The sequence below is a fragment of the Euleptes europaea genome, chromosome 1 (assembly GCF_029931775.1).
Source record: "Euleptes europaea isolate rEulEur1 chromosome 1, rEulEur1.hap1, whole genome shotgun sequence".
Lineage (NCBI taxonomy): Eukaryota > Metazoa > Chordata > Lepidosauria > Squamata > Sphaerodactylidae > Euleptes > Euleptes europaea.
In genome coordinates this window covers 19,330,222-19,433,891 of record NC_079312.1, presented here as the reverse complement: position 1 = coordinate 19,433,891, position 103,670 = coordinate 19,330,222, and the positions used below count along the sequence as shown (strand labels likewise).

The following is a 103,670-nucleotide window of genomic DNA, read 5'->3' as shown; positions in this document are numbered from 1 at the left end:
ACTTTCTCAACCATTTTGTTACAGTACAACCCTATTGTGTAGACGAATCCTCTTGAATAATTCAGTTTTATATAGTTTGCGGAAAGCCAGGGAAGTGGGAGCCTTCCTAACTTGGCTGGCGGGCATTCTGGAAGGTGGGGATCACAATGGAGAAAGCACGAGTATGGGCAGCTGTTGATTTTGCCCATTTGCAGGCTGTTACCCACTAAAGGCCCAACTGACATAAGTAAATATTTCGTGGGGGAGCATAGGGGGAGAGGCAGACCCCCAAATATGAGGGGCCCAGGGGTACAAAGGGCTTTGTATGTGATAGCCAATACTTTGAATAGAACCTGGTAAATGATGGGCAGCCAATGGAGCGACTGCAGAATAGGAGTAACATGCATGGTCTGTCTAGCTCCCAAGAATGCCCGAGCCATGGTGTCTCCAACTGGAGTCTCCAAATAGACTTTGAGGGGAGACCTACGTAGAGTGCATTATAGTACTCAAATCTCGATGTTGCTGTGGACATCCAGGTGGTCAGATTGGCTGTTTCAAGGTAGGGTTTTTTCCTAGGGTTGGAAATGACTGCTGGAGGTAGGGGAAAGCCGGGAAGAGCAGTGATAGGGTTGCCAACCTCCAGGTAATAGCTGGAGATCTCCTGCTATTGATTACCAGCCGATGGAGATCAGTCCACCTGGAGAAAATGGCTGCTTTGTCAATTGGACTCTATGGCATTGAAGTCCCTCCCCTCTCCAAACCCCATCCTCCTCAGGCTCCGCCCCAAAAACCTCCCGCTGGTGGTGAAGAGGGACCTGGCAACCCTAAGGGGTGACCATCTACTGACTGATCATTATCCAGCCAATATGTTGATCCACTAGGCAGTCCATTTTGGGAGTAAAAATTACCACTTGCATTTCCAAAATTTCACAGATTTTTGCACTGACACAATTTTTTCTACCTCATGGCATGCAAGGGGTGACTTTTAAGGACATCTTATTATGACTGTATGAAGACAGAGATCCTGCCTTTGGGTTGGTAGAGCTCTGGGTTAGGCCAGTGAGCCCAAACAATGTAGCTTAAAAAGCTTTATTGATAGAAAAGCTCGCGAACAGATAAAATACAAGTTACGTAGTCAATGGCCAAGGGCAACAGTAAAATAATAAAAATAGCTGGCTGCATAATAACTTACTAAGTTGTTGCATTATAAGCTGGATCTTAAAAGCTAACGTTCTTCAGAGTGACAGAATGAGATGCTGAAATCAAGGTAAGAAGGAAGCTTAGCTACTGTAAGGCATAATCAAACTTATGGAAAAGTGAACTTAGGACAGGTGACTCTTTAACTCCCAATCGGGACATTCAGGAGAAGTCTCTAGATGGTGTAAAAGGGTCTCAACCAGAATAAAGTTCTCAGAGGAGGTGAGAGAGCCCACCCCTCCCATCTTCACCCAGATGTTCCCATTCAGTTGATCAAGATGGTATGAGCCAGTGACCTTGATAGCCAGGCCTGTTGATGGTACAAGCTGCAGCTGGTGTTATGGGAACGAAATGAGCTAAGCCTGCGTGGGGGAAATGCTAAATTCTGATTCCCAGGTACCCAAAATGGAGAACACGGGTGAGGTAGCAAAAATCAAAACGGTTCTTCTGTCTTAACAGGATAGTTTGTGATCTTATGGAGTAGAAGAATCCCTGCTTGCCATTAAACCATTTAGCTGACCTTGGGCCGGTCTAGGTTTGCCCTCTTCGCCACTGGTGGAAGGTTTTTAGGGCGGAGCTTGAGGAGGGCAAGGTTTGGGGAGGGATTTCAATGCCGCAGAGTCCAATTGCCAACGTGGCCGTTTTCTCCAGGGGAACTGATCTCTATCGGCTGGAGATCAGTTGTGATAGCGGAAAATCTCCAACTTTTGCCCGGAAGTTGGCAACCCTAGGCCAGTCACTGTTGGCCTAACCCACCTCATAGGCTTGCTGTGATGGTAAAATGGCGGCTGGGTGAAATACGTATGCCTTCTTGAGTACCTTAGCCAAAGAGGGATAAAAAGGCAGTAAATAAAGACTGCTCTGACCTGGATGGCCCAGGCTAGCCTGATCTCGTCAGATCTCAGAAGCTAAGCAGGGTCAGCCCTGGTTAGTATTTGGATGGGAGACCACCAAGGAATACCAGGGTTGCTGTGCAGAGGAAGGCACTGGCAAACCACCTGTTAGTCTCTTGCCATGAAACCCCCAAAAGGGGTCGCCATAAGTCAGCTTCGACTTGAAGGCACTTTACACACACACACAAATAAAGACTGGGCCTCTGACTAAAACATGCATCCTGCATTTTTTCCGATTACCAGTTGCCCTAAATAAAGATACTTGTCTCAACTCAAGTGTGGATGACATGTTTTGATGGAATCCCCATACTGTTAAGACAAGCGCTCGGAGCTTAATTATAAATGTGGGTGAAATATTTTATCCTTTTCCTGCCCACTTATACTGCAGTTTCAGTGCAGCATCACACACTACCAGGGAAGAAAGGACTGTGCATTTCCTTTACAAATTGGATGTATCCTCTTGATAACATTTGAATAGTATACCTTTAGAGAACTGGGCAGTACGATGGTGCGATCTGAGGACTCAGAGTTCGGCCTTTTCACAGACATGTGGTGCTTAGTTCACACACATGTTCAGTGCTTGATATCACATGAAGCTGCATTATACTGAATCGGATCCTCAGTCCATCGAAGTCAGTCTTGTCTACTCAGACCGGCAGCGGCTCTCCAGGGACTCAGGCAGGGGTCTTTCACATCACTTACTTGCCTAGTCCCTTTAACTGGAGATGCCAGGGACTGAACCTGGGACCTTCTGCATACCAAGCAGATGCTCTACCACTGAGCCACAGCCCCTCCCCTAATTAGTTTGGGCTATGGTTTGGGAGATTCCTGGAGAGTCGGGGTAGAGACTGGGCTGGGTAGAGTTTGGAGCAGGGGAGAGTAGAGCAGGAATGTGATGTCGTAGAGTCCACCCTCCAAAGCAGCCGTTTTCTCCAGGGGAACGGATCTCTGTAGCCTGGAAATCACTTGTAATCCCGAGAGAACTCCAGGCCTCACCTGGAGGTTGGCAAGCCTACTTAGACCCCCCACTTTTCTCCACAGCGGGATGCAAAGCGGCTTAACCCCATGCCCTTATTTTATCCTTCTAAGAGTAACCCTGTGGAGTAGGTTAAAGTGTGCGACCAGTTCACTTGGCAAGGTTTCCTGGGAAGGCGGAGATTTGAACCTGGTTCTTCCAGACCCTAGTCTGACACCCTATCTGCTGTTACCACACTTTGTATTCCCAGCGATGTATTAAGAGTTTGAAAATGTTATAAAAAACACTGTTCGCACTTTGTTTGGCCCCTTTAGCTGTGAAGACATCTTCCCACCATTTATTAGCCGTGGTATCCAAAAACCCTTTTAAAAGCGATGTTTTTTATAACATTTTCAAACTCTTAATTCATCGCTGGGAATACAAAGTGTGGTAACCCCCCTAGGTAGAGAAAAGCTGGGTATAAAAACCAACTCTTCTTCTTCCGTCACTTGAACCGCCACACCATGCTGGCTTCCTTCTTTCCTCGCTCAGGCTGCATCCTCAAGTCACTGGATATTACACTGTTGTGGCACGATAGCAATTGTTTGCAAGTGAATTTTCCTGGTGCGGACTAGATAATCCAGTGGTAAACAGCTGCTTCCAATAAAGGAAGCCACAGCCTTCAATTTGCAAGATCTGAGCAAGGCTGTCAAAGATAGGACATTTTGGAGGACTTTCATTCATAGGGTCGCCATGAGTCGGAAGCGACTTGACAGCACTTAACACACACACAAACAGCTGCTGCAGTGTGATGTCCCAGTGATGTATAGATGCAACCTGTGTTCAGTGTTATGATGGGTTCTTGATCTGTGCTGCTAGTGTTAGTTGGGCTGTTGTGGTTTTTAATTATTGTTTTGATGATAGTCATTTGTAATACCTGGGAAGCTGAGCGCTTTGTGGCAGGTAAACAACCACACTTCAGTGTGCGAAGACATTGCAACTGGGGGGATGAACAGTTCTGTGACCCGCTATCGCTTGTAAGTTCTTGTTTAGAGCTGCAGTCGGGAGGAGATGAACGTCCATATATGAACTTGCACAGACCCTCCTGTGGCATGGCCAAGTCCACCTACTGTGTTTCCCCCTGCTGTCCTTCCAAGGAGCTCAAGTAGCAAACGTGGATCGCCGTTCTACCTTTCTCCCCTACAACGACCCTGCAAAGTAGGCCACACAGTGTGACAGATCCATGGACCCTCTCCCCATAAGCTTCATGGCTGAGTCGGAATTTGAACCCAGAACTCCCATGGTGTGTTTTTTTTACTCTGACACTCTTAACTGCTACACCCACCACAGTGGCTCTGTAATATATGAGCAGGGGGTTGGTTATGGGGCCGGCAGCTGTTGTGGGCATTGCTGCAGACTGTCTCTGCAGTTGCCCTATTTGAGGGTGCTTGGGGACTGCTTTCATGAAGGGAACAGGTATTGCGTGGATTGCTTTTCAATACTTTTGGCCTTTAAAGTCGCTCTGGCAACCCTTGCCCCCAATCTGGAATGGTGGTGGACGATACCTTATGGGCACAGGTGGGGTTCAGGTGGGGATGCCCAGAGGCATCTGTGAAGTCTGCGTTCGTATTGTGTGGTCGCCTTAAAGGGCAGCAAGAGACCTGCCTGTCCCTTTAAATTCCCCCCCTTGTGTGTGTGTGTGTATGTGTGTGTCTTTTTCTGTTCCATTGCTTCTCATCATTGGGAAGAGCATCTTTGCAGTCAGGCAAAGACCGCGTGGCTCGTTCAGGGAAGGGAAGAGGGGCAGAGCAGACAGGAGGCGGGGAGGGAGTTTTGTTGGGGGGGCTAACGCAGAGGTTTTTCTCCCTCTGCTGGGTCTCCCCACCCCCCACTCCCCCCCACTTGGTGGAAGCCGCATCGAGAGCAGCAGAGATGTCTTCCGAGAAAGCAGGTAAAAGAGAATGAGGATGGTTATGAATGATGCTGCTGCGGTTGTGTCTGTGTAGGTGGGCGAAAGGTTAGAGCTTGGCTTGTCTCTGTGTAGGGGGGGGATTATTAGATCAGCGTGTTGGAGAATGAATGGGGTGCGGGGGAAGGCAGAGATGCAGGACTGGGGGAAGATCGTGTGAATCCGGGTGTGTGCAGTGTGAAGAAAAGAGTGTGCATTGGTGAGAGGCTGTGGGAAAGGAGGCCATGCTTATGCTGTGCATTATATGTGTGTGCATTATATGCCTAAAGTTAAATGTGTCTGTGTCTGAGAGAGAGGACACATTGATGATATACTCTAATACTGCTCTGGGATTGGGGTGGTGGTGGGGAGGAATACATTATATGCATTGGTGTACAAGGGGAGTCCAGTTTGTGCATGTTGGGGGCATTTGGCACATATGTGCATATATGTCGCTACTGGATTGGCAGAATTGTATTTGTGGAATGGCGTGAGGGATTAATGTGTTCTACGGGAACCTAAGAGCTGTGAAGTCAGGTATATATGAGAAAGGGCTTGATAACGGGGCATGCAACGACGAGAGGATCTGGGTTGTGTTTTGAGCACAAATAATTAAGGAGCCTTGCATGTGTGTAAGTGACATAACTCGATGTCTCCACAGAGGTCACTGAGACAAGCCACATGCATGTGGGTGATGGTGTGCATGTCACCATGGGGGTGAGAGGCTGTGGCGTTTTGTGTAGCAGAGGCAGTGTGTTGTGGGCAAATGTGCGCGCATCAGATTTGTGATGTCATCCATTAAGAGTTTGTGCTTTGGTGTGTGTGTGTGTGTGTGTGTGTGTGATACAGAGTGTGAAACTGTTTTAGGGGATCCGATAGGTAACAGAACTGAGGACTAATGTTGCAGATAATGATGAGATGACATAATTAATACGGCGACAATGTCTGATTGAATCGGTGCTTGGGAGAGACCGTGCGTCTGGGTATTAAGTGTGGGAGAGGTGGAACATAATGTCATTTGGATGGGAAGCTAATGGCATTTGTATGTGTGCTGGGGGAGAACCGAACCAGAGTGCCGTGTGAGACTGTGTGTCAGCAGATCGAATGGCGTGGTCTCTGTGTGTGTTGTGTTGGACTGTAATTTGAACAAGAGGGATACGGTTTTGTGTCCTGGTATATGTGTAGTCTTGCTTCAGGGTTGAGGATTTTGTAGTGAATTCAGCATACGTTTAAAGAGGGGTTGGTATGAACATCTGTTCGCAGTATTTAGAGTCTCTTAATTCTGCCTTCCATCGTCTCTGTGTGGGGATTAGAAAGGAAGTGAGAGCATGGGGCTGGTTAAATGGCAAAACTTGACCCTGTGTGCATTCTTGGATCAAGCAGTTTATAATGAGATTTTGTCAAAGGTGGACTTCAAAAATGTGTTTGAACTCCATTCACTTGAATGTCTCCATTGCCATCTTTTTAAAAACACACTGTGCTGTCCTTTGACTTTCCAGGGGGCCAGAGACCCCCCTTTCTCAGTGTACACGGATCACACAGTCACAGCTAGGGTTGCCAACCTCCAGGTGAGGCCTCGAGTTCTCCCAGAATTACACCCGATCTCCCATACAGTAGAGATCAGATCCCCTGGAGGAAATGTCTGCTTTGGAGGGTGGATTCTACAGCTTTATACCCCACTGAGGCACCCTCCCCAAGCCCCGCCCTCAAATCTCTAGGAATTTCATAACCCCGAGCTGGCATAACTTCCAAAACACATTTTTCTATCACACCCATTGCATTCCATCCTGTCATACACTCTCCCCCAACAATTCTGGTCTTTATTCAGTCAACATCCCACCAGCTTCAGCATATGTACACCATACACACCCACCCTCTTGCCTACAGTGCAACACTTTCCCAAGGAAGTTCTCAGGCGACAGGCATAGCATGCTAAGAATGGCTATCTCCTATGGTTTCGTTCCTAGCGTACTGTGGCTAATGGTCAGCGATAAACACATCCTCCGTGAAGATACCCATTAATTTCTTAAGCTACTGGCCATCCCTACATCTTTTGATGATTAATTCCACAAATTAATTATGTGCTGCAAGGATAAACACTTGCTTTGGTCTGCCATGAGAGCGTTACCAGTCATCTTCATTGAGTGTCTCTATGAAAGGTCTCCTTATCTGTTTTGATTTTGCCATTCCATTTGGAATAGTTGCAAACTTCTAGCATATCTCCCTCCAGTCATCTTTCATTTCCTCTCTCACTTTTTTTAAACTAAAAGCTTAAACTATTTCATTTTCGGGGGTTACCGCGTTATGTATTCCCAGCAATGTATTAAGAGTTTGAAAATGTTACAAAAAACATTGCTTTAAAAGGGTTTTTGGATGCAACGGCTAATAAATGGTCGGAAGACGTCTTCACAGCTAAAGGGGCCAAACAAAGTGCGAACAGTATTTTTTATAACGTTTTCAAACTCTCAATACATCGCTGGGAATGCACAGAAAGTGTGAACAGTATTTTTTATCACATTTTCAAACTCTTAATACATCGCTGGAATACATCATGCGGTAACCCTATTAGTTCTAGGGAAGGTGCTCTCACGATTTAGTTTAAAAAGAAGGAAATAACACAAGAAATCCAGAAGCACCTTAAAGACGTAACAAAAGTTATTCCAGCATGAGCTTTCATGAGGCAGAGCTTACTTCTTCAGTCTGACTCATGAAAGCTAATTCTAGAATAAATCTTGTTAGTTTTTTAGGTGCCACTGGATTTCTGTTTTGTTTTACAACAACAGCTCTATCATGAACATAATAAGAACCCTTCTCGATGAGACCAGAGGTCCATCTAGCCCAGTGTCCTGTTTTATGCAGTGGCTAACCAGTTGTCCAGGAGAGCAAACAGGACACATAGGTCGAGGCCTTCCCCTTGGCTACCCCCTGGAATTATTTCAAAGAAGGGGAATCAGATGTTGAGAGCCATGTGGTAAACACTATGAAAATTCACTGCATGTTACTCTGAGGGCACATACAATGGTCTGTGGCTTCCAACCAGACTCCCCTCCTACATTTGTGGGGGTTAACCATGTATTTGAGATACTATAGATTCATTACTATATGACCCAAGAAGGCGGGACCAGAACCAATGGGGTGAAATTAAATCAAAAAAGTTTCCGTCTAGACATTAGGAAGAATTTTCTAACAGTTAGAGCGGTTCCTCAGTGGAACAGGCTTCCTTGGGAGGTGGTAAGCTCTCCTTCCATGGACGTTTTTAAGAAGAGGTTCGATGGCCATCTGTCAGCAACGCTGATTCTGTGACCTTAGGCAGATGATGAGAGGGAGGGCATCTTGGCCATCTTCTGGTCACTAGGGGTGTGTTGGGGGGGAGGTAGTTGTGAATTTCCTGCATTATGCAGGGGGTTGGACTTGATGACCCCTGGTGGTCCCTTCCAACTCTATGATTCTATGACTAACCCCTAGGATTGCCAGGTCCCTCTTCCCCACCAGCGGGAGGTTTTTGGGGTGGAGCCTGAGGAGGGCTGGGTTTGGAGAAGAGCAAGACTTCAATGCCATAGAGTCCAATTGCCAAAGCGGCCATTTTCTCCAGGTGAACTGATCTCTGTTGGCTGGAGATCAGTTGTAATAGCAGGAGATATCCAGCTACTACCTGGATGTTGGCAACCCTAATGACTCCCATGTGCAAATGGTTAACTACTGACCAAATGCCTTACATAGGCCTCTTGCTACTTTAAAGCCATGTTCAACCTCACAACATTCCTGTGAAGGATGTTGTCCATTTACAGGATGAGGGAGAGCAAATGGTTGAGACAAATAATGGAATTGGATCTCATCCCACTAGCTTTTCCACTGATGAATGAGGGAGCAGGAACCCCTTTTGGCCCCACAGAGTTGTAAGACTGACATGGACAAAAGCCACACGGGATGGGGGCTACCGTGACATGGGGAACAGAACAGGATCAAGCACAAAAACCTGGTAGGATCCAACCCAACATTTCGAAATCTTGGTTGGAAAGCTGGTAGTGCACTGTCCCAGATTCTAACAACATCCCTCAAAGGTAGTATATAAGCCAGGCATGTAGGGCTGTCATCCTCCAGATACTAGCTGGAGATCTCCTGCTATGACACTTGATCTCCAGCCAATGGAGATCACCTGGAGAAAATGGCCGCTTCGGCAATTGGTAGGGTTGCCAACTGCCAGGTAGTAGCAGGAGATCTCCTGCTAATTTAACTGATCAGCTGATAGAGATCAGATCACCTGGAGAAAAATGGCCACTTTGGCAATTGAACTCTATGGCATTGAAGTCCCTCCCCTCCCCAAATCCCACCCTCTTCAGGCTCCGCCCCCAAAATCTCCCGCCGGTTGAGAAGAGGGACCTGGCAACCCTAACGATTGGACGCTACGGCATTGAAGTCCCTCCCCTCCCCAAACCCTGCCCTCCTCAGGCTCTGCCCCAAAAACCTCCCACCGGTGGCAAAGAGGGACCTGGCGACCCTACAGGCATGCCTCCTTTGCCTTACACAGCCCTCTCAGTCAGTCCTTTATAACCCACATATTGGTTTTTAACATCACAAAACTGCCGTGAATAACAGTTGTCCATTTATAGGCTGGCTGAGGCCGAACGAGTGGCGTGGCCTAGGGCCGGCAAAGTGAATTCAAGCCTGAGGGTTTTTTGAATCCCAGCAGTTTCTCTTCCCGTTGGGTCCGAATGGCACCAAGCCATCAGGTCATGACGGCATGCCTCCTTCTTATCCAGTTATATTTGCCTACCCTCACACCCTGTTCCCCTCCGCTTCCCCAGTCTCCCGGGGTATTTCTTCTTTCCCCCTTTATAAATAGAAGTCAGTCAGGCGCAAGCAGGATGACCTAAAAAACACGAACGGCATTTCGCTCACCCTCTGGAGGGGTGGCCTACTTTGTGGGACGAGGGGTGCGTGTATATGGGGGCTGGATGGTGTGGGTCATGCAGGCGTGCCCTGGCCACATCGTGGTTGACTGCTGCGTGTGGCGAGCAAAAGAGAGACATTATATTCAGACTACACGCAATCCAGATGCCATCAGTTAATACGTGTGTTCTCTTTGGACTGCAGTCCATAGGGTTGCCAGCTCTGGGCTGGGAAATACGGGGAGATTTTGGGAGTGTAGTCTGAGGAGGGCAGGGTTTGGAGAGGGGAGGGACTTCAATGCCATAGCGTTCAATTGCCAAAGCGGCCCTTTTCTCCAGGGGAACTGATCTCTATCGCCTGGAGATCAGTTGAATTAGCAGGAGATCGCCAGCCACCACCTGGAGGTTGCTAACAATGCCAATATATTATAGCTACATATACACTTTACAGTATGTGGTAATGAAACCACCAACAGCACATACATTCAGTACAACAGTGGATGTACAAAATTTCCACAGCTCATTTGAATTCCATCAGGTAAGTATCAAATAAGTCCTTTGAAATAACGATCTTAGTCTTTTCTCAAAACAAATGCTGCAAGATGAACAGTCAAGGCGAATACAATCGTTTCGGAGCACAAAGGCTCAGTTCTTCATCAGTTCTTCAAAAGATGCAATGCATGCAATCCTATATCAACATCCATGATACCAGGTTTCAAAGAGTAACCTTTTCCAGAATAAAGTGCATAATACTTCCACAGAGGGGTAAGATGCTGAGTTCCTTCCACTCCTGGTAAGGACTCAAGTGGCATTGTTAGCAGCATTGCTCCTGTACTGGTTTTTCTCATCCTCCTGATAATAGTACAGAGGTGTCTTTTTTCTCCCTCACCACCTGGAGGTTGGCAACCCTAACAATCCATAAAGTATGTCTCACACCCATGATGTGAGAAGGGTGCCAAAGTTGGGACAAAGGAAGGACTGAATATTGATTAGAATGGGATGAAATGTAACCAAGGGCTTAAAGGCCTCGAAAAGTACTTTATGGGTTGTCTAGGGTTACCAGCTCTGGATTGGGGAATACCTGGAGATTTGGGGGGCAGAGCCTGGGGGCAGGATTTAGACAGGGGAGGGACTTCAGTGCCATAGAGTCCATCTTCCAAACTGGTCATTTTCTCCAGGTGGACTGATCTCTATCAGCTGGAGGTCAGTTGTAATAGTGGGAGATCTCCAGCCACCACCGGGAGGTTGGCAACCCTTGGGCCGTCCCCCATGAGAAAGGAAAAAAATCTACCCAAGTTGCACAGAACCACTGTTTTGAGAGGGGAAATGCTGGACAAAAATATATACCATATAATTACAGGCTATTGAATTCAACACACCTCCAAAGCTTACCCTACAATTAGGCAGAAGCAATTGCCTCCGGAGAGAGTTTGGACCACTGTTTTGAGACAGCAGTGTAGGGACGGGTTACTTTCACTGCCCATGGGGTAGGGATGGAGTGAGGGAATGCCTCACCTACGAAAGTGTTGTGGGGTTGGCTCTCCGGGGCTTTGGGTAATGATTTCGTCTGAGGTGGGTTTCTTATGTAAATAACTGGACATGTATGGAATACGGGATGCCCTTTCTCCCTTTAAGCCGCATCCAGCCTACACCCATCTAGAGTTAAGGCTTCCAGCCTGACCTGAGGCCCAGAATCTCTCCTTTTAGAAATTAAGCGTCTGTTCCTGAGCATACAAGTCCCTAGTGGACTAAGGTGTGTTGTTTTGGGGTTGTCACATCTCAAAAAGGATACTGAAGAGCTAAAAAAAGTGTAGGAAAGAGCAGCCGTTATAGGGATGGGCAGCCTGCCCTATGAGGCAAGGCTAAAGCATGTAGGGCAGTTTAGTTGATACAACCCGTCCATGTATCCAGGTCCCCAGTACTGGGTTTTTGGGGCGGAGCCTGAGGAGGGTGGGGTTTGGAGAGAGGAGGGACTTCAATGCCATAGAGTCCAATTGCCAAAGCGGCCATTTTCTCCAGGTGATCTGATCTCTATCGGCTGGAGATCAGTTGAATTAGCAGGAGATCTCCAGCTACTACCAGGAGGTTGGCAACCCTAATACCACACTGGTCTCCAGCACATTGTGTATGTTACATGCTGTCAAGTCGCTTCTGACTTATGGCAACTCTATGAATTAATCATTTCCAAAACGTCCTATCCTTAACAACCTTCTCAGATCTTGCAAACTGAAGGTCGTGGCTTCCTTTATTGAGTCAATCCATCTCATGTTGGGTCTTCCTCTTTTCCTGCTGCCTTCAACTTCTCCTATCACATGGATTATCATTAACCTGAGAAGGCAGCTCTTGAATCTGCAATTCAAAGAGGCTGGAGAAGGAGAGCAATTTGCCACACTAGCAAAAGGATGAGCCAAAAAACAGGATGTGCTTTCTTTGTGCTGGATTTGGGGGAAGGTGATGAAGCCTGTATAAGAGTGGCGGGCCTGAGTCCCACCCCCTCCTCTTTTTGACCATCGGTGAGGGAGACAAATGCAGGACAACAAGAAGAAGACAAAGGCACCTTGTGCAAGATAAGTAGGGGGTACCTAGGGTTGCCAGCTCCGGGTTGGGAAATACCTGGAGATTTTTTTTGGGGGGGAGCCTGAGGAGGGCTCTGGTTAGACCTCACCTAGAGTATTGTGTTCAGTTTTGGGCACCGCAATTTAAGAAAGATGTAGACAAGCTGGAACGTCCTCTTATGGATTGAGAGCTGGCAGAAAAATAGGAAGCAGAGAGTAGGAATCAATGGTCAGTTCTCACAAAGGCAGGATGTGAGCAGTGGGGTCCCTCAGGGATCTGTGTTGGGACAGGTGCTTTTCAACCTGTTCATCAATGACCTGGAGTTGGGATTAAACAGTGAAGTAGCCAAGTTTGCAGATGACACCAAATTATTTAGGGTGGTTAAATCAAAATCGGACTGTGAAGAGCTCCAAAAGGATCTCTGTGTATTGGAAAAATGGGCATTAAAATGGCAAATGAGATTCAATGTGAGTAAGTGTAAAGTGATGCATATTGGGACAAAAAAATCCCAACTACACATATACACTGATGGGATCTGTGCTGGCAGCGACAGACCAAGAAAGGGATCTTGGGGTGGTAGTGGATAGCTCAATGAAGATGTCAGCCCGGTGTGCGGCTGCTGTAAAAAAGGCAAATTCCATGCTGGCCATAATTAGACAAGGAATAGAGAATAAAACTGCTGATATCATACTGCCCTTGTACAACTCTATGGTGAGACCACACTTGGAATACTGTGTGTACAGTTCTGGTCACCACACCTAAAAAAGGATATTACAGAGCTTGAGAAGGTGCCGAAAAGAGCAACCAAAATGATTCGGGGACTAGAGCAACTGTCCTATGGGGAGCGGTTAAGACGCTTAGGGCTGTTTAGCTTGGAAAGAAGGCAGCTAAGGGGAGACATGATAGAGGTCTATAAAATTATGCCTGGTTTGGAGAGAGTGGATAGGGAGAGGTTTTTCTCCCTCTCCCAAAATACTAACTAGAACATGGGGTCATCTGCTAAAGCTGGAGGGTGAGAGATTCAAAACAGATAAAAGGAAGTATTTTTTCACACAACGCATAGTTAAATTGTGGAACTCCCTGCCCCAGGATGTGGTGATGGCTGCCAGCTTAGAGGGCTTTAAGCGGGGAGTGGACATATTCATGGAGGAGAGGAGTATTAATGGCTGTTAGTTAGAATGGATACTAGTTACGCTGCCTACCTATTCTCTCTAGTATCAGAGGAGCATGCCTATTATTTTGGGTGCGGTGGAGCGCAGGCAGGATAATGTTGCACTCATCTTGTTTGGGGGCTTCCTGGAGGCACCTGGTTGGCCACTGTGTGAACAGACTGCTGGACTTGATGGGCCTTGGTCTGATCCAGCAGGGCCTTTCTTATGTTCTTATGAGATCTCCAGCTAGTATCTGGAGGATGGCAGCCCTACATGCCTGGCTTATATACTACCTTTGAGGGATGTTGTTAGAATATGGGTCAGTGCACTACCACAATGAGCAGGATAAGGTGCAGATAAGCAATATGAAGTCCAACTTAACGACACCCTAGGTTGGTGCGCGTTTCAATATTTCATCAGTATGTTGGTCTTCTTCTTTATGAATTCAATTAATAGCTTCTACGTGGGTTACATACCCAAGTACATGCTGTGGGCAATTTCCCAAGTAGAAGCTATTAATTGTGGTGTTCCCTACCGGGAGATTTCCGGAACCTCCCGCCTTCCGGGAGATGCGTTTGCGGCCGCACAGACTGTGATCTCCGCTTTCGGAAGTCTCCACGGGGCGTTCTTCTCCTTCCCTCGACGCACAGCCTGTTTTGAACTGTCCGTTTCACGCTGTGGAAAGGTGGTCGCTTTGCAACTTTTATGTTGATTGCTTATTTTTGTTTGTAAGGGGAAACGAACTCGATACTGCATTTATTGTGTGAATCAACAGTGTAATTTTTTTGTAAGTATATGTGTGTGTGTGTAAAGTGCCGTCAAGTCGCAGCCGACCTATGGCGACCCCTTTTAGGGTTTTCATGGCAAGAGACTAACAGAGGCGGTTTGCCAGTGCCTTCCTCTGCACAGCAACCCTGGTATTCCTTGGTGGTCTCCCATCCAAATACTAACCAGGGCTGACCCTGCTTAGCTTCTGAGATCTGACGAGATCAGGCTAGCCTGGGCCATCCAGGTCAGGACTCAAGTGTATATAGCATATAAGTAAATGAACACCAATGAATTGAGATATTAAGTATCTTCATTGAGTTGAGCCCACGTCCTAACCTCCATTGGGGAACAAGATAACTATCCTGGATATCTAAGTGCAGTCATGTATTATTGAAGCTTTAATAAGATTGATACTTTTGGGGACTGAGGAAGAATTATTCCCCCTGTTCATCTCTTTCATGATATGCATCAAGAAGACATCTATGAAGAAACCATATTTGGACTTTATTATGACCCTATTTATACAGGACTTATTGCATTGATTGTACATTATATTGTGACATACTGAGATTTGATAGGATTTTTTGCACTGATTGTAGATTGTGACTTGTTGAAATTAGGTAGCTTGCTAATAGAATATTTTTGCACTTTGAATAAGTTTTGTGTCGCTCCTGTACAAATTTTCAAACTGTTCAGTAACAGTACAGTGGTGTCTGCTTTTTCCAACAACCTCCAGGTATTAGCTGGAGATCTCCTGCTATTACAATTGATCTCCAGCCAGCAGAGATCAGTTCACCTGGAGAAAATGGCCGCTTTGGCAATTGGACTCTATGGCATTGAAGTCCTTCCTCTCCCCAAACCCCGCCCTCCTCAGGCTCTGCTCCCAAAACCTCCAGCTGGTGGTGAAGAGGGACCTGGCAACCCTAGCTACAAATACGATATAATGGTAACAGGCTACAGGACTGCATACAGCAAGGGTGTGTCGAACTCAATTGTTACAAGGGCTGGATATGACATAAATGTCACTTAGTTGGGCCAGGCCAGGCCTCGTCAGCCTAGATCGGGACTGGTGGTGTGTGTGGCTAGCTCGGCTGGTTCGCAGACTGGATAAGAGCTCTCAAGGGGCCAGATCCGGCCCGCAGGCCTTATGTTTGACACCCCTGGCATACAGACTCGGGAACAAATGAATAAAAATCTCAGCCATATTGTCACATTGCTTATTCTTGTGATACGCACATACTCATCCTTTGTTTTTTGGTTTCCTCGAGATGCCAACTGCATCTAAGCGGGGCAACGTCCCTACCCTCCCGCCTACTCGGAAACCCTGCGTCAAGACTGTGGCTGCCAAAGATTGCTTTGAAAGCGCATTAGAATGCACCCCTTCCGCAAACCTGTGCCACAAGCCCTTGTTAAACAGCACACAGGCAGACTGTACCAATCCCCAAAGACGCTGAAAACTAAATTATGGAGCTTCTGGAGCGCACATTACCATTTGCGGTTCATGGAAAAGCTAAATGCGCACTGAAGGCCCGATTAAGGTCTCCCGTTTGCTTTCTTGCAATGAATAAGATTAACCTTCTCATTAAAGAAAACCTATGCCACAGAACTCAGGCGCAGAAGTGCCGCTGGGTAAGTGGCATTGTTAGCCAGGAAATAAAACTTAAGCCTGGTATATAAAAAGGCACAAACGGTAGGGGGTGGGGGGGATGGCTTCAGTGAACGCAGGCGGCAAAACGCAGTCTCCTTCCTCGAATCCATACAGCAGAATGATCAGATCATACATAGAGGAAGCCAGGTGAAAGCAGGCAGCAGCTGAGAGCAGCACAAAAGCGGGTTCCTCTTGCTTAACAAAGCAAAAAAAAGGGGGGGTTATTTCAAGCCTGGCACTCACGCCCGGGCACTGCCGCCCACCCTGCTCCCATTCACAACGCCACTGCCTCTCTTACTGTGGGTACCAGAACAACAGGCTGGTGAGCCAGGACGCCAGTTAGGACAGTAACCCCCCAGCCTGGATCCTGTGCCAGGGTTACGAACGTGATGAAAGAAAGATGCTGTTTCGATAATTGAGAGTTGCTGAGTGCCCCGAGTGCCCCGCCCACAGAAGCAGTTGCCCGCTGAGCCTCTGCATTATTCCTTGCTCCATTTTTACCTCCTTCCCTTCAGGCTGTGCTAGCAGAGGATAAATCTGCCATATCTCTGCCTCTGGTGCAGTGAGATGATTGTCACTTCCGAGACACCAGTGCCTATCCATCCGCTGTGGAGGTTCCTTGCTGTGACTCTGCATGAGTTACCATACTTTGCTTCTGTCCTTCCAATCTAGGGCAGACAATTCTGGGTTGGGAGCCTGGGGAAACCAAGATTTGGGCAGGGACTTCAGCCATAGAGTCCACCCTCCAAAGCAGCCATTTCCTCCAGGTAGGATTGCCAGGTCCCTCTTTGCAACCCGCGGGAGGTTTTTGGGGCGGAGCCTGGGGAGGGTGGGATTCGGGGAGGGGAGGGGCTTCAATGCCATAGAGTCCAATTGCCAAAGCGGCCATTTTCTCCAGGTGAACTGATCTCTATGAGCTGGAGATCAGTTGTAATAGCAGGAGATCTCCAGTATAGGGTTGCCAGTAGGGTTGCCAACTGCCAGGTAGTAGCAGGAGATCTGCCCGGTTCCTCTTCGCCACCAGCGGAAGATTTGGGGGGCAGATCCTGAGGAGGGCGGGGTTTGAGGAGGGGAAGGACTTCAATGCCATAGAATCCAATTGCCTTAGCAGCCATTTTCTCTGGGTGAACTGATCTCTGTGAGCTGGAGATCAGTTATAATAGCAGGAGATCTCCAGCTATTACCTGGAGGTTGGCAACCCTATCTCAGTAGCCTGGAAATCACTTTTAATTCTGGGAGATTTTAGGGCCCAACCTGGAGGTCGGCAACTTTATTCCAGTCAGAAGGGATTGTCATGGCAGTGGTTTCAAAACTAAGGTGAGAAAGGATCACTTAAATGTGGGTAATTTTCATTTGCTCGAAAAGTAAACTTTCCCCCACCCCAGGGGTAAGAGTGAAGGTTTCCTTCAGTTTTAGAAAGGAAATGTGCCTCATCTACCAGTAGTATGGGAATCATTGATTTAGGAGGAAGCACTCATCCCACACACACACACCATGCTTTAGAGCTCTCATTTCAGAAGAATGGATATATCTGGCCAACTCACTGGTTCTACACACTGAGTATTTTATTGTTATGGGCCTATAATGCACCAGGATGTGAACCATCCTTCAACAAAGCAAGTCTGTTCCAGCTCAATGACATAAAAAAGTGTGTACTGTCCCCGCCCACACATACTATTTAAGCTGCAACATACTTAGGAATGATGTGGGCCTTGCTAAGCCTTGCCCTATACAATTCTAATGTGGAGTGACAATGTGCCGGGCTGCCAACCTCCAGGGGGCGGCTGGAGTTCCCTTGCTATTACGACTGATCTCCAGCTGATCAGTTCACCTGGAGCAAATGGGCGCTTTCGTAACTGGACTCTGCAGCATTGAAGTTCCTCCCCTCTCCAAACCCCGCCCTCCTCAGGCTCCACCCCCAAAATCCCCAGGTATTTCCCAACCTGGATCTGGCAACCCTAATAATGGGGTCACCGCTGCCTGCCACTTCTGCTATCAAGTGTTCTCTGTTTTCAAATAATCACAGAGAAGTAGGGTTACTGATCTCCAGGTGAGACCTGGAGTCGTCCCAGATTTACAACTGATCTCCAGACTACAGAGATCAATTCCTCTTCACGGAATGGCACCTTTAGGGGGTGAACTGCATGGTATTCCACAAAGTCTAAGAGAAACAGAAGACCCTAAAGCAAGTTCATTTCCCTGCTGAGCTCTGTTCCTCTACCAAACTCTATTCTCCCCAGGCACTGCCCCCAAATCTCCATGAATTCTCCAGACCAGAGTTTTCCACCTACCCCGTGGAGTTGATCATAAAATCGAAGAGGGCAGAAGCATGTGTGTTGACCTGAGCCCTTTGGGGGAGAGGGTAGGATAATTTTTTTTTAAATGTGGTGGTTTACAACACAATGTAAAAAAAAAAAATTGTAGCCTTCAGACAAAATATGACTACCAACTGCAGGAACAATTATTTCCCAGCCCCCCAAAGTCTCTGAAACAAGACAAACTTATTCTGGGGCTGAAATCTTAGTTCTGAGGAAGTGAAGCAAAACTCTTCTAGGAAGCATTTCATAACCTTGGTATGAAACCTTTGGAGAGAGTGGACAGGGAGAGGTTTTTCTCCCTCTCCCAGAATCCTAGAACACAGGGTCATCTGCTAAAGCTGGAGGGTGAGAGGTTCAAAACAGATAAAAGGAAGTATTTCTTCACACAACGCATAGTTAAATTGTGGAACTCCCTGCCCCAGGATGTGGTGATGGCTGCCAGCTTGGAGGGCTTTAAGAGGGGAGTGGACATATTCATGGAGGAAAGGGGTATTCATGGCTATTAGTTGGAATGGATACTAGTCATGCTGCATACCTGTTCTCTCTAGTATCAGAGGAGCATGCCTATTATTTTGGGTACGGTGGAACTTGGGCAGGATGGTGCTGCAGCACTCGTCCTGTTTGTGGCTTCCTAGAGGCACCTGGTTGGCCACTGTGTGAACAGACTGCTGGACTTGATGGGCCTTGGTCTGATCCAGCAGGGCCAGTGGTTCCCAACCTTTTTTTGACCAGGGACCACTAGGATTTTTTTGTTCGGTGCAGGGACCCCAAGGTTCAAAATAAAAATTCCGAGAATTTGAAAATAAACTTTAATCATAACTGTTAGTTAAACATTAAACTTAGAATAATATTTGAATATATATATATTTATAATAGAGAACTTTTAATTGAAAATATTAATTTATTATGGGTTTATAACTTTGTTTCGCGGACCTTAATTTAGTTCTCGCGGACCCCTGGGGGTCCACGGACCCCTGGTTGGGAACCAGTGAGCAGGGCCTTTCTTATGTTCTTATGTTCTTACCACTATTGAAAAGGCCCTGTCTCTTGCAGCCACTCATTTTATTCCAGGGAAACACAGAGAAGGGTTGTAACAGCATATGATGTCCCCCCCTCCCTCCGGGAGGAAAGCTTTCCTTTTAAAATAGGCATGTGGTAAATAAGAGCCTCTTTGCCTGTTCCAAAACTACTCATTAACCACTAAACCACAGGGCTATGTTGAGATGTTTCTTCTCTGCAATAACCATTCTCTATCAGTTATCAACCCGCTTACTGGAGAGGTCAGACGTTTATTTTTCCCCAGCTATCTTATATCCCAGCCAAAGTTCAGTCGTGTTATCTTTTAAAGTTTTTATTTAAAATCAGTCTAACCACTGTTGAAATGATTAAATTTCAAGAGTGAGGGCTGTTCGATGGTGGAAAGCACTGCCTCGGAGGGTGGTGGAGTCCCCGTCTTTGGAGGTCTTTAAGCAGAGGCTGGGTGGCCATCTGTCGGGAGTGCTTTGATTGTGGGATCCTGCATGGTGGGGGGAGGGTTGGGGTCACTGGGGATGTGGGGGGGAGGTAGTTGTTAATTTCCTGCATTGGGCAAGGGGTTGGACTAGATGACCCTGGTGGTCCCTTCCAACTCTATGATTCTAAATACGAAAGGAACACAAGGATACAAATAATACTTGCGTATGTAAATGAAATCAGAAAGAGAAAGATGAACATATTAACCCTTATCCTATGTCTTTTAAGATTAAATGATCAAATACAATTTCCGAGATTCTCTCCTATGCACTTTCTGAAAGATTAGAGTCTCGTGCAACCCACATCTGCGAGATTCAGGGCTGTTTGGGGCGTGACTGTCTTATATAGGTTACCTGGAACTCACACGATTCTATCAAAACCATTTAGTTCATCTCCTCCAAAAATATGTAAGCATGTCCGAGCTTAGAATTAACTTCCCCATAGAAATGTTGCAAACCAGTGATCTGCTCTTTCCTCACATTGCAAGATTTATTTCTGGGCCAGCATCCAATGATTCACAATTATCTTCCTAAAGGATAATTGTTTGCTGAAATGGTAAAAATACATTCTCTGGCCTGCTTTGTTCAACCACTGACAATCAGGGTCTGTAATAGGGTATCTGAAAATGATTGCAGCATTTGTTTCTCAAGGACCTCCTTCCACAGTAGGAGGCCCCAACTTTGTTGAGCCTGTGCCACTTGCCGTGGGCATTTTTGGAATTTTTATAACAGGCCATGGGCGGCACAATAAAATGCCTGCCATGGGGGTGGGGGGAGGTAGAAAGTATCACAAAGTGTTGGGCAGTTCCATAAAATGGACAATTCCAAACCATTCGTCCTCCTAGGACTAGGGTTGCCAGCTCTGGGTTGGGAATTACCGGGAGATTTTGGAGGAGGAGCTTGAGGAGGGTGGGACTTCAATGCCATAGAGTCCAATGGCCAAAGTAGCCATTTTCTCCAGGGGAACTGGTCTCTATCACCTGGAGATCAGTTGTAATAGCAGAAGATCTCCAGCCACCACCTGTCAACCCTATCCTAGGACAGAGGCAGCTTTTTCTGAATGGGTGCCCCCTCTAGACACAAAGATGGGTCTTCCGAAGCCCCTCCTGCTCCAGTGAGGTAGATGAAAGCCAGAATGGACTCTTTGCAGACAGAGGCAAACCAGCACCAGGAAACACACTGGTAGGTGCTTTGGCACCCGGGATTAGGGTCTCCAGCTCCAGGTTGGGAAATACCTAGAGATTTTGGGGGTGGAGCCTGTGGAGGGCAGGGTTTGGGGGAGAGGACGGACTTCAATGGGGTGTAATTAGGATTGCCAGCTCTGGGTTGGGAAATACCTGGTGATTTGGGGGTGGAGCCTGAGGAGGGCGGGGTTTGGGGAGGGGAAGGACCTCAATGCCATAGAGTCCAATTGCCAAAGTGGCCATTTTCTCCAGGTGAACCGATCTCTATCGGCTGGAGATCAAGTGTCATAGCGGGAGATCTCCAACTGCTGCCTGGAGGTTGGCAACCCTATCAGTCAGGTAGCCCCTGGCTCAGTGATTGCATGATTCTTCCTCAAGGCCATTTACTAGAACCTTCCACGACTGCTATTCATGGCTCTTCTGCTGGCACCTGCAGCAGGGCTCACAACTCTTCCTCATTACTACTATCTGGTGCCAAAGGGATCGGCATATTCCAGGTGGGGCCAGGAAATTTCCCAGAATTACAGCTGATCTCCAGACTGCAAAGATCAGTTCCCCTAAGGAAAGTGTCTGATTATAGGGGTGCCAGCCTCCAGGTGGGACCTGGGAATCCCCCAGAATTACAGCTGATCTCCAGACGACAGAGATCAGTTCCCCTGGAGAAAATGATGCTTTGGAGGGTGGACTTTATGGCATTGTACTGCCTCGAGGTCCCTGTCCTCCCCAGGCTCCACCCCCAAATCTCTAGTTTCTCAGTCTGCACCTGGCAACCCTACCCCCCATCCCCCTCAAATAACCAGGGAGTACCTGGCAACCCTAGATTTGGAGGCTGGACTCTAAGGCATTATACTCTCCTCCATATTAATGGAGGAGAGGGGTATTCATGGCTGTTAGTTAGAATGGATACTAGTCATGCTGCATACCTATTCTCTCTAATATCAGAGAATAGCATGCCTATTATTTTGGGTGCGGTGGAACACAGGCAGGATGGTGCTGCTGCACTCGTCTTGTTAGTGGCTTCCTAGAGGCCCCTGGTTGGCCACTGTGTGAACAGACTGCTGGACTTGATGGGCCTTGGTCTGATCCAGCAGGGCCTTTCTTATGTTCATATGTTCTTATGTTCTTATACCCTGCTGGGTTCACTCCCCAGGTTCCAACCCTAAATCTCCAGGAATTTCTCAACCCGAAGTTGGCAACCCTAATTTGGTGGGCCCAGAAGCAGAGGGGCTTTAATGACTGAGGCTGAACAGTTCTGCTGACTGAAACCAAGAACAGGCTAGCTGAACTGAGATTGTATAACCCTGTAACCATGCAGTGGTGCTGTGACGTTATTGTAGACTCTGGAATTACTGATCTTGTGCGCAGCCCCCTTTAGATAGTAAATTGGATATACTTCCAATGTGAAGATACAATCTGCTGACCATGTGAACTGGCCCCAGATTTCTGCCCCAAGTAAGCTTACCAAACTCCAGGTGAGACCTGACATTCTCTGAGAATCGCAATGGATCTCTAGACTAGAGAGATCATTTCCCCTGAAGGAAAGGGCAGCTTGGAAGGTGAATTCTACGGCATCATATTCCTGCTGAGCTCCCTCCCTTCCACAAACTTCGCCCGCTCCGGGTACCACCCCATGAATTTTCCATTCTGGAGTTGGCAACCTTGTCTGGCCCTGCGGGCACCGCTGTGTGCACGTTGGAGCTAGGGCTGCCAATCTCCAGGCGAGGCCTGGAGTTCTTCTGGAATTACAACTGATCTTCAGACTAGTAGCTTGTAAGCCAATGTACAGACAGGGTGATGAAGGTAATGTGACATTCCAACTCTGCCATAAATCCTTTGATGTTTAGCTGGCATGCATCAAAACTGCAATCCAGCAGGGCCAGAACTTCGGTTGCTATGAGCCCAAACGGAGAAGGAATTATAAATGGGTCTATCCCAGGTGTCTCTGCCTTTGATCCTGTTTTCATCAGTCATTGATGGCAGTCTTGTCTCTTTGAAGTGTACCTTGCCCTTCTCCTGAGGACTTCTGAGCAGCAGGGTTACCAACTCTGGGTTGGGAAATTCCTGGAGATTTTGGGGCTGGGGCTTTCGGAAGGCAGGGTTCAGGGAGGAGAGGGGCCTCGGCGGCTATAACGCCATAGAGTTACCCCTCCAAAGCAGCCGTTTTCTCCAGGGGAACTGATCTCTGGAATTCAGTTGTAGTTCTGGGAGATCTCCAGGCCCTAACTGGAAGTTAACAAAGCAAAATAAGAATCACCCGGTGCTGTACTGAGAATAGCTCAACCAGATCAACAGCACACACAATGTCTTAAGCAAACACAAAGTGTATTTACAGAAATGACAAGAATACAGGAACTAGCTAACTAGCTATCTATATTGCACGTTATTAGATAGCTAGTTAGGTAGTTCCTGTAGTCTTGTCATTTCTGTACATACACTTTGTGTTTGCTTAAGACACTGTGTGTGCTGTTGATTTGGTGGACCTAACTGGAAGTTGGCAACCCTAAGCATCACCCATTCCACCCATCACATTTTCTCCTCCGACAGCCCTTTAAAGTAGATTAGGTTGGGAAATAGTGACTGGGGCAACATTACTCGGTGAGGCTCTTGGCTGAGTGAGGATCCGAACCTTGGTCTCTTCCTTTTTAGCGCAGTACTCGAGTCATTGCACGACGCCATCTCTCTGAGAGGTGTATTAGTTTTTGCAGAAGGCATATGGCTCAGAGTGACGGCCCACGCTTTGGAAGACAGGGTTTAGGTTCAAAGTCATTGACAAAGCAGACAATTTGGCATCCGTTGTGTATTTGACAAAGAGAACAGCAATTATGGAAGTTATTTGACATGTGGTCTTTTCCTTCTTCTGGAACTCTTCATTATTGACTAACACTAATCTTTTGCTGGGTGTCTATACGGGTTTCTCTAACAACCTTTCTCCACTTTTCCTCCCCTCTCTGTCTCTCCTCCCTTCCCCCTCAGGACTCCCGGATTCTGCCCCCCACACCTCTCCCCCGCCGTACAATGCCCCTTCACAGCCCCCTCCCCCACCCCCACAGGATGCCCCCATCCCCGGTTACAGTGACATCTCTGCCACCACCGTGCACTCGGGCACCGCCACGCTGCCCCGACTCGGAGGGGCTGCCACCCTCCCTCGCCCTCCCCCTTCCTCCGCCACCCTCCCACGTCCGCCTCGCCACCATTCGGCCACCCTGCCCCGCCTTCCTCCCGACCCGTACATGCAGGAGACCCAGTTCAACGGCGCACCCCAGGGCTACGTCGTCCAGACGCACCCGCCTGTGGGGACCCTGCCTATCGGTGGGTATATGCACCCGGGGTATCCTGTCCAGCTGCAGCCCTGCACAGCTTATGTACCCGTCTACCCTGTCGGAGCGGTGAGTTTCTGTGGGAATGGGGGTGTTCTCTCAGAGATGGGCATCTTTTTGTGGGTGAGGTTTGTGCAGTCGAAACACCACAATAAGTGATGTGTCTTCTGTGACTTGGAATTCCAGAGCCCGGTCAAAGTTTTATTCTCCTTTTTGTTGCCCCAAAGTAGCGTCTTTCCAATTTTCTCCCACCCTTCCTCCAAGGAGTTCAGACTGGCATCCAGGGTTCCCTCCCCCTGCGTTTTAGTCTCACGACAACCCTGTGGAGTGGGTTAGGCTGAGAAAGTGTGACTGGCCTAAGTCCACCCTGTGAGCTTCATAGCAGAGCAAGTTTTTAACCCAGGTTGCCCTAGTCTATCACTCTAACCACTATACCACACTGGCTTTTGGCAGTTGATGCTCAGAAAACTCTGGATTTCCTGAGAAGAGTATCAGGGATTCCATGTAAAGACCCATAATGGTGGACAAGTCTAGAAAGATAAGCTGAGATTTTCTTTTTGACAAGGGACACTCTTTCTGAAGGGACATTCCCACCCCCCGATAATGTCCCCCCCCATCTCTGCAGCCTACAATGGTACAGTCCAGGATAAGCTTTGCCACTTGATTCCGCTGTAGGGTTGCCAACCTCCAGGTACTAGCTGGAGTTCTCCCGCTATTACAACTGATCTCCAGCCGATAGAGAACAGTTCACCTGGAGAACATGGCCGCTGTGGCAATTGGACTCTATGGCATTGAAGTCTCTACATAAGAACATAACTTAAGAACATAAGAAAGGCCGTGCTGGATCAGACCAAGGCCCATCAAGTCCAGTTCACACAGTGGCCAACTAGGTGCCTCTAGGAAGCCCCCAAACAAGACGACTGCAGCAGCACCATCCTGCCTGTGCTGTGCTGTGCTGGTGCTTCCTGTGATGGTGCTGCTGCACTCGTCTTGTTAGTGGCTTCCTAGAGGCACGTGGTTGGCCACTGTGTGAACAGACTGCTGGACTTGATGGGCCTTGGTCTGATCCAGCAGGGCCTTTCTTATGTTCTTATGTGCTCCACCGCACCCAATATAATAGGCATGCTCCTCTGATACTAGAGAGAATAGGCATGCAGCATGACTAGTATCCATTCTAACTAATAGCCATCAATACCCCTTTCCTCCATGAATATGTCCACTCCCCTCTTAAAGCCCTCCAAGCTGGAAGCCATCACCACATCCTGGGGCAGGGAGTTCCACAATTTAACTATGTGTTGTGTGAAAAAATGCTTCCTTTTATCTGTTTTGAATCTCTCACCCTCCAGCTTTAGCAGATGACCCCGTGTTCTAGTATCAGGGAGAGGGAGAAAAACTTATCCCTGTCCACTCTCTCCAAACCATGCGTAATTTTATAGACCTCTAACATGTCTCCCCTTAGCCACCTTCTTTCCAAGCTAAACAGCCCTAAGTGTCTTAACCGCTCCCCATAGGACAGTTGCTCTGGTCCCCTAATCATTTTGGTTGCTCTTTTCAGCACCTTCTCCAGCTCTGTAATATCCTTTTTTAGGTGTGGTGACCAGAACTGTACACAGTATTCCAAGTGTGGTCCCACCATAGATTTGTACAAGGGCAGTATGATATCAGCAGCTTTATTCTCTATTCCTCGTCTAATTATGGCCAGCATGGAATTTGCCTTTTTTACAGCAGCAGCACACTGGGTTGACATCTTCACTGAGCTATCCACTACCACCCCAAGATCCCTTTCTTGGTCTGTCTCTGCCAGCACAGATATCATCAGTGTATATGTGAAGTTGGGATTTTTTGCCCCAATGTGCATCACTTTACACTTACTCACACTGAATCTCATTTGCCATTTTAATGCCCATTCTTCCAGTATGTAGAGATCCTTCTGGAGCTCTTCACAGTCCAATTTTGTTTTAACCACCCTAAATAATTTGGTGTCATCTGCAAACTTGGCTACTTCACTGTTTAACCCCAACTCCAGGTCATTGATGAACAGGTTGAAAAGCACCGGTCCCAACACAGATCCCTGAGGCACCCCACTGCTCACATCCCGCCATTGGGAGAACTGACCATTGATTCCTACTCTCTGCTTCCTGTTTTTCAGCCAGCTCTCAATCCATAAGAGGACTTGTCCTCTTATCCCATGACTAGGAAGTTTGCTTAGTAGTCTTTGGTGGGGGACTTTGTCAAAAGCTTTTTGGAAATCCAAATCTCTCCCCTTCCCAAACCCCACCCTCCTCAGTCTCTGTCCTAAAAATCTCCAGGTATTTCCTAACCCGGAAGCTGGCAACTGTATTCTTCTAATTATCCAAGTGGGAGATTTTCCTTCTAGCCCTGGGAAGGTTTCTCAATATTTTTTGCTCCTTTCTTTCTTAGATGGTATTACTCTCTTTGAGGTGAGAGTTGTAGCCCTTCTTTTTGTGAATGTATCTTTTCTGAGTTTTAGAATTCCCCGGAAGATCTATTTATTCAGCACAATCTCATGGGAGAGGTCTTCTGGAATTGTACCACTTCGGACTGCAAGAAGGCATTTCATTGTCCCCTCTCACGATAAACCCTTCTGATATATAGTTAGCTAGCATACTCAGAAAATAGATTCCTTTGAAATGTGGTGTTGGAGGAGAGTGTTACGGATACCGTGGACTGCCAAAAAAAAAAAAATCAGTGGGTTATATAGATCAAATCAAGCCTGAACTGACCCTAGAAGCTAAAATTACTAAACTGAGGCTATCTTATTTTGGACACATTATGAGAAGACAAGAGTCACTGGAAAAGACAGTCATGCTAGGAAAAGTTGAAGGCAGCAGGAAAAGAGGAAGACCCAACAAGAGATGGATGGACTCAATAAAGGAAGCCACAGCCTTCAATTTGCAAAACCTGAAATAGGACATTTTGGAGGACTTTCATTCATAGGGTTGCCATGAGTAGGAAGCGACTTGACGGCCCTTAACACACACATACACAGCATACTCAGGAAGGGACCAGGTTAAAACTGGAATATTTTTTGACTCACGGTGGGAGAACTTTTGAGAATACGATTCCCCGCCTGCAGTCTGAAGTGGTACAGTCCGGGAAGGACTCCTCCATAGGACTGTGCTGAATATCAGGCTCATCCCTGAATTTCTGGAGCAATGTAAACTGGAGATCCCCTGCTGTTGTGATGCCAGCTCTCTGTCTCTTGCCCCTAGCCATACCCCCAGGGCAACCCTCCTCCTCCACCGGCTATGTCTCCAACACAGGTGACACCTGGCATTGCCATCCTGGAACCGCGTCGCCCGCCGCATGATTACCTTCCCATCGCTGTCCTCACCACCATCTGCTGCTTCTGGCCCACGGGCATCATTGCCATAATCAAGGCGGTACAGGTGAGCATCAGGGACAAGAAGGAGGGGGCTTGTTGTGGGCTTTATTCCCGAAAGATCTTCAGGGATTGTCCCTTGCATACGCAACAAGTATATTAGGAAGGGAAGTGATAAATGCGTATGCTAGGGCAGGTGTGTAGCTCAGAGGCAGTGCATGTGTTTTGCATGCAGATGGCTTCCGGTTCAATCCTGGCTGTATCCACATCATGGCATGGTTTCCATGTTCCTTCTCTTGCTGCTGTGTGAGTGAGGGGTGACAGAAGGAAAATGGTGCCAATGTGGGCATGTCTTGAAAACATAAGGCAATTGTGCTTGACTGTTTCCCTTGCGGTCACCCCTCCAAAGACTTCGGATCTTTGTTTTGATTATTCATGCCATTTCCCACCGTCAGAGGTCGCCTCGCTCTCCCCCTGCGTTTCCCCGCGTTTTGCCCGCGTTTTCAAATTTGAGATAAAACAAGTCTCTTGAAATGTGGGCTAAACGCGGGGGAACGCAGGGGGAGAGCGAGGCAACCTGTGATAGTCAGAAACGGCATGCATAATCCAAACAAAGACCCAAAGTCATCAGAAGGGTGACCATGAGGGAAACAGCCAAGCATAAAAGGCCACACACATCTTCTCATCCACACACCATCCCAAAAGATCATACCAAACCGTGTTTGGGAAGGTGGTGGAAAAAAGGGAAAGTGGGTGATGGGTGTGTGTATGTGACGATGTCATGTGGATGCTCCCCCCAAAAAAAGTCCAGTTTAGATGTGAAATGTGAACAAAATCTCCATGTCTCCTGGCATCCCATGCAGAAGATGGGGAGGATATGTTCTCAGTTGTGTTGGATGACAGGACTTGGACTAATAGATATAAACCACAGCAGAGGAGGTTTAATTTAAATTTGAGGAAGAATTTCCTGGTGGTGTGGTGTGTTTGACACTGGAACAGTCTTCCTCGTGAGGTGGTGGATTGTTCATTGCTGGAGGTCTTTAAGGATCAATTGGATAACTACTTGTCAAGGATATTATAGTTGTAGTTCCTACGTTGGCAGGGGGTTGGACTAGATGGCCCTGGTGGTCCCTTCTAACCCTGAGATTAAATAAAATAAAAACAAATCTCAAGTTAAGATTTTAAAGGAGGGGCCATGGCTCAATGGGGTAGATGACCTGCTTTGTGTAGTTCAACCCCTAGCATCTCCAGTTCAAGAATCTTAGGTAACCAGTGCTGGAAAAAAAAACCTGGAGAACCACTGATATTGGGCGTACTGAGGTCAGAGGACCAATGGTATCTCAGTACAAGGCAGTTTCATATGAGTTACTATATATTCCTAGTCCATGAAAGGCCATAAAGAAGGGCCCCATCCCCAAAATGGACTGCCACCCCCTCCCCCACAACCGTCATCTCCAGGCTGGTAAGTGGGGGCCAAATGGTACAACCGAAAGGGTCAGATCTGTCACAGAGGCTGCCAGTTGTCAATCTCTACAGAATGTTGTTTAATAAATGTGCCTTGCGGGACTAAGGGTGCAATGTGTACCTTTCATTCCACTGAAGGCCCATAGTGGTGGTAAAGTGAGTAGGAATACTATCTGGTAATGTTGACAATAGGGTTGCCAACCTCCAGGTGGGGGGCTGGAGATCTCCTGGGATTACAACTGCTCTCCAGATGACACAGATAATAATAATAATAATAATAATAATAATAATAATAATAATTTACATTTCTACCCCGCTCTCCCCAACCCGAAGGTCGGGCTCAGAGCGGCTTACATAGTCTAAAACACAATAAAGCAATAACCCATTAAAATAGTTTAAAATAAAATAGCCCAATAGTGCCCCTCAATGGCGCCAAAACTCCAGAGACAGAAATTTGTAATAAAATTAATCTAACCACACCTAAGGTGGTATAGAAGGGGTGGTGCTCAGCAGCGAGGAAAGCGGGTGGGGAGGACTAGGGAGGCCAGTTATTATAATGAGAACCGTCGCTGGCCTCAACCATAAGCCCGGTGGAATAGCTCTGTCTTGCAGGCCCTGTGGAACTCCTGAAGGTCCTGCAGGGCCCTGATCTCGCTAGGGAGGCTATTCCACCAGGCAGGGGCCAGGGCCGAAAAAGCCCTGGCCCAGGCCAGCCGGATACTCCTTGACCAGGGATCACCAGCAAGTTGGTATTACATGAACGTAAGCTTCTCTGGGGAACATGCCAGGAGAGGCAGTCCTGTAGATCTGTTCCTCTGGAGAAAATGGCTGCTTTGGAGGGTGGCCTCTATGGCATTATACCCCGCTGAGGTCCCTCCCCTCCCCAAACTCCACTGTCCTCAGGTTCCACATCCCGAATCTCCAGGTATTTCCCAAGCGGGAGCTGGCAACCCTATACTAACTCAGGGTTGGGAAACTCCTGGAGATTTGGGGGTACAGCCTGGGAAGAGAAAAGTTCGGGGAGGAAAGAGACCTCAGCAGGGTATAATACCACAGAGTCTACCCTCCAAAGCTGCAATTTTCTCCAGAAGAAATGATCTCTGTAGTCTGATGATCAGTTATAATTTTGGGAAAACTCCAGGCCCAAACTAGAGATTGGCAAGACTAGTTGACAGTGAGGGTTTGGGTCCCTGCCGGTTAAGGTTGCCAGCCTCCAGGTAATAGCTGGCGATCTCCTGCTATTACAACTGATCTCCATCCGATAGAGATCAGTTCACCTGGAGAAAAGGGCCGCTTTGGCAATTGGACTCTATGGTACTGAAGTCCCTCCCTCCCCAAACCCCAGCCTCCTCAGGCTCTGCCCCAAAAACCTCCCACCGATGGCAAAGAGGGAGCTGGCAACCCTACTGCCGGTAGCCGGGGGGACCTGGCAACCTTAGGTTTGACTGTGGTGTCACCTGACAAACCTAGGGGAGGGGCCATGGCTCAGTGGTAGAGCATGTGCTTGGCATGCAAAAAGTCCCAGGTTCAATCCCCGGCATCTCCAGTTAAAGGGTCCTGGCAAGTAGGTGAAGGGAAAGACCCCTGAAGAGCCGTTGCCCTGAAGAGCCGTTGCCGGTCTGAGTAGACAACACTGACTTTGATGGACCAAGGGTCTCTGATTCAGTATATGGCAGCTTCATGTGCTCATGTGACACCTTTCTTGTTGTTGAGTGCTCTGGCAAGACCATCCTAAAAACCTTCACCATGTTCGGAATAAGAAACGGCCCCTTTCCCGGCAAAGAAACGTCTTGGAACACTTAGGGAACACAGAGGGGGCAGGAAACAGCTCAAATTGTGCCGAAACATATGCTGAGTGCACTCCCTGTTCGTGCCTGGCTGGCACCCCTCACCTCCCACGCACGGGCGCATTCTGTACCCTGGAGCCGAGAGCTCTATTCCATGCGCTGAAAATAAGCTGGTGCTTGGAGGAGGCCGGGGGCCACTTCGTCGCCCGGGCCAGGCTGCTGGTCTTCACCTCCAGCGGAGGCGCTGAGAGGCCGTCTCTGCCTGTCGGCCCAAAAAGACTAAGAACTTTAATTTTTTTAAACTGCCAGTTGGACAAGCCGCCGAGAAGGACGCCCACTCGGCAAGTCTTTCTGAGAGCCCTGCGTAGTGAGGATAATGTTAGGAAGATGTGCTGGCCACCTTCCCCCAACCTGGGGACCTTGGTAATTGTAGTTGCATGGGGATAGTATGCTTACCAAATGACAATGCCCTAGATTCTTTGTTTAGCCCGTATCTATTGCCCTGTCGCTTCAAGTCCTTGTATCTTGTCCTATGTTCAACAGAGCTTCTCTCGTCCATGTTCTGCTTTATAACGGCTAGAGGCGAGTCCACTAGTACATTAGAGACCGACACGATTTTGGGGGGTATGAGCTTTCAAAAGCTCCCTTTGGGCGAAAGCGCACGGTCGCTTTGGCCTCCTTTGTCCCCTGTTTCAGCCAGGGTTCAGCCAGGATCGAACACACGTTCGGCGAAAACGCATGCGTTCGATCCTGGCTGAATCCTGGCTGAAACAGGGAATGAAGGAGGCCAAAGCGACCGTGCATTTTCGCCCTTTGTCTGATCTGATGAATGGAGCTTTGACTCTTGAAAGCTCATATCCTGAAAATCTTGTTGGTCTCTAGGGCTGCCAACCTCCAGGTAGGAGATCTGCTGCTATTACAACTGATCTCCAGCCGATAGAGATCAGTTCACCTGGAGAAAATGGCCTCTTTGGCAATTGGACTCTATGGCATTGAAGTCCCTCCCATCTCCAAATCCCGCCCTCCTCAGCTCTGCCTCCAAAATCTCCAGGTATTTCCCAACCTGGAGCTGGCAATCCTATTGGTCTCTAAGGTGATACTGGACTCACATCTAGCTGTTCTACTGCTGACCACCACGGCTACCCTCAGAAAATTTCTTCTTTATTTTCTTCTAAACATTTTGAAGATACTTAACACAGCAATGTCCCTCCATGTTGCTATAGGTTAAATTATCCATAGTTGGCCAACATGTGGCTGCAGAACCAGGTGAAGTTTTTGCTGGCTATACCACTTTAGTTGAGGATTCTCCCCCCACCCTCGATTCTGAACATTCACATTAAAAAAAAAACCACTTGATAGCTAGAAGATTAGCATGCAGGGAGACATTTGAATTGAAAACCTTTCCCCTGACTTGCTAGTTTTCTGAATGCAGAAAAATTCATTTTATTGATTTGATTTTATCCCACCCTTCCTCGAGTTTCTGGCAGTACACAAGGTTCCTTGCCTATATTATCCTCACAGCAATCCTGTAAATATGGATGCCAGCCTCCAGGTGGGACCTGGGGATCCCTCAGAATTACAGCTCATCTCCAGACTACAGAGATCAGTTCTCCTGGAGAAAATGGATGCTTTGGTGAGCAGACTTTATGGCATTGTACCCCACTGAGGTCTCTGTCATCCCCAGGCTCCACACCCAAATCTTAGGATCATACATAGATCATAGAGTTGGAAAGGACCACCAGGGTCAACTAGTCCAACCCCCTGCACAATGCAGGACATTCACAACTACCTCCCCCCCCACGCCCCCAGTGACCATGCCCAGAAGAGGGCCACACACACACAAAATCCTCCAGGATCCCTAGCCAATCTGGCCTGGAGAAAAATTGCTTCCTGACCCAAGAGTGGCGATCGGCACTACCCTAGGCATGCAAGAAAGGGCCACAAGAGCCAAACACTGATGCAAACCTTCCTGCCCTCCCTCTCATGATCTGCCTAAGTTCACAAAATCAGTATTGCTGTTAGATGGCCATCTAGCCTTTGCTTAAAAACTTCCAAGGAAGGAGAGCCCACCACCTCCTGAGGAAGCTTACTCCACTGAGGAACCTCTCCAACTGTCAGAAACGTCTTTTCAATGTTTAGCCGGAAACTCTTTTGATTTACTTGAATTTTAATTTAATTTTGATTTAATTTTCAGGAGTTTCCCAGCCTGGAGCTGGCAACCCTACCCCCACCCAACCTCCCTCTGGTGGCCAGGGAGGACATGGCAACCCTACCTGTGAGATAGGTTAGGCTGAAAAACAGTGACAGGTCCAAGGTCACCCAGCAAATTTCATGGAAGATGAGGAATCGGACCCTTACTCCTCCAAGTCTATCTCTGACAGCTTACCCACTGTGAACACATGAAGGTGCCTTATACTGAATCAGACCCTTGGTCCATCAAAGTCAGTATTGGCTACTCAGACCGGCAGCGGCTCTCCAGGGTCTCAGGCAAAGAAGGGTCTTTCACATCACCTACTTGCCTAGTCCCTGGAGATGCCGGGGATTGAACCTGGGACTTTCTGCATGCCAAGCAGATGTCCTACCACTGAGCCACAGCCCCTCCCCTCTCTTTCATGTGAGGTGGTGTAAGAACATAAGAAGAGCCCAGCTGGATCAGACTAATAGTCCATCTAGTCCAGCAAACAGTTTCACACAGTGGCCAAACAGCTAGCTGGGCAGGGGGGGGGGGCTGTGGCTCAGTGGAAGAGCCTCTGCTTTGCATGCAGAAGTGCCAAGTTCAATCCCCAGCATCTCCAGTTAAAAAGGATCAGATAGTAGGTCACGTGAAAGACCTCAGTCGAAGACCCTGGAGAGCCACTGCCAATCTGGGTAGACAATACTGACCTTGATGGACCAATGGGCTGATTCCCTATAAGACAGCTTGATGGGTATAGCCAGTTGTCCTGGAGGACCGACAAATAGGGCTTCGAGGCCGAGGATGTCTCCTGATGCTTCCCCCCTAGCACTGATATTCATTACTGCCTCTTGATATGGTGGGTTCCCTTTAGGTCCATCCTTGACTACTAGCCATGCTATCTTCTTTTCGCTGCCAAAAGTGGTGCAGTCCAGCAAGAACTACACAAAATATTGTCGAAGGCTTTCACAGTCAGAATTCATTGGTTCTTGTAGGTTATCCGGGCTGTGTGACCGTGGTCTTGGTATTTTCTTTCCTGATGTTTCGCCAGCAGCTGTGGCAGGCATCTTCAGAGGAGTAACACTGAAGGACACTGAGACAGAGACACTGTCCTTCAGTGTTACTCCTCTGAAGATGCCTGCCACAGCGGCTGGCAAAACATCAGGAAAGAAAATACCAAGACCACGGTTACACAGCCCGGATAACCTACAAGAACCAAAGAACTACACAGTTTGCTGAGCTCCCAGTTTCTAATTATGTGCATACTATGGATAGATTGTGCAGAGCCTACAGAGCAGCGCTTTGCTTCTCTGAATACTTCTGCTGACCCATCCATCCCCAACGTTTTCATTTCTGTAAGGTGCGGACTGCAGTCGCTCGCGGTGACATCGTCTCGGCAGAAATCGCCTCGCGGGAGGCCCGCAACTTCTCCTTCATCAGCCTGGCGGTGGGCATCGCCGCCATCGTTCTGTGCACCATCCTCACTGTGGTGATCATTATCGCTGCCCAGCACCATGACAACGACTGGGACCCCTAGCGACCAATCGAGGCGTTGTTTTCGGCCTACTCCTGTACCACCCCGGCAACTGGTGACAACTGCCCTGAAATCCCTGGCAACCATCTCTCCCAAGGATGGTCCTTGGCAACCGTCTCCTCCCCTGCCAACGATTACTTGGAAAACGCTTGGCAATGGTCTCTGCTCAGTCCTTGGCTACCGTTGCCTTTGTGAATGGCAAATACTCAGCAACTGACTTCCAGATAACTGCGGTCAGACTGAATCCTGACACACAAACACCCCCGGGTGCTGCTCTCTTAGGGCCCTAGCAACCAACGTTCCCTCCTGCCAGTTCTTTACCAGAATATTTTGCTCGCTTCCTTACTGCCCAAAGGAGTAGGCTCCACCTTCTGCATCCTTGGCTACATCCATCTTCCTCCTGCTGGGTTTGCATGCACAGTGCCACTGACATCCAGAATTAAAAACCCCTGCCGCCTCAACCTCTGTTGAGCTTCACCCCTCTTCTCTCCATCCACAGTCATTTTTCAGCTACTCAGCACATTTAAGAAGGCCTTCCTCTCATGGGCTCAACCTTGGTGTTTGCGACTAGTGAGATGCAACCGTAGTGATCTCCCAGTGGCATTGCTCTTCTCCAACTGTTCCCCCTCCCCAGAGTCCTAGACTTGGAAGGGGACTTATAGGCCATTGAGTCCAAGCTCTTTGGAAATCCAAAGCTTGACCATCTCCCATAGTTGGCCATCCAGCTACTGTTTGAAGACCTCCAGCAAAGGGAGGCCTCCCTTCCATAAAATTGGTTCCATGGTAAACCTGCTGATATGTCTAAGAATCCTGTAATTTTTCCTTCTTGGACCTCCACCTCTAAGATAGGTGGAGCCACCTCATACGTGGGTGTTTTGAGTCTCTGCCTTTTCTTTTTTTAAATCCTTGCTTAGTCTTCCTAGCTCTATTTTTGGAGAAGAGCAGCGTAGTCACTCCCAAGGCGTGCCATTCTTAACCTGCACTTGGGGATCCAAATCAGGAAGGAATTGCTTTCTCCTTGTTCCCCCAGCCAATTGAGTTTAATAAGATTAGCAGCTCACCACAGGTTTTTTGAGGAGCCTCTGTTCTGTACGGCTTTAAGGAATCCCTTTCGTCCTAGCCATCTTTTACTACTCTTCTTTTGTAATTATCTTTTTTTCTTTCTCTTCCTGGCCATCTCTCGCTTCTTTTGTAATTATCTTTTTCTTTCTTTCTTGAGACAAACAAAAAAGGACTGATGAAGATAACAGGGCAATCCTAGGCAGAGTTACTCCAGTCTAAACCCATTGCTTTAAATGGATTTAGACTGGAGTAATTCTGTTCAGAATTGTACTGTAAGGCTTTCTTTCTTTCTTTCTTTCTTTCTTTCTTTCTTTCTTTCTTTCTTTCTTTCTTTCTTTCTTTCTTTCTTTCTTTCTCTTCCTCCCTCTCTCTCGTTTTATAAATGCTTGTGCTAAATGACAAATGTACTCCTAACTCATCCTCATAGTAATCTTACAAAGCAGGCCAGGTTGAGATTTATACCCTGGTAAATCCTCAGCCCAGGCTAGCTCAATCTTGTCAGCTCTCAGAAGCTAAGCAGGGTAAGCCTTGGTCAGTGCTTGGATGAGAGACCGCCAAGGAAGTCCAGGTTTGTCACACAGAGGCACCCACCTCTGAACGTCTCTTGCCTTGAAAACCGCCTGAGGGGTCGCCATAAGCTGATTGCGACTTGAGAACAACCCCCCCCCAAAAAAAGTCCATTGAAGCGCATGGGCTTAGAAGGGTGTAACTCTGCTTAGAGATGGCCGATGTTAACCATCTTATTTAGATCGGAAAAATCCCTGCCTCACGGCCCGTTAATGCTCAGGGTTCCGGACATGAAGCCACGTTAAAATAAGACGTCAACCTTTTAATTTTAAGGAGAAAAATGAGATGGGGCTGGAAGAAGATATATTCAGGGGAATCCACAACAGCAGATGCTCTGCAAGCACCCAGAAAACAAAAAGTCATCAGGCACTTAAAAAAAAAAAACCTATCTCAGAGGAGGAAGAGGGGTGCCCTGAGCAGCACCTACTGTGTACAACAAAAGCTCAATTTCCCACGCTGACGTGGGGTGTTATGGTGGTATTTCCGATCAGCAGGTTTGTCTGAGTAGAAGCAGATTCCAAAGTGAGATTCCAGGTAAGTGAATTTCTCCGGGCAGCCTGGCGTCGCACCATTTCAGGCTGCAGTTGTGGGAAGCCACAATTTTTTTTAACGTTCCCCCCCCCCTGTTAACTGCACCTTGCACTTGTGTTTGGGAGTGGGTGGGGGGAATCAGGTTTCAGGAGACGTCAGCACAACTAGGTTCAGCAGGCGGAAAGATTTCTGGCTGTTCTGTTTTATTGCTCCCAGTGCCTCTCCCCCGAAAACTGCTGTGCCAAACCCACATTCTGTGACATGAAAGAAACACAAAAAAAACAAAACCTCCCCAGTTCTTTCCCCCTATTTTTTCTTGGATGTCGGACTCTGTGATTATATTATTCTCTCTGTTGCAAGTGACATGGTTACAGAATCTCTCTCTATTACTTAATAAAGATACTCGATTCTCAGTATCGGCTGCCTTTGCAACGTTGTTTAATCCAGGGTGGCTTTTTTTGGGGGGGGGATTTCCCTTGAAATGGGGGGGCACGTTTCTTCTTCTGGAGGCCAGTTTTATCGTAACATCACGGCGACTCTTTCCTTCCTAGTTCCGCCTACCCACGGCTCCTCTGTGGGTTTCCAGATGGCACGCGGGGGTACGCCAGAAGGTTCAGCATGCCTCTCCCCTGTTCACCTCCCCACCACCTCCTCGTTCCATTATCCTTTTCCCTGGGTTTACCATCCCCAATCTCTGCGGTTCCTGGCACTGCAGTCTCTCCGGAGACGGTTGCCTGGATACAGCAAGAGGGGTATGTATGGATTCAAAGTGATAGCAGGGCATGTGACGGCCCTAGGGGAGGGGGGGGCGGCGAGGGAAACTGGAAAAACCCACAATAATAACAGCAAGGGAGAGTGGCAGATTTCCGATCACGGCCAGCTTAAAAGCCACAGTGGCGCAAACGGTGTGGCGGCCGTGCTGCCAGCAGAATACATCACCCCTCTCCCACCGGGAATAAGTCAAGTCAGGGTCACTCCAAGGTTTCAGGTTAGGGGTACTTGGCTTTCCACCCAGGACTGTCTCCCGAGAAACCCAAAATTCTTCTCCTAGAATTAAATTAGACCGTCATGATAGGAAAAGTGGAGGGCAGCAGGAGAAGAGGAAGACCCAACAAGAGATGGATGGACTTAATAAAGGAAGCCACAGCCTTCAATTTGCAAGATCTGAGCAAGGCTGTCCAAGATAGGACATTTTGGAGGACTTTCATTCATAGGGTCGCCATGAGTCGGAAGCGACTTGACGGCACTTAACACACACACAGAATTAAATTGTAAACCCTGCTCGCTGTTGCTATTTTTGTATCCCAAATTCTGGCTTTCAAATAATTTGGTTTTGATTTCCCTGTAAGTCACGAGAAGGGAAAAGGCAGAAAGAATGAGGTTTGGGGAGAAAAGTGATCTACAGGGCCTCAGAGAGGTAACTTTAGGCAGGGCCGTGTACATCTTTCTCACCCCCCCCCCCAAATTACATAATAAAATATCTTTCCGCTAACTGGGCAGGAGGGAAGTGTGGGAGAGCTAAGGAAATCACATGGGGCATTAAAGCCTCATCTCAGTTGAAGCCCTGCTCCTACCTCACAGGGTTGGTGTGTGGACAAAATTATGCAGAATGTGAAAGCCTCGTCTCAGCTGAAGCCCTGCTTCTGCCTCACAGGGTTGCTGTGTATAAAAAAAGGAGGAAGTGAGATCCATGCACACCTTTTGGAGCCTCTTGGAGGAAGAGCAGGAGCTTTTGCCAGCTGTCCACATGTTTTTAAATACGTCTTCACCCTTTGAATGGCTAGGAAGCTTGCCTGAAAACATACACACACAAAAATATGAATGCTCTACACTGAAGGTCGTGATTTTGAGGATGGAGAATTCCACCTCTAATTCCAAATGTCTTGCAATGCATGCGGACAAGCTACAACCCTACAGTGTGCTGGGCATGCACAAGGACCTGCACTAGGCAGGTGTCTCCCCTCAATACCCTTGGGAGTCCTACTGTCCCCCTGGCTCTTTGACTCCTGAAGCTGTGCCCATGTGGTTTTAAAGGCCCCCTCTACCCCCACAGCCGGAAGGCCTAGAAACTTGCTTTCGTTTAGCAAACAGGAAAAATGCTTCTTGGAAAGTCAAATTCTAAGCCCAGGTATCCAGTTCTGTGATTACAGAACAGTCCTTCCAGACATGAAAACTGTACACTGCATGAAGAATGCTGGATTGGGACTGGGGAGCCTTGCGTTCAAGTCCTCCCCTCCCCCCCTAGCCATGAACCTCATTGTATGACTGTGGCCCTCTTAAGGTTCTCAGGTTTGAACCCAACTGGACATGGGACCCAGGGATTAGGGTCACTTTTTTTTTAGGCTGAAAGCAGCAGCGGGAGGGAATTCGGATGAGGCCGTAGTGCACAGGAAGACAGGTCTGACCCTGTTCTCCTGATCTCATTATCCACCAACTCCCCCAAACTGAAGTTTGCTTTGCAGGGGCAAAAAGCAGAAACTCTTGGGCATGTGGAAAGGGTTAGACCTACCTCCCCCAAGACTGTGGCCACAACCTGAATTGCTCCTGGCCTTGCACAGTGGCTGCTTTTAGCCTTTGGGGGAGGGGGGAAAGAGAACATATCAAGTTGCCTCATACTGAATCAGTTAATTGGTCCATCAAGAAGAAAAAGAGTTGGTTTTTATATGCCGACTTTCTCTACCACTTAACGAAGAATCAAACCGGATTACAATCACCTTCCCTTCCCTTCCCCACAACAGACACCCTGTGAGGTAGGTGGGGCTGAGAAAGCTCTAGGAGAACTGTGATCAGCCCAAGGCCACCCAGCTGGCTTAATGTGTAGGAGTGGGGAAACAAATCCAGTTCACCAGATTAGAGCCCACCGCTTATGTGGAGGAGTGGGGAATCAAACCCGGTTCCCCAGATTAGAGTCCACTGCTTCTAACCACTGCTCTTAACCACTACACCATGCTGGTCAAGGTCAGGACTGTCTACACAGACTGGCAGCGGCTCTCCAGGGTCCCTGGTTGAAGTCTTTCACATCATCTACTACCTGATCCTTTTAAGTGAAGATGCTGGGGACTGAACTTGGGACCTTCCGCATGCCAAGGGCAGGCTCTAACAATGAGCCACAGTGGCCTCCCCAGATTCTAGTCCTGCCTCTCCTGGGTCATAGGTAGTCTGTTCTACAGAGCTTGTGCTAGGATAACACAGGAAAAACTCAGGCACGCTGTCCCGCAGTCCTTGGAAGAAGAGTGAGATGAAAATAACATATAATGACAAACAAGGCTATGGGTTAATCCTTTTATTCAGCCAAACATTTTCTGCATGGCTCGTGCCAGTTTGGCATCCCGTGCCTTTATCCTCTCCATCACCCTGTCCAGCTCCCGCCGGGCCGCTCGGTTTCCCGGCTCCACTCGCAAAACACCCTTCAGATCTTGCGCAGCCCCTTCCAGGTCGTTCATGGCGTCGTAAGCCAAGCCGCGCCGGAACAGCGCCTTGGTGTTGGCCGGCTGCAAGGCCAGCGTCTTGGTGCAGTTGCACGCAGCGTTGGCGGGCTGGCGCAGCCTCAGCTGACAGGCGGCCAGGTTGGCGTGGAGCTCGGCTTTAATTTGGTCGTAGTCCGGGGGTGGGGCCGCTGCCACCAGCAGCCGCAGGGCCTTGGCATAGCGCCTGGCTGCCGCGCCAATATCCCCCGCCCGGTAGAGCTCGCTGCCGCGCTCTTTGTTGCGGATGACCAAGTTCCACTTCTCGCTGGCGCTCATCTCCCAGGAGTCCTTGGCCTGCGTGAAGCTGGACAGGCGGACAACAATGCTCCCTCCTCCCGTTAGCCTTAATTCTGCCCGTTCCCCGGCCAGCATGGTCTCCAGGCAGCGGTCCACCGCCCCGTCCCATTCAGCGTCACCCGCCCCCAGCTCCACCTCAGCCCAACTGTGGGATGGGTAACTCAGGGGACCTCCCGGTTCAGCCTCAATGAAGACCTGGCACACGGAACCGTCTTTTGGCTTATCCACGCCTTTACCGGCCTCCAACACCAGTTTGATGAAAGTGCCGTCAGGGCAGGCCCAAGGGACGTCCCCGTTGGCAGATCTTAGTTGGTTGGGGGCAGGCTGGTTCTCTTTCAGGGCCTCCCCTTTCGCCTTGGCCCCAGCCTCCCCTCCATCTTGGTTGTTTCCTTCTCCACAGGCTGTTATCTGGCTTTGGCTTTCGTTCTCCGGCTTTCCTCCCGGACCTTGTTTCTTCTCACTTGCCATTACCTTCTCAACCAATCGGAAAATTCCTAGTCTAGCAATGTAATGCTCCCCTCCACCAGCAGGAGGAACTGATTACGATGAGGAACGTCGAAGTCCTGATTGATATCTGCTGATGAAGAAGAAACCCAAAATGGCATTGAAAATAATAACGCATTACGCTCCATTTCTCTTCTCCCCCTTCATCTCCACACCCCCCATCCTTAACTCCCCTGGCGGGCCAGTGTAGTCCAGTGGATAAGGCAGAGGGTGTAGAACTAAAAGACCTTTTCCTCCAAATCTTGGGTTAGTTGTGGACTCGCTTTGGCAGCCTTGGGCGAATCGCATTCCTTCAGCCTCAGTCCCTCATCTGTAAAACAAGAAGGACAACAGCTTAACTCAGACGGTTGCTGTGGAGACATGATCAGTTTGTGAAAGGGCTGGTGCGGGACAAGGATTGCAGAACGATCAGTTCACAACAAGACGAGGTTGACAGCAGCAGGTGTAGCAGAAGCGTGGAAACCTTGAAGGGTGGTAGGACCAGAAGCCTCCACCCGTGTCTCCTGGAGACACAGAACATCACGTCTACGTAAGAACTGGAAAAATTCAGAGTCGCATAACTTATTCCCCCACCCCATAATGTTCCAACAAGACTAGAGATTTTCAGAGATTTGGCTGGCTAGTTCTCTTTATGCCTCTTGGGCCTCTTTGGACGTTGGCCCAGTCAACTTGCAGAACAACTTTGCCTCTTCCAGCCATTTTATGTTAACAAATCTGCGCTGGGGCCCTGCGGTTCATTATCACCCTTCGGTTGCTGACAGTTTCTCCCAAAGCAGTTCACATCACTGCTATGGCAGGACATCACAACAGGCCAGCCTACGGGATGGACATTCAGTTTTTAGCGTATTCCCTTGCATTATAATAACCGGCGGCTCTCTCCCCACCAGACACGTTCGACTCCACGCAGAGAGGGCGTTCAAAATGGGACAGGGCTCCCAATCTCCCAGGCTACCCTCAGCCTCTCCTTCCGGGCCGGTTCACGCCCACTGCAACACACCTTTCCGACAGAGCAGGCACACATGCACACCCCATTCAAACCTCCTGATGATGCCCCCCTTGTCTGGAGCGTCAGGCTCATTTTCAAAATGTGCATCCCTCCCACCCATCCTTCCCTCCTCTTACCCCTCTCGCTTGGTGTAGCGTTGGATCAAGGAGTTTGCCCGGGAGAGAATATGATTCAGCTTCTGCCTCAGCCACACTCCTCTCTTTAATCCCCCTCCACGTTCCCCCCTCGTCCTCCCCCTTCCAACGTCATTTCCTCAGCAACCACCTGTCTTAGCAACAGCCGAAAGCTGAAGCTGTCTTTCAGGAGATGCTAAGATGGAGGCAGGCAGAAATTGGGAAAGAAAAGAAAGGGGAAACCCTCTCTGTTCAACCTGCTTCTCCACCCATCAAAAAAAAAAGAGAGATTTCTCTTCCGTTTGTAGTGTAGTTACTCTCTTCCCATCCGCGTTAGCTAGGATTGCCAACCTCCAGGTACTTAGTATGGAGTCGGCTAGTTAATTTCAAGTCAATCACAGACACAAAGTAATCCAGAACTTGACAATTTATCACATAGGTGCAAAAGTGCAAATGTGCAGTGAAACACTTTCACTGCACATTTGCACTTTTGCTCCTATGTGATAAATTGTCAAGTTCTGGATTACTTTGTGTCTGTGATTGACTTGAAATTAACTAGCCGACTCCATACTAAGTTCCTGACTGTGTGTAATAGTGTGGTGGTGTATATTTTGATTGCTCAACCTCCAGGTACTAGCAGGAGATCTCCCGCTAATTCAACTGATCTCCAGCCGATAGAGATCAGATCACCTGGAGAAAAATGGCCGCTGTGGCAATTGGGCTCTATGGCATTGAAGCCCCTCCCCAAACCCCGCTCTCCTCAGGCTCCGCCCCAAAAACCTCCCGCCAGTGGCGAAGGGGGACCTGGCAACCCAAGTGTCAGCACCTTACTAGGTATACCTGCTATTTATGCTGAAAGCTGTGCTGAGGTTTACCAACATTTGAAAATAAGAAAATGCAGCACCGAAGGAGCTAATTAAAGGTCAATGAGATTCCCCGTTATTTTCTGCCTTTACAAAACAAATTGCTAGAGCTAATAGGAAACTGCCTGACCTGGATGGCCCAGGCTAGCCTGATCTTGTCACATCTCAGAAGCTAAGCAGGGTTGGCCCTGGCTAGTACTCAGATGGGAGACCACCAAGAAACGCCAGGGTCACCATGCAGAAGGCGGCAATGGCAAACCACCTCTGTTAGGGCCTATTCAAACTGCCTTTATAATCTGTTTGAGCAGCAGGTGGCTAAAGGATTTTTTTTGTCAGTTCAGACACAACCAGTTTGGCTCCTGGCTGCTAATGGATTTTTTTTTTTTTACCAGTTCAGACAAAGTCGCTTGTGTCCCATTTGCAAAGAGAGGCTGAGCCAGTTTTTATGAAAACTGCTTCCAACCATTTTTCTTGCGCCTTTGAATCGCTCCAGTGTGCTGTTTGAACTGCCTGGAGTGCTTTGGGAAGGACAGCGATTGTTTCCCCGCCTTTTTGGCTGGTGCGTTCTTTTCTGGCTTTTTAAAATCATTCTGAGATTTGTGTTATAGCGCTATAATGCAAATCTCAGAACGTTCCCCGCCCCCCAAAAAAGCCAGAAAAGAACGCACCAGCAAAAAAGGCAGGAGAACAATCGCGGGGCTGTTTGAACTAGCCACAGCGCTTTAGAGATGGCTCGTAGATGGATTGAAATGAGCTGTATGAACACCCATCTTTGTAGCGCTTTAATCCAAGACGGGCCAACAACGGATGACTTCCGGTTTAGAACGGTAATCTGAATAGGGCCCTAGTCTCTTGCCCTGAAAACTCTACTGGATTACCCTAAAACAGCTGTGACTTGACAGCACTTTACACACAATAGGAAACTGGGTGGCTTTTAGGTGGGTAATACTTCTGGACCCACTGATAAAGACAACCAAAGCAAGAAACTGCTTAAATACAAGGAGCAACAAAACTATCTAGTAAGGCACTCTCTGAGCCTTGGTCTAGGATTAAGGTCCAGTGATCTAAGTCCCCAAACTATCAGTTCCCTAACACAGTTAAACAAGGGAACGTCTCTAAATTGTAAATTATGCCACTACAGTACGGATGATGAATCACAACTGGGCCAACCACAAGGAGGAAAGGGGGTCTCTAGCCACTCCAGGGACTCCACAAGGATGCAGAAAAATATTAATTTGCAGATTAACCAGAAGAAAGGGGAGGACTGAAAGTGCTCAGAAACTACAGGAACTATGAGACCAGTCCAGTCTCATTTAAAGGGAAAAGTGGTGGCGGGGAAATCAGCCTGCTGCCAGGCAACAGTTTTGATCTTTGTGACTTGGGCAGGGGATATTGTAGTGAGGGCCTGTTTTATTTTTCCATGTTGCTGGTTGACTATATTTCACTGTTGCTTGTTTTAGTTAGACTGTATGTTTTATCCATGATCTTGTGGCTCCCATGGGTTTTGCCAGCCATTGGAGAGGGAAAATATATGCATATTGTAATTAAACAGTTTTCATCCGCTTGGGCAGAAAATCGTTGGCCAGGAATAAGGGAAGGAGGGTGGAGAGCCGCGAAAAGGGAAGAAAAGACCGTGCCACAAAGCTACTCTTCTGTACTTGACTGGATTCAGTGCAGATTAAAAAATGCCAGAGAAAAAGCCTAGACCAGAAATGAGGTGCCTAGAAGCTAACACACTACTGTGTGGTATCAGTGCCTTTTCCTTAAAGAAAAACCTGTTCTGGCAGTGAAACTTCTCGGCTCGTGGGCAGAAGTGGAATTTCAGCAAAGGAACTGAGACCTAGAACTACATCTCCCACAGTGCCTTTCTCCAACCCTTCCTTTGTTTCCCCCCCCCACTCCTTTTATACAAGAGACAACGGAGAGCTTCCTTGCCGGCTGACACCCTGCTAAAACATGGTGTGACTCATAATAGGCGGTATGTAGGGTTTTTTTAAAAAAATCATTTAATACATCTGTATCCCACTTCCCCAGCCAGTGTGGTGCAGTGGTTAAAAGTGACGGACGCTAATCTGGTGAACCGGGTTGGTTTCTCCACTCCTCCCCATGAAGCCAGCTGGGTGACCTTGAGCCAGTCACAGTTCACTCCCAACTCTCTGAGCCTCACCTGCCTCACAAGGTGCCTGTTGTGGGGACAGGAAGGCAAGGCAATTGTTAGCCACTTTGAGACTCCTTAAAGCAGGGGTGGGGAACCTTTTTTCTGCCAAGGGCCATTTGGATATTTATAACATCATTCGCGGGCCATACAAAATTATCAACTGAGAACTCACCCGCACGCATTCTGGCTCTGCCCCCTTTAACCCCTCTATTGTTGCCACTTCCGCCCCCAGCCCTCTTGTAGTGCAGAGGGAATACGTTTCTCCACGGCCCGGGTGGGAAAGGGTTAACACAGTTTCTTGGGCAGTCCTAGCAGCTCCATAGCTAATGATTCTTCTGCAAGGGGGGGGAAAGGTTCATTTTCTCGGCAAAACAAACTCAAATCTGTCTTGAATAGAGGCTATTCCTGTCCATGGGAGGGGGCAGATCGCCAGTCTTAGATCCTTCTGAGCTAGAGATCTGCCAGGACCCACAAAGGGCCAGACCAAATGATTTCGCGTGCCTGATACAGCCCCCGGGCCTGACGTTCCCCACCTCTGCCTTAAAGGTAGAGAAAAGCCGGGTGTAAAAACCCACTCTTCTTTTTCTCCGGAAAGAGGGCTCAGAATCAGTGTAAATATAGGAAATGAAAGCCAGGATTCCTGGGTTCTCTTAGAATTTGGGGAAGAGAAGCGACTACTAGCGCCCCCATGACGAATTTCTCTCCTGAAACGTGCTCCATGACTCAGAAAGTTTGGGAACCGCTGACCTATAGAACAGTCAAGCACACATGTCCTGCATCTCCAGAAAAACACACTTTCAAATATCTAATCTTTCTCATTCAGCCTGCCGCTATGTGGCTAGGAAAATAGCAGCTTCCCTGCGCCGGGAGGATCTGGGAGAGCCTATATCGGTGTGCAAGAGTCGGATCTGCCAACCTGGTGAGTTTTTCCTTCTGCCAGAAGATTAGAGTCACCTTCCTTTCAGAAACCAGGGTGAGAACATTTCTGTCTCCCAGAATCCACAGTAAATGATCTACAGCTACTGTGGTCAGTAAAGAGAACTTCAAAGGGAGACCTCAGCATGAATTTGCTAGAATTCATCAAGAAGTTTGACACCATCCTCCAAATGCTTAACAAAGATGTGGATTTCCTTAATCACAACACAGTTGTTAATTAACAGAGCAAAACTGGGGAGATTTTCCATAATTACTATAGGGAAAAGTCTCTGCTTTTGTAGACTGTTTGGTTTTTACATAATTACATCACTTCCCTCATTTCACAGCTACACACATGCACATCTACAGACTCGTGAAGACTAGAGTTGTCAACAAGGCCTGGAGAAAACGTCCTGTTATTTACTTCTGTGCCATGTAAAGCTTCAGGTACCCTCTTCAGCACATTAACAGTGCATTCTTGACTTTTGAGGCCGAAAGTCCTCAGGAGGCCAGGAAGGCGCTGCACCGGGCGTTGGGCCCCTCCACGCTGGTGCCCGGGCTACTTACGCCGCCGTAAGTGACCCCAGCGCCAGCGTGGAGGCCCGGACGCCGGTCTCCACTGCAGCTGTGCTACCCTGGGATGCCGGCGGGACCTTCCACTGGCATTCCACTGGCATAGAGGCCCACACCGGCATCCTGGGGGTGTTCTAGTGTCCTGGGAGGCGTCCCTGGGGCGTTCCAGGGGGGATGAGCTGCCGTTAGGCAACCTCCTTTCCCCTTTCACCCTGGGTAAGCCGGCGGCGAGAAGAGCAAGGCTGAGCCAGCTTTTTGCTGGTGCAGCCTCGCTTTTCTCAATGGAGTGAAAAGTCCCAGTTTGACGCCCACCCCAAAGCCTCTAAAAGACTTTTTAAAAATTTCGGCGGCCGCAAAACGGGTTAGGAGGCGCCTCCCCCCCCATCCCCTGCCGCCACCAGCTCAGAAATGGGCTGTATGCCTCTATAAAAGGTTTGGGACATTTTTCTCTAGGTATTAGCAACCTAGCTGGGCCAACAGTTTATCAGCATATACTCCCTGGTTTGAGTATCAATGTTTCCAGAAGCAAATAGAGATAGCAAACTAAGAAGCAGCACAGTCATTGGGGTTTTTTTTGTTACCCTTTCTCTTTGCCTCTAATAGCTGCATCACTGACAAAAACTCAAAATGGGCAGCATTTTCCCATTATGGTGGCTTGTAGCTGTTGAATTTCTGCCTGTGAAGGAGCTATTAGAGGTGGAACACAGGTGTCTGAAAAAAAATCTAGCATCCTGCTAAGGATATTTCTTAGAATCATAGTGTTGGAAAGGGCAATACAGGCCATCTAGTCCAACCTCCCACTCCATGCAGGATCAGCCTACTAGAGCATCCCTCACAAGACTGCCAGAGAGGGGGAGGATCACCACCTCTCTTAAGTGCTTGAAAACTGGGGATTGCATCTGATGAAAGTAAGAGGTTAGATGGACTTTCTGTCGGACACACAGTAAGAAAAATTCCTTATCCTTTTAAAACATCTTCTTCCAACAAAACCAGATTTCACCATTCCAAGTTCTGCCTGTTCTAACCCTGTTAGCCTCTCACAGTGCCCTAAAGTGTTGGCTCAAAGCCCCACATGCTGCCTTCATAACCCATTTTTCTTGGTTCCACATTCCATATTCCATTCCATATTATTAATATTTTACATGTGCTGGGGTGGCGGTGTCCGGCCCTGTGCTAGAGTCTAGATCGTACCAGCATAGCTTGTTGTTTTATCTGTTTCCTTGTTTTATTACTATCTGGCTCCTCTATTGCTGATCGACGGCGGGTTTTTTTGTTTTGTTCCCGTGTCGGCTAGTCAATTATTTAGTTATAACAAACAGATAAAACTATCCAAACAGGCTGAGATAGGGTTGGAAAAAGAAAAAATATATATAATTAGGACTCCTTATTGGAGCTTCAGCTGGAAACAGCCGTTGAGCCGGAACCCCAGAGGTGTAGTCGACTCGTTACATTTTATTTATTTATTTATTGGTCACTTTTATAGCCCGCCTTCCCCAGCAAAGCTGGGCTCAGGGCAGCTCACAACAAAATAATTCAATAGTATAAATACATAAAAGCATTAAAAACATAAACAGTCCAATCAAAAAAGATTTAAAACAGCCCCATAATCGTCATTAGCTACAGAATAATAAATAGTATACTGATGCAGGTAAATCACATAAAACCGGCTAGTTTTCAACTTCAGGACAGTGTAAGGGGCTTAGTGTGTATCAGCTGTGAAAGTGCCCCTAGTTTCCACCTAAACTTAGAAGACAGATGGGGTTCTGTTACCAGTGGGTAAGAACCACTATGCATGAGAGTAAAGATACTACACAGTTGCTTGTTCAGTTACAGCAGGGGTGGGGAACCTTTTTTCCACCAAGGGCCATTTGGATGTTTATAACATAGGGTTGCCAACCTCCATGTGGTGGCTGGAGATCTCCTGCTTTTACAACTGATCTCTAGGTGACAGAGATCAGTTCCCCTGGAGGAAATGGCTGCTTTGGCAACTGGACTCTTTGGAATTGAAGTCCCTCCCCTCCCCAAACCTCACCCTTCTCAGGCTCCACCCCCAAAATCTCCAGGTATTTCCCGTCCTGGAGCTGGCAACCCTATTATAACATCATTCGCGGGCCATACAAAATTATCAACTTAAAAATTAGCTGACCAAGACCTAAGCAGGCAACTGCTCCAGATGACCCCCCCCCCGGCACGGGCAAGCAGGCAGGCATCCAACCGGTTTACAGGATGCCAAATGAACTGTGCGCTCGGAGTACATTGATAAACACGCATTTCCTCCTTTTATCAGGGAGAATACACAATGTGAAGTATGAGTTTCCAGTCCTACTCATTCATTTCAAACCTTTTCCTGTTTAAAAGTTGGACTTCACTAACTGGATCTGTCGGTAGATTTTTTTTGGGAAAAAGTCTGCTTATCAGTTGTTAAGTACAATACTTACCTAGTGTAGGTTTGGCAGTGCTTCAGAAGAAACATTCCATCTATTAAGAAGGGAGTCTCATCCTTCTAAATGCAAAGTGAGCACTAATTAACGGTAATGATTGCTAATCACTTTGCTTTTATATTCCTTTAGGAGCATTCTAAAGTCTAGATCGTTGCTCCTGCTCCGCGTGGTCGGGGCTGGATTCTACAGCTGGCTCCTGCTACCTCCACATGCAGGGATGAAATGAGGACACACTGGCTAAGAACTCGCCCCACCCCCCGCGCATTCTGGCCCTGCCCCCTTTAAACCCTCCATTGTCGCTACTTCTGCCCCCAGCCTCTTGTAGTACAGAGGGAATACGTTTCTCCATGGCCCGGGTGGGAAAAGGTTAACACAGTTTATTGGGCGGTCCTAGCAGCTCCATAGCTAACGACTCTTCTGTTAGGGGAAAAAAGGTTCCTTTTCTTGGCAAAACAAACTCACATTGAATAGAGGCTATTCCTATCCGAGGGAGGGGGCGGATCACCAAATCACCTTCTGAGCTAGAGATCTACCAGGACCCACGAAGGGCCAGACCAAATGATTTTGGAGGCCTTAAACGGCCCCCAGGCCTGACGTTCCCCACCCCTGAGTTACAGTGTCAGACTGGGATGCGAGAGACCCAGGTTCAAATCCTCACTCGGCTATTGAAGCTTGTTGGGTGACTATTAGGGTTGCCAACCTCCCAACATAGCTTGTTGTCTCTCCTTTTCTTACAGGCCACCAAAACTCCATAACAGGCAACCAAAACCCCACAGCAATGCCTCCAACTACAAGTTGCACTGTGGGCCAGGGGCGCCCTCCTCCTTCTGCTTTAGAAGTTGGGACCCAGAAGCCTTTTACATGATGGAACAAAATGGAGGGCGGAAAGCAGCGAATGACGGTTCATTTGGCAACTCCTGGATGTGCAGGAACTGAGTGGGCCTGAGAATCCTTCTGCCACTCCCGCCCCTCACTGTTTCACTCTGAAAATAAAATGCTTCTCTCACACGTTATCTTGCTGTAATCCTTACAACAGTCTTGTGAGGTATGTTAGCAGGGTTATCTTTATATAGCGGGGGGATGCTGAGAAACGATGTTTTGCCTATAAGGCCACCGAATGAGTTAATGACAGAGATCTGAACCAGAAACCTCCCGGATTGCAGGTAATTCATGCAGCCTTTGCTCTATCGCAGCTCCCAGTAGGAAAATATGCACCTTAGATTACTATACATCACTTTGAGCACCTAGCCGTTGGAAAGACCGGCGGGAAAGACCAGCTGAGGGCCGGCGGGCACGGGCATGCACACTGCGCACGTCACTTCCGGGTTTACCCGGAAGCGACATGGACACTCTGGCAACCTTGGCTGAAACTTTATGGAAACCATACAGTTTCGGCCGGGATCGCTAGAGCGTCCGCGTCGCTTCCGGGTAGACCCGGAAGTGATGTAGGCGCGTTGCGCGGGGTGTGTGCGCATGCCGTGCAAAGCTCCCGCCAGTGGAGCTGCGGGGCCTGGCAATCCTAGCAGGCGCTGCCTCTTGGCAGTGGTCCATTGGCGCAACTCCCTGCGCCGGCCTGCGCTCCCTGAGAGGTGTTCCTCGGGGCGGAGCTACATTTAGGCAGTTTTCTAACCCTTCACCCAAGAAACACCCCTTCCTGCAGCAATATAGTTATGACACCTTTTTTGGTGTCGTAGCCCTGCTGATGTCTATGGGGGCATTTTCCTATAAGAGTTAAATTTCTTTTTGGAGGAAAAAAAAAAGGAGGTGGCTTGGCAGCGGGCTGAAAGTAGGGTTGCCAACCTCCAGGTACTAGCTGGAAATTTCCTGCTATTACAACTGATCTCCAGCCGACAGAGACCAGTTCACCTGGCTGCTTTGGCAATTGGACTCTATGGCATTGAAGTCCCTCCCCAAACCCCACCCTCCTCAGTCTCCACCCCAAAAACCTCCCACCAGTGGCAAAGAGGGACCTGGCAACCCTAGCTGAAAGTGATGATTTGGTAGAGGTAGCTAATGACACCATCAACTGCCACGTTCTACTCATAAGGCCTTGTGACTGCTGAAGATACTAACAGTCCTGGAGAAAAATGCCCATTCCAATAATTTAAAAAAACAGCCCCATTCCTGGGAGCTTCCTCCTCCCCAAAATGTTTAAGAAGATTTAGGAGAAGCAGATAATTAAAAAATAAATAAATAGATAATAACCTGTTTTTCTGTGCAAAATATTTTGTGTTTAAACAATTATACTTTACTTGTTAAATTCTTGTGCATCTAGCAGCTGTTACAAAGTCTTCCATTTATTATCCTCTAAAAGGCTCTGGTAACTTCCTCATGGCTACCTAATGACTCCTTGGATGTGGGTAAGATTTGAACTGAGGCCAACAAGTTTTTTTAAAGAATAGATTCTCCATAAATAACAACAACAACAAAAGAACCCATCAAAGAAGCTTGTGTATTTTGGGGAAAAAAAGAAGTAAAAAAAAAAAAACCCACAACTCCTACTGGCACGTGCGTGAAGCACCTAAATACGCATGCGCGATTTTTAGGAAAAAAACTGAATTTCATACGCATGCGCGTATCACTCTCTGCGGTCTAGCGCCAACTCTACGCATGCGCTAAACGACTACTCACTCATAGAATGCATTGGCTTCGCGCTGGTATGAAATGCGTCTACGGCCAGCTACTTCTACGTCCCTCTCGACCACCTACGCCACGCTGCCTCTGCGCATGCCCATTCCCTCCTTCCCTTTTCCGTTCTATGAGAATTCCAGTAAAATTGTGTTTCGTAGCCCTCGGTGCCCACGCGCAGTTAGATCGTCCGCGATTGGCTCAGAGCATTCCGGCTCTCTACGCTTCCGTATCGTTTCCTTTTGGCTATTGGTGCAAGGTCCGGTCGCAGCCCGCCTTCTCTCCCCCCGATTGGCTGGACCAGTGCGGTAGCGCGATTCCCATTGGGCAAGGGTGTTGCTATGACAGCAGTGGGGGGTGGGTGTGAGGCAGCGGCCGTGCAGAGTAGGAAAAGGTGGAAGGAAGATGGCGGCGCTGGCTTCGGAGCTGCTGCTTTTGAGCGACTCGAGCCGCTTCCGTGCGGATAACCTGCTCAGCAGCGAGGACTGGGGTGAGGGGGACACAAAGGAAAGAACTTTCCTATTGGCTGGGAAAGGGGGGTCGGGCCATTGCAGGGGGTCGAGGGTGGGCGGGGCCTAGATGCTGGGGGGGGGGCTTAAGGTCTGTTTTGGAGGGGGGCGAAAATGGAAAATGGGAGGGGTGGGAGATTAGGGTGGCTCTTTTTCCTTCCTGTGTCTTCAGCAAATTCAAAATAGGCACCTGTTTAGCAGGTGCGCCTGCCTCATCTGTTCCTGGACAGAGCTTTACCTGTTGAATGTCTACCTGCTGCGCACTTTTGTTAATGTTAAGGCCCCCTGAGCGGATGGGATGGAGGAGGAAGCCGGTTGGGTGGGGGCAATTCAGGGCTAAGGTCTTATCGGATTCATAACCGGAAGGAGGCCTGCAGGTGGCACAAGGAAAGGAGGGAGGGGAAGGCAGTGGCATGGCGACGAGGCATATTTGGTTATCTTTCCTGCCTCACTGATTGCTCTCTTTGCTGGTTCCCCACAGACACGGGTCTCTACAGTTGCCTGGATGATGACAGAGATGTGGCAGCAGAACTCTTCCCCTGTCTGGAACGCAGCGTTTTGGATGCTGAAGGAGACCATTGCATGGTGAGAGAGAGAGAGTCACCTTCACACGTGTGCCAAGGAAATGCACGCCGTTCTCTCTCCCCCATCCAGTTGCTCTGAAGCCTGCCCTTCCCTTAGTCCCTTAGTCCCTCTCCCCCTGCTATGAGCCCTAAATGTGGTTTAGACAAATGCTCAACACCCTCCCTCTCACTTCTATCAGTTCATCTGTATTTGACACCAGAGGGATGCATAAATTGCTTGAGCTGGGCTGGCATCTGGGAGCACTGGATCCAAGTCTCTAAGCTCCTCATAAGGGTACCCCCATCTCCACCTTGCGGTGTCCATGACTTTAGTCTGCATTCACTGAACCCCAGTGTGTTTACTATGTGTGCAAAGGCAAAACTGCCATCCTTCAACAAACTGGAATCATGGGTTTAAAACAGTCTCAACACTGTGCTGATCCTCTCATTACAAACCTCTTCCTCTCTGGTCCCATCCCCTTTATAGGTACGGTATTACCCTGTTCTCCAAGTCACTGTCACATTTTCCTTTTGTTCACAGCCTTTATTGGCTTTTCTCAGTATGGCACAGTGATTAAGAGTGGCGGACTCTAATATGGAGAACCAGGTTTGATTCCCCATTCCTCCACATGAAGCCTGCTGGGTGACCTTGGGCTAGTCACAGTTCTCTCCAAACTATCTCAGCCCCACCTACCTCACAAGGTGCCTGTTGTAAGGAGGGGAAGGGAAGGTGATTGTAAGCACCTTTGAGACTCCTTAAAGGTCGAGAAAAGCGGGGTATAAAAAACCAACTCTTCTTATCTGAATGGAATGAAGCCTCCAGTCACAGAAACCTTTATATATCCAGTCTGGTGTAGAAGTTAAAATGCTTGGCTTGGACTGGGGAGACCCAGGTTTGAATCCCCACTCTGCCGTGTAAACTTGCTAGGTGACCTTGGGCCAGTCGCACACTCTCAGCCAAACCCGCCTCACAGGGTTGTTGTGAGGATAAAATGGAGAAGAGCAGAATGATGGAAGCTGTTTTGGGTCCCCATTGGGGAAAAAGCCAGGGTACAAAGCACATTAAATAAATAAAAATAAACAATAGCCCTGTGTGCCCTGACACCACCCCACCTTTGTGTGGATAAAACTATTCTGCACAATGGGGCAACACAAATGTGTGTGTGTGTGTGTGTGTGTGGGTTTCATGGCAAGAGACTATAGCTGTCTTCAAATCCAGGGATACCCAAATAAGAGTTGTTGGAGCTTTTTTTAGAAAAGAGTGGTACAAAAAATTCAGGCAGCATATTAGGTGGCCGTAGTAATGCAGCATACCAAGAGCACTGTGGTGCAGTGTGGTTAGCTGCAGTCCTGCAGTCAAAGCTCTTCTCATGACGTGAGTTCGATCCTGACAGATGTTGGTTTCAGGTAACCTGCTCAAGGCTGACTCAGCCTTCCATCCTTCCAAGGTCGGTTAAATGATCTCCCTTCCTTCTGAGGTCGGTTAAATGAGAACCACGATTGCTGAGAGTAAAGTGTAGACGACTGGGGAAGGAAACGGCAAACAACCCCGTAAACATAGTCTGCCTAGTGAATGTGGTGATGTGACGTCACCCCATGGGTCAGGAATGACCCGGTGTTTGCACAGGGAGACTACCTTTACCTTTAGTAATGCTGCAAAGCTCACAAAAACATGGGACAAAGAAGGAAAGCGAATGGAGCTGGGTGGGAAAAGAGTAGAGGATGTGAAGCAGAGATAGTGTGGGGAGTGAGAGCAGAGTCTGAATGAGAGGAAATGAAGGACAGCTGGGGAAAGGGAACTGAAACAGGACTTGAGCATGGGGGTGGAGACTCGCGGTGGGATGGCGTTTCCTCACCCTTTTTTAATTCGTTTTGATTTTTATACCATTCCTCTTTTCTGGTCCTTAGTTCAGTGATGGATTTGACATGGAAACGACACCCCCAGACCCTCCTTGGGACCCATTACATGACACCCTCTTTCCAGGTGAGTAGTCTTAGGATTGTACTTGAGTAGGATTCTGCTTATGATGGAGTGGTTAGTCTGATCCAGTAGAACTTGATTTACTGTTTGTTGGTGAATCGCTGCAGCATTCAAGCAGTGAATTTGGAGCTCCCGTGCCTTGGGGATGTGGCTGCAGTCATGCACCCTGTGCAAGTAGCTGAGCTGCTAACAATGACCTTGGGCTAGATGGTTCTGATCCTGTGTCAAGGAAGTAGAAGTGGCGGATCCAGTTCCCAGATCTTAGGCAGGATGAAATTTATTGTGGTATCAGCTGCAAGAAACATATTGGACTTGAAGGTGATGCAGGGCTGTTTGTTTTTGTTGGTTTTTGTTATGAACACATGAAGCTGCCTTATACTGAATCAGACCCTTGGTCCATCAAAGTCAGTATGCAGTTAGGGAAAAAAAGGAGCCAGCTGTGGCCCGAGCACCGATAAACATCAGATGTAACTTTACAGCTCTAGGCAGAGCCTTTGAAAAAGGAGGCAGTGCAAAATGGATTTTCAGGGTCTATTTCTGGAGGGGTCTCAGATGTGTTGCTGAAGAGGATTTCTCCCTCCACCCTGTGCTGAGCTCACAGAGATGCCAGATTATCTCCTCCGGAGGTGGCAATCTGCAAAGAAGGCACTGTTGAGCCATTACTGCCTCCTCTGCCAGAGGAAATGGGGTGGGGAGGGGGAGAGCCTTCAGTTCTACTGAGGGAATTTTGCTTGTGTGTGTGAAAATAAACTGATTTGTTTTTCTCCCTTGGCTTTGTTGTGAGGGCAACAGAATCGTGTTAGCAGTTTGTTCTCCTTTTGCCTGTAGAGCTGCAGGTAAAGTCCGAGCCGGTCTCCCCGGCCTCATCTCACTGCTCTGATTTGTCTGCTGCATCCTCCCCTTCTTCTTCCTTCTCCTCTGCTGACTTCCCAGGGCAGGTACGTCATCCCAGTTCCCTTTTGGCGTCTTATCTCATCCCCGTCTTAAAGTTTCTGTGTTCTTCAAGGCTCTGTACTTTTCTTCCCAGGCCCCCAGCCCAGGTGATGTGATTGGGGTGAAGACGGAGCACCCCCCAACCCCTCCATGCATGTTTGGAGATGTCCTCTCGCCCCCCTTTGGCACTGTGCACATCAGTGTCGTCCCAGCACCTGACACAGGTAGGCAGCTGGGGAGGATAAGCTTCTAGCTATGAGTGGCTGCATTTGGAAGCTTTTTGACCTCTTCAAGGAGGTTTGAAATTCTGAAACCTGCATAACCAAGGTCAGCTCAAAGAGGGTTAGTGCGACACATCTGTGGCTATTGGTATTCTTTGACAGAGCCAGTATGGTGGGATGATTAAAGGGTTAGACTAGGGCCAGAGAGGCCTGGGTTCAAATCCTCATTCTGTCCTGAGGTGACCTTTGGCCAGCTGCCCCCTCTAAGCCCTGATCGACTTCCCAAGGCTCCGGTGTGGATAACGGAGTGGGGAGGAACTGTGTATGTTGCTCTGGGTTTCTTGGAGGAAAGGTGGGATAGAAATCTTGTCTGAGGTTCTTTGTGCTCGAGGAAAGCATGGCATCATATGAATGTTCCCAAATCAGCACACATGAAACTGCCTTATACCGAATCACACCATCAGTCCATCAAGGACAATGTTGTTTGCTCAGACTGGCACTGGCCCTCCAGGGCCTCAGGCAGAGGTCTTTCACATCACCTACTACTTGTAACTGGAGATGCCAGGGATTAAACCTGGGAACTTCTGCATGCAAAGCAGAGGCTCTTCCACTAAGCCACAGTCCATCCCCACATTGCCCTTACCGGAACAGATCTGCCTGATCCAACTCCTTATTCGCTACTTTAAAAAAACAAGAGTGCCAAGAATAATGCTAAGGAAGAAAATGAGAAGCCTGTGGCAAAAATATTGGTAGAGAGCGCAAATGAATACGTGATGTTCTCTCTTCACACACAATACCATCATGCAGGTTCATTAGCTTGCCCAAACACCTTCCTGCCACCAGTATCCTGCTCTTGGCCACTTGTGATTCCCCTTCCAGCAAATTGACCTTTCACTTCTCTCACGGAAATGTGCTGTCTGTTAACATTCTAACAATTGCCGCTTTCATCCCAGCTCATTGGAATGTGACACAACAGTAGTTCAGTGTACGACGTCCAGCATCTTTAAAACAAAAGAATGAATAAAGAGTGGGCGTTAAAAGTTCAGAGCATTTGATGGGAGCTCTGTTTGTTCTGTTTACAATAAGGAATGTTGTGGAGTAGAGTTCAACAAATAGTCACCTGCTCAAATTAAGCTTCTAGAGCAGAGTTTCTCAACCTTTTTACCCTTGCGGAACCCTTGAAATAATATTCATGTCTCAGGGAACCCCCTACATATGATTTACATATTATTAGCCTATTCATCACTATTTCTCGCGGAACCCCTAGCGATTTCTCACAGAACGCTAGGGTTCTGGGGAACCCTGGTCGGGAACGCTGTTCTAGAGCAATAAGTACAGGTTAATCACATGCTCCCATCTTTCTTTTGTCAAATTTCCCTCCCTGCTTCTTGAATTGGCTTGGAAAAGGGCATCTTCCGGAGGGATTCCCATTCATTCGCTATTCTTCCCTTTTCGTTTCACGTAGCTGTGGTTTTTTGCAGACCACAGCTGGCGTTGGAAGTGGCGGCCCAGTAGTGAAGCCTGATTCTGACTAGGGCTTGAGAGCCCTGAAAGGGGGACGAATCCAGCTCCAGTGACCATTTTGCTCTCGTTACAGGGAAAGCCACGGCCCCCAACAAAGCTGAGAGCATTCTCAGCCGGAAGCCCCCCATTCAGCCCAAGCCGGTTGTGGTCACCACTGTGCCGGTGCAGCCGGCGGCCGCTCCCAGTAAGACTATCTTACTGCAGCCTGTCCCAGCCACCCAGTCGCAGACGATCAACCCTGGAATAACAGGTAACCAGGCAACAAGGCTGCTCTCCGTTCTGCGGTGTTGGGAGCGCTGCTGTGCGGAAGCTCCTGTTGCTGGAGGGGATTTGCTGCGTTTCCTCGGAAGCCGGCAGGGAAGGGACCTTCAGTTGTGCGGCACAGAGAGTTTGTCTGGCCTTGCTCATTTTTACGCGTGTATCTTTTGGTCTCAGTCCCGGCTCAGGGTGTGGTGATCTCCCAGTCCGAACTGCTGCACCTCCCCGTGTCTGGCCTGATCAAGGTTCAGTCCCCTGTGAAGGAAGGCCTCCCAGCCAAGCCCGCTCCCTCTGCCCCCAAGCCGGAAGCCAAAACCATCGTCCCGGCACCCACACAGATCGGATCCTGCAGCCCGGAGATTGACGTAAGTCATGCCTTGGTATCCCGGCTCCTTGTCCCCTTCTCTTTGCTGCCCAGGGGGCTCTCTGTCTGGCGGCCTCTCCTTAAATCCGAAAGGGACAGTTCAGCACTCCAACATCTGCCCTGCCCCAGGGCTTCCAAAAGAACTTTGTAACTGGAGTATCCATCCCCTTATTTTTTTATTATTAAAAGATTTATTTATTTATTATTTATTTATTTTTCAAATTTCTAACCCGCCCTCCCCTGCCAAGGCGGGTTACAACATTAAAACCATAAGTATAACAATCGGACATTTAAAACCATAAATAAAATTCCTGAATTTTAAGAATATGAATGATACCTGAAAGATGAGAAAAACAAAGATCCATATCACGACCGCATTTACAATTAAATCAATTACTACTATATTTTGCTTTATTGTTACCATCATGTATGGGAAGGCTCTGACTGCCCCATGTTTAAATTGAGCACCTTTTTCATTTTACCTTATGCTGATTTTGCTTGACATGCATGGGCCTATTACAATGTTTAGCAGTTTTTATTAATATGATTTTACTGTAGTCTGTTGTATTGATTTTTTAAAAAATGTATTCTGTGAGCTGCCCTGAATCCAGCTTTAGCTGGGGATTGAGGGTGGGGCAAAATAAAATTACACCAAAGGAAAAAGGGAAAAATATATAATGATGATGTAATGAACAATTCCCCTTATGTTAATCCCAAGCATTTTGTGTGTGATTTCTGAACATGGATGTGCTGTTTCTAGTAGCCACTTGAGCTCCCTGTTTATCTATAAACTCTTTACAAAGCCACTAGCAGCTTCTGCAACATCTGGTCATAGTGAATCCCATATACACTCACTATACTTTCAGTGAAGGATCTCCTTTTACCCAGGTTCTTGTCTGCTTGAACTTTATCACTCCGTGCTTTAAAAAAAAACAAAAAACGCGTGCACGAATAACAAACGCGTGCACAAATAACGTTTTCTCTCTTGGTACGCCTTAATAGCTGAAAGTGTTGAAGCGGCAGCAGCGCATGATTAAGAACCGTGAGTCGGCTTGCCAGTCCCGGAGGAAAAAGAAGGAGTACCTGCAGGGGCTGGAGGCCCGGCTGCGGGAGGCCCTTGCGGACAACGAGAGGCTCCGGCGGGAGAACGCACTCCTCCGACGGCGGCTGGACTGTGTCCTCAACGAGGTGGGTGCTGGCCGCTCTGAAACAGTAACTGCAGGATCAGCGGAGCATGCTTATTCTATTAGGTGCTGTGGAACACAGGCAGGACCATGCTGCTGCAGTTGTCTTGCTTGGGGGCTTGCTAGAGGCACCTGGTTGGCCACTGTGTGAACAGACTGCTGGACTTGATGGACCCTTAGTCTGATCCAGCAGGGCCTTTTTTAGGTTCTCATGTTATGTTCATCCTTGCTGGTGAAACTTAATTCCAGCTTCCCCCTGCTATTCCTATTTTGCATGCATATGTTTATGTAACATTTCAGTAAGGGTGTTGTCGAGCTGGAAAGGGTATGGAGAAGGGCGACTGAAGGGGTTTGAGCGCAATGTAGAGAAAGCTGCTAGAGAGATTGCTCTTTCTCTCCCATCGTGCTGGACCTGGGAGGCAGCCAGTGATGTGGGGGTAGATTCCGGGCAGAAAAAAAGGAAGGTGTTTCTTTGCCCAATGCATGATTTGACTGCTGGAACGCAGTGCCACAAGATGTAGTGGTGATTGCTGGTTGGCTTTGATAAAGAAAGGAACTGGACACATTCCAGGAGGAAAGCTCCATCAAAAGCTGTTAACTATGATGATTAAATGGGAACCTGCAGGTTCAAAGTCAGTGTACTTCTGAGTCTGAGATGCTGGTTTGTCCAAGGAAGGTATGGATTTTAAACCGGCAATATGCTGTTCTTGTGACAGAGGGTGACTCATTTTTGTCTTCTCTTAGAACGGAGATATGAAGTTTGTCTCCGGGAATCGGAAAGTCATCTGCGTCATGGTGGTGCTGCTTTTCATAGCCTTCAGTTTTGGGCCTGTCAGGTGAGCTCCTACCCCACCCCACCCCAAGGCACTGCGTGTAATCCCTTTCTCAGTCAATAAGCGACTTAGCTCATCATTCCTCATCTCTCTTCCCCCAGGGAATTCAGCTGGGCTTTGTGTGCGAGGAACATGGCATGTGGGTGCTTGCCGGGCACAGACTAAACCTGGCAGACTGGTTAGGGGAGGTGTTTTCTCTGGATGATGGTGTATTTGGGGTGATCATAGTGTGAAACTATACTTGGAGGGCCAACGACTTGAAATTCCCATCTTCCTGTTATTGGCTTTCTGGTTTTTTTGCTCTTGTTGCCTGATTTTTTTGATGGTGGGAGTGGGAGGAGAGAGTTGAGTTTCTATCACTGCCAAGTCTTTCCTGCAATATACTGAGTATACTCAGGAAGCACAGTGGCAGGTTAGATCCTGCCATGAGGAGGGGAGAATCCCATTTTTAGGGTTGTTTTTTTTTTTTTTTGGTGAGGGCATGCCACCCAAATTTAATTCTTTGGTAAGGTGTCCCAAAATGTCCTCGGTGTTGTGTCCTCTTCCACCCTTCCCAGCATCAGCGAGCGAAAAGTAGCAGACGTGGACCCACCCAGACAGGAAGCGGAGGCCGGTCCCAGCCGCAGACACCTTTTAGGCATCATAGAGGAGTCTCTGGAAGTCCCAGAGGAGGAGCTGACTGAGCACCAAGAGGAGGCCCCAGCCAGTCCTGGAAAGACTCCGTTCAGGTAACTTGGGGAAGGGTTAAGACGGCAGCTAAGAGCGTGATGTAGAAGGCCACAGGCTCAAGTCTCGACGCAGGCCTTAATTCATACGTGTAATCCTCCTTGGGTCCCCGTGATAAAGGCAGACTGTAAACAAAAGTAAAAAAAGAATTCACCGGGTGGTCTCAGGTGAGCCAGCCTGGGGCCCGCTTTCCCCTGTTAGGTGGCAATAACATTACTGGCTTGGGGAGGGGCCGTGGCTCAGTGGTAGAGCATCTGCTCGGCATGCAGAAGGTCCCAGGTTCAATTGTCGGCCTCTCCAGTTAAAGGAACTAGAGAAGTAGGTGATGTGAAAGACCTGAGACCCTGGAGAGCCGCTGCCCGTCTGAGTAGACTGTACTGACTTTGATGGACCAAGGGTCTGATTCAGTATAAGGCAGCTTCATGTGTTCATGTGTCTTACCAAGCACTACATAAACAATGACGACAACCATTTTCTCCTGTGGTCAACTCTAAAAGTTTGGACTTCCATCATACCCATTGGGCTTTCCCAGTGCTATTGTGCCACCACCAAAAAGGCCCTCTCTTCGGTCGCCGCCAGCTTAAACTTTCATGTGGCAGAGTCCTCCAGAACAGGACCACTGAAGCAGATTGAAGCTATCGGTGGATTCATATGGTGGGATAAGGTGATCCTTTCTGTACCCTGGTCCCAGGTAGCAGTTTTCCCTATAGACGACATAATTTATTATGTTGTAACATGGTCTTAAGTAGCCTGCCTGGCGTAAATGGCTCACTGCCAAATCGTAGGTGGCTAAGAGAGCAAAAAGAACCCAAACCACAAAACGGTCATATGGAAGAGACTCATTTATTACCCTGTTCATGTTGTTACTGCTTGATTTCCACACCTGTGAGTTTTTTTTTATGTTGCTGATGTCATTCTTCAAGATGAGAGAATATGTACAAACCTTTCATAACCTCCTTGCTGCTTATGCAGCCAAGTATATTTTTTTAATCGAGTGGCCTGTGGCTCGATAGAACCTCTGCTTTGCACGCAGAAGGTCTCTGGTTCAATCCCCGTCAATGCCAGTTAAAAAGAGGTGGTAGGAGGTGATGGGGAAGACCTCTGCCTGAGACCCTGGAGAGCCACTGCCAGTCTAGACAATACTGACCTTGATGCACTGGGGGTCTGATTCCATATAAGGCAGGTTAATGTGAATCAATCCTATCTCTGATCCCCTTTGCCCTTAAGTGTTTGCATTTTGCCTCCTTCTCCCCCTCCAGAAACCTGTCTGCTCCCTTCTCTGACATGAAGGACCTGATGCTGAGGGACTTGAACAAGCTGTTCCTGGCTTCTGACTGCCGCCAGTTCAATCGCACGGAATCGCTCAGGTAGGCTCCGGAGGGGAGAGGAAGGGGTTGTGGCTGAGCCATTTGGGGAGTTATCCTTGCACTGTGATGCCCTTCTGCCTGCGAAGAGAGGGAGAGCAAGCCCAGAGAGCGCAGCTCTTCTGGGTGACCCTCCCCCTGTCTCCTCTTCCATCTGCAGGCTGGCAGACGAACTCAGTGGGTGGGTCCGAAGACACCAGATCAACGGGAGGAAGCCATCGCAGTCACGGAAAGCTGCGCAGGCCAGCCAGGTGGGAGGTGATAGGCCCAGAAAGGAAGGCCTTAGTTCAGGGGTGTCAAACATAAGGCCCGAGGTCCAGATCCAGCCCCTTTAGAGCTCTGATCTGGCCCACAAACCAGCTGAGGCAGCCCCCCTGCCCCCCACTGAACTGGCGAGGCATGGCCCGGTCTGACGAAATGATATTTATATCATATCTGGCCCTTGTAAGAATTGAGTGTGACACCCCTGCTTTAGTTGGAGCTTCGGGGGTGGTGGTCACATAACTATAAAAGTCTGGGCTGGAAAGCTGGTACCTGAAATCTTACTGTGGTTCCCTCCCGAAAAGTTGGGGGAGGGAGGGGGAATTGCCTGGGAGGTTGTGCAGAGGCCCCTGTTTTGCTGAATCCCCCCGATCTCCACCTTTGAACCTTCATCTGTTTCCCACCTTTGAACCCTCATCTGTTTCCTTTCAGGAGAAAACCAAGGAAAGGAAGCCCCTGAGCCCTTCCCGCTACGTCCCTGCCAGCCCCCCGAGGCACCCAGAGAGGTAAGCAGCTTCCTTGTCAGTCATCTTTGTGCCCTTTGGCCTCTGCAGTGTGTCCTTTGCTCAGAACTGTTGGCTCCGGCTCCTGCTTTTCCTTTCCACCCTAGCCTCTTACAGACAATGGCCCTGAGTGTGTTCTCCAGTTGCGTCTTCCCTTAGCCTTGATGCTGCTCTTCCCTATGGAATCCCTTATGTCACAGTTTCTGATTTGGGTCTTGACTGGGTGCGTTTCTTGGCCCTGCCGCAGAGGCCCTGCGGAGAGCGACAAGGCTGGTTGGCAACGTTCCCTTTGACCTCAAGGTTGAGCGATGACTTGCACTAGCGGTAGTCCCTGTACATGCAAAGCAGCAGAGATAGAAGAAGAAGAGTTCGTTTTTAGACCCTGCTTTTCTCTACACATGAACACATGAAGCTGCCTTATACTGAATCAGACCCTTGGTCCATCAGAGTCAGTGTTGTCTACTCAGACATGCAGTGGCTCTCCAGGGGTCTCAGGCAGGGGTCCTTCACATCACCTACCTGCCTGGTCCCTTTAACTGGAGATGCCGGGGATTGAACCTGGGACCTTCTGCGTGCCAAGCAGATGCTCTACCACTGAGCTACGGCCCCTCTACCTTTAAGGACTCTCAAAGCAGCCTAAAATCACCTCCCACCCCCCAACAGGCATCTTGTGAAGCAGGTAGGGCTGAGAGAGTTCAGAGAGGACTGTGACTGGCCCAAAGTCACCCAGCAGACTTCATGTGTAGGAGTGGGGAAACAAAACCACTCTTAATCACTACACCACGCTGGCTCTCAGAACTGTGAATATCACATTCATACAGTCCTTTTCTAGGAGATCCTGTCGGATAAATGACATTTAGGAGGATATGTGTTAACTGGCGCTGCGGACATCCGTTTTATAGGTGAGGAAGAACTGGGCCTGACAGACTGGGAGTTGCCCAGGGTCATGTGGGGAGGCTGTGGCAGAGGAGAAATTGGAGTTGTGGATCTCCTGCATCAAAGTCCATTACCCTGTCCCTGCAGCTCACACATAATACACACACACACCCATTGGACCCCCTCTTCTTGAACACATGAAGCAGCCTTATACCAATGGACCTTTGGTCAGTATTGTCTACTCAGACCGGCAGCGACTCTCCAGGGTCCCAGGCAGAGGTCTTTCACATCACCTATTTGCCTGGAGATGCTGGGGATTGAACCTGGGACCTTCTGCATATCAAGCAGATGCTCTACCACTGAGTCACAGCCCCTTCCTTTGCAGCTTTTTCCAGCACAGCACATTTCCCAAGGCCTTAGAAGGAAAGGAGAGGGTTGGCCCTCACCCACGCTTTCTTTTTTTTGTTACTTGCTGCCATAGAAGCTCGGGAGATCTTTCCTTTGCTGCCTCTCCTTCTTTTTGTCTCTCTTGGCACTCCTCCAAATCAATTCTGTTTCTTGCACTCTTCCCCCACATTCCTACTCAAAGTAGGTCCTCGCTTTGTTATCGGTCCCGTGGCTCCCAAGCTAGCTGTAGTTGCTGTTCCTGGCTTGGGGGGAGCGTTTTGTGTAACAGGACCTGTTGCCTCCTAGGTCAGACTGCTAGAAAGGGATGATGGCTTCCCACCGCCTCTAGTCAGCTGCTCCGTCTGCACTTGGTCCCCCTCTCCTTCTCCTGGCTTCTGTGGTGCACTTGCACTGTGTGGCCTCCTTTTCCCATCTGCTCTTCCTGTCCTTTCAGGGATTCCCTGAGCCAGCTGCAGGTGTATCAGCATCCTGACCACAAGGACCATGACTTCATGGATGCCATCGATCGGCGAGAGGACACCTTCTACGTGGTGTCATTCCGCAGGGTGAGTTGTTTGGTAACTACAATGATGTGAAGCCGCAGAGATGGCTGTGAGGACAATTAAATAACAAGAAGGGAAGAAGAGCCATGCTGGATCAGACCACAGGCCCATGAAGTCCAGCACCCTTGTTTCCCAAGGTAGAGAGAGAAGATTCCCATGGGTATTCATCAGGACACTGTCTCTAGGCCTCCCTCTTACCTTTTCCCAGCCCCAGTTCCCCACCTGAGAAATAGAGGAGTGGGAGGAAAAAAACGGCCTCCACATAGTGACACTCTAATGTCATAGTGCTGCTCTCATAGTTCTGCCCTAATGTCAAACTCTGGTGTCCATCCCTAGCTTCCCACAAACAGACACGCTCAGACAGGTGATGATCCTAAGCAAAGCTAATTTAATGGGAGAAAAAGGACAGAGTTTCAGAAGTTGGCTGCAGCTCACGCAAGTAAGGGCAGCAATAGAGGCAAGGTGGATTTGCTTACAATAAAAAGGATTCAAAGCGAAAGCAACTGTACTCTGGGAACCTGCTGGTTCCTATGGCTACGACCAAATAACAGTACACACGGCTTCCCGGTCTCTCACAGCTTCAAGGTCAAAACACAGTCCCACAAACAGGATTCAGTATGAGATCACAGCCTTGACCAGCCCCCAGCAACCGTCCTTGAGAGGAGGCCCTCCGCAGGTGTGCAGCAGTGAAAGCTCCACTGGCTCACACCGGCTTTGACTCAGGGAGGCAGCCTAGAGTGTCAACCGGAAGTGATATCACAGCTTCCCTAAGCTCTGCCCTTCCCAGGTACCGCCCCCCAAATCTCCCAGCATTTGTGGAGAGCGGTGTTGGGAATCCTAACTGTCTCTGAACATGGAAGCTCCGTAAGTCATCATACCTAATAACTGTTGAAAGAATGGGTCCGCCATCTGGAGTAGATTAAAAAAAAATACGCGGAATTCTGTACCGCATCCTCCATCCGTTCGGTCACTTTGTGGAACGAGATCAGCGGGCCCCTCCGGCCTCCCCAAGTGCGGCCCATCCCCTCTGACATGTGCCGGCAGCCTGTGTGGGGCTGCTGCTCCTCCCGTCCAGCTGGTCAGGTTGTCTTGGGAGGCTGGCGTGGCAAGAGGGGGCAATCTCTCCCTTGTTTCCTACTTGTTTTTACCTCAGTTAATTGAGACGCCAGAGCCTTTATTCAGTTCAACAATAAAGTAACAGCATTTTATTATACTTCGTAGGGAAAGGTATTAGAGGGAAAACTAGTGTTAAGGGAAGGTACAGATTTTCTATATAAATAATGAGTTACTCAGCAAGTACAGCACAGATGTTATTTTGCTTAACCCAGATTTCCAATTTGTTAAGGTAGCTTAGTCCCAGAACCTGTACACAGAGGTTCATGTGTATACTCTGGTGCCTAAAACTAGGAAGTGTGGAGATTATCCCTTCTTCCTTCCTTTTTATCTCTGTGGAATTAATTCACAGCATTTAAAGCAATTCTCTCACAATTCTTGGGCCAAGAATACCTCTTTGCTCAGAGACTATTCCTCCCTCCTGTGACTAGAGTAGGGACTGTTTTTTCCTCCCAAACTCTTTCGTCACCCTTCTCTCCCCACCCCCACCCCCCAGTCACACTAGGCACAACCCATCACAACGAAACCCAGAGTGTTAAAAAAATCCCCCTTTTCCCCAGCAGCTCTGTCTTCTCAAGCTCCGCCCACTCCCTGTATGTTCCTTTCACATACAGTCACTGACCGACATTAACCCTCAGTCCGTCACATCTGCTCTCCTGAATGCCTCTGTGTGGCATCAGAGGGCCTAGAACCGCTGTGGCAGGGGGGGACGGGACTGGGAGCCACAGCAGGGAGGGGAAACGACAGAGGCTCACCGGAGAGGCTGGTTGAGGGGCAAGGAGTAGAGAAAGGATGGCCTATTTTGCAGGGCTGTCATGTCAGAGGGAAAGCGCCAGGCACTTTGCCATTCTTTGTCGAAAACCCACTTTCACTTGGAGGCTTTGGCACAATCCTTTAGCTCTCCTGTTCTGAAACCAAACCAAAACATTCTTCTCGTCCTCTTCCATCCCCCCCTTCTTGTAGTTTGGCACTTTATAAATAATAGCCATGATTTCCGTTCCCTTTGCCTTAGGATCATTTACTGCTGCCTGCCATCAGCCACAACAAAACCTCTCGCCCAAAGATGTCCCTGGTGATGCCCGCCATGGCCCTCAACGGTAAGAGAGCGGGTGGGAGAGAGAGAGAGAGACTGAGACCAGGTCCGCAGTGCCCCTGTCACCCCAGAAGCGGTTGCAGTTTGGTTTTTAATATTTTTGTCCCTCCTCCAGAGAGCCTGTACAACTCCTCGCTGGGCTATGAGGTGATGATGCAGATTGACTGCGAGGTGATGGACACTCGCGTCATCCACATCAAGAGCTCAACGGTGCCCCCCTTCCTGAGGCGCCAGGAGGCCACCCCCGACAACCACACTCAGCCTTCCCCACCGGCCTTTACCGGACGGACGACCCGGGCGGCTCTGCGCTCCCAACGCACCACCTTGTCCTCCTCGGCCAGACGGCACCCGCATCGCACCCTCTACCTGGGGGAACACGCTGGGGAGTAGCGGCAGCCCCTCTGTGGGAGGGCGAAGAGAGCCATGAGTGCAGTGTGGAGGGCCCTACGGTCCTGCGAGTGGTGCCCCCTCCCGCTGGGGAAGGGACGCGCCACTTGGTGGGACTTGGCCCTGTGTGAGAGATGGACGTGACCGTTCCTGCAAGCATCCCTTTCTGTAGGATGGCCGGATCGATTTCCTCAGAGATGCGTCCATCATCCGTCCTTACACACACACCCTTTTTGGAAAACTGCTTCCCTAATTTCACTGCTGCCTCCAGGAAGAGCCAGCGAGGATTATCCCCTTCAGATAGGTCCCCCGTCTCGTAACCAGGTCTTGGCCTCAGTGCTCTGCCGATGATCTTTGTTGGTCTTTACTGCCCCCTGGTGGCTGAGACTGAGGGCTGCGCATTCGAAGAAGGGGAGGGAAGAGGAGCTCTTTTATACCACTGTTTGCAATCTGTGTGTGTGTGTGTGTGTGTGTGTGTGAGAGAGAGAGAGAGAGAGAGAGAGAGAGAGCGAGAATGAAAGAGGGAGGGTAGTTTCCTCTCAATTCTACAAAGAGGGGTGTGTGCATGTCCACATGCTGCCCTCCCCTTCCTTTCCCAATTGCTCTGATCGCACTTAGACCTGCCCCTTGGGGGTCCTTCTCGTGGGTATTTTTCCCCTATTTTTTTTTAAATAGAGCTACAAATAAACCTGATGTGGGTCCCCAATCTTTTTCTCTATGCTTTTTGTTCTGGCATTGCAAGTATCATAAGGGAGGCACTCGGTGTAGATGAATGAGAGAGCTGTGCTCAGCTAAGAAGGGTGGCTACCAGCAGCTGGAACAAATGTTGTCTGATCTATTGATCCAGGTCCATTGTTACAAAAGTAGTAATGAGCCGTGTTATGGAAGGAAGGGGTAAATGGTGCCTTTCCTTGCTGGGAAACTCCCTTAGACCAAGGGGTCCCTGGAAATTACCAGGTAACCAGCTGCCATCACTCAGGACCTCCTGAGAACCTCTAGACTGACCCACTGAGAAGGTCCTCTTCTAGCACCGTACTAGATCAATAACAGAATACCTTATAACCAGCCCAGTAGCCCCCATGCACTTCCCCACATGGGGAAGTTGGCCACGGGGTGTGGCCACTGGGGTTGTGGGGGGAAAGTAGTTGTGAATTTCCTGCTCTGTGCAGGGGGTTGGAGTACATGACTCTGGTGGTCCCTTCCAATTTTATGACATACTTCCAGTTCATCAGAAAGAGTTATAGAGTGATCTCTAATTTGGCCTCTCCTTACCCTGGAATTATTGCCGTGGCTGCCCTTGCAAGCGCCCCGCCTTCTGTCCTGATATGGCCTGATTGTGAAGGATGTTAAAAACTTTATGAAACTAAAGGCTGACTATTAGAGGACCCTTTTCTCGGGATGGGAGGGGAGCCTGCATTGGAAATCAGCACGCCTGCATGTTCTTTTCCTTCTATCCCCATAAGTAGAAAAAGGCTAGAGACTGCCATCTTGAAAAGCAAACACTGGTTTTTTTTTTTTAGACCTAATGCTATTGCACACTTTAATAAGACAACACTGGGAAACAAAAAAAAAACAACTGACTTGCTTTACTGAGATATTTGCTTTATTGTGGTGGTCTAGAACCGAACCCGCAACATCTCCAAAGTATGCCTGTAGTCTGGAAATGGAATTCCAGTACTGGAGGCCCAACTGGAGGTTGGCAAACCTAATCCAAGAAATTCCCAGCTCAAGCTTGGCAGCCCTAGGTACCGTAGTTATTGTGGCAGAAGGTTTCCTGGAGTCCAGCCCCAAGTCTTCAGATAAACACACGGGGCGGATAAGAGAAACTGGGGTTAAAAGGCCAAGCATTGTGGCGTTGGGACGAGAGGATTGCTAATAATTGGAGAAAAGGGCAAGAGTCCAGTAGCACCTTAAAAGACTAATAAAAATATTTTTCTGGTAGGTATGAGCTTTCGTGAGCCACAGCTCACTTCTTCAGATATCTGAATATTCAGATATCTGGATATTCTTCAGATATCTGAATATCAAAAATATTTTCTGGTAGGGTATGAGCTTTCGTGAGCCACAGCTACTTCTTCAGATATCTGAATATTTAGATATCTGAATATTCAGATATCTGGATATTCTTCAGATATCTGAATATCAAAAATATTTTCTGGTAGGGTATGAGCTTTCGTGAGCCACAGCTCACTTCTTCAGATATTTGAATATTTAGATATCTGAATATTCAGATATCTGGATATTCTTCAGATATCAATATCAAAAATATTTTCTGGTAGGGTATAAGCTTTCGTGAGCCACAGATCATATCTGAAGAAGTGAGCTGTGGCTCACGAAAGCTCATACCCTACCAGAAAATATTTGTGTTAGTCTTTAAGGTGCTGCTGGACTCTTGCCCTTTTCTCCTACTGCAGACAGACTAACACGGCGACCCACTGCGACTTATCTTAATGGGAGAAAACTTCAACTCCCAGAATCCCCCTGCGTTCGGGTTTTGTGCACGGGGAGAAGGGGAAGCGAACTACAAGTCCCAGCAGCCATTGAGCTCCTTTAATCCGAATTAGCAGACGGGCCTGCCTGTGCTGGGGGGGGGGCCCTGAGTGGGTGGGGGGGAAGGTGGGGGCCGTTCATGAATTGCATCAGCGGGAAACCATCCGGGGGGGAGCAACTGCGCAGTTTGCAAATGCTGGTAAGGGGTCGGGGTGGGGTGGAGGACCAGAATGGGTTTCTTCCCCTTGGAAGGGGGGCGGGGAGGCGGTGGCCCCTGCCCGCCCCCCTGGTTTAAGTGTGCTTTGGGGCCAGGATGAGGAGGGGGGAAAGGGTGTGGCGGCATTTGGGATTGGCTTTTGCTTTTTCTGCACACCCCCCACCCAAGGATTGAAGACTTGGGCCATTTCTGCATGGGAGGTTTTGCCTTGGATTTGCCCCTCTCTAAATGCACATTTCCCCCCCCCCATCCGGATTCTCAAAACCCAACAATAAGCCCCCCATGCAGAGTTTTGAGAATTCAGATGGGGAAAATGTGCATTTAGAGAGGGGCAATTCCAAGGCAAAACCGCCCATGCAGAAATGACCATTAGAAAGGGGTGAGGATGCTGTGGGGCAAGCGCTCTCCCTTTTGGCAGTAAAGCACGGGGAGGGGCAGGATTAAAAAAAAATTAAACAACAAAAAAAGTTGGGACGTTTTTATCCTTTCTGTGGCGAAAACACTGAAAAGAGAGGAAGGAGTGTTGTTTGTATTTCAGACTCTTAACAGATGGGTTGTGGCATAAGCAGTTGTGGACCAGACAAAAGCTAGTCGACGAAAGCTGTTGCCACTTGAAACCGCAGGAATAACCCACAATAAATCGGACGAAGCGGGCTCTGGGCTGTCGAAGCTCCCGACACCTTACATCCATTCGTCTTTAATGTACTTTCTGCAGTAGACAAGTACAGCTGCCCTTCTGGAATTTGCTGGAAATTGGGGGACGTGGGCCAGGAATAGAATTCGGCCTCCTCCCCACCCCCACCCCAAATTATGTGTGTGTTAAGTGCCGTCAAGTCGCTTCCGACTCATGGCGACCCTATGAATGAAAGCCCTCCAAAATGTCCTGTCTTTGACAGCCTTGCTCAGATCTTGCAAACTGAAGGCTGTGGCTTCCTTTATGGAGTCCATCCATCTCTTGTTGGGTCTTCCTCTTTTCCTGCTGCCCTCAACTTTTCCTAGCATGATGTCTTCTCCCATGACTCTTGTCTTCTCATAATGTGACCAAAATACGATCGCCTCCGTTTAGTCATTTTAGCTTCTAGGGTCAGTTCAGGCTTGATTTGATCTAGAACCCACTGATTTGGTTTTTTTGGCAGTCCACGGAATCCGTAACACTCTCCTCCGACACCACATTTCAAAAGAATCTACTTTCTTCCTATCAGCTTTCTTCAATGTCCAGCTTTCACACCCATACATGTGTGTGTGTGTAAAGTGCCATCAAGTCGCAGCCGACTCATGGCGACCCCTTTTTGGGGGTTTTCAAGGCAAGAGACTAACAGAGGTGGTTTGCCAGTGCCTTCCTCTGCACAGCAACCCTGGTATTCCTTGGTGGTCTCCAATCCAAATACGAACCAGGGCTGACCCTGCTTAGCTTCTGAGATCAGATGAGATCAGGCTAGCCTGGGCCATCCAGGTCAGGGCCACCCATACATAGTAACCCCCAAATTATAGTAAGATTATAATTGCTAAAGTACACAGTGCTTTGAGAGATTTCAAAGGGCTTTTCATAATTTACCTTGCAATCTTATCAGCAACCCTGTAAGGTAGGTTAGTAGTATTATCCCCTTAATGGGGAGGGGGAAGGGGCAGAGATAATAGTTTCCCTACAGCCATCAAGGCATAGGCAAAATGGGAATCCAGCACTTCCTGATTGAGAGTTCAGGCTCTTAGCTCCAGGAGAAGAATGATAAAGTGTAAAAGTCAGCGGAAAGTGCCTTAAGTTTTGAAAAGAAAACTGCTGCTGAGTTTTCCACTCAGTGGCCTTAGACAGAGATGGTCGCTGCGAGCGGCCAGATGAGGAAGGCGGCTTGCACCCTTGCCCGCTAACACATGCGCATGAGCTACAAGTCCTCCCAAAAGGCAGCAGAAAATGGTGGCTCTGAAGGGGGTTCTGACCCCTCCTCAGGCCCCAAGCCATTGTGTAGAATACTTCTGTTCTAGTGGTTGGGGTGGATCCTGTCGTAAGAAGAAGAAAAGAAGAGTTGGTTTTTATATGCCGACTTTCTCTAACTGGCTTACAATCACCTTCCCTTCCCCTCCTCACAACAGACACCCTGTGAGGTAGGTGGGGCTGAGAGAGCTCTAAGAGAGCTGTGACTAGCCCAAGGTCACCCAGCTGGCTTCATGTGTTGGAGTGGGGAAACAAATCCAGTTCACCAGATTAGCCTCCACCGCTCATGTGGAGGAGTGGGGAATCAAACCCGGTTCTCCAGATCAGGGTCCACCACTCCAAACCACTGCTCTTAACCACTACGCCATGCTGGCTCTCTTTCAGGTGTTAATTTTCTGTGTAAGGGACTGGCACAGATTAGGTTGTTGCAGGTAAAGGATAAGAGAGGTTGTTTCCTTCTGCTTGTGAGTTTCCAGAGGCTTCTGGACTTGATGGGCTTTGGGTCAGGCCCAGCATGGCATTCCTTGTGCTGTTGTCTGCAAACGTCTCTGTCACCAGCTTCATAGAAGCATAGAGCTGGAAGGGACCACAAGGTTAATCTAGTCTAACCCCATGCCCAACTCAGGAAATTCACAACTACCTCCCCCAGTGACCCCTACTCTATGCCCAGAGGAAGGCAAAAAACCTCCAGGAACCCTGGCCAATCGGGCCTGGAGGAAAAATTCTTCCTGCCTCCAAAGTGGCAATCAACAGTACCCTGGGCATGTAAGAAAGGAGCATTGACTCATCTCTTCTTGACCTCCTTCTCATGGTCTGCCGAAGTTCACAGAATCAGCATTCACCCAGTGGTTCAGGCTCTCAGATGGTGGGCTGGGACCCTATCGCAGGTCACAAAGCTAGGAGGGAGGCGGAGGAGGGTGAGCAGGAGGAAGAAGCTCTGGGAGGCTTGGGGGCAAGTGTGAGTTTGTCTCTGCATAATGTGCGTAACAATCATTGAGATACAGCCTGTTGCTCCAAACTTTGTCATATTTAAAAGATAAAGGGGTCCCCTGTGCAAGCACCGGGTCATTCCTGACCCATGGGGTGACGTCACATCCCGACGTTTACTAGGCAGACTTTTGTTTACGGGGTGGTTTGCCAGCGCCTTCCCCAGTCATCTTCCCTTTACTCCCAGCAAGCTGGGTACTCGTTTTACCGACCTTGGAAGGATGGAAGGCTGAATCAGACATATTTATAAATGCTAAAAATGAAAACTTGTTCAACGCTAACTGATAGGTGTTTCCTGCGTATTGTGCTGGGGGTTGGGGAAATTAGCATGGAGTTGCCCGTGGAGGTGGGTCACAAAAAGTGTAGTCAGTTTAGAGGTATGTTCCATTTTAAAAAGCTCGAGACCCCCTGCCCTAACCCATTCCTGCAGAGGATCCTGTTATATTGCTTGTCTTTGTTCCGAAAGATCCAAAACAACCGGTAGCTTGGATCTCATGCAGCATTTCTGTGGACTAAGGTACCGGTATTTATGTCAGCAGAGTATGAATTCTTTGCCTCTTCCTTACCACTCCTGACAAAAAACTGCTCCTGGGAGACCCTGATGACTCCCAGGAACAGCATGAAGGGGGGGGGAGTCAGAGATCTATAGCAGGAAGGGGGGTGGGGCAAAAATCCTGCCACCCCCCCTTCTGATCACGGATATATTGCTCAGCATTCAGCCAAATCAGTGTCACATTGAAAATGTGTGAAGGTTTTTTCGCTTCTCTCTGTGTGTAAATTATCTTCCTTTGCTTTGTCCTTCTCACCCAGCAGAGCGCCGAATGAGGGCCATGTTTCTGTCCGGACCGCCCCCTCCTCCTAGGGGATGGCAAAGGGCTGCAGCGGAGCCAGCTCAGGTAGGATCGTAGAGAAGATGCCCATTCAAAGTACTCCTCCCAAGTGGAAACAGAGGGGAGGCCCCTGGTTGGCCACTGTGTGAACAGACTGCTGGACTTGATGGGCCTCGGTCTGATCCAGCAGGGCTTTTCTGATCTTATTTATTTAATTTATTTATTTCTTGCATTTATATCCCGCTCTCATTCCCGGCAAGCCGGGCTCAGAGCGGGTAACAACATGGGAGGTATATCCCCTCCCAAGCTCTAGGGAGGGTCCTTGCTGAGGAGATTGGCTTTTATTCACTGAACTGAGATTGAAGGTAACCACAGGTTAATATTTTTGGAGCAGTAGGGAAAATGCTCCCCTCACTATTTTTAAAACATACAAATTACACAATCACAAAAAGAAAAGAGAATAAAAATAGAACAAATCCAATACCAATGTTTTTGTTCATTTAAAGATTATAAGCTGGGTACAATTAATTATACCAGCCCACACTGACTGAATTGCATCAATGTTCTTGTTTCTTGGAAGTGCTGTAAGTTTTATAATTAAATAAACCTCTTTTACCATAGATTTTGCACGGCACTGGAAATAAAAACGTTCTCCTGAAATTAATGAGCAGTTAGCAAAACATACCTTTCTGTCTTGGAATGAGTTCTGAGAATTTTCTGTTTGCTCAGCAAGGACAAAATAACTGTGGAGGGCATGTACTGGCTAGCACCTGTAACATCACCAATACACACCCCCACCTGAAACTATTTTGCACCTTTTTTTTTAAGGGTTATGATTTTTTTTCCTGACGTGGTAATGGATGGACATAATATGCAGCACTCTTTAAAGTGTAGATCAAGTCAGGCAGCCCACTGAGGCACAAGAAGAGGAGTATTGGCAGTAAATACAGCCGTGTCTGTTTAATATAAAATTTAGGTAATATGAAAGAAACAAGTAGCATCACAGGAATTAATATAACCCTGCTGTGAGCCTCATGTTTGCCTATTCAGGGACTTCCAAATGCCTCAGAAAAAAGCAGAGAGATTCCCTGTTTTCTCTTTCAGGTTTTATTTTTAAAAGTTCTATTCTGCCATTCTTTCAGTGTGTTGTTCATGGTTTACAAAAGCTTGCAATAAAAACAAGATTCATAAACAACTCACTGTCAAAATCTAATTGGAGAGCTGCAGGTAAAACATCAGAAAAGGAGCCACTTTGCAGCAGGATGGGTCACAGTGGTTAGTTAAAGCCCTTTTAAATGGGACAGGCCACCTTGTTCCTGAAGAATCCAAGAAGGTGCTGGCTCGATTTCCCTTGAGTGGAGTTTTGAAATTAGAGTATGACATTGGAATAAATCTTCTAACCTGTAACCAGAAGGCAAGAGCACCCTGAGAAAGACCTAAATTGGCCCTGCTCTCTTTAGTGGGTTTATACAGAGCTCACATAGAGTCAATCCAGATGAAATGCTGGGAGATCCAGGGAAAGAAGAAGAAAAGTTGGTTTTTATATGCTGACTTTCTCTACCACTTAAGGGAGACTCAAACCGGTTTACAATCACCTTCCCTTCCCCTCCCCACAACAGACACCCTGTGAGGTAGGTGGAGCTGAGAGAGTGTGACTAGCCCAAGGTCACCCAGCTGGCTTCGTGTATAGGAGTGAGGAAACAAACCCAGTTCACCAGATTAGCCTCTGCCACTCATGGAGGAGTGGGGAATCAAACCCGGTTCTCCAGATCAGAGTCCACCACTCCAAACCACTGCTCTTAACTACTACACCACTCTGGCTCCATTGTGTCTGATTTGGCCCATAACCTCTGCATAGAGTCTTCAGACAACATCTAACAGCACAGGAGCAGAGCATTTTCAATTAATGGGTTACTTTTAGTAAGGCCATTGACGACAGTAGAGAAGTGTCTCAGATAGGAAGGTGGAATATAAAAATTTCTAATAAAATACTTTAAAACATTCCAGAAGCTGTCAGGTGTTCAGATCGCTTCATGTGCCAGCCGTACATGAGGTGGTTGTCTTTCCTCCTTCTTTTAAGGTGTCAAGCTGAAATACTGAATGATTTTTAAGGAACTGTGCAATCTGGTGTTCCTTCTCTAATATAATTGGGTGTCTTTAAGTGGCCACTGATTCATGGCAACCCCAGGACCATGGGCTTTTCAAGGCAAGGGACAAGCAGAGGCGCTTTGCCATTGTCTTCCTCTGCATAGCAACCCTGGTATTCTTTGGTGGTCTCCCATCCAAATGCTAACCAGGACTGACCCTACTTAGTTTTTGTTCTCTGAGCCCAAACCATTGAATCATAGAGTTGGAAGGGACCACCAGGGTCATTTAGTCCAACCCCCTGCACAATGCAGGAAATTCACAACTACCTCCCCCCACAACCCCAGTGATCCCTACTCCATGCCCAGAAGATGGCCAAGATGCCCTCCCTCTCATAATCTGCCTAAGGTCATAGAATCAGCATTGCTGACAGATGGCCATCTAGCCTCTGCTTAAAAACCTCCAGGGAAGGAGGGCTCACCACCTCCCGAGGAAGCCTGTTCCACCGAGGAACCGCACTGAGGATTGTCAATTGAGTGAGCATCTTTTTTGTTCTTGCAGAGGCCGGTGACTTTTAAAGATGTGGCCGTGTATTTCACAGAGGCGCAATGGGCTCTGCTGGACCCAGACCAAAGAGCACTGTACAAGGAAGTCATGATGGAGAACTATGAGAACGTGGTCTCGCTGGGTAAGGAACATGCTTTCCTGTTTCTTCTAAATGGGAAATATCCGAAGTAATTATATTGATGAAATATGTGTTTAAAAGGTGAAGGTATTTTCAAACCAGCGTGGTGCAGTGGTTAAAGGCGGCGAACTCTAATCTGGAGAACCAGGTTCGATTCCCTGCTCCTCCACATGAAGCCAGTCATGGTTCTCTCAGAACTCTCTTAGCCCGCACAGAGGCAGGCAGTGGGAAAACCACCTCTGAACGTCTCTTGCCTTGAAAACCCTACAGGGTCACCGTAGGTCAGCTGTGACTTGAGGGCACTTTCCCACACCATTTTCAAGCCAGTTGGACAGTTGAAACTTCCCTCTAGTTGGTGGTGTTGGTGGAAAGAGTGCCGTCAAGTTGCAGCTGAGTTATGGCGAGAGAGCCAGCATGGTGTAGTGGTTAAGAAAAAGAAGAAGAGTTGGTTTTTATATGCCGACTTTCTCTACCACTTAAGGAAGAATCGAACCGGCTTACAATCGCCTTCCCTTCCCCTCCTCACAACAGACACCCTGTGAGGTAGGTGGGGCTGAGAGCGTGTGACTAGCCCAAGGTCACCCAGCTGGCTTCACGTGGAGGAGTGGGGAAACCAACCCAGTTCACCAGATTAGCATCTGCCGATCATGTGGAGGAGTGGGGAATCAAACCTGGTTCTCCAGATCAGAGCCCCACCGCTCTTAACCACCACACCACGCTGGCTCTCGACTCGAATCTGGAGAACCGGGTTTGATTCCCCGCTCCTCCACATGAGCGACGGACTCTAATGTGGTGAACTGGGTTTGTTTCCCCACTCCTCCACAAGAAACCTGCTGGGTGGCCTTGGGCTAGTCCCAGTTCTCTCCGCACTCTCTCAGCCCCACCTTCCATCACTAGGTGCCTGTTGTGGGGAAGGGAAGGTGACTGTAAGCTGCTTTGAGATTCCTTAAAAGGTAGAGAAAAGCTTGGTATAAAAACCAACGTTTCTTCTTCTTCTTCAACGCAAGAGATGTTCAGAGTTGTTTTGCTGTTGCCTGTCTCTGCGTGGAGGCCCGGTGGTTTCCCTTGGTGACCTCCCTTTCAAGTACTAACCTGGGCCAACTGAGCTCAGTTTCCAAGAGCTGATGAGACTGGGCCTAGCCTGGGCCATCCTCATCAAGTCAGTTTATGAGTTAGTGCCTCATAATTGTAGTCCAGGACAATCAGACCTTTAGGATTGACTGACTAACTCAGGCAGCTTTTTTTTTTTTTTTGAGAAGTGGGCAGAGACTTCTGAAGGAATTTAGACTGGAGGAGGGACAACATGCGTGGGTGGGGGCATCGATCAGAGATCATGAAGCTCTGTGCAGGAATCCATCAGAATTTGTAAGTGTTTATTTGGAGACTCCTCTTTGACTCTCTGTAAACCAACACACAGTCTCCAACAGGAACTGAAGTGTAAAGGAACAACATGTTGGAAGGTTCAGCAGGTGCAGCAGGCTACATCACAGGGGGAACTGGGAGGGTAACAGTGGGTGAAGTTTGTAGATTTGGGGTAAGCACTGGGGGTATGCACTGTTTGACATTTGCCTGTCGGGTCGGGAGCTAAGAGAAGCGGAGTGTCTTTCTAGTGGCACTTTTGATGTGACTCTGAGCGGGTAGTGTGAGAGGGTTGATCTAGCTGGGGGGTGTCATTCGACTGTCTTGGATTTTTAAATTTACGATGGCTGCTCTTGAGAAAGATCAGCAGAACTTGGGAACCTTACTTTGACTATGGATTATGGGGACTGTAGAGTGTTTAGTGATGGAGGTGATTTCCATTTGAAATCACCATTGATATCTGTGTGTTAGATTTCTGTTTGTAGGTTTTTCTTTTGTCAAAGACACTGAAATATCTCACAACGTTTTATGATGGTTTTGACAGTATTGATGGGGGACAATGGTCCTTTGGTTGCCTGTTTTGCCCTTTTTGAGAGTTGGTTTTGCAGCCTAGATGGGAGTTTATGGGGGTTCTTATTATTCACTTAGTTTTCTCTGTGTATTTTATCATGTTTTGATGTGTCCATTTTAAGTTAAATAAATAAATTTTGTAAAAAAAGAAAAGGAACTGAAGAGTAAACAGTGCAGGCAGTTCACAGGAAACAAGAATAATAATTGCTCGCCCATTGAGAACATTAAATTTATTTGGGTTTTTTTTGGCAATTTTTAATGTTCTTTATGTTCTTTTGAAGGATGGGCAAAGACCTTCACTGGCGGGGGGTGAGAGATATAGGCTGGGACCAAGTGTAAAGAAGGTGTGGGGAGTTGCAGCCAACAAAGATGGGGTGTAGGGAGTTGCAGCCAACGAAGGCCAGTATCCTTCAGTAATTTTAGGCAGCATGCAGACGCTAACCCCATAACACAGGTTTCTGTTTTACTTCACAAGGGGCTAAGTTATATATGGGATGGAAATGTTGTATAATTTGGGCTCCAGTCTCCTTTCACAGATTAGCCAAAAACATGTATCTGTGTTTGAAGAACGCATGCTGAATTTACTCCTAAAACATAGCACCACTGATGCGCATTTCCTTCTGATACTTCTTTTTTTCTGTCAAGGCTTTCCAGTCCCCAAGCCTAAACTCATCTCTCGGCTGGAACGAGGGGGAAATCCATGGGTGCCTGATTCTTGGGCCTTGGTTGACAGCAGCCACACAGGTGAGGGGCAAGAATAAGCCTGCTGGTTAAAAAACAAAAACGGTTGGAGTCTCACCCCCCCTCCAAGCAATCTGTGGCCTGGATCATTTTCATTCAGATCTGGCTCTAGCTTCCTGTTTGCTGCTGTTCTTTTGTTTTTTTCTAACTAAAGATTATTCTGAAGACACTCAAGAAGCGTTCGTAGCTTCAGGATGTTGATACTATGTTGGTGTTGAGAGCCAGCGTGGTGTAGTGGTTAAGAACGGTGGTTTGGAGCGGTGGAGTCTGATCTGGAGAACCGGGTTTGATTCCCCACTCCTCCACATGAGCGGCGGAGGCTAATCTGGTGAACTGGATTTGTTTCCCCACTTCTCCACACGAAGCCAGCTAGGTGACCTTGGGCTAGTCACAGCTCTCTCAGCCCCACCTACCTCACAGGGTGTCTGTTGTGGGGAGGGGAAGGGAAGGTGATTGTAAGCCAGTTTGATTCTCCCTTAAGTGGCAGAGAAAGTTGGCATATAAAAACCAACTCTTCTACTACTACTACCACTACTACTCTTTGCATTGTGATCAATCTCTGCATTTCATTTTTCTATAATGACACCCAGGCCAGGGCTTGGGAGACCAAGCTTCAAATGTCCACGGATGGCTTAATGATATGTTACACTGTTTCTGGCTACTGTCAAACCAGACATATGCTGGATGTGCCATATTGAAACATAATTTTCGGGTGTGAAGATGCCTAATTTGGATTGGGACTGTGGTTTTTCCCAACCTTTAAAAGGCCTGCAGAGATGCTATTCGTCCTGTTGCAGAAACTTAGCCCATCCATATATGTGTGTCCATCAGTACACATACATTTCTTTAATGGGGCAAATAGCAGCTTCCTGGTCCCTTTTCAGGTAGAAAAACAGAAGGGGATGAGTGAGAAAAACAGCCCTCTTCTCCCTGATCTGAATTGGGTCTCCACACACCTCAAAATAAAGTTTTTAAAAAACTGCCTCATGGTCTATATTCAGAATTTTTGACAGGACCTGAGCGGACCTCAAAACAATGTAATGTTTAGCTAGGCCTGCAGCTGTGAAGCTATCTGGGAGATCTTGGGCCATTCATTCTGTCTTGGTCTAACCCTGCCTCACAGAGTTGTTTTGAGGATTGAACTGCAAAGGGGTGAAATCATGCCCTTGAATTTCTTCAAGGAAGGATGGGATAAAATAGTGGTAGATGGACAGAGACCTCCACTTTGTTTATTTATTTACTTTCTCAAAAATATTTCCCTTTGGCCTGTCCTGCCATTGTTTCCCTTTTATCCCAGCAGGTGGCTTTAGGAAAAAGAACTTGTGCCGCAAATGTGGAAAATGTTTTGCTCAGAAATCGGATCTGGCCATACATCGAGTAGTCCATATGGGCGAGAAACCCTTCAAATGCTTAGAGTGCGGCAAGTATTTTGTTCATCATTCAGAGCTTGTGAAACACCATCGAGTCCACACAGGAGAGAGACCTTTTAAATGCCTGGAGTGTGGGAAATGTTTTTCTCGTCAGTCAGTCCTTGTGAATCACCACAGAATCCACACAGGAGAGAAGCCCTATAAATGCTTGGAGTGCGTGAAATGCTTTACCCAGAGATCACAACTGGTCAGACACCGAAGGGTTCACACAGGAGAGAAACCTTACAAATGCCTGGAGTGTGAGAAATGTTTTGCTCGTCACTCAGTCCTTATAAATCACCAGAGAGTCCACACAGGGGAAAAACCATATAAATGTTTGGAGTGTGAAAAATGTTTTGCTCGTCAGTCAGTCCTTGTCAACCATCAGAGAGTCCACACAGGCGAGAAACCATATAAATGCCTGGAGTGTGGGAAACTATTTGCTCACCAGTCCAACCTCGTGAATCACCAGAGAATTCACACAGGGGAGAAACCATACAAATGTCTGAAGTGTGGCAAGGGTTTTGCTCAGCAGTCAGACCTTGTGAAACACCGGCGGATCCATACAGGAGAGAGACCCTATAAATGCTTGGTGTGTGGGAAATGCTTCGCTATACATTCAGATGTGGTGAATCACCAGAGAGTTCACACGGGAGAAAAACCTCATAAATGCCAAGAATGTGGGAAATGTTTTGCTCAACGTTCAGCTCTTGTGAGCCATCAAAGAGTCCACACAGGAGAGAAACCCTACCGATGTTTGCAGTGTGAGAAATGTTTTGCTCAGTTATCAAATCTTGTGAAACATCAGAGGGTCCATACAGGAGAGAAACCCTACAAATGCTTAGAGTGTGGAAAATGCTTTGCTCGACACTCACACCTTCGTGTACACTACAAAGTTCACTCTGGAGTGAAATCCAATGAACGCCACAAATGTGGCGACAGCTTTATTGAAAAAGGGAACTTTGTTCAGTATCAGATAGCAAACACAGGTGAAATAATTCAAGGTTAGTAAAGTATTATTCTAAAGGTAATCCTTACACTGCATCAGTCAGCCCAGCTGGCTTTGAAACTCCATAATACCTTAAAGAGAAGGTAGACGTAGTCTTTTGAGAAGAGTTACAGTATGTTCTTTACCTGAGGTACAAGCCAGGATTTGCTGTTTGCATGAGAAAGTCAAATATGGTAATTTTGCGCCTCCCTCCTTGCTTTAGGTAGGTTGTCACCCTCTAAATAAAAGCCATATATATTTGTTTATATGTTCATTCTTCACTTTAAAAACCGACACAAATATTTTAAAGGTACTTGCAAAACTAAGACAGGGGATGTGTGTTTGTGGAGACATGACAGGCACTAGCCAGTTGGCTCCTTCCATCGCTGGATTTGAATAGAAGCATGTTGATTAGTTTTCAAATAGGCTTGCCAACTGTCTGCCCAATTCCCTGCCCTTGAGACATTGAGGAGTGGGTGAAAAAATGTCTGGAAAATGGGCTCCAAAGTGACGTTCTAGGAATTTTCCCCATGCCTTTACCATGGAGATCAGGGGAAATACAGCATCACCTGGAAGTGACTTCACATCATCCACAAAGCCCACCTTCTTCAGGCACCACCATAACAAATTTCCAGGTATATGCTGAGGCATTGCCAGCAACTCTATTTTCAGAGCTCCCCCTGCCATGGAAAGAAAACCATAAAATGTGTACTGATTGCAGTGAAGGCATTTTTAAGCCCGCCATCCTGCTCTAAAACATGACCCTCCCCCCGAGAATTAGTTGGGCTAAAGGAATTCCCCTCTGCTTAGGCTCTGAGTGTCTGGCTCAGGAGCACAGAAGCTGAGGAGACAGCACTTGGGCTGGATATTACCAATCCACTCAGCCTTCTTCTAGTGCTGAAAGGGAAGGCTGCATACTTAGCTAAGTGGCATGGTAGGCTGCAGACCCTTATGAGAATGCTTTATCGCCGTGGTGACTCAAGAATGGTAACCCACAAAGCAGGTTCTTCTGAAAGCCACACAATTGGCCCCTTCTGCAAGAGAAGCAACAGGAACGGTAGAGTTTGAGCAGCCAGAATGGGCATTTTTTTTACTTGTAAGGTACTTTGAGTCATTGAGGGAAAGGAGAATTATTTAAATAAATTTACAACCGGAATTTATTCCAGGTTGGGATACTAACCTTTTTTTGTCACCAACTTTGCCTTAAGCAGCATCGGAAGCCTGGTTGGTGTTGGGATACTAGTCAGAAGTTTGACTTTAATCACATGGCAGAGATAGGCTATTTCCAGTCTTTTAGGTTCTTCCTATATTTTGGGCATGTTTGCATGGCGCCTTCTAAGATGACAAGATATGAGCAAAGCTGTCTGACCAAGAAACGGAACCCAGAGTAGATAAGGAGCAGGTTTGGTTCTTAATGGCTGGGAGCAGGGAGCAGATGTGGTCCTACTTCAGTGGGTGTTCACAAGTCCCATCACATCCTCTCCAGTAAGGAAAAGTAACCTGCACCGCTCGAGTCAGTGTGAGTGTAGAACAAGTGAAGAATAGTGGTTAGAGCAGGGGTCCCCAACATGTTGCTTGCCAAGTGTTTTTTGAAAGTGGGTGGGGCCAGGTGGGGTTTTTTGCCCCGCAGGGCTTCTGATTGGCCATCAGAGGCCTGACTGGCTGTGCAGATTTTTTCAAAGATGCTTCAGGAACAACTGCCACCATAGCCCAAGGATCTTCACTGCATTACTGGTGTTCATGCAATAAAATATTTTTAAACAATATGTTCATTTTAAAAGGCATCCTGTGAAACAGACCTTCTGCCTGAAATGTTGGAAGAGTTACTATCAGAGTTACGCATTACCTCACTCCATGCCATTTTGGGGTTGACTCCGCTTCTGGAGGGAGCCATTTTGGGGTTGTGCCCACCGCCCTGTGTCAGAATTCCAAAGGTGCCTGTAGGCTTGAAAAGGTTGGGGACCCCTGTTAGAGTGTTGGACTAGCACTGGGGATACCCACTCAGCCATGAAGCTGATTGGGCAATCTTGGACCAATCACACTCCCTCTACCTAGCGCACCTCCCAAGGTTGTAGTGAGGATAAAATGGAAAAGAGACAAGTCCACGTAAACAGTCTCGGAAGAAGGGTGGGATAAAAAATGGGTGTTAAGAATTGGCCAATAGTAATAGAATCTATCTTGGTAGAAGGTTTAGACTTGCTATGATTCCAGAATTGTCTGCTTAATCATGTTGAAGATGTATCAAATAAGTATAAAGATTTTTGTTTTGTATGCTATTATGACCTCTCGTTTTATTGTTTTGCTAGTTGCTGGAATAAAGTGTTAGTATTATATAAAAGGAGTGCATGTAGATGGTTTTAAAGATTTGGTTACCACAATGAAGTTAACGAGTTTGCAAAAAAAGAGAATCCTTATACTTTAAATTCATGGAGATTAATTATACAACACATTGAAACTAGAGTGACTTGAGTTTGTAAGAGGTGGTTGTGTAATCATGTTATGTGAATTTTTCAAAAAATGTTTTTTGCAATATTAAGGACAAAAACTGGTCTTCATTGTGGTTACTTCTGACCCTTCTCACTGATGGGGGTCTGAGCAGGGGGTGTATGCAGCATGTATTAATTCAGATAATGTATATACCACCTCTCTAGAGTTTGGCTCAAAGCAAAAGACTCCCCCACCCTTGACATTACACCCCTGCATGTTATCATTTTGCTAGATATAAAAATGTTTAGCTTTTACAATATAACTTTTTAGTAGCATTCTCACTGGGGAGGGGCTGTGTCTCTGTGGTAGAGTTTGGCTTGGCACACAGAGGATCCCAGGTTCAATTCCCGGCATCTCCAGTTAAAAGGATCAGGTGTTACGTGATGGGAAAGACCTCTGCCTGAGACCCTGGAGAGCTGCTGCCAGTCAGAGTAGACTAGTACTGGCTTGGATAGACTGTTGGGCTGACTCAGAATAAGGCAGCCTCAAGTGTGCTCAAAATGTTGTTATGGAGATATTAAATGAACTATACAGTTATTTTCAGAGGGTAGCTCTGCTGGACTGCAGTAAAAGAGCTAGATTCGAGTCCAGTAGCACCTTAGAGACCAACATGATTTTCATGATATAAGCTTTTGAGAGTCAAAGCTCCCTGTGTATGATATCTTGTATCTGATGAAGAGAGCTTGACTCTTGAAAGCTTATGCCCAGAAAATCTTGTTGGTCTCTAAGGTGCTCCTGGACTCACATCTAGCTCTTAAACAGTTATTGGCTACCTAACTAATTTGAACAGCCTGCTAAAAAAAACAAAAACATCCCTAGTAGAAAAGAGGCCTTACAACTGGCCTTGCAAATCAAGATTTTGTTGATTTGAGGCCACCTGAGTGACAGTCCTCCTACCTTGGTTGTATCTAAGCACTTCTGTTTCCATGGCCAATTATTCTTCCCATTGATTAGATTCATTACATTTAGGGTCCCTTTGTTCCTCTCCTTTGTCAGTTGGGTATCTCCAACTTCTGTTGTTAAAGTAGTTTTATTTATTTAAATTGTTCTGTGATCTGCTTCATATCGCATTGCTGCAGTCCTAACAGTAGGAAATCTCTTAATCCCTGGTCAGTGATCCCAGGCCTTGGAATATGTGTTCCCTTTCTCCAAATTTCCCCATCCCCAAGTGGATTGCAACCTTGGGTGCAGTTACTCCAATGCTAACCATGGCTGCTGATAACCAGATCCCCTCTTAAATGCAATTTGCTAACCTTGGTTCAGATCCTGGTGAAGAGAGAATACTGGCTGGCACTAACCATGGTTAACATCAATGCCAACATATTCCTTAACTGGTAAGAGTCACAGGAGGGGGCTGAAAGGGAGTGATCATGCCATACTAGGGCGTTCTCCCACTTGGTGATCCTAGGCAGAGGTTTTACTGGTGGAAAGTGCTGTCAAGTCACAGATGGTTTATGGTGAGCCCACATGGTTTTCAAGGCAAGAGACAAACAGAGATGGTGGCATTACCTGCTTCTATATATCAAGCCTGGACTTCCTACATAGCCAGCCCTGCTTAGCTTCCAAGATCAGGCTAGCCTGGGCCGTCCAGGTCAGGGCAGAGTTCCTCTAAACCCAGTGAAATCAATGGATTTAGCCTGGAGTAACCCTGAATAGGATTGCACTGTTAATCTCCTACCATTGGTTAAGAGATCCCCAATGTTAGGGCTGCTTTGGGCTATTTTGTAAATCCGTAGCCACTCTTATTCTGTGTCCTTGCTTGTTAATTGTGCACTGTTCATATACTTATTTATCTTCCCATATATTTATTCTGCATTTTATGTTTTATTCTTGTTTTGGCATGCATGGCTGATGATAAATTGGTAATCTTGTTTTGTTATTTCACTGTAGTCTCATATTATGTCGTGTCATTTTACATTAATTCTTCAATTTCTCCTGCTACTTTATATTTGCCATTGCGCAGTTTATTCAATAAAGCTTCGAACTCTTGTTACTTTTTTTAAACACGATGTTTAAATGTTTTTTGAATGAGCACAGTATTAACCACTGTGTTGTCCCTAAAGTTTTAAGATAAGTGCATTATTTTTAAGATGTATTCTTGGCTTCAATGGAGAGGCTGCCCTCTGCCAAGATCCCTATGAATCTCCAGACATTGATCCTCCAGGGGCACCCACAAACCAACCCAAACATATGAAAACAAATCGCATGACTTGCTTCACTCCATAGGACCCCAGAGGACCAAGACCCCCAGAATTTTGTTTCCCTTATGCTTCCCACCCCTTCAGAGTCTTGTATCCAAGGGTTCTGGGCGAGAAGGGGACAGTTGTGGAATCAGCTTCTCTCTGCTCCCAGTTGTGAGAGATTTAACAACATGGCAGCCTGTGACAAGACCCTTCAGAAAACCCCTGGAGGATGAACTGAGCAAAATTCAGGGAAAATTAGTAAAGGATGAACTGTCTTTCATGATTCAAATATGCATGGCTTGTCATAGATGACGTTTGATAAGGTATTTATAAAGATTATGGACATGATCCACCCTAATGTAGATATTGTGTAGCCTTGTTGGATTTCAAGTGGGAGAGATCTGAACATGTGCTTAACTTTCCTGTTAGAATTAATGGGGTTTAGTAAGGCTTGATATGGGGCATGGTCATGCCTAGTATTATTGACCATGGAATAAAGAAAAGTACTTGATAATTGATGGTTATGCCTAATAGATGACCTGGAATATTTGTATCTACTATTGTTGTTTGATATATCATACTATTGTTGTGGTTAAATGTGGATAAAGTGGCTTGATGAGTGAATTATATCGAATGCATCCATTACTCTGTAAAATATTTACATATTGTAATATGGTCACTACAGTTGGGTAGGGAAAATAAAGGCCAGTGGGGGGACCTGTTAATTAGTGACTGATGTCTAGTTGTTGGGTTATCACTTCTTTTTTCATTACTGAAATATGCATTACATTTGGAGTAGCATTTAAAATAACATGATTTTAGAATGAACCAATTTAAACAAGGCTCTTCATTTGCAGCAACTTGAATGGAACTAATAATGATTTATAGTTGCTTTTTTGTAGGATTATGTAGGAAATCAATGGTACAGAGTCAGCGGGTTGTTTTGAATGATAAAATTGGTTACATGACTTATGTCATAAAATCTATATCACTGTAATTACTTTGTAAAGATCATACTAAAGGTGTTTATATTAAATGCATTATTTCAGTGGGAGTATGGTATCTCTGTACAGGAAAGGAAAGGGAGAACAGAAAATATTTAATCACACTTCTCAGACAATAGAAAGAGATTCGAAAGAAGCAGAGAACAGCAGTGAATAAATACACACCCACTGTCTGCAGAAAAATTAAAATGTTTAATATTGGAAAAAAGAAAATAATTGTAAAACTGATACATGAAGAGGAAATATTACCTAGATTATGAAAAAAATGGAAATAGATGACTAATTAGGAATGTATGTGCAAGTATTTACCAAGAGGCAATTGAAATTCTTTAGAGAAAAGAAAATGAGAACATTTCATGGAGTATTGAATAGAATTGATAAAACTGATAAATAAAAGTTAGGCAAACCAATGCCTTGCATGGAGGCCCAGTGTGAAGGATGGCAAATTATGGGGTTGGGTCCTGCAGTCCATCAGGAGCTCCACTGACAAGAGGCAGAAGGGAACGATGTCGCTGCCTTCCTCTGCCTCACACCAGCCTTCCGATCCACGTGGCTGTTGGCCCTGCGACCTTGGGAATAAACTTTCCTGGTGTTGGAAATGGCTGCCAGGGGTATGGGAGAGTCAGGAGTATCGGGGATCCTTGTTTGGGCCTTGCAAAGTCCTTCTGCGGGATCCAGTCATGGCTCAGTTCATTGTTGGGATTGTCAGAATAATAAACCAGGTGCAAATTGACTTTTGGGCTACAGGACCTGTCAAATGAGTGAACATCAGGAGTCCAGTGTGTGTTATGAATCTGAGACCTGAGCAATGGAAAGCTGCTATTTATTTTAGCCAAAGATTGGAAACCACAGGAAATCTTAAGGATAATAGTTCCGAAAAAGCTATGTCATTTACAGAGCAACAGGAAGCAGGGTTACACCCTTCTAAATTCATTTAAATCAGTGGGATTGGAATGGTATAACTTTGCCTAGGATTGCACTGTAAACCTCTCTCCCCCAGTTTTTTCCTCATCTGCTCTTCTGCTTGTCCTGCCTCGATTGACAGTATTGGTCAATCTGTTCAGTTCTCAGAGTAGCCCTAGCCATGCAGATTTCTTCCATCCCCTTTAACTGCCATTGGCTTGACTGCTGTGATGTAACAAAGTTAATCTTACCTGATGCCACAAAGCATTTTAAGCTTTGGACCATATAGTTTACTGCTAATGCAGACACTAAGGAAAACTTTGATTCAGAGGTCCAAAAGTAACCTATGAAAAATTAAAGCACAGACTGACTTTTGGATGATATTTGGTGATTGCAAATGATACCTGTTGCTTATAAAATAGGATAGTACTGTGAATATTTGGGGGAAATTGTCAATATTAGGAAATTTGTATTGTGCAATCAAATCAATTGGGGTGAAGGATCATTTGATTTGAGAGATAAGATCAGTAATAAATTAGCAGCTGTGCATTTAGATTGAGATGTTTCTGCTCTGGGAAGTTTGTGATGTCTGGATCCATATCTTCTATCTGGATTAATGTAATTTTTCAAGTTGATAAATACTAAATATATAGTCCAGTAATCAATAAAGATCTTCCAGTTATCATAACCGTCATTCTTGTGGTATTCATTCTCCTGTGGAAAGAACCTGTGTCAATTATATATCATAACTTTTTTAGCCACAGAAATCTTTTTGGAAAACTTGCTTTTGAACACATGAAGGTGCTTTACACTGAATCAGACCCTCAGTCCATCAAAGTCAATATTGTCTATTGAGACCGGCAGCAACTCTCCAGGGTCTCAGGTGGAGGTCTTTCACATCACCTATTTGTCTAGTCCCTTTAACTGGGGGTGCCAGGGATTGAACCTGGAACCTTCTGCATGCCACACAGATGCTCTACCACTGAGCCACGGCCCCTCAAACCAGCTATTTGTCTTCCTCAAACCAATCCAACATGGTACTAATTAACAGCTTCCCTCCCAACCTATTGCATGCTCCTAGAAAAGCACCCACAGGACTTTACTTGTGCTGGCGTCAATGAAGTTGAAGTCTTGGACAGAAAAATGTATTTGATGCAGGGGTGCAAAAATCTAAGTAACCTATCAGACTGGGCCAGCATCCAGCACTTTCCTTTTTCTTAAAAGTGGAGATCACCCAAATTAATCAGGGCTATTTAAAAAGCCATCTGAAACAAGGATTTTTTTCTTGATTAAATGTGAATTTTACAGAATAACATCTCACCATCCTGTACTTCATTTCACGACTGCTTCACCCTACTGCTCATCCCCCGCCCCCATGTCATATATATGTCTACCTAATGGACAGGGCAGGCTAGACTGATCTGGTCAGATCTCAGAAGCTAAAGGTTAGCCCTGGCTTCTATTTGGATGGGAGACTACCAAAGAAGTCCACGGTTGCTCTGAGGAGGCATCTCTGAACATCCCTTGCCTTGAAAATCTCATAAGGGGTTGCCATAAGTCAGCTGTGACTTGATGTGGGAAAGAAAATTAGGACACACTATATGCATCTGACAAAGTGGGCTCTAGTCCACAAAAGTTTATGCTGAAACAAAATCTTACCAGTCTTTAAAACATCACAAGGTTCTTTCTTTATTAATTCAGTGGACTTTAGGGTTGCCACCTCCTGCTTGGGAAATACCTGGAGATTTGGTGGTGGAGCCTGGGGAGGGTAGTGTTTTGGGAGTGGTTGGACCTCAGCAGGACGTAACGCCATAGAGACCACCCTCCAAAGCTGCCATTTCCTTCAGGGAACTGATGATCTCTGTTGTCTGGAGATCACTTATGATCCTGGGAGATCTCCAGCCCCCATCTGGAGATTGGCAGCCCATAATGACTGGCATATTCATTGAAGCACAAGTCACTGTGGGCGTTATAGCCCATAAAATTCATGATGAAATTAATATCTATACCACAAATGGAATCTTTTGACTGAGGTTTCGCTGCAGGCATATGATGAAGTGGGCTCTATGAAAGCTTCAATAAATCTACTCATCTTTAAGGCGCCATAGGGCTTTTTCTGATTGTCGCATTCACTAAAACAGAAATCTGGAACCCATTTTTACTAGGGATGCTAACCGTGGGTTGGGAAATTCCTGGAAATTTGGGGGTGGAGCATGGAGAGGGGAGGGACCTCACTGGAATATAATGCAGAGTCTACCCTCCACTGCAGCGATCCTCTCCAGTCGAACTGATCTCTGTCTTCTGGAGATCAGTTGTAATCACAGGAGATCTCCAGCCACCACCTGGAGTTTGGGTAATGTAGAAAATACTTACAATACTGATAACAAGAAGCTGGAGAAAAAATCAGTACAACTCACTATATTCAAAAATTCATTAACAAAGTGCTAACAATAAGACGACCACAAGAAGTGCAGAATTACAAAAAAAAAATTACACACAAATATACACAGATATAGTTATTTACAGATAGTTGTCACGAGCATAATAGCAAAATCCAAATAACCAGGCAACAGTCTATATCCAAGGCAAAAACCTTTCTTCAGTCTATATCCAAGGCAAAAACTGATTTTTTTCCTGCAAGCACCTGGAGTTTGGCAACCCTTGCTCCTTCTGGGAGAGCTCTACATCCCACTTGGAAGCTGGCAACCCCAGTTTGACCCAGCATATTGCCATGCGAGGTGGTCTCAGGCTATAAGGAAATGCAAATACTAGTAAACACGAAATTATTGGGGTGGGGGGGGAAGAGAAAACTGCATTGCCCAGAATCCTCTTAATGATCCCTTTCTGGGAGGGAAGGAAAGAGGAGGACTACAAATCCCAGCAGCCATTCTGCTTCCTGGGGTTTCCCGGCGCTTGGATTGGCTGAGAGGTGGGGCGAGTTAGTTGGCTGGAGGGGCAGGTTGCAAGAGCGCGCGGGCTGCAGCTGCGCAGGTAAGAAAGTTGGGGAAAGTTGGGGGAGGGGAGAGGGGGCGACGCTGGGGGGAGGGGTTGCCCTACTTGGAAAGTTGGGAGGGATGGAAGAGCTTTGCATTTTGCAGCTGGGGGGGGAGGGGGGGGGAGGGGAGGGGGGGCCGTGCTTTGATCCTCCCCCTTTTTGGAAGGGGGGGGGAAGCCAGCAAAGGAAGGAAAAGTAAAAAGGCTGCCTGCTGTTAAGATTAGGGTTAGGGACCCCAAGGCTACATTGTCAGTGGCAACATTTGTTTCAATCCTTACATCCCTCCAACACTAGATATAGGCTGCTCAAGATCAATTGATCCTATAAATATATAACAATGGCACAACTGACTGAAACTTTACAAATGAACAATCAAAAACAAAACAGACAAATGGACACTTTTCTATGATTACATTACAACTAAAAAATAACAATTAGACTCCAAACGTCACAGTAGGTTCAAGGTGGAGCTTAAACCCACCCTACTGGAAAAATAACTATTAAGAAAAGATGCAAGGGGGTAGTACAAGGCGCTACACCGCTAAATATTATTTTAATAATGTATTGCTGTTTTTTTCCCCTCCTCACCCCTTTTTCCCTTTTGTACCCCTATTTATCGTTGAAAATCAATTAAAATATTTAATTAAAAAATCAATTGATCAAGGAGCTTCTAAGGGATAAAAGGAAAGGTTAAGATTAGGGAGGATGATGCAGTGGGGAAGGAAGGGGTGCGTGGGTGAGGCCTCCTTGGGGTTAATTTGTGGGGAGGAAAAAGGGATATCTGGGGTATTTTAAAGGGTCCCAAGGGCTTCAGAACGCGAAGCAATAAAAATCATGCTGTAGATCAGACGTCCCATGGGTACAGGAAGCTGCCTTCTGCCAAATCAGACCCTTGGTCTATCAGAAGTATTGTCTGCTCAGACTGGCAGCGGCTTTCCAGGGTTTCAGGCAGGGGTCTTTTTGTCCTATTTAAAAGTGGGGCTCGACTATCCAGCAACGATATGGGTTTTCTGGGAGGAAATGACCCAGTGCCCTAAATAGAACTTGATCTGATTAAGAGTGCTCATTTTGACAAACATTTCGTACGCTGGAGATTAAACCCATGACTTTCTGCATGCCAAGCAGATGCTGTACCACCGCGCCATACCCCTTATTTACTTCATTTATGCCCCCTCTCCCCCCAGTGGGGATCTGAAGCAGCTTACATTGTTTTCACCTCCTTTTCTCCTCAAAACAACCCTGTGAGGTAGGTTAGCCCGAGTGTGCATGACTGGCCCAGGGCCACCCAATAAGCTTCCATGGCAGAGTGGGGAATTCAAACCTGTGTCTCCCAGATCACAGTCCAACACTAACCACTACACTATTCTGCCTGGGTTCGTTCCGCATCAGACTGGTGATTATTTTATCCCTTCCAGTTCCAACATGAGAGGAAGTACAGAAGAATTTTAGCGTCAGTGTTGAATTTGAGGTGCATTCATGATTTTACAAAGAATTTGGGTTGCTCTATGTATTAATCACCAATCCCACCCTTGGTTTACAAATCAATAAAACATACCTGTGCCATCTTACACAATTTCTGGAAACAATCCCCTTAAAAAATAATAATTCCATGTTTGCCTAATTTGTACTGGCAACGGCATCCCTCCATCCATTCTTTAATTCATTTGTACACCTCAAAGAGGACACAAAGGGCTTTTTCACATCCCAAATAATGCACTTTCAATCCACTTTCAATGCACTTTGAAGGTGGATTTTACTGTGTGAACTGGCAAAATCCACTTGCAAACGATCGTTAAAGTGCACTGAAAGTGGATTGAAAGTGCATTATTTGGGCTGTGTGAAAGTGCCCCAAAGTGTCTTACATTGTTCTCTTGTCCTCCGTTTTATCCTCACAACATCAACCCTGTGATGTTACCGGTAAGTTAAGCTTGTCACTAAGTTTAGTTACTGCAGAAATGTCTCTATTTCTAAAGACACATTTCTTGTTACTTTGAACACGTGAAGCTGCTTGGTAAATAGTCAGACCACGGGTCTATCGACCTTAGTCTCGTCTCCTCAGTAACTTGGGGTCTTGGGCAGTCTGCGGTCTTTCCCGGCACCTACCAGCTGAGTTCATGCAAAGCAGATTCTCTGCGCCACTGCCCCTCCCTTCTTGGTGTGTTCAAATTGGGTTGGTTTATCTGTAGGTCTCTGGATACATTTATTTTTTTTACTTGAAACTCAGATAATAGAATCATAGAGTTGGGAGGGACCACCAGGGCCATCTAGTCCAACCCCCTGCACAATGCAGGAAATTCACAACTACCTCCCCACACCCACAGCACCAGTGAGCCCCTACTCCATGCCCAGAAGATGGCCAAGATGCCCTCCCTCTCATGACCTGCCTAAGGTCATAGAATCAGCAATGCTGACAGATGGCCATCTAGCCTCTGCTTCAAAACCTCCAGGGAAGGAGAGCTCACCTCCTCCCGAGGAAGCCTGAAATCAAAAATTTTTCAGAAACAAATAGGACGTGTGTTTGATCCCTGAGTGTGGTGTAGTAGTTAGAGTGTTGGACTAGGATCATGGACTAGGTTTTGAATGGATGCTGTGCCACAGAAGCTCATTGGGTCACCTTGGACCAGTCACTTACTGTCAGCCTGACCCTTCCTCACAGGGTTGTTGTGAGGATAAAATAGAAGAGAGGAGAAGGATGTAAGCCGCTTTGGGATCCCATTGGAGAGAAAAATGGGGTATAAATGAACTAAATAAGTAAATCTTTGCTTTGTGGCTCTCCCAGGTTGCCATTGATGATAAGAGATGTTGAAAAAAAATTGATCAGCCCTTGTTGCCTCCACAGAGTGGGGAATGATATCTGTGCTGGAATCTGGATTGCCCCCTCCTTCCAGAACAATGGAAGGGGTCACAGTGGAGTCGGCTGAGGTAGGAAGCTGCTGCTGGGTTGATTGGTTTGTTTCATTATTGAGTTTACTTAGGGTTGTCAGCTCCTGGTTGGAAAAGACCTGGAAATTTTAGGGGTGGAGACTGAGGAGGGTGGGGTTTGGGAAGAGGGGAGACTTTGGTGGGATATAATGCCATAGAGTCCACCTTTTATCCAGATGAACTGATCTCTATTGCCAACCTCCAGTGGGTAGCTGGAGATCTCTGGGGATTAGAACTGAACTAATCCCAGCTAATCTCTGCCTCTTGTCTTCTCATAATGTGACCAAAGTACGATAGCTTCAGTTTAGTCATTTTAGCATCTAAGGAGAGTTCAAGCTTGATTTGATCTAGATCCCACTTTTGGTGGTCCATGGTATCCGTAAAGCTCTCCTCCAACACCACATTTCAAATGGATCAGTTTTCTTCCCAGGAGAACAGTTAGGTGGTAAGGCTTCGTCCAGTGAAGGAACAGAACTCAGACATCTATAGTTTAGGTACAGTACATTGTGCTCAAGAGCTGTTAGAGAGGCAGGAATAGAGCGGGTATCCTAGTTAAATAGTAAGGGACTTATGAGGGGACTGAAGGAAAAATCCCAAAAGACAAACTAATCCTCTTTCAGTAGACTGAGATTCTTGGATTTAAGGAGATGTTCCAAAAGAATCTCTCTTTGTGACAGAAAATAGCCTGTCGGTTCAGTGTGTGTGTGAAACTCTGTTTTAAAGCAGAGTTCTGCTGTCCCTTGCTGTAAATAACCAATAACTTGTTCCTTATCAACCAAACCACTAAGCCCTGAGCCCTTCTAAAGAAGAGACAATACATTTATTTTTTGTGTTGTGAAAGGAAGGTGTTGGTGTGAATCACTCCAGGAGAAGGGGAAAGTGGAAGTAGTAGAAATCACTTCAGATTCCTATTCTCCCTCCACAGGCTTCCTCCATAACTGCTGGATTACATGCTATTTATTTGTTAGAGTCCCTTGCCATACTTGGTTGCTGCCACTGGAAGGTGTGATGGAGCGGGTGGGGAGCTGAGAAAGCACATGGCTGTCACAGTAGTGAAGACTGGTTGATGGTTCTTTGTTCTTGGCAGAGGCTGGTGACCTTTGAAGATGTGGCCGTGTATTTCACTGCGAGGCAGGGGGCTCTACTGGACCCGGACCAAATAGCCTTATACAAGGAAGTCATGATGGAGAATTTCGGGAACGTGGTGTCCTTGGGTAAGGAAGCCGTGTCCTCATATGGTGAGTCTGGAAGACCATAAAGAACTTGCATCTATCAATGCTGTCTTCTTCGTTCACTTACCTGCAGGATATCCAGTCGCAAAGCCTGACCTCATCTCCCAGATGGAACAAGGAGAAGACCCCTGGGTGCCTGATGAAAAAGAGATCTCTGACAACAATTCAGGTGAGGGGTTTGTGGCAAAACCTTGTTTATGGGACCAAGGCTGCTTCCACAATTCTTTGTGTAGCTCTCACTGCTGCTGTGAAAACACAAGCATCTGTAGTGGTAGTGGAGCATCCGCACCGTAGTTTTCTGTGCTCTGTCCTTGCATCAGCCCTAATTTCCTCCCCCTCCACTGAAAGATTTTTTTTTAATTAGGAATTTCCATATTGCTATAGTATTTCATTATAATATTCCATTGCAACAGTACTAGTTCTGAGCTTTCAATTTAAAAAAACATAAGTCTCTAGTCTTTTTTGTTGTGGAATTATAAGAGGAAATGTGCACAAGGTTGCATAATGAGTGAAAAGGGTTATAGTCATTAAAAATGAAATCTGGGAACTAGTTACATTGTTGTAATAGATAGTTATAACATTAACAGTATGGTAGTCAGGCACTTCCTATTTTAAAAAAAACCCACTCCTCCTATTAGCAGAAATTGTCTGGATCCAACCCATAGTGTTCAATTTTATATATATGCTGCCAAAGCGATGACCCACAGTGTTCTGTAACAGCAGAATTTCTCAACTTTTCCCAGAAAGTCAGCCATCTGAATATGTGGAAGTTTCCTTTCTCTTGGTATACCTCATGCCTCTTGCTCTTGGGAATGAGTGCTAAGGTAGCCATCTCACTTCACTAAACTGTGCTTGTAGAAACAAAAAAAATGTGTCTATTTACAGATGGCTAACTATAAATTTCATAGACTTGCGATCTGCAACTAGAGGCTCCAGGGCAGATCTAGCTGCCAAGTGGTATGAGTTACCCCTCCCCAAATTGCCAGTCTAGATCAGATTTATATGATCTGAAGAGAAACCAGAGTATGCCAATCTAGATCAGGAAAGGAATCTTTCACTACCTGTCTGCTTGCTAACCATCCCTTTTGCGGCATTAATTGGCCCCAGATCATTACATGAGCTGTGATTACATTGGATGTCTACCTGAGGTGGAAGAATGTGGGTATCATTAAAGAGAACCATTTCCCCCCTTACTTTATAGTGGGGGAGTGAATGTCATTTGAACTCTGCCTTAGGCGAGTGTTAGGGAGCCATTGCAACACAGCCCACTTTCCTGTCATTTCAATTTCTTCAGTTTTTTTTTTTAAACCCTCCTTACTTTGATATCCTTTCTGAGCTTCCTTCTCTCTCAAGCACCACAATGAAACTTGCCATATTTGCTCTTTATTCTACCAGGTGACCTTATGGAAAAGGACTCGTGCCCTCAGTGTGGGAAAGGTTTTGTTGTCGTGTACCAGAGAGTTCTTATGGGGAAGAAATCCTGTCGATGCTTGGCATGTGGAAATGTTTTTGCTCACCAGCTGGACCGTGTGACCCAACAGGGAATCCATGTTAGTGAGAGCACCTATAAATGTCTGGAATGTGGAGACTGTTTTGAACAGCACGCTGCCTTTGTGAGCCACTGGAGGGTCCACACAGGAGAGGAACCTTACGAATGCCTGGAATGTGGGAAAAGTTTTCCTCGACCTTCAGCCCTGGTGAAACATTGTCGAGTCCACACAGCGGAAAGACCCTACGTGTGTTTGGAGTGTGGGAGGTGTTTTGCGCAACAGTCCTATCTTCTCACCCACAAGAAAATCCACACGAGAGAAAAACCCCACAAATGCTTGCAGTGTGGAGAATGTTTTCCTGATAACCCAGCCTTTGTGAGGCACCGGCGAGTCCACACAGGGAGGAAACCTTACAAATGCTCAGAATGCGGGAAATGTTTTGCTGACAGATCACACGTGGTGAATCACCTGAGAGTCCACAAAGGAGCGAACCCTTATAAATGCTCAGAGTGTGGGGAATCTTTTGACCAACACTCTGCCCTCGTCAGCCACTGGATGTTCCATACAGGGGAACAACCTTATGAGTGCCTGGAGTGTGGGAAATGTTTTCCTCGGCCCTCGGCTCTTGTGAAACACTGCAGAGTCCACACTGCTGAAAAGCCTTTCACATGCTTGGAGTGTGGGAAATTTTTTGCCCAACAGTCAGGTCTTGTAAAACACCAGCGAGTCCACACAGGGGAGAAACCTTATGCGTGCTTGGCATGTGGGAAATGTTTTGCTGACAGCTCCTCTCTGGCAAGGCACAAAAGGGTTCACACAGGAGAGAAACCCTATAAATGCTCAGAGTGCGGGAAGTGTTTTTCGGACAGGTCGAATGTTTTGGCTCATATGCGCGTCCATACGGGAGAGAAACCTTACAAGTGCTTAGAGTGTGGGAAATGTTTTTCCCATCGATCGCACATTGTAAAACACCAGAAATTCCACATGAAAGAGAAACTCTCAAAATACCAGCAGCCTTTGGGGGTAGCCACATCTGAATTACCTCTTCATAGGACTGTCAAAGTAGAAGTTCTCTAAACTCTAGGGAAAGGCATTTGCTGTAAATTATCAGTCCTTTGTGCAATACAGAAGATGACAACACAGTCCATGTAAGGCTTTCACAGTTCTAAATTCATAGCTCTAAATTCCTCCCCTACTGCTGAGAGTTCCTTTGGGTGACCAAGTATTGTAACAAACCTGTCCAGAGTTCATTGCACTTAATCGCCTGCTTTCTAAGGCCCAAACCAGGCATCTCGAAGGACTTGAGGCTGTCACTGACCTGCATCTCCTTTCTGTGTTTCCCTGTAATACCTTGTGAAAAAACACAGGATGTGACGCCATTGCATCTGGCCTTTCCCTGCCCCCATCCAGAATTGACAACCATTGAAGTGCATTGGGATGTTGAGAAAAGTGACTCTGAATATTAAATAGACTTTATTCAGGGAAATGTAAGGAGGAGATGCCTGTCAGTAAAAGCAGTAGGTCCCCCAAAACATGTCAGTCTACTGTTTTGTCCATTTGGGGGCATGTATATGGTGAGGGCAGGGAAGATTGGTGTTCTAACATGCTGAATGGAGTGGGGGAGCATTCTTTACCATGGGAATGTGTAAGGTATGTGTATGTCCCACACATCCTCACAAGGTAACGTCAATCTTGATGACATCAGTCGATGGGCTAATTGTCTGGACCCGCACAGGAGAGGTAAACTTTCTTCATCTGTCAGTTGATAAGCATAAACTTTATCAGTGATAATTGCTTAAATCTCTTTTCTAACTATACATTTTTTAAGAAGAGTTGATTTTTATACCTCCGCTTTTCTCTACCTTTAAGGAGTCTCAAAGCAGCATACAATTGCCTTCCCTTCTGCTCCCCACAATATACACCTTGTGAAGTAGGTGGGGCTGAGAGAGTTTGGAAATAACTGTGATTAACCAAGGGTCACCCATCAGGCTTCATGTGGAGAAATGTGGCAACAAACCCAGTTCACCGGATTAGAGTCCGCCGCTCATATGGAGGTTTGGGGAAGCAAACCAAGTTTCCCAGATTAGAGTCCATATCGCTCTTAACCACTACACCGTGCTGGCTCTGGAGCCTGTCTGCCAATATAAGCAGTTTACAGTGCCATCCTAAGCAGTTCTACCCTCCTAAGCTCCTTGACTTGAGTGCACCTAGAAGGGTGGAACTTTGCTTCGGATAGCACTGTAAGTATTACAGCAGCCTGAAAAAGAGAGAAATTCATTCCCATCAAGTTTATAAATCAGGGCCCTTCAACCTTTTTGAACCTGTGGGCACCTTTGGAATTCTGACACAGGATAGTGGGTGCAGCCACAAAATGAGTGCCACTAGGGTTGCCAACATCCAGGTACTAGCTGGAGATCTCCTGCTATTACAACTGATCTCCAGCCAACAGAGATCAGTTCACCTGGACAAAATGGCTGCTTTGGCCACTGTACTCCATGGCATTGAAGTCCCTCCCCTCCTCAAACCCTGCCATCCTCAGGCTCCGCCCCAGAAACCTCCCGCTGGTGGCAAAGGGACCTGGCAACCATAACTGCCATAAGTGGCGGAGCCAACCCCCAAATAGCATGGAGTGAGGTCATGCATAACTCTGATAGTAACTCTTCCAAATTTCAGATAGAAGCTCTGTTTTAATAGGATGCCTTTTTAAATTAACAGACTGTTTAAAAATGTTTTCTTGCATACACACAGCTTATCTTCAGTCACACAGTGAAGATGGGTGGGTGGCGGCTGCTGAAGCAACTTTTTAAAAATCTGCACAGGCAATCAGATCTCCAATGGCAAATTGGCAAATCAGCTGCTGCACAAAAGCCCCACCTGGCCCCGCCCACTTTCTAAAAACACGTGGCAGGCACCTCTGGGCACCACACTGGGGAACCTAGTTAGAAATACTCACCTGCAGGCATTCCTTACTCATAGTGACGATTTACAAGCCTGGTTTAAATCAGATAAGTTTAACACGCTGTACATCTGTGTGGCTTCCCTCTCTGGATTGTTGGTTCACGGAATTTGCTGCCATTTAATTTTTCAAAATTTTTTTAGCTTTCTTGTATATTTGACTCTGTAAAGTATGTCTTGCGTTTAGTTTTGCATTGCAAAAAGTTGGCACTCCAGTAATCTCCTCTGCTGCCATTTCTGCTTTATTGCCTCTGTCTTTTGTGCATTTGTTGCAAATCAAATGGCTCAGAGCTTTGGATTTGTTTTATACCTTATTGCTGCCTTCGTCAGCTTCCTTCTTGGTTAAAATTAAATGCCTCTAGCAATCTTCAACTGTTTATTTATTTAAGGCATTGCTGTTTATTTATTTAAGGTGTTTCTATGCTGCTTTGCCACCCAAATAGGGACCCCGTAGGCGGCAAACATTTAAAAAAACATTTAAAAGAAGGCATGTATAAAATGTTTGAACAATTCAACAAAAGCATATAGATATACAAACGAAACCTAACCAGGGAGGAGGTCCAATAAGAGTTACTGGGGGTATGCCAAACAAAACAGGATGCCTTCTGCCAGCAGGTGATCTCCACTGAGTGCCTTTATAAGAGAAGGAAATCAAGGATCTAGGGGCATCCTTCATTTCCCTCAATGTCACCAAACTGTTGGAAATGTAATAAAGAAGTTGGTTCTTTTCATCATATTTGGTGGACTTGTAAAAAAGCTAAGATATTTTGGGAAATGATATATGAGGAAATAAGGTTAATTTTACAACAAAATGTACTTAAAACACCTGAAATGATGCTATTAAGTATGATACTATTTTGACTCAGAACTTTCTTGATATATGCCACCACAGCTGCACGGTTGCTATATGCAGCAAAATGGAAGACTGGTGAGATACCGGGAAAAAAGGATTGGATACACAAGATGATGGAATTGATGGAGATGGCTAAACTCACTGCTTATATTAATCAGACTGAAAATGAACAATTTTGGGGGGGAGTGGGAGGTGTGGAGAATTTACTGTGAAAACTACTTTTCGCTGGGTAATTTTAAAGGATACTCTTTGATTTAATCCCTCATATTTACTTTGCATAATGATTATATTGGGATATTTATATGAATACTAATTAGATAAAATAAGATACCTATAAAGTAACCAATTAGAGGGGGAATATATTGTTAGCAAAAGTATATACAATTTAATTTTGGACAGAAGAGAGTGTAGGGGAAGTCAACTTTCTTTTTATTTATTTTTATTTTTTGAACTAGAATCTTTATTAGACTCTACTTTGTATTGTTAATTTATGTTTGAAATGAGAAAATAATAAAAATTGTATTTAAAAAAAAAAGGATCTAGGGGCATCCTTTAGGAAACGTTCTTTCCCAGCTACATTCATCTGTCTCCCTCCAACGTTAGTCTTCAGTGAAGACTAATGTTGGAGGGAGACAGATGAATGTACCTGGGAAAGAACATTTCCTAAAGGATGCCCCTAGATCACTGGTTCCCCCAGGGGTCCGCGAGTACTCAAGGTCTGCGAAACAAAGTTATAAACCCATAATAAATTAATATTTTCAATTAAAAGTTCTCTATTATAAAAATATATATTCAAATATTCTAAGTTTAATGTTTAACTAACAGTTATGATTAAAGTTTATTTTCAAATACTCGAAATTTTTATTTTGAACCTTGGGGTCCCTGCACCGAACAAAAAAGGTTGGGAACCACTGCCCTAGATCCTTGATTTCCTTCTCTTATAAAGGCACTCAGTGGAGAGGGCATCATTTCATCTTTGGGGTTCCCCACTAGAGAGAGTTTTGGGGATCATACTGCTAGAGAAAAAAATGAAATATGGGGGTGGGCAAAAATTCATTGGCAGAGGTGAGATACTGGGGCTGGCGGCTACTTTGGATGAATGATTTGTACATCTCATGCACCTATGAAAACAGCATCAACTGATAGAGGCATCGGCCAAATGACTCTCCAGACTACAGAGATCCGTCCTCCTGGAGAAAATGGCTTTTTTGGAGGGTAGGGTCTATGGCATTATACCCCGTTGAGATCCCTGCCCACCCCAAAAACTGTCCTTCCCAGGCTCCATCCCCAAATATCCAGGAATTTCCCAGGGTGAAGTTGGCAACCCTGTGCTATGAAGTTGCTATGGCCTCCAAGGGAACTGATCTCCGCAGTCTGGAGAACAATCGTAATTCCAGGAGAACTCCAGCCTTTATTTGGAGCTTGGCCGATCTGTGGTTTACTTTTGTTCATTAACTATACATTCATGCTTCCCAAACGGTGCTTGCGGGAGGAAGGTATCGCGCCCCCTAGGAAAGAGCAGGGAATGCACTACAATTCCCAGCAGGCCGTGCGAGTCTTGGGGCGCGTTCGGGTAGCTCGCCTCCTAGGAAAGAGAAGGGAATGCACTGCAATTCCCAGCAGGCCGCGCGAGGCTTGGGGCGCGTTCGGGTAGCGCGCCTCCTAGGAGAGAGAAGGGAATGCACTACAATTCCCAGCAGGCCGTGCGAGTCTTGGGGCGCGTTCGGGTAGCGCCCCCCCTAGGAAAGAGAAGGGAATGCACTACAATTCCCAGCAGGCCGCGCGAGGCTTGGGGCGCGTTCGGGTTGCGCGCCTCCTAGGAAAGAGAAGGGAATGCACTACAATTCCCAGCAGGCCGTGCGAGTCTTGGGGCGCGTTCGGGCAGTTCCGGCAGCCTGGGGACTAGACGCGGAAGGGTTTTGGTTCCGGGGGAAGAGGGTTGCGTTTGGAGGAATCGCAACAGCAACAACAACAAAAGCCGTCCGAGTGACGTTTGGACCCTTCTGTTTGCAAATGCTGGTTAGTAGCAAGGCCACAAAAATAAGGCTCAGTGCTGTGAGGATAATTGGAGCAACCCAAAACAGCACTACAACAATTTTTTTAATGCAAAGAATAAGTGAATTTTATAATAGTGAAAAAGTGCAAAATATATACAAAAAGGAGATACAACAAGATACAAATTTCCAATATGCAATCGAATAAATATGACCATTGAGAGGATATCACAGATCTGTGCATTAAAAAATGGTTATAGTGCTGTTTTGGGTTGCTCCGGTCAGTAGGAAGGGGCAGCGTTTGGGGTGTGTGGCGTGCCTGTGCAACGAACGGGTTGGGGATGGGCGGAGGGGGCTGACTCTTCCTTCTTGTGAGTTTGCATTAACTTTGCAACTAATCGGGGCCACGCAGAACAGCATAGCCAGAAGAATACCATGAATCCCAGTTAAATGTTCTTATATAGTTCTAGTGAGGGGTGCCAGCCTCCAGGTGGGACCGGGAGATCTGGAGTTACAGGCTACCTCCACAGAGACCAGTTCTCCCGCGGAAAATGGCAGCTTTGCAGGGTGGACTCTGTGGCATTATACCCCGTCAAGCTCCCTCACCTCCCTAAGGCCTACCATCCTTCAGATTTGACCCCCTACCATCCTTCAGATTTGACCCCCGAGTCTCAAAGAATTTCCCAACCCAGAGTCAGCAACCTGATATGGTCTTTTATCTTGTTTTCAGGTGGCCTCTGCATAATCAGGTAGTCGTCCTGTTGCGTTTCTTGCATTTGCTTGGCCTTGTAAGTCAAAGGAAAGAATTGTGATGCAGGCCAGTCTACCAGTTGAGGGTAAAACCTGACCAAACGGACTGTAGTCCAAAAATACTTTTGCCCTGATGAACCCACCAGTCTCTACCATGCCACAGATACTTTGCTGTTTTAATTTTTAGGACAGCGTCTCGAAGAGTCAAACTGTCACTATCTGCAGAGG

At 47.1% G+C, this 103,670-nt stretch overlaps 6 protein-coding genes and 1 long non-coding RNA gene across 8 annotated transcripts in view; 6 read left to right on the top strand and 1 right to left on the bottom strand.

Annotated features, from left to right (window-relative positions):
• The first annotated feature begins 4,924 nt into the window (after window positions 1-4,924).
• PRRT1 (proline rich transmembrane protein 1) lies at window positions 4,925-34,724 on the top strand. Of its 2 annotated transcripts, none has more exons than XM_056863743.1 (4): window positions 4,925-4,975; window positions 23,971-24,383; window positions 27,599-27,724; window positions 34,442-34,724. In XM_056863743.1, exons 1-4 carry the CDS (start codon window positions 4,957-4,959, stop codon window positions 34,616-34,618), a joined length of 735 nt encoding a protein of 244 aa, XP_056719721.1. In that variant the 5' UTR covers window positions 4,925-4,956; the 3' UTR covers window positions 34,619-34,724. The 2 variants fall into 2 exon arrangements, with proteins under 2 accessions (XP_056719721.1, XP_056719714.1); XM_056863736.1 differs by having other exon boundaries at window positions 27,548-27,724.
• Window positions 34,725-40,051: 5,327 nt separating this feature from the next.
• On the bottom strand, window positions 40,052-41,098 carry FKBPL (FKBP prolyl isomerase like). The gene has a single exon (XM_056864320.1). It carries the CDS (start codon window positions 41,005-41,007, stop codon window positions 40,063-40,065), a length of 945 nt encoding a protein of 314 aa, XP_056720298.1. The 5' UTR covers window positions 41,008-41,098; the 3' UTR covers window positions 40,052-40,062.
• Window positions 41,099-44,947: 3,849 nt separating this feature from the next.
• LOC130493569 (uncharacterized) lies at window positions 44,948-49,882 on the top strand. Its single transcript, XR_008933976.1, has 3 exons — window positions 44,948-45,003; window positions 46,007-46,102; window positions 49,850-49,882. It is a non-coding gene; the product is annotated as an uncharacterized LOC130493569 (long non-coding RNA).
• A 2,229-nt stretch (window positions 49,883-52,111) lies between these two features.
• ATF6B (activating transcription factor 6 beta) lies at window positions 52,112-67,386 on the top strand. The gene is made up of 16 exons (XM_056844588.1): window positions 52,112-52,230; window positions 52,731-52,834; window positions 54,721-54,796; window positions 55,622-55,731; window positions 55,821-55,950; window positions 57,545-57,721; window positions 57,907-58,094; window positions 59,096-59,281; window positions 60,022-60,113; window positions 60,668-60,838; window positions 62,096-62,203; window positions 62,361-62,451; window positions 62,894-62,967; window positions 64,682-64,793; window positions 66,916-67,000; window positions 67,112-67,386. Exons 1-16 carry the CDS (start codon window positions 52,146-52,148, stop codon window positions 67,384-67,386), a joined length of 2,064 nt encoding a protein of 687 aa, XP_056700566.1. The 5' UTR covers window positions 52,112-52,145.
• A 13,194-nt stretch (window positions 67,387-80,580) lies between these two features.
• Window positions 80,581-81,762, top strand: LOC130474437 (zinc finger protein 501-like). The gene has a single exon (XM_056846049.1). The coding sequence runs from the start codon at window positions 80,664-80,666 to the stop codon at window positions 81,693-81,695; it is 1,032 nt and encodes a 343-aa protein (XP_056702027.1). The 5' UTR covers window positions 80,581-80,663; the 3' UTR covers window positions 81,696-81,762.
• Window positions 81,763-94,138: 12,376 nt separating this feature from the next.
• On the top strand, window positions 94,139-98,001 carry LOC130473051 (zinc finger protein 501-like). The gene is made up of 4 exons (XM_056844576.1): window positions 94,139-94,168; window positions 95,256-95,382; window positions 95,474-95,569; window positions 96,796-98,001. Exons 1-4 carry the CDS (start codon window positions 94,139-94,141, stop codon window positions 97,965-97,967), a joined length of 1,425 nt encoding a protein of 474 aa, XP_056700554.1. The 3' UTR covers window positions 97,968-98,001.
• A 4,162-nt stretch (window positions 98,002-102,163) lies between these two features.
• The window catches only part of LOC130473042 (zinc finger protein 883-like), a 16,005-nt gene continuing 14,498 nt past the window's right edge, over window positions 102,164-103,670 (top strand). The window contains exon 1 of the mRNA XM_056844564.1: window positions 102,164-102,271. Coding sequence (XP_056700542.1) covers window positions 102,164-102,271 — 108 coding nt within the window. The remainder of the gene's footprint in view (window positions 102,272-103,670) is intronic.

Coding starts and splice junctions, on each gene's coding strand:
- PRRT1 (XM_056863736.1), top strand. Junction 24,384..27,547: donor CCGTCTACCCTGTCGGAGCG/GTGAGTTTCTGT, acceptor TCTTGCCCCTAG/CCATACCCCCAGGGCAACCC. Junction 27,725..34,441: donor CCATAATCAAGGCGGTACAG/GTGAGCATCAGG, acceptor CATTTCTGTAAG/GTGCGGACTGCAGTCGCTCG.
- FKBPL (XM_056864320.1), bottom strand. CDS start 41,007: ATGGCAAGTGAGAAGAAACAAGGTCCGGGAGGAAAGCCGGAGAACGAA.
- ATF6B (XM_056844588.1), top strand. CDS start 52,146: ATGGCGGCGCTGGCTTCGGAGCTGCTGCTTTTGAGCGACTCGAGCCGC. Junction 60,839..62,095: donor CCTGGAAAGACTCCGTTCAG/GTAACTTGGGGA, acceptor CTCCCCCTCCAG/AAACCTGTCTGCTCCCTTCT. Junction 62,452..62,893: donor AAGCTGCGCAGGCCAGCCAG/GTGGGAGGTGAT, acceptor GTTTCCTTTCAG/GAGAAAACCAAGGAAAGGAA.
- LOC130474437 (XM_056846049.1), top strand. CDS start 80,664: ATGGGCGAGAAACCCTTCAAATGCTTAGAGTGCGGCAAGTATTTTGTT.
- LOC130473051 (XM_056844576.1), top strand. CDS start 94,139: ATGGAAGGGGTCACAGTGGAGTCGGCTGAG. Junction 94,169..95,255: donor TCACAGTGGAGTCGGCTGAG/GTAGGAAGCTGC, acceptor TGTTCTTGGCAG/AGGCTGGTGACCTTTGAAGA. Junction 95,383..95,473: donor CGGGAACGTGGTGTCCTTGG/GTAAGGAAGCCG, acceptor ACTTACCTGCAG/GATATCCAGTCGCAAAGCCT.